This window comes from Gadus macrocephalus, chromosome 23 (genome assembly GCF_031168955.1).
Source record: "Gadus macrocephalus chromosome 23, ASM3116895v1".
Lineage (NCBI taxonomy): Eukaryota > Metazoa > Chordata > Actinopteri > Gadiformes > Gadidae > Gadus > Gadus macrocephalus.
Window position 1 is genome coordinate 2242401 of NC_082404.1, and position 143472 is coordinate 2385872.

The 143472-nt window shown below is 47.1% G+C and overlaps 5 protein-coding genes and 2 long non-coding RNA genes across 9 annotated transcripts in view; 5 read left to right on the forward strand and 2 right to left on the reverse strand.

Annotated features, from left to right (window-relative positions):
• Nucleotides 1-20537: 20537 nt before the first annotated feature.
• LOC132452945 (uncharacterized) lies at nucleotides 20538-21970 on the reverse strand. Its single transcript, XR_009524541.1, has 3 exons — nucleotides 21778-21970; nucleotides 21634-21693; nucleotides 20538-20910 (listed from the first exon to the last, which is right to left on the reverse strand). It is a non-coding gene; the product is annotated as an uncharacterized LOC132452945 (long non-coding RNA).
• A 14616-nt stretch (nucleotides 21971-36586) lies between these two features.
• On the forward strand, nucleotides 36587-41445 carry LOC132452891 (uncharacterized). Its single transcript, XM_060045726.1, has 8 exons — nucleotides 36587-37185; nucleotides 37621-38463; nucleotides 38922-39044; nucleotides 39154-39582; nucleotides 39913-40030; nucleotides 40157-40262; nucleotides 40664-40899; nucleotides 41250-41445. Exons 1-8 carry the CDS (start codon nucleotides 36771-36773, stop codon nucleotides 41443-41445), a joined length of 2466 nt encoding a protein of 821 aa, XP_059901709.1. The 5' UTR covers nucleotides 36587-36770.
• Nucleotides 41446-42142: 697 nt separating this feature from the next.
• On the forward strand, nucleotides 42143-43380 carry LOC132452892 (TOG array regulator of axonemal microtubules protein 1-like). Its single transcript, XM_060045727.1, has 4 exons — nucleotides 42143-42355; nucleotides 42484-42703; nucleotides 42798-42884; nucleotides 43154-43380. The coding sequence occupies exons 1-4, from the start codon at nucleotides 42143-42145 to the stop codon at nucleotides 43378-43380; spliced, it is 747 nt and encodes a 248-aa protein (XP_059901710.1).
• An 11015-nt stretch (nucleotides 43381-54395) lies between these two features.
• LOC132452889 (uncharacterized) lies at nucleotides 54396-55480 on the forward strand. The gene is made up of 2 exons (XR_009524536.1): nucleotides 54396-54788; nucleotides 54853-55480. It is a non-coding gene; the product is annotated as an uncharacterized LOC132452889 (long non-coding RNA).
• Nucleotides 55481-66978: 11498 nt separating this feature from the next.
• Nucleotides 66979-100099, forward strand: drd3 (dopamine receptor D3). The gene is made up of 9 exons (XM_060044998.1): nucleotides 66979-67783; nucleotides 70513-70859; nucleotides 77499-77611; nucleotides 92015-92151; nucleotides 93891-94070; nucleotides 94742-94815; nucleotides 95231-95593; nucleotides 95699-95777; nucleotides 99066-100099. Exons 2-9 carry the CDS (start codon nucleotides 70554-70556, stop codon nucleotides 99260-99262), a joined length of 1449 nt encoding a protein of 482 aa, XP_059900981.1. The 5' UTR covers nucleotides 66979-67783; nucleotides 70513-70553; the 3' UTR covers nucleotides 99263-100099.
• A 15681-nt stretch (nucleotides 100100-115780) lies between these two features.
• qtrt2 (queuine tRNA-ribosyltransferase accessory subunit 2) lies at nucleotides 115781-126521 on the reverse strand. 3 transcript variants are annotated; one of them, XM_060044976.1, is made up of 9 exons: nucleotides 126413-126521; nucleotides 125969-126204; nucleotides 125806-125861; nucleotides 125061-125137; nucleotides 124537-124749; nucleotides 124018-124217; nucleotides 122103-122254; nucleotides 117361-117478; nucleotides 115781-116542 (listed from the first exon to the last, which is right to left on the reverse strand). In XM_060044976.1, exons 2-9 carry the CDS (start codon nucleotides 126169-126171, stop codon nucleotides 116305-116307), a joined length of 1257 nt encoding a protein of 418 aa, XP_059900959.1. In that variant the 5' UTR covers nucleotides 126172-126204; nucleotides 126413-126521; the 3' UTR covers nucleotides 115781-116304. The 3 variants fall into 3 exon arrangements, with proteins under 3 accessions (XP_059900959.1, XP_059900957.1, XP_059900958.1); XM_060044974.1 differs by having other exon boundaries at nucleotides 122082-122254; XM_060044975.1 differs by having other exon boundaries at nucleotides 122082-122254; nucleotides 125969-126454.
• A 133-nt stretch (nucleotides 126522-126654) lies between these two features.
• The window catches only part of ccdc191 (coiled-coil domain containing 191), a 17575-nt gene continuing 757 nt past the window's right edge, over nucleotides 126655-143472 (forward strand). The window contains exons 1-16 of the mRNA XM_060045729.1: nucleotides 126655-127044; nucleotides 127639-127677; nucleotides 127806-127926; nucleotides 128305-128439; nucleotides 128632-128810; nucleotides 129945-130168; nucleotides 131192-131315; nucleotides 132367-132557; nucleotides 136544-136817; nucleotides 137288-137637; nucleotides 138869-138966; nucleotides 139413-139495; nucleotides 139838-139939; nucleotides 140351-140494; nucleotides 142043-142195; nucleotides 142486-142640. Coding sequence (XP_059901712.1) covers nucleotides 126973-127044; nucleotides 127639-127677; nucleotides 127806-127926; nucleotides 128305-128439; nucleotides 128632-128810; nucleotides 129945-130168; nucleotides 131192-131315; nucleotides 132367-132557; nucleotides 136544-136817; nucleotides 137288-137637; nucleotides 138869-138966; nucleotides 139413-139495; nucleotides 139838-139939; nucleotides 140351-140494; nucleotides 142043-142195; nucleotides 142486-142640 — 2444 coding nt within the window. The 5' untranslated portion in view covers nucleotides 126655-126972. The remainder of the gene's footprint in view (nucleotides 127045-127638; nucleotides 127678-127805; nucleotides 127927-128304; nucleotides 128440-128631; nucleotides 128811-129944; nucleotides 130169-131191; nucleotides 131316-132366; nucleotides 132558-136543; nucleotides 136818-137287; nucleotides 137638-138868; nucleotides 138967-139412; nucleotides 139496-139837; nucleotides 139940-140350; nucleotides 140495-142042; nucleotides 142196-142485; nucleotides 142641-143472) is intronic.

Consider the following 143472-nt stretch of genomic DNA (forward strand, 5'->3'; position numbering starts at 1 on the left):
TTAGTCACCGACCACGCCCCCCTGAAGTGGATGGTGGGGGCCAAGAACACGAACGCCCGGGTGACACGGTGGTTCAACCAATGAAAAGTTCTCACCGCTTGCAGTGGTTGCCTGCTTCGTCAACCCAACTGTCTGTGAAATCCTTGTTAATGTTGATGTGGCTGATGGAAATATCCAGGAACTGCTGAAACAGCCAGAAGACTATGTGGTCAAATGCACTTTCCCACACACAAGACAGGAGGACCAGTCTGAACATGATGCACAAGAAGAGGTTATTGAGGAACCAGAAGCAGCGACATCCTCAAAGCAGCCGGTGTTTAGGTTCCTCTCAAAATGCCGCACCACAAGGCCTAAACAGAAAACCTCCCCAACCAGCATCAGGCAGCAGATCATCAAGTATAAGGAAGAACTTTTACATCCCATCACTGAGGACACAGGAACAGACTTCTGGCTGGAAAAGAGTGACAGTTTTTATCACAGTTTAAAGCCTTTTGCGTTACACTTGTTGGCTATGCCAGCTTCTCAAGCTTTTGCAGAGAGGGTATTCAGCATCACAGGTGACCTCACAAGAGGACGGCGCAACCGAGGAAGGGTCACATTGGAGCGAAGTGCTTTCCTTAAAATGAACAAAGAGAAATAAATCTGTTGTATTCTCTGTTATTTACAGCATTTCCTGTAGTCGTATGTATGCACAACGTATTTGCTTTGTTTTTGGTTTAAAATGAGACCAGAGATTTTTTTGTTCCATGCAATAATGGCATTACAGCCTAGCATGTAATTTACTTGTTTTGAGTCTAGTTGATCTGTTCGGTTCAAATTTTGCACAGAGTAGCAAGACATTGTAAGGCATTGTAGCCTTAGCAGTTATTTAACTTTTATTTGTTAAAAAGAATCCCCTGAATTCAACTCATTTTTGTTTAATATGAGAGCAGAGATTTTTTTGTTCCATGCAATAATGGCATTTCAGCTTAGCATGTCATTTAATTGTTTTGAGTTGAGTTGATCTGTTCTGTTCAAATTGTATGGATTTTGTACAGAGTAGCAAGACATTGTAAGGCATTTTAGCCTTAGCAGTTATTTAACTTTCATTTTGTTAAAAAGAATCCCCTGAATTCAACTAATTTTTGTTTAATATGAGAGCAGAGATTTTTTTGTTCCATGCAATAATGGCATTACAGCTTAGCATGTAATTCACTTGCCTTGAGTTGAGCTCATTGATACTACCTCATTGATCCCACTTTTTATTTATTAACAGAAGAATATTTCATTTTGTGTGCAATGACATTACAGCCAATGCATATTTTCTTTTACTGATTTTTTGTGTTTCTTTTCAAATATTTGATCTTGCACACAATGCACAGTAAGATGATGTGTACAGAGTTGTGTGCTTTTTTAGTTTAATGTGATATTTAACTATTTTCAATGCTGAGAGCAGTTTTTATTTACTTGAAGATTAAGGAGTATTCCTTGGTACTGTGTGCAATGGCATTACAGCCAATACATATTTTATTTTACATTTGAGAATTGCACTAATCTATTCTGTTCAAATGTTGTTGATTTTGCACAGAGTAGCAAGACATTTCAAGGTATTCTAAGGCATTGTAGCCTTAGCAGTTATTTAACTTTTTTTTTTTTTTAAATAAGCCCCAGAATTCAACTCATTGTACATCTCATACATTAATCATGCACAAAGTCCATAGAAGATCAAACTTGAGATTAATGCAATATTGAAGGAGGAGAGTTCTGTCATGACGTTAAGAATAAAATACATGTTGTGTTACAACCGTTAAATCTGTGTCTGTATTGCATATTCAAACCTTTATACCATTACATAAAAAATAAAACTTTAGTCGACTAAGTCCACTGTAGATTTAGTCTACTAAAATCTGCTAATATTTAGTCGACTAAAACTAGACTAAGATTAAAAGATTTCAGATGACTAAAATAGGACTAAAACTAAAAGGTGTGTTATTCAAAAGACTAAGACTAAATCAGAATTTGCTGCCAAAATGAACACTGCATGGCACATCATCTCCGTGAGAAACATCCACAAGACGAGCCAAAATTGTCAAATCCACGGTAAGGTTGGCGAACATCCGTGACAGATGATATAAATATGTTCAATGATCCTTAATATGTTCACCATAACTTTACTTTAGCTTGTGTACTACGGCATGTTGCGCACAAGTATGGAATCATTACTAGGTCACACTTAGGTGACGTTACCCTCCTCCGATAGTGAGAGGGAGGGAGGGGTGAGAAGAGTGCACTGAAAATCATACATTTTGAGACAGATTTCTTATATTATTATATAAATAATAATTAACAAATAAAAATATCGTAATCCTTTTTTTATTTCATTAAGTCAGAATGTATCAAGATAAAAACTGTTAAATAAAAATAGATTTGATAGTCCTTCAAGTGCGCAATCAAGCAGCCAGCCTAATATAAAATAAACCTTTTCCAAGGGAGCAAAATATGCTCCCAAATCAAAAGAGGCAAAGGAATCAGATGAAGCAGTGGCATTTTTTATTGCAAAGGACATGATGCAATTCCAAGTGGTTGAAAAGCCTGGATTTAAGCATTTGATGCAGAAGACGGCCCCACGCTACAAGCTGCCATCTCATCATTTACTTTCGGATTCAGAGATTCCCCAGGTGTTTGAAAATGTGTGTGCGACTGTTCAGAAAAAGGTGTCTGAGGGAGACCTGTGGACGAGCAGAACCCTACATCAGTTTAACCATCCACTACATCTGCCCGGATTGGAAGCTGATGTCCCACTGCTTGGAAACAATGTATTTCCCGGAAGACCACACCCACGCCCACATTTTGGAAATGATCGACACTATTCTCCAGGCTTTGAAAATACCAAAAGAGAAGATTGTCTGTTTCACAACAGATAATGCCCCCAACATGAGGAAGGTATTTGAAGATGACCAACATCCTTGGGTGTGGTTAGGGTGTTTTGGGCACAATCTAAATTTAGCCATCTCAAAAAAAGTTTACATCCTATTGTGATATCGTGATATTAATTTTGATATTGTATCGTATCGTACTGAAAATGTCATATCATTACATCCCCAGTCAGCACACCGGTTAATATGGTCATATCAGTCAGTGCCTGAACTTATGTGAAATTCGGTCTGGAGCTCACTTCAAAGTGCTAACATAATGCAATTTGCAACGGCGAAAATATGCATAATCAAGTTTTTCAAATGAAATTTTCTCAAAATCGATAGAGTAAAATCACATGGTTCCTTGTGTACAAGTAGTCAATACAACAGTTAGTATGGAGATATCAGTCAGTGCCTGAACTTATGTGAAATTCGGTCTATAGCTCACTTCAAAGTGCTGAGATAATGCAATTTGCAATGGCGGAAATATGCATATGTGAGTTTTTCAAAGGACATTTTCTCAAAATCTATACAGTAAAATCACATTTCAACAGTTAGTATGGACATATCAGTCAGTGCTTATGTGAAATTCGGTGTATTCATACGGTTCATCTACATCACGTTTTCTGGAACGCCACCATTTGCACGACCGATCTCGCCTAGTATGGCCGCCCACACCGCTCATCTAAATGTTAGAGAGACAGAGATATCTGGAAAAAAAAATCGATTTTAGGCTCCGATGCTTATTTGTTCCCCCCAGTTTTTTTTAGTCCATTAGTATCGGCCTCACGCTTGCCTCAAATCAATTTTCATGACAAATATATTTATTTAGTCCACAACCCCTCCCCATACAGTGGAGATATCTTGAAAGCGTTCAAGAGCACTGATGCCTACCAATATGCTGTGGCTGGATGGGTGAAGGACGCTAAAGTGAGGCACTTGGCCACCAATAATCTTTATCTGATAATGGCAAAGTTAAGTACTATATATTTGTGACTTCTTGTGAACAGTTTGTGGTGGGTTTCTATCATTGATCATTGAAATCAGTCATCAAATCGTAGACCAGAGGTCTTCAAGAGGGGGTCCGCGGAGGTACTGCAGGGGGGTCGCGAAAGTTTTGGTTGATCAGACAATTCTTTTATATTTCCCCCGCAATTTTTTTCACAAATTGAAATGTCTTTAAATACACATTAACATGAATCCAACACACTAGCCGCGTTTACATGGACACTTTTGATCCGATTTCTAATCGGAATAGATTTCCTATCAGTAAGTATTCCTATCATGCGATCCGAATGGCATTTACAAAAGTGGTAAGCGTACGTTCGTGTGTCTCTCGCGCACACCTGACACATAAGGACTGGCTGCGACATTTTTATGTATTTGATTTTAATGAAAGCCCAGCAGGGGAGAGCTTTTCTCTGCCTGCTCCTTCAATTAAGAAGAAGGACAGCACTACAACTCGTCCGGTCTTTATATCTACCCCCTCCTCCGCCGCAAACAATACGTATTTGGATGAGAGTGCGCAGCGAAGACTGTTGGGAGAGAGAGAGTGCTGTTATGTAAGGGATAATGTACAGAACGCCGGCCATTATCGGGAAAATAAGTGATCAGCAGAGAAATAGTCCACCAAAGACGTTGACGTCGCTTAAAAACCGGACACGCTGGGGTTGATAAGTTACCGGACTAATTGCGGAGTGATAAGAAAGGCACTACCAAACATTAAAAAATTTCGTTTCCACATTTATGCTTTAAAAATGTATATTTGAATAGCTTTTATGCATGATTACATGCAATTGACAGACATTGTTGATTTTGGAAGGTATCACTTTATTATGCAGGGTTTCCCCAGGTTTGATCAACCCAAATTTAAGACTTTTTTTAGACCACTTCAATGAAAATTAAGACCTACATCGCACCCATTAAGCGGTCGTAAAACACCAGTGCATATGTTATTCATGTTTTTTTGGAAACATATGAAACATTCATGTCAATACATTAATGAATGTGCCAAAGGATAAGTGTGCACTCACGAATCAAAGAGCCAAACTGAGGGCCTAACTCAAAGCCTAGAGGCCTGATGTCTCTTAAAGGTCCCATGACATGCTATTTTATGTATTCTTTAATATAGGTATTAGTGGGCAACTAACACAGTATTCAAAGACGTTCCCTAAATTCAGCCGTGGTGCAGAGTTACAGCCACTCCGAGCCAGTCGCACATTGAGCTTCCCCCAAATGCGCTGTTTCGGTGGGCGTGTCAAGGAGGGTGGGGGTGTGGCCCTGAGCAGCTTGCAGCCACCATGCGCTCTGTTTACAGTGGATGTATCGCAATGGCGAGCCGCACACAGCCTTTAGCCGTGTTCTGTAAATATTCTAGAACACACGGGAGTCCTGGAGCTCTATATCTAAATATTATCATATAGCCTACACAGATATCTATATCATATCCCCCCCACCTTAGATCCTCACCAGTTCGCTTACAGAGCGAACAGATCCACCGAGGACGCCATTGCCATAGCCCTTCATGCTGCGCTGAGTCACCTGGAACACCGGGAGAGCTACGTCAGGATGCTCTTCATTGACTACAGCTCAGCCTTCAACACCATCATCCCGGCTATCCTGGTCTGCAAACTGTCAGCTCTGGGTCTCGACCCGCTCACCTGTTCCTGGATTAGTGACTTCCTCACAAATCGACCCCAGAAGGTGAAACTCGGTCCCCACTTCTCCTCCACCCGCACCCTCAGCACAGGCTCTCCACAGGGGTGTGTGCTGAGCCCACTCCTCTACTCTCTGTACACCTTCGACTGCAGTCCCACCCACCTCAGCAACACCATAGTGAAGTTCGCGGACGACACAACGGTGGTTGGACTGATCTCAGAGGGAGACGAGTCTGCCGACAGGGATGAGATCCTGAAGTTAACATCGTGGTGTTCAGACAACAACCTGGCATTGAACATCGCAAAAACTAAGGAGATCATCCTGGACTTCAGGAAAAGCAGAGCAGACCCGGCTTCCCTCTACATCAACGGTGACTGTGTAGAGAGAGTCCACACCTTCCGCTTCCTGGGCACCATGATCTCTGCTGGCCTCTCCTGGACTGCCAAAACAGCGGCGGTCGTCAAGAAGGCTCAGCAGCGGCTTCACTTCCTCAGGGTGCTCAGGAGGAACAACGTGGGAGAGAAGCTGCTGGTGACCTTCTACCGCTCCACCATCGAGAGTCTTCTGACGTTCTGTATCTCAGTGTGGTTTTCACAGTGCACTGAGGCAGAGCGGAAGAAACCACTCCAGGGAGTGGTAAACACCGCACAGAGGATCACTGGCTGCCCCCTCCCCTCCCTGAAGGACATATACATCTCCCGCTGCCTAAGCAGAGCGGAGAGAATCATAAAGGACAGCTCCCACCCTGGCTTTCACCTGTTTGACCTGATGCCCTCTGGCAGGCGCTATAGGTCCATCAGAACCAGGTCTTCACGGTTCAGAGACAGCTTCTTCCCTAAAGCTGTATCCACCCTGAACACACACATGCACTGACCCCCGACTGACTGACCACCCCCTAACCTCCCACTGCTGTATTGTACTTTACTTTATTTTACTTTATTATTTATTTTACATTATTTACATTTCTATTTGGTATACTGTTGTTCTTGTTCTATTTATATATTATTTATTTTCTCGAATGCACCAATTGGGAAAGCTTACTAAAAATTTCGTTGTACTTCACTCGTGCAATGACAATAAAAGGCTTTCTATTCTATTCATATAATATATATTATCACGGCCAAAAGCTGTGTGAGCCGATATTATGAATCTCAAACGACCGCGTTGGGTTCTCCGACGTTCCTGGTTCTTCAACGTCCACATCAATGTGAATACACACACTGTAACGCAAGTGTTTCTTGTCGGTTCTTTGACGTGTCTTGTATTTCCACAACACGACTGTCGTGGGGGTTATCTGAGCCATGGTTGAGAAGGAATTGGGGGAAAGGAACTTTGATTTGACTCGCTGAAGTACATGAACTGCGACATGCCGCCGGTTGCCGCGAGGCACCATCGCCCGGCAGCGGGCAGCCGGCAGCAGGCAGCGCGCGGTTCAGTCGACTTCAGGTTGATGTGAAAGTGGAAGAACCAGAGACGTCGCAGAACCCGACAAAGTCGTTTGTGATTCATAATATCGTCTGGAGGCGCACACAATATGTTATATGATATAGATATCTATGTATATGATATTATTTAGATATAGAGCTCCAGGACTGTAACGCAAGTGTTGTACACTTCCTTGTTATTTGGATAACCGTTCTGCTGTTGGTGTGACGTCGGACTCTCGTATCTGGTATTTCTACAACGAGACTCGTATTGGGGGTTATATCAGCCAAGGTTGAGAATGAATTGGGGGAAGGAACTTTGGCTTTGACTCCCTCAAGAACATGAACCACGACAAGGAGGAGAAAGGGATCTTTGCCGGGCAGCGCTTATGCACCTCCGCCTCCGGCGGTGGTCCCTCAGCGGGGCTCAAGCGGGAGACATTCGCCGACAACAATCCCTTTCTCCTCCATGTCGTGGTTCATGTTCTTGAGGGAGTCAAAGCCAAAGTTCCTTCCCCCCAATTCATTCTCAACCTTGGCTGAGATAACCCCCAATACGAGTCTCGTTGTAGAAATACCAGACGTGTTATGCGCCATCACACCAACAGCAGAACGTTTATCCAAATAACAAGGAAGTGTACAACACTTGCGTTACAGTCCTGGAGCTCTATATCTAAATAATATCATATAATACATAGATATCTATATCATATAACATATTGTGTGCGCCTCCAGACGATATTATGAATCACAAACGACTTTGTCGGGTTCTGCGACGTCTCTGGTTCTTCCACATCAACCTGAAGTTGACTGAACCGCGCGCTGCCTGCGGCCGGCTGCCCGCTGCCGGGCGATGGTGCCTCGCGGCAACCGGCGGCATGTCGCAGTTCATGTACTTCAGCGAGTCAAACCAAAGTTCCTTTCCCCCAATTCCTTCTCAACCATGGCTTAGATAACCCCCACGACAGTCTCGTTGTGGAAATACAAGACACGTCAAAGAACCGACAAGAAACACTTGCGTTACAGTGTGTATTCACACACACACACACACACACACACACACACACACACACACACACACACACACACACACACACACACACACACACACACACACACACACACACACACACACACACACACACACACACACACACACACACACGGCGCTCGCGTCTCATTGGCGGGCCAACGTCTCTGGGCGGGCCAGGCAGAGTAAGGGGAGGAGCTGAGATTCCTCATGACGTCATGAGCACAGATTTCCAAATCAGCGCGCTTGAGCCTCCGTTTTTTCAAAGGCGAGCAGAACAGCTAGTGCTCGTTTTACACCAAACGCAAGTTTTAGCCACTGGGGGACCATAGGCAGGCTAGGGGAACTCATATTTATGTTAGAAAACCTCATAAATTGAGATTTTCATGTCATGGGACCTTTAAGACCATGTACCCAGAAATGATAATAAAAGATGAAAATAAATAAATACACAAAGTGATGGTGTGAAAGTGTAGCTGTATTTTTGGTTTAAATATCAAACTTTCAACACACAATATAAAATATAAACAAACAAACTCTTTTCAAATTGCTGTAGTTTCTCAGCATTCAAATTTCCTCAACCATTTCAATGAATCCACCACTTGCCTCGTTGACCTCTTTTACTAACTCCTTCGTAATGTATGGAGCCAGCCCGAATTTTGTTATGTACGAGGTCTTGTTCTTGCCACTGATGAACGTTGCAGCTATTTCAGAGTCCGAGAACATAGCCTTGAAGAGTTCGCTTATCCCTTCATTCGAGCTATAAGAGTGGTGGTCGCTAATTGTTTTTAGAATCCATAACACCTCTGCCCGAAGTGTCAGGGCTCCACCGACATGTATCATTCACGCCACTGCTTGGCCCTTGTGCTGTTGCTGCTCGAGGCGATGAAGTCTGGCTCGGTCGGTGCTGGTGTCTTTCGACAGTGGTCAAGTGGCTAGCGCTTACAGGTGCATTCGGAGGTTGTGCCGCGGTGCAGAACTGAGCGATGGGCGGCTGGCTGTGAAGGGCATGCGACTTGTGTTTTGCGCTCTTCATATGAGACTCGGAAGCGAGATTACCTAAAGTACTTAGCTTGAAAGTCTTCCGACACATACAGCATCAAAGTCACCACTGTCACAGTCCCCCTTCACTCCTCCTTTGAATGTCTAGCTGTAAAACTCTCAGGCCCCAAACCCACTATCATTGTCACCATTTACAGACCACCAAAACCCTCCGCTGTTTTCCTCAATGAATTCTCATCACGACTTACATCTGTATGTGCAATGTCCCCCACTGTTATCCTCCTTGGTGATTTCAACATCCACATTGACAACCCATCCTGTACTTTTGCTAATGACTTCACATCACTTCTGGACTGTCTTGGCATCACACAACATGTCAACCTCCCAACCCATAACAAAGGTCACATTCTGGATTTAATCTGCTGCACTGACATCACTCCCACTAACCTTGATGTCATTGATTTCCCCATCTCCGACCACAAAGCTGTACTTTTTGACATTCATACCCAACTACACAAAACCAAGGAACAACGGACCATCTCCTTCAGAAACATCAAACTTATCAACACCACAGACCTCTCCACCATGATCAGCTCCTACCCCAACCCTCCCCCAGCTTCCTCCCTGACTGACCTGGTGACTCACTACAATAACTGCCTCTCCTCCTCCCTCACCACCCTGGCCCCCCTGAAAACCCGCTCAGTCTCATTCACCCACACTGCACCCTGGTTCACTCCTCATCTGCGCCAGCTCAAAGCCACTGGTCGTCAACTGGAGCGACTCTACAATAAGACTCAACTCACTGTACACCGCCAAATGTATTCGGACCACCTCCATCACTACAAGAATGCCCTCACCACTGCCAAAACCTCATACTACTCCAACCTCATCAACACTGGTACAGGCAACAGCAGAATCCTCTTCTCAACAGTCAGCCACTTACTTCAGCCTCCTAAATCCCTCCCTCCAGACATTTCCACCACCCAATGCACTGCGTTCCTGGACTTCTTCAGCTCTAAAATCAACACCATTCACCAACAACTGGCCTCATCTCGCACCCCCTCTGATGACCCACCCTGGATGATCACCTCTGGCCAACCTCTCATCAGCTCCCTCTCTGACTTCACCCCAGTAACAGAACAGACCGTTTCAGAACTCATCCGCAAAGCCAAAACCACCACCTGTCAGCTCGATCCTCTTCCCACCTCCCTTGTCAAAGCATGTCTTCCGTCCATCTCCCCCATGATCACCAACATAATTAACTCCTCCCTCACTACTGGTACTGTACCCCCCACTCTCAAGCTGGCTGCCATCACTCCCATCCTGAAAAAACCTGGTGCTGACCCAACTGACCTTAACCATTACCGGCCCATCTCCAATCTCCCTTTCATCTCCAAAACACTTGAAAGGGTGGTTGCCGCACAACTACAGTCCCACCTCGACACTAACAATCTCCACGAACCGTTCCAATCTGGCTTCCGTCCAGAACACAGCACTGAAACAGCCCTAGTCAAAATCACCAACGACCTCCTCCTTGCAGCCGACTCTGGATTACTCACCATTCTCATCCTCCTCGATCTCAGCGCAGCATTCGACACCATCTCCCACCCTCTGCTCCTGGACCGCCTGGCTGGCATTGGGATCACTGGTGCTGCACTCTCCTGGTTTACATCCTACCTCACCGGCCGTCAACAATTTGTTAAACTAAGCAACCACAAGTCTGGGTGTTCAGGTGTCTCACTGGGTGTCCCCCAGGGGTCAGTCTTGGGTCCACTCCTGTTCACCACTTACCTCCTCCCGCTGGGCACACTCCTCCGTCACCATGGGGTCCATTTTCACTGCTACGCTGACGACACACAGGTCTACATCTCCACCAAACCCACCGCTGCCATCCCCCCCACCTCCCTCATCACGTGCCTGGAAGAGATCCGGAGCTGGTTGAGCAGGAACTTCCTGAAACTCAATGGAAACAAGACCGAGGCCCTGCTCATCGGATCCAAATCCACCCTCACTAAATCACAACACACCCCAGCTCCACTCATAATCATCGATGGATTCCCAGTACCCTTCTCCAAAGTCAAGAGCCTCGGCGTCATCCTGGACAACACCCTCTCATTCTCACCCCATATTCACAACATCACCCGGACTGCATTCTTCCACCTCCGCAACATCGCCAGACTCCGCCCATCACTGACCCAATCCAGCACTGAAATCCTAGTTCACTCATTTGTCACATCACGCATAGACTACTGCAACGCCCTCCTCACCGGACTCCCCACCAAACTCATCAACAGACTGCAGATCATTCAGAACTCAGCCGCCCGGATCATCACCCGCACCAAATCATCTGACCACATCACCCCTGTCCTCATCCAGCTTCACTGGCTCCCAGTACACTATCGCATCCAATACAAAACCCTACTCCTCACCTACAAAGCTCTCCACAACCTAGCCCCCAGTTACCTCTGCAACCTCCTCCAAGAATACACTCCCTCCCGCTCCCTCCGCTCAACCTCTGCTGGACTACTATGTATCCCCACATCACGACTCACTACAATGGGTGCCCGGTCATTCAGCTGTTCAGCACCCAGGCTCTGGAACTCCCTCCCCACACACATTAAACAGTCAGACACCATTACAACCTTCAAGTCACAACTCAAAACTCACCTGTTCAAACTCGCACACAACGTCTAACTGATCACTGTTTTGATTGTTTGTTTGTTTTGTCTTGTCTTGTTTTTGTTTTATTTATTTTTTCCACAATGTCTTGTTTTTTTTAAACGATTTATGATGACTATATGCTCTGTAAGGCGACCTTGGGTGTCTTGAAAGGCGCCTCTAAATTAAATGTATTATTATTATTATTATTAAGCTTCGAGGTCGCTTCCCGGCACCTGCCTCACCCAATCACTGTACCTAGCATCCGAAAGCCACTGCACATTAAACCGACACTTCCCCATGATGTGGCGTCTCCTCTCTACTGATTATGTTTGTTGAGATTGCCGGCGCGAAAACCCAAAGTATTGTTCGCGCATACTCCAATAAATGAGACGTTCTCTGACGTTACGCAAAACCCCGACACGCAAAACGCCCCCCATTTTCCCCTTGTGTTACAGTCTGGTTGAATACGAAAACATATCCTAGTACATGGTTCTTGCACCATTTTTAAAGTCAAATTTAAGACTTTTTAAGACTTTTTAAGACCAACACATACATAAATTAAGACCCAAAAAATGTCTGAAAAATTATTTGATAGAAAAGGTGTGTATAATTGAGTCACTTATACACATCAACCGTAGCCGTAGTACTAGCAGTAGTAGTACTCTTGCAAAGTTATCTCGGAAGCGCGCGGACACGACGATACGCGAACACATTAACCCACCCGTGTCACCCATAGTCACCCATAGTCACCCATGACCCGTCGCTTAGCAACCGGACACGCTGGGGTTGATATGTTACCGGACTACTGTAACTACTACGGAGTGATAACAAAGACATGAATCAGGCAATAAATCCACCGTCCTTGACAGCGGTCAAGTTTGGAGTGCGGAGTGGGCCAAATGCGAACTACTGCAGCTTTCCTAAGTTAAACCCCAAACTAATCGGAATAAGTGTATGCATGTCGATTATAGCAGACTACACCACCTCTTCTGTAGCCGAATAGAATTATATTACGAACAGATAATTGTATTCCGATTGAGGCGTATTATATGATCCTTTTCTATTCCGATTGAGCTGTTCTTCCACATCTATGCGGATCAGATGTGTCCATGTAAACACGGCTGACAGTGATCACACACACACACACACACACACACACTTTGAAGCCGAACTTCCTTATTCGAATATAATGCGAATATCAAAAAATAAATCAAAATTCAAACAAATATTAGGCAGCCCTTAATATTCGAACCTGTTATGGCAGGCCAAGAGGGAGACTCATAATATTGTAATTACCACGGAAGAGGCATTGAATGAAGTATTGATTAGACAGCGATTTATTAGATACCTAATAAACCGTCGGAACACGCAGGACCGGTAACCATAGCAACGCCGGTAAACAAACCCCGCGAAGCCCAATCCAGGTCTTACTGAAGGAATTTAATGGTCATAATATTATTAATAAATATTCGAATATTAATATTAATAAACAAACAAACTTCGAATATGATTTTTGGGAAAAAGTCTGTCACACAATTCAATTAATTTACTGTTTGGAATACTTACATTAAAATGATCCAGCATGAACTGTGATCCATAGTACCGCGATAAGACATGGCTGTCGGTGTCGTCCGTGGGCCAATACCTCACATGGATATCCATCTGTTTGCTTTTAGTGGTTTTGTTCACTCATCGAACATGAGGACGTACTGTTTATCGTTTACGCTGCATGACAGCTCTCTTTTTATGAAAGATGCAATCCCGTATTTGGCTAGATAGGCCGTTTTGTTTTCACCGCAGGTGAACGACTTCGCAAACTCAGAATCTGGGAACATAGCAGCCAAGACGTTACTAATGTCCTCGTTCGATTTGAAGGAATTATGTCTGCTCACCGTGTGGAGAACCCACAATACCTCTGCCTTCTGGGTTTCTGGTGGCGACACAAAGCCGGTTAACGCCGTCTGATGTGAAGTACTAGCCACGGATGCTGAACTTTTCAGTCCACTTCTTTCAAATAATACGGGCATCGCTGTAGTCCCGCTAGCTGCCACGGAGTATCGGATATATTTCTGCGACCTCATGTGGGACTGAAGAGCTTTTGCTCCCATGGTCCCTAGTATGAATGCCTTTCGGGATAAACAACACCTTGCCTCGTAGTCACCTGCCTTCTCCAACCACCCCCGAAACGTATCTTCCTCAAACCATTTCTCATTGAACCGTCACTAGCTAAAAGTAGCGCCAGCAAGTTAGCCTACAGAAGCAGCTGCAGGCTGCAGATGCAACCGGCCCCCCGATGACTGATGTCAACGTTAACGTAACGTAAAACTCCTGAAAATGCCGTAATTAAAAGACGTACTAGGTGATTTGTTGTGCGCGACAATTTCCCAGTCTTAAAAAACCCTCTGCAAAATTTAATACCTAGAGCAAATTTACAGTAAATTTAAGACAATTTATGGCCTTAATTTTACGCAAAAAAAATTAAGACTTTTTAAGGACCCGCGGGAACCATGTAGTAGGAAATTTAAGACCATCTTTAAAAAATTAAGACTTGGGTAACGCAATTTAAGACTTTTTAAGGCCTTAATTTAAGAACATGAAATTTAAGACATTTTTTAGACTTTTAAGACGCCGCGGCTACCCTGTTATGTTATGTTATGTTTATGAATGGCAGTGGCATGGCCACCCTACTCACTGTACCTTGCACATGTTTAAAATAAAAACATGAATATATGAACCTATGTATTATTTGAATATCTTAGTATTGAATGCAAAATAACAAGGTACATTTATACATGGCACTTTAGGACCAGTTTAATATAAAACACAATTTTAAACAATATATAGCAAATATATAATAAAGTAGGGGTCCCTGCTCCATCTCTCCATCACTGTGGGGGTCCTTGGCCTGGAAAACGTTGAAGACCCCTGTCGTAGACGATAATTTCGCCGGGGACGCTTCATTACCTGCACTAGAAAGAATAAAAGAGCGCATCCTCATTGTTTGATTGTGGTCGTAGGTGTTGTTTGTGCTGAGTTACCACTGAAATCAGTGGGTCAGTCGGTGGGATCGGTCGTCAAGATGGCGGCGCAAAGCTACAGTGACGTCACGTGAACCAAACAAATAGCTCACTTCAAAGTGCTGACAATGCAATTTGAAAAGGCGAAAATATGCATAGCTGAGTTTTTCAAAGGATATTTTCTCAAAGTCTATACAGTAAAATCCCTAAAAAATGCAACCTTTTCGGGCAACCAGAATTAATTTCAACTTGCCCAAATATTATTTTTAGTTGCCCCGGGCAAGCGGGCAACCGTTAGTGTCAACCCCTGTATAGTAAAATCACATGGGTCCGTGTGTACAAGTAGTCAGCACACCGGTTCATATGGTCATATCAGTCAGTGCCTCAACTTTTGTGAAATTCGGTCTATAGCTCACTTCAAAGTGCTAACATAATGCAATTTGCAAAGGCGAAAATATGCATATGTAAGTTTTTCAAATGAATTTTCTCAAAATCAATACAGTAAAATCACATGGTTCCTTGTGTACAAGTAGTCAGTACAACAGTTAGTATGGTCACATCAGTCAGTCAGTGCCTGAACTTATGTGAAATTCGGTCTGTAGCTCACTTCAAAGGGCTGACATAATGCAATTTGCAAAGGCCAAAATATGCATGCAAGTTTTTTAAAGGACATTTTCTCAAAATCTATACAGTAAAATCACATTGTTTGGAGTGCTGCTGCAGAACGCATCAAGGAATGGGTGTAGTATCGGCCCAAAAGCAATAGCCTACAATGTGCTTTACAAAGGAGAAAGGCGAGAATATAGCCTAGAACCACCCCTTTACACACAAATTCCTCGAAGGGGATTAATACAAATAAACCAGTTTTTGCCCATAGGAATCTCTGTACAAAGATTGGCGTATTAGCACCCTGTTTCTGCCGCTGAAGTAGGCAACTGTGGCTCCATATTCTCGGCTTTCTAACTCGCCGTCTTCTTTTTTACAAACGCAATTAACTATTTACAAGTGCAAAAACTGCAACATCTTTATTTTGCTGACCACTTGTCTTTTTATACCGACAAAAGCCTCCTAAGTGTATTTCCTCTGCGTCTCTCGCGAGCCTCGTCCCTCTCATTGGTTCTCATTCTCCTCGACCTGTCCGCAGCATTTGACACGATGAACCACCTTCTTGCCACTCTTGCCGAACTTGGCATCGCTGACTCTGCTCTTTCCTGGTTCACATCCTACCTGACAAACCGCACCTATCAAGTGACATGGAATGACTCCTTGTCCAAAACTTGCATGCTTGAAACTGGTGTCCCTCAAGGCTCTGTACTGGGGTCTCTTCTGTTCTCCCTCTATACCAGATCTCTGGGCTCGGTAATTGCATCACACAGCTTTTCCTATCACTGCTATGCTGACGACACTCAGCTATTTCTCTCTTTCCCCTAATCTGATAAAGCCCTGATTGCAACACGCATATCGGAATGTCTGGCAGAAGTCAGCACCTTGACAACTGCCCATCACCTGAGGCTTAACCTCAACAAAAGCGAGCTCCTCCTAATCCCAGGGAAAGATTGCCCACACATGGACTTACTGGTCACCGTCGAGAACATCACTGTATCTCCCTCTCCAAATGCCAGAAACCTCGGTGTGGTATTGGACAATCAGTTATCCTGCACCGCAAACATCACTGCGGTGGCCCGATCCTGCAGATTTGCACTTTACAACATCCGCAGAATCCGGCCCTTCCTCACAAGGGAAGCAGCTCAGCTTCTAGTCCAATCACTGGTCATCTCCCGCCTCGAATACTGCAACTCACTCCTGGCTGGACTTCCTGCCTCTGCGATTAAACCTTTGCAGCGCATCCAGAAAGCGGCAGCGCGCCTCGTGTTCAACCTACCGAAGTTCTCCCATGTGACCCCCCTCTTCCAGGACCTCCACTGGCTCCCTGTAGTAGCTCGCATCAAATTTAAGACGATGGTACTGGCATACAAGGCAGTCGATGGAACTGCCCCTGCCTACCTCCAAGCATTGCTAAAGCCACACAACCCAGCTCGATCCCTCCGCTCAACTACCTCAGCTGGACGTCTGGTACCGCCATCTCTAAGAGCTAGCAAAGGCCGTTCAGCAAAGTCACAACTTTTCTCGGTTTTGGGACCTCAGTTGTGGAACGAGCTCCCTGCCGCTCTCAGGACCACAGAGTCGCTCACCATCTTCCGAAAAAGACTTGACTCACCTGTTCAGAGTACACCTCGACACTGCATAGCCACCCTCCCCCTTCTGGCCACCATTGTACACTGTATTGTATTGTGTTGTATTGTATTGTATTATAGTACTTAACTGTGTAGCAACTGCAGTAGCTGCCATCATTGCTGTAACACGGGGAATTGGTTAGCCTAGCGATTGTTCTACTTGCACTTGGTTCTATGAACATCCTTTCTGTACCGACAGCGATATATTGATGCACTTCTTATGACAAATGTACTTATTGTAAGACGCTTTGGATAAAAGCGTCTGCTAAATGCCCTAAATGTAAAATGTAAATGTAAACATAGGACCCTTTTCCAGAAAAAGGGTCCTCCCCGGCATGTATTGCTACAGGGGAACATAGTACCTTTTTTCTAAAAATAGGACCCGGGGAACATAGGGATGACCCCCTATGGAAAGCCAGTCAAGAAACGAATTTGACAAGTGCATAAATGTGCAACTATTGCTTGGTCAAGTTTAATCATCGTCAGTACAACACTTTCAAACAGGGTGTCAATTATTCTGGCACATAACGTGGCCGATAACTCATTGGCACACAGCTCTAAGGCCAACACAGCAGCGAAGAGAAGGAGAGGAGAGATGCTGGCTGGGGCTCATGGGATGTGGTGCAAGTTGCACCAGCAGACCGAGAGAAATGTAAAAGGTAATATAAAGGCCCTATGTGCCATGAGGCACTTGTAGGACAGGTAACAGGTAACATATTTATTTGCACAGCACACACAGCCATTGCTTTCGCTTGAGCTCTTCAAGTGTCCAGGGGTCCATGGTCAAACAGAGGGCATGGAACCACCGGTCACATTTATCACACTGGATCTTTTGAATTGAAAAATTAATCCATGATTTATTCATGCACATGATTTTGTCAGTTGGTAGTATTTTGAAGTGAGCTATAGACCGAATTTCACATAAGTTTAGGCACTGACTGATATGACCATACTAACTGTTGTACTGACTACTTGTACACAAGGAACCATGTGATTTTACTGTATAGTTTTTGAGAAAATGTCATTTGATAAACGTACATATGCATATTTTCGCCTTTGCAAATTGCATCATGTTAGCACTTTTAAGTGAGCTATAGACCGAATTTCACAAAAGTTCAGGCACTGACTGATATGACCATATGAACCGGTGTGCTGACTACTTGTACACACGGACCCATGTGATTTTACTGTATACAGGGGTTGACAATAACGGTTGCCCGCTTGCCCACGGCAATTAAAAATAATTTTTGGGCAAGTTGATTATTTCTGGTTGCCCGAAAGGGCAAGTGCATTTTTTAGGGTTTGTTCATATATATTCATATATATTTTAGAGTTTATAAAAACTGCAAAGCAACCATTTTCTTCTGTAAAATCACACAAAATAGATATATTTGCAATTGATCAGCGCGCTGTCTTCTCTTCTTTCGGACAGCGAGTTAACAAGACACACAGCGCTACAGCACGAACATAGCCCCGCCTCCTGTCACTCACTCGCAGTGCGGTCTCTGGCAGTGATTCGGCACTAGTCTCAATGCTCTGTGTGACGGTGTTAGTTAAGGTTAGCCCATACAGCTAGCACAGGGGTGTCAAACGTACGGCCCGCGGGCCGGATCAGGCCCGCGAACGGGTTTAATCCGGCCCGCGAGATGATTTTGTGAAGTACAGTATTGTAAAAAAAATAAATAAAATTTTTATAATTTTTTTTTTTTTTTTTTTTATTAAAATCCTTCCTAGCATTACATGGATTGCATTGACTGGCACTGATTAATTTGTTGTACATTGAACTACTGGACAATTGTGTGTAACTGGAAGTCGCTTTGGAATGTAACGTAAAATGATCTGCTATTTTTCAATGAAGGAAACTGCTGTTCTTAATGTGTCCACTAGAAGTCGCAATAGCAAATATGTTAAGCAAGCAAACTTTATACCGGGGCTGAGCAGGGAGCAAGTATATGTCGTTTTGCCTTATACTTTCAACATTATGCGCTTTGGCACTCTCATTGCCCCAAAATGTCTGTCAAAAAGACGAAAAGTGGACACAGAGTGCAGTGTTTTCTAAGAAAAATGGTCATCGTCCTTTTTATTCACGGAAGTAAATGGGAAACCTGTGTTTGGTGTGCTCACAGCATGTTTCATTTTACATAATTATGCCATATTTTTACCGGTCCGGCCCACTTGGGAATAGATTATCCTCCATGTGGCCCCTGAGCTAAAATGAGTTTGACACCCCTGAGCTAGCATCTCAAGTGCAGCGCCGCCGCGACCGTTTTATGTAGAGAAGGTAGAGGGAGTAGTGATGGAGGAGTGCGGTTTGGAAGTACTTTAGATTAAAGCAAATTACCAAGGAAAGTCATATGCAAATGACAGAACACGGTTTGGGGTTTCATAACTGTGCAAATGCACAGCAATAGCGATATTTTTCATGAAATTGGACCTGCACAAACTATATATTATATGAAAGCTGAGCCTCCACCAATCCCGACAATCCTGGGACTAAAACTCACAAATAACAATTAAAGAAAAAACTTCCCCATTTTCTTTTAAAAACCCAAAATGTTATTTTTTTAAACCACCATAAACAGATAATCCAGTGAATTTTTTTTGCAACTAAACATGGTGTTTACAATAAATTACATAAGAGAAGGTTTCTTAGGAAAAAGGTAATTGCCTTCAATCAGAACACATGTTCTTCAGCTCAATCTAGTGGCCATATGTGTAATTGCGAAGGTTTGGCTTGGTGTCATTCGATTATATTTGACCTGAACTTTAAATAGATGGACTTTAAATAAGTGTCAAAATGGTAAGATATCTACCCGTTTGTGTCTCATAGTACGACAGTGATACCAACTGATAATGACCAACTGATAATTATTTCAGGTGGAAATCTAATTTTCCACTTATAAAAAAAAAGAAAAAAAAAAGTAGTATCCACATTGAATATTTCACTTGCACAACAATCTTTCTATTGGCACTAAGATGTAATATTATAGCCCTAGCAGTTTTGGAGATATACTGTCCCCTCCAATTCATAAGGTTCACGTGACGTCACTGTAGCTTTGCACCTCCATTTTGACGACCGATCCCACCCACTGACCCACTGATTTCAGTGGTAACTCAGCACCAACAACAACACCTACGACCACAATCAAACGATGAGGATGAAGTAATGGGTGAAGGGCTGGGCGATATGATATTAGGGCTGGGCGATATGACGATATATATCGTGTGATGATATAAAAATGTCTATCGTTTCATATTATCCTCTCTATCGTTTATATCGTCTTGTCGCAAATCACACTTTACGGTAATATTTTACGTAATTTGGACGACGCTTTACATTCTTCCACACGGCACATGAAGGCAACACAAACAAACATGGACGAGAGTGAACATGACAATTATGAATAGGATAAGGACTCCCACGACCAGCCAAGACAAAGTGAGCTCGTACCTAAAAGAGGGGCTACGAAATAGGCCTTTCCATGTACCGTTCAAGTTTATATAAACTACTGTAGCACCTGTGGTCTTAGCCGGAAGGGGCAGATAGGATGCTAGCATCACTCTAACACTAATGACTCACCAAGGGAGTTGGTGTTGGTTGAATAGATTAGCTATTTTAATGCCTTTCATCATAAACATTTACATTTGGTACAAAATAAAGCTTTTGAAAATAACAAACAAACAAACAAAATCAAAAGAATAAGTCCTTTGTAGCTGGATTCCCCAGCTACAGTACTCGAGTTGTTCGGTCGAGGAATGTCGAGTTCAAGGGGGGGATATCCGGATATGTGTGTTTCTCTCTTACTACTACCCGGGTAGGTTAGTGTGTATCTAGTTCTATGCCTTATCTGTTATGAATGGATCTTCACAAGGGTCTTCTATGGTGGTGTTCACGGCTGGCCACGCCGTATCCACACCATCCACAGTTCTATTGGGCAAAGCTCGCCATCGTAGATGCAATCTTCCTTCGATCAAACATAAAAAACCAACCTGCACAAATAGTGCAGAATTGTAAGTTATCTGGTACTATATCAAACATGGGATTTTACACATCTATATTACAATGTATAACCAAAAACCAAGGTTATATTTATAAATATAATGAAATGAATTGTCACCTATTAGAACAATTAGTATTTAAACAACAAAGAATGAAATACTAATCTTGAATTACAATATGTCACAGTATTTAATCAAACAATTAATTATTTATCTTTTTAAACCATGTTTCTAACTTAACATTTGTAATTTAAATTATTTGTATACCTATTTATGTTTTAACCATTAAATTGAATGAAATTATTCTTAAACTTATCTAACAAGTGCACTACAGTCAATGAAATGAATTCAATCACACTTAAAGTGGGTTAAGTAAGCAAAACAATGTCCTTCGGTAACATCAAAATAAACGCATTTCTCCTTTTAGGTTTCATCATGTCTGAGCTGCTCTACTAAGATGCGTCCTTAGCATAGTGCTTGACCTTCGCTAGCATTAGCATACAATTAGCCTGGTATGAACGATTAGCAGCCAGCGCTTCACATGTAGCTAACGATTAGCGATCGCATTAGCGATTCATTAAACACATTTTAAAATGACACCATGAACACAAAAGTATAAATAAAAAGGTATCTGAACTCAAACAGCATTTATAGTATTTTGTTCTCTTTAGTACTAAGCAACAATACATTAGCATTGGCATGTGCAACACTCACCGGAGATTCAAGTGAACAATATAATTCACGGTAGTTTCCTGTATTTTCAATGATCAGATCCTAATAAAACACCTTATTAATACCATGGAAATATTTATGACTGAATTAATCGAGGTAGAAATATTAATTTATGGCGTTTTATACCGGGAGATTCTCTGTTGTGCTTAATACCTCTCTAACGTCTTTCCAGTGTTACGGTTCAAGGTGACCCCCTCGAAACGGGGTGCTCACGTGCAATTTCCTGTTACTGGAATCATGTTGAGCGCGCCCTACTGGAGAACTCATGCAATTGCATCTTTAAATAATCATGGGTTTAGTAGCCCTATATTCCATATGGGTTACACTACCGTATTTTTTTTTTCCATTTTGGATTTGGAACGGAACAACAGCTGTTCGCTTTCACAGGGAAAAACTAAGGAACTTCAACCTACTTAGGCCTACTAATTAACGTTACAAAATATGCAGATACTGTCAAAATCGGTTCCAGGGAGTATATAGGGATTATTAATGTTGTTTTTGATGGTGTTTTTTTCTGGAACGAGTATTGTGAATCCATGATTTATTCATGCACATGATTTTGTCAGTTGGTAGTACTTTGAAGTGACAACAATGAGGATGCACTCTTTTATTCTCTTTAGTGCAGGTAATGAAAGGTTCTGAAATATGGCATATCCATGTAGCTTACTAATGAATAAAATGCATACAAAAACGTTGACATATGACCCACTATGTTCTGCTCCATATACCAAATGTTGACATCGTCCCAGCCAAAGAGTATTCGTATTAATCCTCATTCATTGTCCAAAATAATCCAAAACATCGGGTTTTGTTGTGGGTACAAAATGAATCTTGAAGAAAACTCGTCCTAAGCGTCCCCGGTGAAATTATAGTCTATGATTTGATGACTGATTTCAACGATCAATGAGTAAGTAAGTAAGTAAGTAAGACTTTATTTATATAGCACATTTCGTACAAGATTTGCAATTCAAAGTGCTTTACATAAAATCAATAAAAGCAAGCAGCAGGAGCGATACCTGGAGTAGAAGATAAATACAAAATGATCAACATCGTATCAGAACCTGGTGTTCTGATAGGCTTACTAAAATCATGATAAAAGAAATATAAAACCCTTAGAACAGTTTAAAAGAGAAATAGTAAAAATAGTGCAAGTTACAGAGAAATAAATAGTGCCAGATAAAATTAATAAAATGCTTTGGTAAAAAGAAAGGTTTTAAGCTGCTTTTTAAAGGTGTCTAGCGTGTTTGCTTCCCTAATATTAATGGGTAATGTGTTCCATAATTTTGGGGCGTAGTTGACAAAGGCTGCGTCACCAATCTTCTTATGACTGCTTCTGGTGACCTGTAACAGACCTGTATCTGATGATCGCAGTGTTCTAGCTGGTGTGTAGTAAGTAAGAGAGTTAGCAATGTAGCTAGGGCCTTGTCCATTTAGAGCTTTGTATGTGAGGAGGAGGACTTTAAAGTCGATTCTAAAGGTAACAGGAAGCCAGTGTAAAGTAGCTAGGACAGGACGAATGTGTTCTCTCCTTTTAGTTTTGGTTAATAGTCTGGCTGCAGAGTTTTGGATGAGCTGGAGTCTTTCAGTTGTTTTCTTGGGAAGACCAGCGAAAAGTGAATTACAGTAGTCTAGCCGGCTCGATATAAAAGCATGAATAAGCTTCTCGGCATCATTTTGGTTTATGAATGGTCGTACCTTTGCTATGTTCCTGAGGTGAAAGAAAGCTGTTTTGGTCACTTTGTTAATGTGAAAACAAGTGTTGGAAGGAGTTGAAATTCAAATCTGAGTCCAGGATGACACCGAGACTTATCACCTCAGGTTTAATCCACCGGGTTAAACCTCCTAGATTCTTGATTTGCATCTCTCTTTTTAATTTGGGGCCGATAAGTAGGACTTCAGTTTTGTCCACATTTAGTTTCAGAAAGTTATTGTTCATCCATTTGTTTATTGCCAATAAACAGTTGGTAATGGAGTTTATGGCCTTTGCATCATTAGGTTCAGCGGAAATATACAATTGGGTGTCATCCGCGTAGCTATGAAAATCTTTACTATATTCTCTGATGATGTCACTGAGTGGTAACATATAAAGAGAAAAGAGTAATGGACCTCCCTTGTGCAACCCCGTAGCAGCTTTCATGTTTCTCTGACATATGGTCTCCTAGACTAATGCAAAACTTCCTTCCTCTAATATATGTTTTGATCCAGTTCAATACACAGTCAGAGAACCCAATAAGAATTTCAAGTCTATTGATTAGGATGTCGTGATCAATGGTATCAAATGCTGCACTAAGATCTAATAGGATAAGGATAGAAACTTTATTTGCATCAGAGTTTTGTCTGAGGTCGCTAATTATTTTGGTGAGAGCGGTTTCAGTACTGTGATGTTTTCTGAAACCTGACTGAAAGACTTGGACTAATACTATCTTTTCAAGGACTTTACTAATAAAGGGAAGATTTGATATCGGTTTTGCTAGTGTACTGGTATCCAATTTGGGTTTCTTTAATAGGGGCTTTACAACAGCTGTTTTGAAGGCATCTGGGAAAACGCCAGTTACCCACCACAAACTGTTCACAAGAAGTCACAAATATATAGTACTTGACTTTGCCATTATCAGATAAAGATTATTGGTGGCCAAGTGCCTCACTTTAGCGTCCTTCACCCATCCAGCCACAGCATATTGGTAGGCATCAGTGCTCTTGAACGCTTTCAAGATATCTACACTGTATGGGGAGGGGTTAGGGCTGGGCGATATGACGATATATATCGTGTGATGATATAAAAATGTCTATCGTTTCATATTATCCTTTATCGTTTTTATCGTCTTGTCGCAAATCACACTCTTTACGGTAATATTTTACGTAATTTGGACGACGCTTTACATTCTTCCACACGGCACATGAAGGCAACACAAACAAACATGGACGAGAGTGAACGTGACAATTCTGAATAGGATAAGGACTCCCACGACCAGCCAAGACAAAGTGAGCTCGTACCTAAAAGAGGGGCTACGAAATAGGCCTTTCCATGTGGTCATTTTATATAAACTACCGTAATTTTCGGACTATAAGACACGCCTTTTTTTTTTTTTTTTCATTTTTCGATTCTGTGGTCATGGACGCGGCTTGACCTTTTGACCTACCAATATCAAAACACATCTGGTGTAATCAACTAACTGCCCCACACATAACACAAAGCTTATTTTTTCCAAAAACCCACGTTTTGATTTTATAAAAAAAAATTAACGTTAAAAAAATATTTATAAAATCAAAGGGTAGGTGTTTTGAGAAAAAAAGCTTTGTGTTATGTGTGGGGCAGTTAGTTGATTACACCAGATGTGTTTTGATATGGGTAGGTCAAAAGGTCAAGCCGCAGAATAGATTTATAGCCCTTTTTAACATTACATTTTTTTATAAAATCAAATGGTGCTTTGTTTTACATAGGTAGGCCTTGTATTAACACATCTAAGTTGGTTTGACACAAATTCGTCCATCGAAGCCAGTGCTAAATTGATTTTTCGAATGTGTCGAATATCCAACGTCCAATATAAAACTAACCTTACCACGCTTCAAGAGCGGAGGGCAACACAACATTTGGTTTGGATTAACTGGATGTAAAGGCGTCTTATTTTTTAGAAACGCGACCAATGCATGGTCATAACTACATGGAAAGTAGGGTCACAAGTTGATCTGGCTGCCTTTCGTGTTTTCAAGAAGTATTTGCGAATTCTAGTAGGTATACTGCGGCGGCGAATTTCCCAGTGGGTCAACGGCACAATGGAATGGAATTGCGGATTGTTATATTTTTCCCCACAATGGTACGAGTTCGAATCTCGTAATGTATGTTTTCATGTGAATAAACGTTGTGTCTCAAAGAGATATCGCCTTGCGTCACATTGATTTCCGAAGTCGCTGCTTTGCTTAGAGAGTATAGGCCTATATCGAGAAGGAGGACGCGACAACACCACATCAGGCGACCGAAATGATCGAATGAGTGCATAACAGTGTTTTTGGCTAGTTTCAAGCAGTGGAGGGCAACACAACATTAGGTTTGGATTTACTGGATGTAATGGCATCTTATTTTTGGGATACGCGACCAATGCATGGTCATAACTACATGGAAAGTAGGGTCACAAGTTGATCTGGCTGCCTTTCGTGTTTTCAACAAGTATTTGCGAATTCTAGTAGGCCTATACTACGGCAGTTATTTCCCCACTGGGTCAACGGCACAATGGAATGGAATTGCGGATTGTTATAATTTTTTTTCCCCAATGGTATGAATTCGAATCCCGTAATGTATCATATTTTAAACATTCATTTTCCATTTATTTCGGCTTAGAACGGTTCTACGTGACAAGTTTCTTCCAATTACACTCCAAAAACGAATGAGATTGTAATGTTTTTGACATTTTATTGAATAACAAATCAAAGAGGCATTCGCAAGGACAGCTACGTGTCTGGTCCCGATTTCGAACATCTGGTGTAGCCACGACAACAAGCGAAGCATTCGGCTGAGGGTCACCAGTTAAACCGGTCACGACTTGAACTGAAACACCGGGTCGAAAATGATTAACCAGCTGATCAACTGTGAATATCATCTGATCGTGCGCCTGTAATCTTAACAGAGAGGGGTGGCGGAGTAACGTAACCATGACAACAACTGTTTATCAAAATGATTTCTGTGTGGAACGTGGATGCAAAACATTGTGAAAACGATATGAAAACCATAGTGTGGACGGTGATCTTTTTCATTGTGGATGGGCGTTTTTACATTTACCCGGGTTAGTGTGGATGGGGCCTGGATTTCAATTTGCTTGGTTGCAAAGGCTGTGGAACATCTGCCAGATACTACAGAAAATTCAAACTTTTCATCTGATTGCTCCGTACTCGCCATTTCTGCTGCTTCATCGATTCGGTTTGGTGTGTGCGTTTGCGTGTGTGTGGCGCGCGTGTCCTGGCTTGTGTAAAAACACTGGCTCCGATTGGCCACCATGAAACATGACTCTGCCTTAGCCAATCATAATCGCTTATCTCGTTGTTAAACCACCCGGTCTCCTCACTAGCAGTTTGTGTTTGGAGCCAGGGATGCGTTCGGATTACGCAGTTTATTCAATCAATTCATAGTAACGCACTGCATTTTTCGTACAGTAACGGTAACGGCGTTGTAACGACGGAAATAGTAATTAGTTAGAATACCCCGTTACTGAAATAATAACGGCGTTACATAACGCCGTTCTTTTAAACGGCGCTATTCCCAACACTGATCGTGATATATATCGTTATCGGGATATAAATGACCTATATCGGGATATGATGGTCATATCGCCCAGCCCTAGGAGGGGTTGTGGACTAAATAAATATATATATCATAAAGATTGATTTGAGGCAAGCATACTAATGGACTAAAAAAAAACTAGGGATAACAAATAAGGATCGGAGCCTAAAATCGATAATATCTCTGTCTCTCTCTAACATTCAGATGAGCGGTGTGGGCGGCCATACTTGGCGAGATCGGTCGTGCAAATGGCGGCGTTCCAGAAAACGTGACGTAGATTAACCGTATGAATAGTATTGGAACAGTGAGGCCAATTACTTTATATTTGCTGTAGACTGGAAACATTTGGGTTTGACACCAAAATATGAATATGAGACAAGAGATACACATTTCAGCTTTTATTTCCAGGTATTTACATCTGGATCCGATAAATAACTTAGAAGATAGCATTATTTGTAAAGGAACAGCACATTTTTAGGGGAGCAAAAGTATTGGAACATGTGACTGACAGCCAGGTGTGTTTTGTTGCCCAGGTGTGTCCTATTACATTGATCATTCAAACAATAAATAGCGCTGAATGTCTATGCTTAGTTTCAGATTTTGGTTTTGCCTGTGCAGACTCCAATTATTATAGTTAGAGGTGTAACCAACATGAAAACCAGAGAGCTGTCTATGGGTGAAAAATAAGCAATTGTGAAGCTGAGAGAAGATGGAAATCCATCAGAGCCATTGCACAAATATTGGCAATAGCCAGTAAAACCATTTGGAATGTAATGAAGAAGAAAGAAACCACTGGTGTAGTAAGTAACAGACGTCGAACGGGTAGACCAAGGAAAACAACAGCAGTTGACGACAGAAACATTGTGAGAGCTGTAAAGAAAAACCCTTAAACAACTGTTGTTGACATCAGCAACAACCTCCAGAGGGCAGGAGTGAAGAAATCATTATCTACTGTTCGCAGAAGACTTCATGAACAAAAGTACAGAGGCTACACCAGAAGATGCAAACCACTCATTAACAAAAAGAATAAGAAGGCCAGGCTGGATTTTACCAAAAAGTACAAAGACAAGCCTCAAAAATTCTGGGACAACGTTTTATGGACTGATGAGACAAAGAACCTTTACCAAAATGATGGAAAGGCTAAAGTTTGGAGAAAGAAAGGATCTGCTCATGACCCCAAACATACAAGCTCATCTGTGAAACAAGGTGGAGGTGTCACGTTAAAATTGTACCGGGGGCGAAAATTGTACCGGGTACGTCATCAATTGTCCGTTGCCAGGCAACGGACAACAGATTACGTAAGGGGTTGTCCGTTGCCAGGCAGGTTTCAATCGCGCTCATGTTGCCGAAGACGAAATAATATAACACAGATAACGGATCACTAGATAACACTTGTTTTCACTTTATATTTGTATTGCATTTAATTGTTTAATCGAATTTAGCTAGTAAACTGAGTGTTTAATGTGTATCATAGTCTAGCTAGCTTGTGTTAATTGAATTTCCTTAATTTAATTTACAGAATAGATTATAGGTAATAGATAGATATGGAGGTAGATTTGTGTCTGTATTATGCAATCAAAAATAATAGGTTTGAGAGCAAAACTTTCCACACTGCAATCAAAAAATAGATTTGAGAGCAAAACTATCGACACTGCAATCAAGAAATGTTTTATTGCAAGATAAATTAATGTGATAAAAAAAATTAATGGGAATCCAAAAGTTTTGTTTGCAAACCCATAAGTTTTGTTTGCAAATCCAAAAGTTTTGTTTGCGAATCCAAAAGTTTTGTTTGCGAATGAAAAAGCTTTGTTTGCGAATCCTAAAGTTTTGCTTGCGAATCCAAAAGCTTTGCTTGCTGTTGAGCTGAATCTCGTGGGCGGGACCTACACCGAAAGATGTAAGACACGTCTCTATTGGCCAGTCTCGATCGGAGTGACAGCTTGGCAACATCCACAGTTAGTAACGAGAGAGGGAGTTCTATTTCATGTAGGCTACGCCGTCTAGGCTTCGCCTTATGGGCTTGTCCCGTGCACGCGCTTGCGCGCCCTAAAAATTCCGTAGGCCTCCCTGTCAGCCGACAAGGAGACCATGGCAGAGGAGAACAGGGCGATGTTGTTGACCGCCGCCGCGGATTGAGAGGCACAAACGAACACCCTGTCCGTCAGGCCGACAATCTGCTTCTGGAGGCGGTCGGGGGGCAGCGGCTTTTCGGATGTTGCCAAGCTGTCACTCCGATCGAGACTGGCCAATAGAGACGTGTCTTACATCTTTCAGCGTAGGTCCCGCCCACGAGATTCAGCTCAACAGCAAGCAAAGCTTTTGGATTCGCAAGCAAAACTTTAGGATTCGCAAACAAAGCTTTTTGATTCGCAAACAAAACTTTTGGATTCGCAAACAAAACTTTTGGATTTACATACAAAAATGTTGGATTCCCATTAATATTTTTTTTATCACATTAATTTATCTTGCAATAAAACATTTTTTGATTGCAGTGTCGATTGTTTTGCTCTCAAATCAATTTTTTGATTGCAGTGTGGAAAGTTTTGCTCTCAAACCTATTTTTTGATTGCAGTGTGGAAAGTTTTGCTCTCAAACCTATTATTTTTGATTGCATAATAAAGACACAAATCTACCTCCATAGATAGATAGATAGATAATAGATAGATGGATGGGTAGTTAGGTGAGCAGGCATTTACTAACTGGTAAATGTTTTTTATTATTATTATTCACGTTATCCCCATAACATTTAGCTATTACTGTGTAGTGAAATAGATAAATACAATGCAATACAATACAAATATAAAGTTAGGAACGCTAATAAATGTAATTTGTAAAATAAGTGTTATCTGTCTTGTCGCACTCAATGAACGAGTTTGCGAATGTTCAAGAACCTTACCACGTCATTCGACGGGATCGCCCGTTGCCAGGCAACGGGCGACGCGATCGTCTGTTGCCAGGCAGGTTTGGAATGGATTACTATGGATGACGTAGGCCGGTACAATTTTCGCCCCCGGTACAATTTTAACGTGACATAGGCAATGTCATGGCTTGGGCTTGCATGGCTTCTTCTGGGACGGGCTCATTAATCTTCATTGATGATGTAACACAGGAAGGCAACAGCAAAATGAACTCAGAAGTCTACAGGAACACTTTGTCTGCCAATTTAAAGAAAAATGCAACCAAACTGATTGGAAGATCATTCATCATGCAACAAGATAATGATCCAAAACACACCGCAAACACAACAAAGGAGTTCATCAGGGGCAAGAAGTGGAAGGTTTTACACTGGCCAAGTCAATCTCCAGACTTAAACCCTAGAGCATGCATTTTACCTGCTGAAGAGGAGACTGAAGGGAGTAACCCCCCAAAACAAACAACAACTGAAAGGGGCTGCGGGGAAAGCCTGGAAAAGCATCACAAAAGAAGAATGCACAAGTTTGGTGATGTCAATGGGTCACAGGCTTGATGCATTTATTGCAAGCAAAGGATTTGCAACAAAATATTAAGTCTTATTTACTTTAATTTATTTTAAATCTATCTGTTCCAATACTTTTGCTCACATAAAAATGTGCTATTCCTTTACAAATAATGCTATCTTCCAAGTTATTTATCGGATCCAGATGTAAATACCTGGAAATAAAAGCTGAGATGTGTATCTCTTGTCTCATATTCATCTTTTGGTGTCAAACCCAAATGTTTCAAGTCTACAGCAAATATAAAGGAATTGGCCTCACTGTTCCAAAACAATTGGAGGGGACTGTACTCTATTTACGGTTTGGTTACGTTCTTTTCTGAAAAAAAACAGTTTTCCCCTGGTATCGAAAATGGTATAGAATATCAATATTTTTCCAAGTATAGTATCGAAGTTAGAAAATCCAGTATCGTGGCAACACTACTATAAACGCGATTGTGATTATTTAGTTACTTACAAGAAACGTGAAAGTTAAAAAAGATATATCTTTGCTACTACCTTGGACATTTAGTTATTTACATTTGCATAAAATCCAGATGAAAGCATGCAGGTCTATATATAACTGGGCGATAGCTTTAATAGGTTGCAACGGTGGACTGAAATCACTTCATGGCACGATGTGACCATTTGGTATATAAGTAAACGAAGAAGAAGTTTGTTATTTTTAAACACGTACTATGTGGAAGCTAACATTCAGCTTCAGATTGAGCTAGGATGAGTTTTCTGAGTTCCCAAAATTAGGCCAGGTGCCTCGCAAAAAGAGGCCCGTTCATGATTCGGATTTTAATTCGGGCAAGTGAACATTACATTCGGGCAAGTCGAACATGACCTGTACTTGCCTGATGGGCAAGTGCTTTTGAAACCTTAGTGTCAACCCCTGCTTTCGGGAAATGGAGGGAAAACTGAACGATGTTCGTACGACACACTTCACAAACAACTTAGGCTAAAGATGCTTTTGGGAAACCAAAGCATCTGAACTATATAATTTGCAAAGCTTCGGAGGTGGCTCGGAATCATGAATAGTATCTTGAACTGTTTGAGTCTCGAATTAGCACGTTCTACATGAATTCGGTTCTGGGCGACATCTTCGTAGCTTGCACTTCACTAGGGCTGAACCTGCCATAGTGAAGTAACGGGGGTATACAGTATTTACTGTAACAGCTGGAGGCACAAAGTCTTGAATCAAAAAACCTTTATCGGCCAGGATGTGATCACCTGATTGGAAGTGATCAAGAATACCTTTGAGCAACAAACAGTAAAGACATTTCGGGGAGGCTCAAGGAGGAGGGTAATTGAGCAACAAAGTGGGGTCTTGTGGTGGACTCAATAGACATAATTCACCTTACTGTGTTATTGACATGTTAGAGGGCACTTTTTTTCAACCATGGAGGCACTGTAAGGGCATTAAGAGGGCACTCATTGAGGAACGTTATCGAATTTTCTTGTTCTAGAGGGCTCATCATCATAATTTATTGTATGAAGGGGCACCAGAGGGCACCCAATGTGTTATTTTTTCACATGTAAAGGGCAGCTGTCACGTTAAAATTGTACCGGGGGCGAAAATTGTACCGGCCTACGTCATCGTTTGTTTACATCCTGACAACCTGACCGGCAACAGACAGGTTCTTGAAACATAATACAGATAACGGATCGCTAGATAACACTTGTTTTTACTTTATTTACTAGCTAAATTCGATTAAACAATTCAATACAATACAAATATAAAGTAAAAACAAGTGTTATCTAGCGATCCGTTATCTGTATTATGTTTCAAGAACCTTCCTACGTCATTTGACGTGATCGCCCGTTTCGCGGGCAAAACATTTGTCATTTGACGCGTTCGGCAGTTTCGCGGGCAATTTTTTTTATTGTTTCGATTAAACAATTAAATACAATACAAATATAAAGTAAAAACAATTGTTATCGCTATCTATCATAATACAGATAGCGATCCGCTATCTGTATTATGTTATTTCGTCGTTTGGAAACATGTTTTCTGCATCGCGTAGTCTGTTGCCGGGCAGGTTGTCAGGATGTAAACAAACGATGACGTAGGCCGGTACAATTTTCGCCCCCGGTACAATTTTAACGTGACACAGCCAATAAGGCATTTTCTCTCGTATTCGCCACTCTTGAGGGCACTATTTCAACCATGGAGGCAGGGGGGGGGGGGGGGGGGGGGCATTTGCCCCCCCTGAGTCCGCCTCTGCACACACACACACACAGTCCTCCTAAACATTGTTCCTTATACAACACTACTTAAAGGCCCACTATGCAGGATCGGGCATTTCTTCGCTGTTTTCTTGGTTTGGCACGCACATTTCTCTACACAGCACCCCCTACAGCTTCGTAGTAGATATTTTACAACACTGTCGTAACAACTCGTTGACGACCCTTCCCCATGCACTTCTACGCGAGCCATCTGAAGTAGATGTTCATAAAGTGTAGGCAAGGTTATACATTTTTAAAATGGTGTATTTGTATTGCAATAAACATAAATCCATCCTTTTTTATAGTTGACGGGGAGAATTTATATCCTAGATTATAATTGTTTTATCTTAGGTTGAACAAAAATCAGTGTAAGAGTGTTGGCCAACATAATAATCTAAATAAACAAGAACCTGGATTCGGGGATTCAGTCTGTATCTGGGGGACGACAGACGAACAGCAAAACACCCATGGAAACAAAGGTGTTATGGTTGCAACCAAGCAAGCTAGAAACATACAGGGCTCACAACAAAACGGTCGAGAAAACAATTTTTACAGGGCTCACAACAAAATGTTTGAGCAAACACATTTGTACATAGACTATCAACATCAAGAAGACCACCAAGACAAAGTTAACCCAAGGGTACTTTCAATTTCAAAAGCAACACGGCCAAGTCAGCGTCTGATTTGCAGTCTTCTTTTTCTTTCAGTTCACGCTATTCCTGAAAAGCTTGCCCAACGTTTACTTGTGTCTGGCCTCTCTGTCGGTCAGTCTCCCCTTTCTCTTCTTCTGTTCCTCCGACATTGGGTTTCTCTGTTTCTTTTTAGTCGGCTGATCTATGATGAATGTAACAATCCCTTAGTTACTTGTGTTTATATCGAGCCGGTTCCGTGTTTGGGGGTCTGTGCCGTAAAGCAATTCGTTACTTTACGAGACCCGAGACTCCCACGAGAGTGGGCGGCGGCGGGTCGCAAGCAGAAACGTATTCCTTTTCTCCGCCAAGATGCGCAAGGGGGAGTCGAAACAACGAACAATCTAACAAAAATGTATAATAGAACCATCGCAATGACTCTTAGCCTGTTGTATTAAGGTAAATCAAGCCAAAAAGTTGCATAGTTCCCCTTTCAATCGTGTCTGATCTCTTTTCTGGTCCATTCTTCTTTTGTTCCACCGACAGTCGCCTCTTGGGTCCCTAATCAGTCGATTGATCCATGATGAATGCAACAATTGCCTTGCAACTGGCTGTTTATATCTAGCCGGTGCCATGTTTGGGTGTGTGTCTGTGCCGTAAAGCATTTTCGAAACTACAATCTGACTACATTTTTGAGGCGCGATTGGATACTTCCGCTGCGTCACATCCGGATTGTGTCGGTCCGAACAGAGCAAGTTGCATATGCGCTTTTTCCTTGGAGAGGCGACATGGGGCAATGACACACCCACCAAACGACCCAGAAATGGTTGCAGAACCATCAGAATAACTCTCAACCAGCATAATTAATGTAATTTTGGCTAAAAAAGTTGCATAGTGGGCCTTTAAAAGACAACACAAAACAACCCAGAACAAGCGCCTATAAACAACCACAGCCGCATCTGTTCAGGTGTGCCCTGCTGTCACTGGTGCTGATTCTCAGCGTTAACTACTTCATTTTATTGACCAATGCAACTTATTCCAGGCAATCAAGGCTAAATTGGAAATATATCACAAAAAATAATAAATGGAGAGCTCAGGGAACAGTAATGCCGCACCGGGAGGTGTGTATTTTACTCACCCTATTTATATAGGAAGGCCATTCTCCTGTCTTTCATGGTGGCGAAGTGGTCAATAAGTGACCCAGGTAGCATGAATCTTTGTCAAAAATGAAGGCATGGCCAGCAAAATAGTAGCTGAAGTTTAGCGCTACCAGCTAGCCACTCGGTGCAGACATAGCTCTCCTCATTGAAAGTGCGATAACCACTCTTCTTTCTCTCCAGACGCAGCTGAAGCTTAGGCATTGGCCTGCCGCCAGATTTATTTTTTAGTTGCTGCCCATGTGGCAGTTTGGTTAAATTTTACTAAATACTGTAAATCTCGACCCTCCATAACTCCACTTGCTTATACGATAATATGATAATATTTCTCACCCAGGGATGCCATCCCATGGGACATACAGTGTGCAATGTCGTGTTTTACCGCATATTCAGTATTTAACATTTAGAGGGGCGCATTTTGAAATGCTCAATGAGACGAGAAAATGTGGAAGAAATGACAGCAACACGGCACCAAAGAATAACCGAAACTGTTAATATAAATGTTTTGGATGTCTAATAAACAGGGAAGCATGGCTTCCCTTGGCCTCCGGGAGAAAACCCCACTGTTGTAGGCCTAATACATGATCACCAAGTACAACTACAATTATAGAAATGATGTCCAAAGTAGGCCTAGATGATTCATTTGAAGGATGTGGTGTTTGAATATGTTATTTTGTCATTGACCCTGATTCAATGAGCATCTGTTATCAGGCCGTAAACTAACAGACCTAGCCAACAATAGGCCATTGGACATAAGCATCTGTCTTGCATAACTGAATATTGCGTTGTTCTCAGCATGGAAAAGGAATACAGAGCCGAAAGGAAAAAGCTAACCGGCCATGTTTCAAACTTTTGAGCACCAAAGTAAGCCCAGTTCTGGCCTGTGAGTGGCACTAAAGATTTCGAATCGGCCACCAAATTGATATGCGGGTGTCGTTCTCTTGCGGGTTTGAAAGGTTTGGTTTCAGGTCCTATACTGCCACCTGCTGCCAAACCATAAACTTGTAATGCGTAGTAGCGTAGTAGTTTAGTCAATCAGATATTTTATGATTATTGAATGTGGAAATGTTGAATATTATACTGTGCAATGTTCATATGCACATGCATATGAACGCATGCATTCATATGTGTGATTCACTATTGTCCAACTCAGGTTGGTTTAATCCTCACACGGTCACATCACACCTGGTGCAATTTTCAGTATCAGTAGCATGCATACGCAATAATGCAAAGCGTCAGTGTTTTGTGATATTTTTGTTTAAAGATCTGGGGTATCCTGTAGGTAGGCTTTGTATTAAAACACACACACAATTACTGTGAGGTCACAATGCGCTCAATGATAGGTTCGGGAAGCTGGACTCGTCATAATGTCTCGTGTCAATCAAGTATCTGCTCAAGTTCTAAAGTCTTCATTCGCCCTTCGACGCCAAGTAGAGGTAAGTCATGAACTATAGCTAAAGTAATAAAGTAGTCCCATTTTATGTCAACAATGCTATTATAAATTCGTCCATGGCACATTATTACATGTCAATTATATATTTATCGAAGTGTAAAAGATAAATCTACCACATTTTGCTCGATTGAAATAAGGTTAAGCCGTGCTCGGGGCGTCGTGGATCTCGGGCCCTCCATGATCTCTCACCTCGCTCTCCAAACACCAAAGGGCCCTTGCCCCCTCTTCAAAAAGTTCAATGTAATTTTAGAAAGTCATCTAACCTGTCGATAACGCTAACAATTATGTATGTTATTGTAAATGTTTTTTCACGGTGAAAACACTGATCGATTTATCGGTAATCGTCGTAACCTTCTGTCACCATAATCGTAAAGTCGAAAACCATAACCGCTATGCCGCATGCATGTACAGATCGGCACATTTGTGGAACGTTCTTGCTGCATGTATTCACGCCATCGCACTTAATGAGGGTGATATCTGAAGCAATGCTGCTGCTGCTGGATGTGTTTTAACGACTGCATTAGCTCACTCTTTTACTAGCTAGTGCCATTACTGACGTTTATGTATAAATTATGTTAGTAGGCCTACACGGTTCGGTATGCGTTGTACTCACACTCGTGGTTGGTTAAACTTTTCAGTGTTGAACCGTGACTTTTACCGAATTATTCGGTGTCCTTATCGACTTCCAATGCAATGACACCGTGAGCGTACAACTCATGCCGTTTTAATCTCTATTCACAAAATGTTCTCAATACGTCATCACTCACACACTTAATTTCTTGTACCAGAATTCAAAATTGCATGAGTATGCTTCAGACCCAAGCAGTGGTCCAATCTATGTATGTGGTAAAGACTCCATTAATTAAATAATAAATTGAATATGTTTTATTACAGAGACTCATAGAGAGATTATTGAACAGCGACGATGGACAGGAAGACATTGTTTTCTTTGCGGACTCAACTGACCCCTGCTTCCAACATGATGGCGGACAGGGAGTCCTACGCCGAGGTGACCAGGCTCGTCCCCGCCCCCCCTACTGAGGCCAAGCCCCCGGGCCTTAACCCCCGCTACCCTCGTGGGGCTAGGCTACCCTGGTTGGCTGCCCAAGCCGCTGGCGCCAACGAGAGGATTGTCCTCCGCCCCCCTACTGAGGCCAAACCCCCGGGCCTTAACCCCCGCTACCCTCGTGGGTCTAGGCTGCCCTGGTTGGCTGTGGCTGAGGAGGCTGACGGCCAGGAAGCCTGGATCACGGCGGCCCACTCCGACACCGTGTCCCCCCGTGCACGGGCTCTGGGTGCCGCCTCGAGTCAGGAGACTTCCCCGGGCCAAACCCCCCCAGGTGAAGAAGTCATATACTTTGGTGTATTGCAAATATAATTGAAGTATACAAAAGTTATTACAAGTATACTTTTACTTTTTGTGCTTAATTAAAAGTATGTTTAACGTCTGTACTTTTCAAAAGTGTACTTCACAATAAATGTCATTAAGTTCCACTTTAATGTACTGAAAAAAAGTATACTAATTCTGAAATACTTAAAGTGGCAATGCAAGTGTACTTTATTGTAAGTGTATTGTAAATTGTACGTATGTGTACTTAGAAAAAGTATACTAAATAGCAAACTAGAAGTGTATTTTAGTATACTAATATAATGACTATATATACTTTAGTATATATAGTCATTTAGTGTACTTATGTAAGTACACTTATTTTCAAGTCCTGTGTAATACACTATTAAAATGTTTCATTAAAGTGTACTTAACTTCCCCTCATTAGAAGTGGCTGACCCTGACCACCATCGTGGGGCTAGGCTGCCCCTGTTGGCTGCCCCAGCCGCTGGCGCCAACGACAGGATCGTCCTCCGCCCCCCTACTGAGGCCAAGCCCCCGGGCCTTAACCCCCGCTACCCTCGTGGGTCTAGGCTGCCCCGGTTGGCTGCCCCAGCCGCTGGCGCCAACGACAGGATCGTCCTCCACCCCCCTACTGAGGCCAAGCTCCCGGGCCTTAACACCCGCTACCCTCGTGGGTCTAGGCTGCCCCGGTTGGCTGCCCCAGCTGGTGGCAGCAATGAGAGGATCGTCCTCCACCCCCCTACTGAGGCCAAGCCCCCGGGCCTTAACCCCCGCTACCCTCGTGGGGCTAGGCTACCCTGGTTGGCTGCCCAAGCCGCTGGCGCCAACGACAGGATCGTCCTCCGCCCCCCTACTGAGGCCAAGCCTCCGGACCTTAACCCCCGCTACCCTCGTGGGTCTAGGCTGCCCCGGTTGGCTGCCCCAGCCGCTGGCGCCAACGTCAGGATCGTCCTGCACCCCCCTACTGAGGCCAAGCTCCCGGGCCTTAACACCCGCTACCCTCGTGGGTCTAGGCTGCCCCGGTTGGCTGCCCCAGCTGGTGGCAGCAATGAGAGGATCGTCCTCCACCCCCCTACTGAGGCCAAGCCCCCGGGCCTTAACCCCCGCTACCCTCGTGGGTCTAGGCTGCCCTGGTTGGCTGTGGCTGAGGAGGCTGACGGCCAGGAAGCCTGGATCACGGCGGCCCACTCCGACACCGTGTCCCCCCGTGCACGGGCTCTGGGTGCCGGCTCGAGCCAGGAGACTTCCCCGGGCCAAACCCCCCCAGGTGAAGAAGTCATATACTTTAGTGTATTGCAAATTTAATTGAAGTATACAAAAGTTATTACATGTGAACTTTTACTTTTTGTGCTTAAATTAAAGTATGTTTAACTTATGTACTTTTTAAAAGTGTACTTCACAATAAATGCCATTAAGTTCCACTTTAATGTACTGAAAAAAAAGTGCACTAATTCTGAAATATTTAAAGTGGTATTGCAGTGTACTTTATTGTAAGTGTATTGTAAATTGTACGTATGTGTACTTAGAAAAAGTATACTAGATAGCAAAGTAGAAGTGTATTTTAGTATACTTGCAGAAAGTTAATCTCAAATTGTATTAGAGTGCCTTAGAAAAATTGCAAATACGTGGTCATTGTGTACTTGTGTAAAGTACACTTATTTTCAAGTTCTGTGCAATACACTATTAAAATGTTTTGTTAAAGTGTACTTAAATTCCCCCCATTAGGAGTGGCTGACCCTGACCACCATCGTGGGGCTAAGCTGCCCCGGTTGGCTGCCCCAGCCGCTGGCGCCAACGACAGGATCGTCCTCCGCCCAACTGAGGCCAAGCCCCCACATAAACCCCCAGGTGAACAAATAGTACACTTTATTGTAGTACAAATATAATTGAAGTATACAAAAGTTATTCCAAGTATATTTGTTGCTTTAAAGTATGCTTAACGTGTACTTTTAAACAGTGTCCTTCACAGTGGATCCAAGAGGTCCTCTGCGGGACGCCCCGCTGAGCTCCGCCCCCTCGTCCTGGGATGCCGCTGCCTCCGCCCGCCGCCGGGCGCTCGGAGGCACCGAGGCGGACCTCCTTTGGACGGAGTGCTCCCAGTCCGCCAACGGCCAGAGGTCCCAGGCCCCAGGCAGCCCGCCGGCCTCTGACGTTCCTGAAGGTGTGGCGGGCAGAGGTAAGTACTCGTTCAGCCCGTTTCCCCCTGTGCAGGAGCGTCTGAGGATCGGCAGGATCCCCCGGGAGAAGCTCCGGGGCCCCCCCCCCCACCACGCAGGGGAAGAGGCCAGGCCCTCTGGGAAGCGGCAGAAGAACGGGGGCCGCTGTTTCCCCGACCAGAGGCTGACCGCTGAGCCCGAGCTGGAGGAGAAGCTGTTGAATAGCAGAGGTAAGAATGGCATCTCTTACACAAATAAATCAATCCAATGGAACTCTTCTTTTTTTATAGGATTGAGCCTGCATGCCATAAAACTTTAATTATTAGCCCAGGCTTTTATTTGTTTCAATCCCTGAACTCAAGCAGCTTGTGTTTGGGACAGGCGTCTATATGGAACAGGCCTTTAATTCCTTTGGATTTTCCTTTTGGTGAACTGATGCCATCTATTGGCGAAAGTTGGTAATGCTCGGAAATACATCTGTGATGTTGTCACGCGACCCTGGCAAGGCGCCGGCGTCTAATTGAGACCGGCGTTTATTTTTCAAATGTGTGTGTGTGCAGATGAGCCGGCCCAGGGCTCCCTCAGCGGCCCCCAGCGAGACCCACCCGGGTCCCACCCCTTCCCCAAACCTGAGCTGGCCATGACACAGAGCCTCACTCTCATCAGCTCAGAGAACTGGTGAGACACACGTACACACACACACCACACACACTCAGAATTTGCCTACACACACACACACAGAATTAGTCGAAGCAATCTGAACTTGTGTTTCATCTGACTGACCTGCTGTGGTTCTGAACGCAGGCAGGAGAAGATGGAAGGGCTCACGGTGCTGCGCCGTCTGGCCCAGAACCACGTGGACACGCTCCTCCCCAGGCTCCGCGACGTCTGCCTCGCCATCGTTCAAGAGGTAGCTCCCCCTCTCTGGGCCTGCTCCCTGGTGCTCTCTCTCTCTCTACCGCGTAACATGGAGACCAGCGTCTGTCACTGTGGGTGGGCGTGTGAGCGGGTGGGCGGCTGGGTGTGGAAAGTCCGTCACTGTCTGCAAGTGTAAAACAAACTCAATCCTGTCTACAGCTTAGTCTATATACCTCGCTGTGTGTAAAACCATCCTCATCAATTCTACACCATAGAACAAGTGGTTGATTCTACATGAACAAAGTTAGCAAAACACAGCCTTGAATGAAGCGAGGAGTGTGAAACGTACTATAATGTAACGCCTGCATTTCATTCATATAGCGCTTTCCAAGACACTAAAATAACCTTTCCAGAGTGAGAGTGGTGTCTACCACGTGTGTGTCTGGTTCTCAGGTGAAGAACCTGCGTTCGGGCGTGTCCCGCGTAGCCGTGTGCACGCTGGGCGTCCTGTACTGCCACATGCAGAGGGCCATGGACAAGGAGGTGGACACCACGGCCAGGGCGCTGCTGCACAAGGCGGCCGAGAGCAACGCCTTCATCCGGGAGGAAGTGGACGCGGCGCTGGGCCACATGGTGCAGCACTGCACGCCGGCACGCTGCATCAACGCCTTCCTGGACGGGGGTTTGAGGTCAGGGGGCTGCACACGCACGCACAACGCAGACACAAACACACTGTATTGCGCCTTGTTATGTTTTCTAGTATATCTACCACAGTATCAGTATTGCAAGATCAAATCTGTGATTTATATAAAGTACAAAGAATCAGCGGCAGATGCAAACGCACAACAGAAAAAATCGACATTTAAACAGGACTTGAGTGTCAAAGGAAACGTTTCTAACATCCTTAATCTGCTTTGGGCTGGTAGGTAGGATACTCCAGAGGTCTAGCCTATGTTTCCTTATCTCCATCCGTTGTGTACTTCTGTGGTTTGTGTCTCTTTGTGTGCGTCCTTCATGTTGAGCCTGTGTGTGACTGCAGCCACCTGAGCGCGGCGGTGAGGAAGTGCGCCGCCCAGCACCTGGCCGACCTGCTGGAGAGGGTGGGCGTGGCCCGCCTGCTGTCCGGAGGGAAGGACGTGACGGACAGAATTCTCCCGGCCGTGGTCAAGCTGGCCCTGGACTCCTCCCCGGAACCCAGGCACGTAGAGCCCCCGGTGGCTTCCTGTGTTGGCTGAAGGCTTTGGCGTGTGTCCAACAGCTCGGTGACGTGCCGGTCTCACTCCTCCCCCTTCAGGTCCTTTGGCCGCCGGATGTTGCTGTTCCTGTCCTCCCACCGGGACTTTGATAGCATGCTGGAGAAGAACATCCCCGCCAAGGACCTTTCCGCCGCCCGCAAGGCGGTCAGCGGACTCAAGGCAAAGGTACGGAAGGCCCCGCCCTCTCGCCCCACCCTACCGCTTGGTGACGGTTCTTGTGAACGTTGTTGTTGTGTTTGTTGTGTCAGGGTCAGGGTCAGGCTCTGGGTGAGACGCCCCAGACCCCAGCCTCGCTTCCCGGCAGTGGCACCGCCAGGGCCTCGACGCTTCAAAGGAAGCTCCCCAAAGCGACCATAGCCCCCAGCCCCACCACCACCACCGCCACCCCGACCAACACCACCACCACCACCACCCCCAGGTGAGACTCCTCCCAGACACATGACAGCCACCTTTGAAATATGTTGGTGAAAGTAAAAGCCTTACTTATGCTATGAGGTCAGCTCCTCTCTCGGGGTCGTGTTCCAGAACACACATGATGGCTTTTGTTTGCAATGTCTCTCCTATATTTATTTATGCATTTGTTCGTTTTCTCAACTTGAAGCAAACTTTAAGAATAACTTTTATCTTATTTCCAAGATCATATATATATATATGTAGTAAGTATGTATGCAATTTCATGACATTATATTTTGTGGTACCCTCCAGGGAGCCCAACAGCAAGTACAGCTCCAAACCTCAGGGGCCCATCATCGAAGACAAGGCTGAGTACATCAGGCAGCTCACCGCTCTGCTGGGGTCCAAGGACTTCAGGGAGCGCATCAAAGGCATCGACCAGCTGGTGGCCGACTGCCAGGACAACCCCAGCATGGTCATCCGCAGCCTGTTCCCGGTCTGTAAAACCCCCCCACCGCTCGTAAACGCTCACTACTTCACACTTGCCCTTATCCCCTTTCCTGGTGGGACTCCCTCCTGTCCCCTTTTTGTTCACCTGTTCCCCGTTTCTCCCCGCTCCCCCAGGTGTTTGACGCCTTCAGAGACCGCCTGCAGGAGTCCAACCGTAAGGTGAACCTGTACGCCCTGGAGGCCCTGCAGGGGATGGTGCGCCTGCTGAAGGACGACCTGTCCGGGGTGCTCAACCACCTGGTGCCCGCCATCGTGGACAACCACCTCAACTCCAAGAACCGCGCTGTGTACTCGGCCGCCACAGGGGCCCTCTGCGAGCTGGTGCTGAACCTCGGTGAGGGCCCAGGGGGGAGCTGTCCGGAACACGGTCCGGTCTGACCACGGCGTTGTCCTTGTTACTCATGTGTTCTTCCCTTGCCCCTCTCCAGACAACAGCCTCCTCCTGGAGCCGTTCTGCTTCAAGGCACGGGTTCTTAGCGGCCAAGCAAAGGTGGATCTGACCGAGAGGGTTGCAGGTTTGTTAATGGCTAAAATGTTTGTTTGTTATGTTTTTTGCTATGACCAGCACCAAACATACGTATACCATTGTGTGGCCAATCAAGAGGCATCTGATCCGCTCTGCTCTGCCACCTCCATCTCCTCCGTCTCTTCCTCTTCCTCGGTCTCCTCCTTTCCTCTGTCTCCTCCTGTCTCCCATTCTTTTGTCTCTTCCTTGGTTTCCTCCTCCTTCTCTCCCTCTGTCTCCTCCCCTCCCCCTTTCCCTCCGTCTCCTCCTCCCCCCCAGAGTTGGTGACGGAGCTGTACCCCCGCCGGCCCCAGCTGGTGGAGCAGAAGGCGCTGCCCCTGCTGTGGGGCCTGCTGGGCCCGTCCAGCGGCAGCGTGCACCGGGCGACCACCAGCCTGTGCCAAGCCCTCCACCATCAGATGGGGCCCGGCCTGCGGCAGAGCGCCGCCTCCCAGCCCCCGAGCGTCGGCAGGGACCTCAACCAGCTGCTGAGAACCATGTCCTGAATAAAAAATGACGTAAGGACGGGAACGAGAATACTCACTGCTCTCTTTGCACTTTTACAGGTAGCTTGTGTTGCGCTTTAACAGGTACAATTTACAATTACAATTAGGGCATTTAGCAGACGCTTTTATCCAAAGCGACTTACATCGGTTAATACACACATTGACACACCGACGGCAGAGTCAACCATGCATGCAAGGTGACAGCCAGCTCGTCAGGAGCAGTTAGGCAGGGCTCCAGACTGCGACCAATGGTCGCGTTTTGCGACCAAAATTTGAGAATGCGCGACTGAATTTTACAGCTACAAATTTGCCCCTTTTTTTTTTTACACATTAAACGTGGAAAGGGCGCATCAATGAATCCGGAATCTGTAGCAGGCAAATGAGTGTGAGAAAGATAGGGAATGGCCACTGTAAGTGGCTAATGTGTGGAGTGGGAGGGTCATAGAGATTATCGAGCTAGGGAAACCGCTGCGGGTCTGTGAGAAGGAGAACGTGCCAGTGCCACAGTCTACAGAGTCGGAGGATGATGATTCAGAGGATCGTGTGGCTAAAAAGGGCCGAACCCAACATTTTAGGGAAGACTGTCTGCGAGAATTCATCTGGTTAAGGTACTGTAAAGGAGACGAACTCCATGAACTGCGAATGATGCAGTCTCTACCCCAGAACTGCGGGGAACAGTGCCGGCGCTCCCATTACGCGCTGCGCGTAGGGCCTCAAGTCCTGAGGGGCCCCCCAAAAAAAAAAATCGTACTTGTATACTTCTGGTTTTAAGTTTGTATTTATGGATAACTATTTAATCTAAAAGATTTTGGACATTCCAATACTTGTGTGCAGGGCCGACGGAATATGGGGAAAGTGAGACAGTTGTGGGGGGTCCTAGGCAGAGGGGGGGCCCATGGCACCCCCCGTCCGTCCGTCAACAATTGTTCGCTACCAACCCCCCCCCCCCCGTCAAGAATTTAGCGTAGGGGGCTGGTAGGGGGGAATTCGGGGGGAGGGGGGGGGCCCCGAAATAGCTAGCAACGGCACTGGCGGGGAAGACCAAGTTTGCCGACACTGCAGGTACTTCGCAGTTTAAACACAATACGCTAGTTAAACACAATCTTAGCCTCAAGCATAGAGTATGCCGAGACATGTTAATAAATGAAAAAGCAACGCAACTGCCGGTTGCTTTTAGAAGACAAGAGGCTGTAAATCATAGCGCAGATGAGGCAGAAATGATGCTGAAATGTAACACGGCATACTTCGTTGCTAAGGAGGAACTACCCTTCACCAAGTTCAAAAGCCAGCTTGACCTTCAAAGGAAGAATGGCTTAAATTTAACGACACATACAACAACGATACAGCATGCGCACAATTCGTTGGAGTAATTGCGGATTCTCTGAAGGGGAAGACCTACACGAAGATCGATGGGGACATCAACGTTTCAACAAGAGATGCAAAATCATATACGCAAGGATCCTAATCTAAGGGAAACCAAGGAATATTTTGTTTGGCCACATCGAAGTGAAACACGCACACGCTCAAGGTATGTTTTCATTCAAATTATGTTTAGATCACTCATTTCTGTAGCTGTCTTTACTGTGAATATGTTTGTAGTTGAAATAATCACTTCAGGTGCCATGAAGGGCTTTTCACACGAGCGGGCAGAGAGGAGGCGCAGCGTCCTGTCAAACGACACGACAAGCGGGCGCACTCCCGTGAAACTCGCTTCCGTGCTCGTTTCACGCATGCGCGCACAATTGGAAACCGTTGGGATAGATGAGAACTGTTTATCTTTAAGGTGTATATGATGCTACCAAAGAGGCCTCCAGCATCTAGGGACAGAAACAGGGTGATTAGAGAAGACAATCGCCATGGGAGCTGATGGTGCAGCTGTCAATCTCGGGCATAAAGGAAGGGTAATATCCCTCCTCCAAGCTGAGGCAGGGGCTTTTATTGTCCCATTTCATTGCATGCCACATAGGTAGGTTACATGGGAACCTTCAGAATAAAGATAGGGTCGTAGCCTAAACAATGCATTTTTAATTTAAGTTGAATTCATTGTAATTGTAGACTGGAGCTGGCAATGCTATCTGTGCAAAGGAAGATTTCCATGGTGGAACATGTCTACAATCTCCTCAACATGGTTTGGAAGACATACCACTTCAGCTGCAAGTCTATGCGAGAACTACGAGCACTTGGAGAGGCGTTGGGTGTACGTGTCAAAGTACCGGGTAGCGTCAGTGGGACACGCTGGCTTCCACATGTGAACCGGGCCCTGTAAACCTTGCTGAAACCTGGAGGAAAGGATGGATATACATAGGGTCATTGGCCATGGCTCCCATATATATATTTAATATATAAGAGGCATACAAATAACTTAACAAATAATATTTGTGGTTAGTGGTTACTAATTAGTTATGTCTTGCAGGTCAAGAAGATGATGGAAGATGGAAGCTTTGTGGGTTTCTGTCACTTCTTGGCTGACTTGTTTGAGGTCATAAGCAAATTCAGCCTTCTCCAAAGAAATTATGTTATTTTGCCTCAGGCAATGTTGACATGTTAAGAATAAAGTTGAACCTTATTAAAACAGAGTAGATAATTAAAACATAAGCAAATAATTTGAATCAAGTTATATGTAGCTTTTCCCCTTTATGTGTTTCACAAGGAAAATGTTTACAGGCTGTGAATGGGATTGAGAATCTCATTGCAACTATTGAGGCCGTGTCAGTGAGATGCAAGCCTGATGGTAGGCTGGCAGAAAATACTGGCAGACCTTCAGGCCCAGAGAAGACAAAAAAAACAATTATTTGAATTGTTTCTTATCTAAATGTTGAACATAGTGTGAACTCAGGGGATCCACATCAAAGGTGAAGCTGTTTGGCCGGGAAAGGAAGGACTCTCCATAGCAAGCAAACCTAAGCTGCAACAAGCAGTGAGAGCAACCATAGACTGCACTGTGCTTCATTTGAAGCAAAGATTCAGCAGTCTGCTTCGTAAGTGAAAGCACAGAATTATAGATTAAAAAGAAATCTGTGAAGATAAAATAAGCTATCATTATGACACATTCATCTTTCTCTTTCTCTCAACTCTTTCTTTCTATTCCTTGATAGATAAAGAGTCTACATCAGCAACAGCAAAGGCAGTGAAGTCATTCAAGATTTTCAGTCATGATTCCTGGCCAGAGCAACGAGATCAGCTGACAGATGGTGCAGAGGAGCTGGACTTCCGGCTAGACCACTTGTCCTCCGTCTTAACAAGGTTAGTGACTATTTTTTAATTATCATGAAGATATAAAAAGTATAACACAAAACAACATTTCAAACATCTACTTTGATCCTTAACCTAGATTGTTTGGTAAGTTTTTCCTTTCACTCTTTTCAGAAATGGCTGTGATTCCAATCTGGCTGGGTAGGAGTATCAATCCATGAAGACATTAATCTTCAGGAACTACATGGAAAAGTCTTACCATGCCTTATGGGAGATGATGGTAACAAATGTGCGTGTTTCTCAGAATATAAAGAGGTGTATATATATATATATATATATATCACACCAACGCAGGGGTCTACAACCCGCTGATTTAAGAGTATAACAATTATCAACAATCATGGAAAGCTGAATAGGTTTATCAGTTTTAATAACAGTATGAACAAATAGAACACAAAAATTACAAGTTGTCCTTTGTATATCTATAGTAGCAATAGCACATGCTAAACAAGGACAAAATCTACTCAAAATAATTTAATGAACTGTTTACAACCATGGCTAACCAGTGCATGAGAAGGAGATGACAGGAGGCTAATGTTTCACTCTTTCAATTGCTCTAATTTGAGCTCTTACTGTTGTTATCTAACATACCATACAGTAATTGAATTGTGTAAAAGTGTGAAATTACTGCACCTTAAACGGCTGTTTAAGGTGACATTTGCCTAACTTTATTTCCCTCCACTCTAACCAAGGATGCCTGTTTCTAAATTCCCTAGCCTGACACCCAGTCCGAAAGGCTGGCCAGGGGTACTCATCTAAAAGTAACAAGGAGATATACAGTGGGATTAAAACATTGTCTTCTGTTGACTACTTGTTATGTGGTTTACACATTAATATGGGAGGACTGGACACACACACACACACACACACACACACACGCACGCACATGCACAAGCACACACACACACGCACAAACACACCCACACACTTTTCTGTTGGTGCAAAATAATATGGTATAATATAGAATACTCGGAAAAGCAATGAAGTTGTTTAAAAAAAAAAACTGTGAAACAGAAAGAAACCAAATTAAATACATACCAAACTGGGCAAGGCTGCCAATCGACGAGGACTTCTTTAATGCCCTATCAAGGAAAGGAACCATGAATTCAGTAGTAAGATAATAAATTCAGTGTTAGCCTATGAGTTTGATAGACAAAATGCATTGACGGTACTATCCCAAAATATTTATGCAAATTACTTGTATACATGAGTAAATTACTTTACAGTATGCACTTAATATGCATGCTTTACATGATCAATCAGCGAGAATGTTATTCCTACAATTAATCACGCATGTGTTTTTGCTGGGTCTTTATGGGTCTGTCAAACCTTTCTAATCCTCTCCTTCACGTAACTCCTTATTTGAAAGGCATCTCGACCAATATGGTAGGGGCAATCTGAAAATATAAAAAACATGTTTTTCACAACAAAACCATCTATGCTTATCCACTGGCAAATATTAAATATCGCAAACATAAAAATCAATAACAGTAATTATTACTACTGTAATAATGCTGTAATCACTGCTATGAATACGCAGGAGAATAATTTACAATTCCAATATACTGATAAGTTGTGTAAAGGGTTTGTCAATGCTCTGATCGTTACAAAACTATTTCATCTTACTCTTCGGTAAAATTTTATTCCGTGTTGCAAGCCCCTTCTTCTGGCTGTGAAGCTCTGTAGGAAAGACATGTTCAGGTATTCAAACAAAGACTCAAATGGTCATAACCAACATTCTTATTACTGTTCTTTTTCCAAAATAACTACAATAAATGAAATGCTATGGTGAAAGGAATAGTAGTCAATTAGCAATTCGATCTGTACAGACATTTTGTACATACCTTTGCTCCTCCTCTTCCTCTGCACAGTAGAGACCGCTGTTGGAATGGAAAATAAAATATTACTCATTCAGGCAATGATGTTTATTTGTATGACACTTAGTACCTTCTCATGCATCCTTTAATTGAAAAATCCATACCTGGTCCTTCCGTGTCCGGGTGGGCCACCTCCTCCACCTGCGGGCCCCCCTCCTCCACCTCCTCCACCTGCAGGGCCACCTCCTCCACCTGCAGGGCCACCTCCTCCACCTGCGGGCCCCCCTCCTCCACCTGCAGGGCCACCTCCTCCACCTGCAGGGCCACCTCCTCTACCTCCTCCACCTGCAGGGCCACCTCCTCCACACCCCCCTCCTCCTCCTCCTCAACCTGCACAGCCCTGTCCTCCACCTCTCCTATGTCCATGTCCATCTAAGATGACATAAGATAACACTCACTCAAAGTCCAACAGTGGAACTTCCACTGTGCAAGTGTAAGTTCAGTTTGAAATCACAGTATGTTAATGTTTTGCCTGTAGTAATCAATAAAAAAATACCAACTATTCAGAGTGATTCAGACAGTTAAAGGTATAACATAATCAATCTGAATTGTCTGCATACCAGGAGGACCACATCCTGCTTTATACTGGCCATGTTGTGTTACGCCTCGTCCCGCTACTCGGTCCAACACCCCCCTCTAGCGGCGGCAGGGCGTAACGGATTCCACTTCCCGCAACCCAGCTGTCGGCAATCCGCAATCCACGTTCCCTATTTCAGTCTGGGATCCCGTCTGCCGGCGCCAGTTCGTCATACACTTCCAGCAATTCTCCCGCTACCGGACCTCCGCCTGCCCGACTACTCGATCCTCGCCTAGCCCCCACCTGCACGATCGCCCTCCCGGCTCCAGACCCCCCCGCCTGCCTGACTGCCCGAACCTCGCCTAGCCCCCTCCAGCACGATCGCCCTCCCGGTTCCTGACCCCCGCCTGCCTGACTACCCGCCCAACGTGTAGCCCGTGACCACCTGATTGCCAGCCCGTTACCCCTGCCTGACTTCCCGAACGCTCCACGAATAAATTCCTTTGCCTTTACCCTGTCTCCGCCTCCCTGCGTCCTGCACTTGGGTCCCAGTAACCCGTACCGTAACATGTTGTGGTTCTTTTTGCAGGAAGACGCCCACTCTTCCCGCTTTGCCTCAAAATTGCTCAATGCAATTTTGAGGCGTTTTTTCACTGGCTGGACCATCTTGCAGTGGCTGCATATTTTTTTGGCGAAAGGCAGAATGGTTTGGCAGGAGGGGCATGTCTTGCTTGTACTACCTGGCATATTGAAAGGTTACCTAATTTACAAAGACACAGACAAACCGAATAGATAGATAAATAAAACAGATTAGATACAGATAGTAGATAGATAAGAAAGATTATAGATAGATAGATTAAAATATTAGATTGGCAGATAGATAGTTAAGATGTATGATGCTTATTTGAAGCTGCAGGGAGAAAAAAAGTAAATCACTAAAAACGAACTATTTTTTACAAATGGCCGACTACATTATGTAAATTACGTTTTAAAATGATTGTGCAATATGATGCTGTGTATGGTACTTATGAGCCTTTCTCATTGTTCAATTTAAATTACTAACATGATGCCGTGTATGGTACTTATCTAAGCCTTTCTCATTGTTCAATTTCAATTACTAACGAACTAGCTAGCCTACCCGAGGAACAGGTGGCGAGCTACATTAGCCTATGAAGCAACGCTTTTGTTATCTGTTATTAGCTGTTAATACCTGTTAATATTCTTTGACAACGGCAATACAATTATTTGCACTATCAACTCCATAATCGTAGTATTTCAAGCATTCAACCGTTTTTACATAGCAGTCAATCACCTAGTTGTACTTACGTGACACAAACCAGCACCGCAAACTTTCTCTCACTCCTGAGATGACGTTTCATGGGTGACAGGTCTAATGCGCCGATTTCCCATGCTGATATTTCCGGAGATTCTCTGGCATCTTCGACAATTTGGCTATAGATTGTCTCATTACACGCTAAATAATATAATTATAGCCTAATTATATATATTGCCTATATATATATATATATATATATATATATATATATAATTAGGCAATATATATTTAAGCAATAGATCACGCCAGGCTGTGGTATGTGCTCATTATACCACTGTTAAGGGGCGTTGTCCGGCCCCGACGCGCAGGTTACCGCCCTCGACTTCGACTCGGGCGGTAAGCCGTCCACGAGCCGGGCATATCAAACTGTTTATTGCCCGGCCTCTCTGTGATTATCCCTTACATATATATAGCATTTGTGGTTTTGGCATAAACATAACAAGGGTGCACGGTACTATCTGCGCACACCCTTTCTGAAGCCTCTCTCGCTCTCTCTCTCTCTCTCTGTCCCTCCCTCTCTCTCATTCTCTCTCTCTCTCGTAGCGTTTTGTGGAGCACGTTAATTGTCTGAGAACACTCCCATTCAGAATGCATTGGTTTACTTTCGTTCTGTGTAGCACGAAAAAAGTCGGACTATCGTGCTCTGTGTGGTGTAACTGTTTTAAGTAGAGTTTGGGAGACCTGTAGGATGACGTCAGAGGTGGAACGTCAGTGGGGGGAGGAGCAGTGCGAGTTTAGTAATGGAGGCACGTGGTGAAATAAACATTCACGCTTTACAGTTGGACTCCGCGCAAGTTATTTAATAACACGACATGGTGTCAGAAGTCCTGTAGTTAGCGTGAGGGAGAAGCCACGGAAAAGGACCATTTTAAACCTGCGAACTAAAGAAAGAGAAGGTCAGGATGAGCGACGGAGAAGAGGATAGCAGCAGAGGTCGGCAGCCAACGGCAGCAACAACGGGACCATGCGCTACATTTAATATCCAGCCACCGGAATCCTTCGACTTTTCAAAGCCGCAAGAGTGGGATAAATGGATCCGGAGATTCGAAAGATTTCGCCTGGCAAGTAACCTAAATGCAAGCTCTGAAGAGAACCAAGTCAATACATTGATATACTGCATGGGGGACGAAGCGGATGACATCTTATGTGGGCTAACTTTAACGGCTATTCAGGAAAGCACTTACAAAGGGGTACGTGATGGCTTTCAAAGTTTCTTTGTGGTCAAGAAAAACGTAATTTACGAGCGTGCTAAGTTTAACATGCGCATACAGAGAGAAGGAGAGCTAGTAGACTCGTTTGTCACTGCTTTATACGCGCTAGCAGAACATTGCAGCTACGGTGTGCTACATGACGAGCTTATCCGAGACAGACTCGTTGTTGGACTGTTAGATAACCGGCTGTCCGAACGCATGCAGCTGGACGCAGACCTTACCTTGGACAAAGCTGTAAGAATGGCACGCCAAAGCGAAGAGGTCAAAAAGCAGCAAGTTTCACTGCGGGGTGACACCAGAACACAGGCAAGTGATGCTAAGTCTGTGGATAGGGTCAGAATGCTCAAGACCAGCAAGCCTGCTACAAACAAACCTCAGCACGTAAATGAGCCACACAATGCCCGAAATAGCATAGGGAAAGCGCAGTGTTACAAATGTGGCAGTACTCCATCTCATCCTGCACGAGATTGTCCTGCAAATGAAAGTAAATGCCATGCATGTGGCAAAATGGGTCACTACAGTCGCGTGTGCAGAGCGCCAAAATCTGTGCATGAAGTTGAAGAAGAGGAGGACGATGCAATCTTCCTTGGCAGCATCACAGCAAATGGTGAACCATGGACAGTCAGCATAGGCATCCATGACAGCAGTGTGACGTTCAAAATCGATACAGGTGCCGACGTCACAGTCTTGCCACACGCTGTGTTCCTGGAGATATTCAAGAACAATCCACCAATACTCCGAAAAGCAACAAAGCCACTCTTGGGACCAGGTAAGAGTCCACTGGATGTTGTGGGCGTTGTTAGGCTGCTGCTGAGGAGTTAAAGGTATAACATAATCAATCTGAATTGTCTACATACCAGGAGGACCACATCCTGCTTTATACTGGCCATGTTGTGTTACGCCTCGTCCCGCTACTCGGTCCAACACCCCCCTCTAGCGGCGGCAGGGCGTAACGGATTCCACTTCCCGCAACCCAGCTGTCGGCAATCCGCAATCCACGTTCCCTATTTCAGTCTGGGATCCCGTCTGCCGGCGCCAGTTCGTCATACACTTCCAGCAATTCTCCCGCTACCGGACCTCCGCCTGCCCGACTACTCGATCCTCGCCTAGCCCCCACCTGCACGATCGCCCTCCCGGCTCCAGACCCCCCCGCCTGCCTGACTGCCCGAACCTCGCCTAGCCTCGCCTGACTCTTGGGACCAGGTAAGAGTCCACTGGATGTTGTGGGCGTTGTTAGGCTGCTGCTGAGGAGAGTTAAGAAAGCAGAGATGGAGGACGTATATGTTGTACGTAATCTACACACTGCCTTGCTGGGAAGATCCGTGAGCTGTAAGCTGGGGCTGGTTGCCAGACTGGACAGTGTCACTGTGGAGACATTAAAGCAAACCTACCCAAGAATATGCAGCGGACTTGGAGAAATGCGTCAGCCATACGCCATAAAGCTGAAACCAGGGGCTCAACCGTTCTCACTCAAAACACCTAGGAGGATCCCATTGCCATTGATGGGTAAAGTCAAGCAGGAACTGTCCCGCATGGAAGACCTCGGGGTGATATGCAGGATTGAGGAGCCGACAGACTGGTGTGCTGGTATCGTGGTGGTGCCAAAAAAAACAGGTGCTGTACGCAAATGTGTTGATCTCACTAAACTGAACGAGTCAGTACGTCGGGAGAAGTTTATCCTGCCATCAGTGGAAGAAACACTGGGAATGCTGGCTGGAGCCAGAATTTTTAGTAAGCTGGATGCGAATATGGGGTTTTGGCAAATTCCCCTAACAGATGATTCAGTGAAATTGACAACCTTCATCACACCCTTTGGATGCTTTTTCTTCAAGCGTCTTCCTTTCGGGATAGCATCGGCTCCCGAGCACTTCCAGAACAGAATGGTGACAGAGGTCACAGAAGGGCTCGAGGGTGTGGTGTGCCACATAGATGATGTGCTGGTGTGGGGACGTACACAGGCAGAGCATGACGACCGCCTGCATGCTGTGCTGGAGAAGATCCAAAAGGCAGGCATCACCCTGAACATTGAGAAATGTGACCTGTCAAGGTCAGAGGTGAGCTTTCTAGGCCATGTGGTCTCTGCCAGCGGCATCAGCCCAGACCCAGTCAAGACAGAGGCTGTAAAGAGGATGCAGGAACCGACAACAGTGAGCGAAGTAAGATCCTTTCTCGGCATGGTGAACTAGCTGGGCAAGTTTATCCCGCAGCTGTCGGAGAGGGACAAACCCCTGTGAGATCTCCTGTCGAAAAAGAACTGCTGGATGTGGGACATTGAGCAGGCCAAAGCATTTCAGGATCTGAAGAATGCATTGACGTCGCCACCTGTGCTAGCCATGTACGATCCTAACAGAGAATGCAAGGTTTCAGCAGACGCATCATCATACGGGCTTGGAGGAGTGCTACTACAAAAGTGGGACGAAGAGTGGAGGCCAATAGCCTACATGTCGCAGTCTCTCACTCCAACCGAGCAGAGATATGCACAAGTGGAAAAGGAGGCATTGGGACTGACCTGGGCCTGCGAGAGGTTTCGCAACTTCCTGATTGGAAAACACTTCCAGCTGGAGACGGACCACAAGCCTCTCTTGAGTCTCCTGGGGTCTCAAGCTCTGGATGCCCTACCTCCTCGGATCCAGCGCTTCAGAATGCGTCTGATGCGCTATTCCTACTCCATATCTCATGTGGCAGGGAAATGTCTGTGGACGGCAGATACACTGTCACGGGCGCCAGTCGAGAGAGCAGAGACACCAGCTGAAAAAGAGCTGTTTGAAGACACCAATATCTACGTCGACATGGTAATGGAGAACTTACCTGCGAGTGTCGCGGAAGGCGACTAAAGGGGGGAACAGTATATTAACTAAAAAGACTGCTTTTCCCCCCCCAGATCCCGAACAATAGACTCTGGCTAGAGCCGATATTCCCTGCCCCTAGGGGCACTGTGGGTTGGGGTGTACGTTGTGTTTTCAGTGTTTCCTGTACACAGAAGAAGAGACCAGGAAATAAAAGGGGCGAAAACATGGAGTTCAGGGCGCTCCTCAGCCCGAGGACACAAGGATTTATGCCTGGACGCCGACAACCCGGACCGCTCATCACTACCCGCTACCTCCGGAGAACTACGCGACCAGACTTCGCAAGCCAGGAAGGACCTTTCGGACGTACCGTCGTTTCCCTACAACGCCTGCGAGTCCCGTCAGAAAGCGACGTACTCTAGCGTAAGCGTGAGTGAGTCGGATTCCGTAACGTCTGATCACCCTGACGCATCGTTTTGTCTGTTCTGTCTAGAGGATCTGGTGCAGGTCTTCTGGTCCGCTCCGGCCTCCGTGACCAGCGAGGGACGGCGCCGGCGGACGGATCTCCACTCTACATCCTAGAGCACGGTTTATTTGGTTTGCTTTGTTTTTCCAACTCGCCGTTTGAGGGACTGGTCTGGCGCGAGTTGGAACGAACGATTTTATACTCTTTTACTGTTTTGTCTGTTATAGGGATATTTTATCAACAAGTCTGTCTTCCTTGTATGGGATCCCTATAAACCAGGGGTTGGCTACGGCAGGCCCTGTTGGATACCAGGCTGAATTGTTCAGCGAGCCCTTCCTTCTGTGTTCTTGAGGTTGGTCCCCCTCACGTGTGTTCAACGTGTGCTGTGTGTAGCGTTCAGCGTTCAGTGTTCGCAGTGTGTAGTGTGCAGTGTGCAGAGTTCAACGTTTGCTGTGTCTATAGGCTTGCAGTGAGGGCAGGGTGTGCAACGTGTGCGGTGTCGAGGTTGGCTCATAAAGGTATGGTTACGGTTATCCAGAGTACCAGCCTACCCCCTGGCTTTCTCCCTCCCATATTAAGTGATAGGTAGATTCGACTTACTTGTGCTCTTTGTTTTATGAAATTGTATTAATAAAGCATTTCTGTTAATAATTGATCCATCGACTGCTGTTGTGGTATTTGGGGGAATCCTTAGTTAGGGGTTTGCGCGACACGAGCACCAGCTATCTAGCTGAACTGCGAGACGAGCTGCAGAGGGACAGTGTGTGTGCACGGGTGATGCAGCTGTGTTCAGAAGGATGGCCAGCCCATGGCATTAACGAACCTGCTCTTAAGCTGTACTGGTCTGAACGTACTCTTCTCACAGTTCAGCATGGTCTACTGTTGAAAGGACAAAGACTCGTTATCCCCTCAACAATGAGAAATTATGTTCTTGTCAAGCTGCACGAAGGTCATCAAGGTGTGGTCAAGTGTAGAGAGAGGGCGCAACAGTCTGTATGGTGGCCAGGGCTGAGCCAGCAGCTGAACGAGGTGGTTCTGAACTGCCGGGCATGCTGCCAGGAGAGACAGAACCACAGGGAGCCGCTGACGCCAACACCGTATCCAGGCCGACCATGGCAAAAGTGCGGAGCAGATTTGTTCATCCTAGAGAGCAAAACCTACCTGCTAGTAGTGGACTACGCATCAAGGTACGTGGAGATCGCACTGTTAAGCCATACAACATCTAAGGATGTGATCACTCACTTCAAGTCGATTTTTGCACGTCACGGGATCTGTGAGACACTGGTCACTGATAACGGGCCACAGTTCTCAGGAGCTGACTTTGCCAACTTTGCTGAGTCCTATGGGTTTCGTCATGTGACCAGCAGTCCAAAATACCCCCAGGGGAATGCTGAAGCTGAGCGGGCAGTACAGACCGTGAAGGGGCTCCTGAAGAAGTCGGGTGATCCATATCTTGCCCTGCTTGCATACAGGTCTACCCCACTGCAAAATGGATACAGCCCGGCTCAACTTCTCATGGGGAGGCGACTTTGCACCACTGTGCCTATTCTGCCTGCACTGTTAGAGCCTGCTCTTCCGGATGGAGACGCGGTACTGCTGAAGGAGGAGGAGAGGAAGAGGAGAGATGCACAACACTACAACCTGCGACACCGTGCACAGAACCTCAACAGCCTCACTCCTGGGCAGGACGTGTGGGTCACAGACCAAAAAGCGGCTGGAGCTGTCATCGGAAGTCACACCACACCTCGCTCATATCTGGTGGAGGGACCCCACGGGATCATCAGGCGAAACCGTCGTCATCTCATAGCCATGCAGCCTTCCCCAGACCAAAGCAACAGTGGTGCAGCTGAGCAGAATCTAGTAGGTGTTCCAGAACGACCTGCAGCAGCACCACCGCAGCAGAATGTTCCAGAACCACCATCTACTCCTACAGTTAGAACCAGGTCTGGGAGAGCTGTGGTAAGACCGACCCGGTTCGACTTGTAATTTTGCTTATCACAGACTTTACAGAGACCTAGAGACAATAAAAAAAAATAAAAAAAAGACAAACATGTGTTCGATACTGTTATTGAGCCACTTTATTGTTGCATTGTCTGAATGTAAATGTTCACGTTTCAGGGTTAGAGTGAGCATAGACAGTACAAGGTGTTTTGTATTGTAGTTTGTATTTTCCTTATCTGAAGCAAGGTTAAATTGCTGTGTGTCTGTTGTGAGTGTGAATGACTCATATAGGAGCAGACCTTCCAGCCACAGGGGCAAAATAATCCCCTAAGGTCCTGCGGAATCAATGGCAGTCTACCCATTGATTCTAGAAAGGGGAGATGTGGTGTAACTGTTTTAAGTAGAGTTTGGGAGACCTGTAGGATGACGTCAGAGGTGGAACGTCAGTGGGGGGAGGAGCAGTGCGAGTTTAGTAATGGAGGCACGTGGTGAAATAAACATTCACGCTTTACAGTTGGACTCCGCGCAAGTTATTTAATAACACGACACTCTGGAACACGATTCAATAGATTAACGTTTGTGCGCATGAGCACGAAATCGCGTGATACCGGGTTGAAGACCAACACGGCAACACAGTAGCCTACTGTAATAAAACACGGAATGTCCAGACACAGGTAAGTTGTTACTTCTGACTTTATCCAGGAGCTCTCGGGTTCATGTTCACAGCATACCGGATCAAGACTCACGTGAAAGCCCCTCCCACTGCCGTAACACCCACTAGAGTAAACATCAACAGCTACGTTACGACAGCCGTAAAGCAGAGTACCGTAAACACTCTAATACTCTGACATCTCCCCTTTTTAGTTCTACTTTCCTCAATAAAGTAAACAGATAAACATTCTGTAAATAACAATGGTATTCTGTAGCAATAAGCAGGACCACATTAAACATCCTGTGAAATGTAAACAATGTCATTCTTCATTAAATATCAATAAACGACATTCAACCCTTGGTTCTATCTTCTGTAGTACTTATATTCAATAAACCTTTAGATTATCAAACGATTATCAAATTACTTTTCACTATAAGATAACAGTTTGCATTCCTGAACTCTTTTGATATTAAAACACATCAGTTTATAACATTCTATGGAACTCTTTTTCTTTTTATGTGGCTTTACCACCTGGAACTCTTTTATGTGGTTTCAAGGTTACCACACCTGGAACTCTTTTCCCTTCTTCCCCCCCAAAGGCCATGAGTGCGAGGACATGTTAACTCACAAGTCCAGTCTGATGACTGGCTTAGAGATCCGTCCAGACCTGGTCTGTGACAGATTTTCAGCACCAGCATGCATGCTGACACTGGAGTCCCCCTGCTATCGATTGATGTCCGGATTGTCCGTGCAAACAGGTAAGACAGGTGCTTTGCCTCCAGGCGGCTGTGGAGCAGGCATCTCCTGCAGGTGGCGCCGGTTGCGCCTGAGTCTTGCCCCCTGCTGCGTCTGGATGATGTAAGAGCGTGGCGTGACACTCTCAGCGGTCACAACTGCAGGAGCTGTCCAGGATTTCTGGTGGTCCAGCTTGGTGAGGACGTTACCACCAGGCTGAAGTGGGGGTAGGGGTCTGGCCCCATGGCGTCTGTTGTAGTAGAAGGCTTGCTTCTTCTTCTCTGCCTCGTCCTTCTGCCTGATGCGCTGCCTGTCGGGCCATGAGGGCTGCAGGTTTCTCTCGAGGGTAGGCAGTGTCGTTCGAATCTTCCGGCCCATTAGTAGTTCAGCTGGGCTGGCTCCAGTTGTGCTGCATGGTGTTGACCTGTAGCACATGAGTGCGATGAGAGGGTCGTTCTGTTTCAATAGTCGCTTTGCGGTCTGCACCGCCCTCTCTGCGTGACCGTTGCCTTGTGCGTTGTGTGAGCTTGAGGTGACGTGTTCAAAGTCAAGCTCACGGGCGAGGTCTTGAAACTCTGTGCTTGTGAACTGCGGCCCGTTGTCGCTGACGACCACATCTGGAATGCCGTAACGGGCGCATATAGCTTTCAGCTTCAGAGAGACATGAGCACTTGTTGTTGTTTTCATGTGCAATATCTCGATGTATCTCGAGTAGTAGTCTGAGATGATTAAGTATTTCTGTTTATTATGTTCGCATAGGTCCAGAGCTATGCGCTGCCATGGTCTGTCGGGGAGCAGGGTAGAGATCAACGGCTCCTTCTGCTGTGCTCTTCTCAACTCACAGCAGGACTGACATGACAACACCTTGTGTTTCAGTTGTGAGGAGATGCCGGGCCACCAGACAGCGGCGTTTGCCCTGTCCCGACACTTTGAGAGCCCTTGATGTCCGTCGTGGATTCTCTCAAGGATGTCTGCCCTCAGCGTCCCTGGTATCACGATGCGGCTTCCTCTCACGACCATCCCGCCATACTCTGAAAGTTCATCTCTCATAGAGAAGTACTCACGTATGTTGCTTGGTACTTGGCATGCGTGTTCTGGCCAGCCGGACCCAATGTACCTGATCACTGTCTGCAGCTTCTCATCAGCTGCAGTAGCTGCTCTGATGTTGTTCATCTTCTGTGGGGTAGCTGGCACGCTGTCCATGACTGCTGCAATGTAGCACTCAACCTCAGAGTGTGTGTCTCTCCCGTCCTCCGCGTTGCTCAGAGGGCTCCGTGACAGTGTGTCTGCCACAACAAGGGTCTTCCCCGGCGCATACGCAGCCACTGGCTTAAAGCGCATGAGCCGCATAAGAAGTCTCTGGCACCTTAATGGAACGTTGTCTAAGTCTTTACTGTTCATTAGTGGGACCAGGGGCTTGTGGTCTGTCACAAGTTCAAAACTCTCCAGGCCGTAGAGGTATTTTTCAAACCGTTCACAGGCCCAGACACTCGCCAGGCACTCTTTCTCAATCTGCGCGTATCTGGTCTCTGCGTCTGTCAGCCTCCTTGAGCAGTATGCGACTGGTTTCCAGTTTTGTCCATGGAGCTGCAACAGCACGCCACCGAGCCCATAGCTGCTTGCATCAGCTGAGACAGCGGTGGGTCTGTTGACGTCATAAAACACTAACACTGGCGATGTCATCAGTAGCTCTTTTAGCTTCTCAAAAGCTGTGTGTTGTGCGGGACCCCAGGTCCAAGCTGTCTTGGACCGGAGCAGCTCGTACAGTGGCTGGCCCACTGTGGACAGGTTCGGCACATATTTACCGAGATAGTTCACCATGCCCAGGATACGTTTGAGCTCGTGGACGTTCTCTGGTGCAGCGAGCTCCCGGATTGCTCGCACCTTTGCTGGATCCGGCCGCACGCCTGTGGCATCGACCACCTGGCCCAGGAAGTTGAGCTGCTCTTGTCTGAGCTTACACTTTTCCTTATTGAGCTTGAGCCCAGCAGACTTGACTCTCTCCAGGACCTTCTGGAGATGGAGGTCGTGCTCTTCCATGTCCTTTCCATACACAATAATGTCATCCATGTAAACTGAGACACCCTGTAGGCCTTGAAGTGTCTCCAACATTTTCCTTTGGAAAATTTCTGGGGCGCTCGTTATCCCGAATGGTAAGCGCCGGAAACAGTACCTGCCAAATGGCGTAATGAATGTGGTGAGTAGGCTACTCTCACTGTGCAGAGGAATCTGGAAGAACCCAGAGGCTGCATCAAGGCTGGAGAACACCGTTGCTCCACACAGCTCCGCTGTAATCTCCTCTGGTGTAGGTAAGATGAATCTCTCTCTCTTTACCTGTTCATTTAGTTTCTTAAGATCCACACATATACGAACCTTTCCGTTCTTTTTGAGCACGGGCACCATGGGGGCGCACCAATCGGTTGGCTGGGTTACCTCCTCTATGATGCCGTACCCCTCCATGCGGCGCAGCTCCTCCCTGACCTTGGACATCAGCGGTATTGGGACCCTGCGCGCAGTCTGCACCGCGTACGGGGTGGCGTTGTCCTTGAGCTGTATCCTCACAGGCTCCGTCTTGAGCGTGCCATGCTCTCCAAAGGCACCATGGACCTCCTTGATCCATTTCACGAGGCCCATCTCAGCTGCAGTGGATCTACTGAGTAAGTTGTTGACAGACTTTCCTCTAATAACATACACTGGGAATGAGTATGAGTTCTTCTTGTATGTGGTGTTAACTTGAAATTGTCCAATTGACCCCCTGGGCTGGTCAAAAATACACTAGTCTGCTTCAGTTCTCTCTCTGGAATTAGCATATTGAAAGTCTCTTCACACATTACACTAGCATCAGCCCCAGTATCGATCTTAAACTTAACAGGAGTTGCACCCAGCAGAAGTTGCACTGTCCACTCATCACTCGCGTTTGCATTCACTGATCCCAGGAAGTATTCACTCTGCTCATCTGCCTCTGTTACTTCCCTCACCGCTTTGGTTTTGCACTGGCTCTGCCAATGTCCGTTCCTGCCGCATTTGTTGCAAGCTGAATTGCGAGCGGGGCATCTCTCTGGATCCTTGTGCTCTGTTTTCCCACACCGGCTGCACTTCCTCCCGTGCTCCGTCTTTCCCGCTCTCTCGGCGTTGCGCTGCCATTTTATATTCGTCTTCCGCGCGCCCCGCACTTCTTGTACGGATGCCGTGGCTGCCATGGCCTCTGCTGCCTGCGCACTGATCTGCATGTTCACTGTCTCTGACTGGCGAACAGACTGTATAGTCTGCGCCAGTGTAAGATCCGCCATGAGCTGCAATTTACGAGACTGCTCTTTATCTTGAATCCCCACCACGATTCGGTCCCGAATATTTTCATCTCTACCCACCCCAAACTCGCAGTGTTCTGATAAATCATAGAGAGCCCTGATGAAAGTCTCTGCCGGCTCGCCAGGCCGCTGCACGCGCTGGTGGAAAACAGCACGCTCATGGATTACATTCCGCCGCGGGAAAAAGTACTCGTCGAACTTCTCCATCACTATATTGTAATTATTCTGGTGTCCTGGGTCAGTAAAAGTAAACGACTTGAAAATATTTTCCGCTTCACTCCCCATTGCGTACACCAGGGAACACACTTGTACTTCACCCGACTTCTTGTTGAGCTCCGTAGCCGTCCGATATCTCTCGAACCGCCTTTTCCAGTCGGTCCACTCCGTCGGTTTATCAAAGCTAAAACTCTCCGGTGGGTTGAACTTCGCCATGATTTACACTCTTTGCAAAACCACTGGCCACTTCTGACACCATGTAATAAAACACGGAATGTCCAGACACAGGTAAGTTGTTACTTCTGACTTTATCCAGGAGCTCTCGGGTTCATGTTCACAGCATACCGGATCAAGACTCACGTGAAAGCCCCTCCCACTGCCGTAACACCCACTAGAGTAAACATCAACAGCTACGTTACGACAGCCGTAAAGCAGAGTACCGTAAACACTCTAATACTCTGACACCTACCAGAGCCCGTCTACGAAGAGCCTGGGCACTCCCTATACGCCCCATTGTACCGATGTTGGTTGTAGTTCCATGAGACATCCACTGGGGGTGATCGCGGGCGAGTCCAGATTGAATGGGAGTCTATGGGGCTAAACGGCTAATTATGCCTCTTTCACCTGCTTGTCGTTGAAATATCGCAAATTTTATTGCAGATTCCGCAAGTTCAATATAGATTATGGTTCAAAAGTCAAATGAGTGAGTACTTATGTCCTTTCGATTTCTTACAGTTTGGGCCGTTGTTGGCCATACACGCTAGCATTCTGCTAATGAACGCTGATTGGTCAGGGACGGACTTGCGACTGATTACGACCAGAGACCCCTCTTGACGGCATCTGAAGCTGAAGAGCATTCAGAAACGTGTTAACTCAATTTTTGCGTACTGTATTTATATTTTCCTGTAGGCCCTTTTATTTTTTAGATAACCTCTCTCAATTTCTCTCTCGTTCTCGTACCTCTAATAAGAACCTCATTGTGGAAAAGGATTGTTTTTTGTATTTTGCGTTGGACAAGTAAACCCTTTAAAAACATCACGTCGTGGTCCGGTGGATTATTATCGTGGATAGTGGATGAGGTATGCGACGAAGGGAAAACGGAGCGTCAAGCTGAAGCTTCACATTAGAAACATTGTTGGCCGTACATTAGTCAAAAAAGGTATGGTGAAAGTACATGGGCATAAATGGAATTTCTTCAATTTCTTGTGTTCAATGTTCAATGTGTTATATACATGGTAGGTACGGTATGACCACCTTAAATAATACAGTCAATATCCCGCTCAATATCATTTAATCTGTCATTGTCTATTTTTCGAAAATAAAGATAGTTTAAAAAAGAAATGTGCAATGATAAACTGCACTTACAGTGGAAACGGATTGTCCGTCTTTTCGTTTCCCAAGGACAGAAAAGGGTAACGTTCTTGCTTGCTCCTGTATGAATGGTCCTAGGCTACCTGAGGCTTCACCTGGTAAGGAAAGTGGCGCTGGAGCCCGGGTAATATCGCACATGGCTTATTCAAGTTGCGCGCTAGACATTCTCTAAAGTGTCGAGACTCAAGCACTTCACTTACCTTAACCGATTGTTCCATACAAATGGTTAGTTAACGACTTAACAACTTCAACATCTGCTATTACAGTCGTTATTTTTTTGTAGGACTTGGGCTAATGACCTTGCACAGAGGGAAAACCATCTACACCACTTGTCATTGATTTCTATGCATTCACTGATCGTTTGTTTTAAGCCATTGAATATAATTGCTCTGCCATGCAACACATTATAAGCTACACATGTTTGTTAAATGAGAAATATGGTCTGGGTCACATTGAAACAGTAACAGTTGTATAACAGTAATTATACAAACATTATACCAACATTGCAACAGGCAAGTTTATTCAAACATCACACTAACAAGAACACAATAAGAACAGTAACTAATAAAAAAAAAAGAGAAATGATTTAACAACACTGAACATACTGAACAGAGGCAGGGGAAAAGGACAGAGGAAGAAGACTTGTCCGTTGTCACAGCATCAAGGTCCGACTGTAGAGATCAAGAAAGGAAGAGGCATGAGGAGAACAACAGAACACTGCTCTCTAGCAGATTGTTTACTGATGTAAACTAAATTGATGCAGTCTTAAAATTATGATTCTAATCCAGGTTTCTATTTTAGGAGAAAGAAATGGCTCATAATCGTTGCGGGAAAAGGGAAGTGCTTTAGAAACTGCCGTAAAGCAGTACCTCTGACAGTATTACAGTGTGTGACGTCATCGCATGTTTTTAACGCCTTTTTAGAACAGATACGTGACCTTAAAAAATGCAATATTCAGCTGAGTTTATTATCTTAGCCCCACCCTTTGATAGAAACTTTCAAATTACTTGACAAAAAATTACATCGTGAGAAAAGTGGATTCTGAGGATAAAACCCCGTTGGCTCCCATTCATTCTGGACTCGCCTACGAGCGCCCCGCGTGGTCAAAGATTATTACTGCAACCAGTCCAGAAAACCGGAACTAACCCGCGAGTGCCAGTTCTCCTCATATTAGACATTCTCTGCACCTACCATGTGCTCTGTGAATCTCTCCAATAGAGTGGCGAAGTCACGCCCCTTCCGGTAGGGCTCATGGGACCTATGAGATCGAAAAATATGAATGGGTGTCAATGGAGAGAAAATAATTATTTTCTGGTCCCGGTCTTTATATGCCCTGGATTACACATATGTTGTTTGTGGATTTAAAGGATAATTTTTCATGCAAAGAGTTCGACCGTTTATTGTGCAATTGTTCAGATAAAGGCTGTAGTGAAAACACAACGAGAAAGACTACACGGCTCGTATGTGACGTCACGCTCCCTGCGACTGGCGTGGAGAAGACCGACAATCTTCCCATCGGCATAACTGAAACTCTGCACGTGCCCCGATTTATAATGGTTTTCACCTCTTTCGATGCTTTTATCCTCCCCTTGGAAAAAGCGGTGAAGTGGGGCAGAGAGATCGCCATCTCTGTGCCGAGTTCCAAGGGCGGGTGTGGTGACGTATCTCATATGCGTCGAGAGCAGCGAAGAGCTGTAGTTCACAAAGCGGCCTCACATAAAACCTAAAATTATCAAACTTCTTCACGAACATTTTTAGTTTTCTTTGCATGAAAAATTATCCTTTAAATCCACAAACAACATATGTGTAATCCAGGGCATATAAAGACCGGGACCAGAAAATAATTATTTTCTCTCCATTGACACCCATTCATATTTTTCGATCTCATAGGTCCCATGAGCCCTACCGGAAGAGGCGTGACTTCGCCACTCTATTGCCCACCCCACTCAACTGTCCCCCAAAAACAAAAGATGGGCCGGAATCAATATCATGTCATCGCAAAACATATGTACCAAACAACAAAATAATCAATCCCAACAGTAGTCTACCATGCAAATAAAATTAAAACCATGCAAATAATGCGAACTACAAGGTTACATTTCCATCTCCCATTTTGCACATTTACTCTCTTTCGCATAAGTCAATAACCACCTCAAGCCAGCTGAAAAACTTTTTTGCGAATTAGAGGATTTTTATGCAAATGTTGGTGTTTCCATCACCGTTTACTGATTAGATACTTCGCATAAAAGCAGGGGGATGGAAACGCAGCTAGTGAGGACACAAGCTTAGCCTATTTATAATATGATCGATTTTATAAAGAGCCAATACCTAAATAATCTAGCTACCTACATACAGCACACTTACAAAATTCCATCTGTCAATCACTGAAGAAGATTCTGAAAATAACGCTAATTTAAATAATCATGTATAACATTACTGTATTACTGTAGATTCCTTATTATTGTGTAATGTTTCAGACGACTTGCAGCCTCCACTGTATATGAGCTTGATTCTCAAATATCCTATTCTAGCATCACTATTTATGCCCATTATGGCCCCTGTAATGCATCCCCAGAAGGAGGCATCCCCACTCTGTGCACCTTCTCAAGGTTTCTTCACTCCATACATCGAGAATTGGAGCTTCGTTTCAATGGAACTTACCTGGTAAAGGTTTAATAAAGGTTTAATAATAAAAAGGCTGATACAAATCTGCTCATAACCCAATGATGCACATCATGCAGGCGCCACTCCGTGTGCAGCCCCCTGCTCCCTGCATAGGATGAATGATATACAAAGAATGAGTTTTTCCCCAGGGGGATTAGTGAAGTATGTCATTTCATTACCATTAACCACTGTGATCCCCTGGGATTTGCTGGACCTGTCACTTTTCAAGGCATGTCCATCCTTGGCAAAGGTTAATGCTAATGATACGTTGTACTATTTTAGGAACAACTAAATTATGTTATGATTTTGTTTGTTTGTTTTATTTTTTGTTTATATTGGATACATTAATTATGATTTCATCTATTTATAATATACTGTACAATGCGACTGATGTACACCACTAGGTGGCAGCAGGGTTCCACAAAAATGGATCGTGTTCCTTTGTCCGAGGCGTCGTGTTGTCGTTGGTCGAGGGCCCTCGGTGCTTTCTTTCAGCGCAAGCGGTTAAACCAGCTCAATCTGGATGGGTATAATGAGATATAGAATCAGCGAACAACAGCTCAGAGAAAAGCCATCAGGATGGCTGTCCAAGGTCCTTGGGTCCCTGGCCTGACAGCTGCCAAAGCTCTACCAATCCCCATCCGGAATTTCTTGATGTATTTGCTAGATAGTAGCTTACCTTTGCAGTTAGTGGAGTGTGTGTGTGTGTGTGTGTGTGTGTGTGTGTGTGTGTGTGTGTGTGTGTGTGTGTGTGTGTGTGTGTGTGTGTGTGTGTGTGTGTGTGTGTGTGTGTGTGTGTGTGTGTGTGTGTGTGTGTGTGTGTGTGTGTGTGAGTGAGTGAGTGTGTGTGTTTTACTCTTTGTATGTGTGTGGGGTGGGGGGGGTCTGCTTGCCTGCGTGAAGTGTATGTGAAAGAGAGAAAATATTGAATGTTTAATAAATATTGTCCCTATTACTTGTAGCATAAATATAAAAATGATCAGACATCACCGACAAACGGACAAAGGGGTTTATATAAATAGTTATCTGCTTTATATCATATGATCGATGTTGTATGAACATGTTTCAAAAGTTAACGGCCAACACTGTCTTGGCTAATCAGAGGTAGAACCAAGAAGGAGGAGCAAAGGGTATTATTGGCATTCCGATATTGTCTAACAAAGTCAAACTGTACATACGGCGTTTCTTATTTCCTTCTTGCAGATTGACTGGACACAGTACCTTCATCTGTCTCATCTGATCCCTCTGAAATATCAACTTCACTCTCCAACAATCAATACCATTTAAAAACTAAGCCAAAAGCCTAGGCCTACCCTACATCTCCCTCCTTGTCCCGGGACTCCCGGGCGCATCACAGGCGCGCAGGGAGAGGACTGGTGAGGGAGGACTGGCGGGAGACGTCTGGTGTGAGAGGACTACTGTGAGAGGTCGTGCAGGTGCAGCTGATCAGTATGGAGCAGAATGTTTTTTTCCCGGACAATGCTCGGATGGTGGAATAGTAAAAAAAAGAGAAGAAAAAGGACGACTGGCTCTAACGCACAGTCAGACCCAGGTGAGCGGGAGCTCTCTCCTCGCAGACCCAGGTGAGCTGGAGCTCTCTCCTCGCAGACCGAAGTGAGCTGGAGCTCTCTCCTCTCAGACCATTGAGCTGGAGCTCTCTCCTCTCAGACCATTGAGCTGGAGCTCTCTCCTCGCAGATCGTTGAGCTGAAGCGCTCTCCTCGCTGACCGAGGTGAGCTGGAGCTCTCTCAACAAAGACCGGTGAGCTGAAGCTCTCTCCTCGCAGATCTGTGAGCTCTCCCCTCGCACAATGAGGTGTGCGGGGAGCTCTCCCCGCACACTTTGGTGAGCTGAATCTCCTTGCAGACCGGGCGGTGAGTCGAAGCTCTCTCCTCGCAGACCGAGGTGATCTGAAGCTCTCTCCTGCTGCTTTTCGTAGGACGCTTTCCCTGCGTGCAGAAATGAGCGCCCCCGCTCTCCTCCAGAGAGGATAACTTTATCTCCTGCTTCTGCCTCCTCACCTGCACTCCGTATGACCGCTCATGCGTTCTGCACTGGAGAATAGATCCAGGTATTTCGTCTCCAGTCGCTTATTTGCCTTTCAAAAGAATGACGTTTTTTTCCACTAAAGTAGAAAAATAAAGAGCAGGCTGTGCATAGCTTTACAAATGCTATTATTTCAAGCGGCATTTTTACACGCTAAATTTATTTATTATTTTTGTTTAGCATGTCTGCTCAGTTTGTGTGTGCTTTCATCTGGACGCTCGGGGTATCAGAGCAAACATTTGAACACATTCCTGTTTCAGTTAATCTATTAGTGATGGAGGTTTGGCCCCATGTTATCATAGTGGAGGATTGGCCCCATGTTCTCCTAGTGGAGGTTTGGCCCCATGTTCTCGCAGTGGAGGTTTGGCCCCATGTTCTCCTAGTGGAGGATTGGCCCCATTTTCTCCTAGTGGAGGTTTGGCCCCATGTTCTCCTAGTGGAGGATTGCCCCCATCTTCTCCTAGTGGAGGTTTGGCCCCATGTTCTCCTAGTGGAGGATTGGCCCCATGTTCTCCTAGTGGAGGTATGGCCCCATGTTCTCCTATTGGAGGGTTGGCCCCATGTTCTTCTAATGGAGGTTTCGCCCCATGTTCTCCTAGTGGAGGATGGCCTCATGTTCTCCTAGCGGAGGATTTGAGGTGTGACCTGCAGTGTAACAAATCTAGAGAAATGTTCATTGTTTTGCATCTTGAAGAACCCTTTTGCGATAATTCCCTGCTTATTTTTTAAAAAGGAAAAAAAGTTGAGTGAATTTGTTCAAGTTTGTTAAATATTAACTCTAACTGTATGATTGTCTATAAGATTAGAATTTGCCATAAGTATTATATATTTTTTAATTACACATTATAATCACGATTATTTCAAAATGATAATAACCCTCCCTCTTGAAAATGTAACTTGTGTCGACGCTACCGCATCATTTGGTCAATAAAACAGCTAAGCTACTCAAAAGCTATTTGATTCAGAAAAAAGCTATTTGTTGATTGTTTTTCGAACGCTTACATTTATCGTCACGTCGTCTTCGGGGTCGCTGTGCTGTACGGGTCGGGTAGTCGGTCAATGAGAGCTCTTTTACGCTTTCATTTATAATGGTCACACTTGTTGATAACGTCACTTTTGTGTTGACCAATCAAGTACATGAACTCGACAGGACTGGAGAGGCAGGGGGGAAAGAAAAAAAAAGAACGGGCAGAGCGCGGGGCACCAAGGCCACAGTGGCTGATGGGCATACGACGGGGCAACGACGACCATGGCCGTCGTGGCCGCCGGTTAAATTCTTACCCTGGTTGAAGGTCTTTGGCCATGCAGGTGGCTGCTGCTTGGCAAACTAAATCCATGTTACAGGATCCTGCAGGTTCACCTGAATCAATGCAAGGTGCAGCATAATTCTGGGCCTGCTCAGTGCCTTTTGGCCATTTATCACTGATAGCTTGGCAGAGGTTTACAAGCACAAGGAATACCAAGTGATAATGCTATGGCCAAGGTGGCTAATAAATCAGCCAGGAGGGCATCATGGATGTGGGAAATAGATCAGTAGTTCAGTCGATCAGTAGAACAATAGACCAGTGGATCACTGGATCAGTAGTTCAGTAGACCAGTAGATCAGTAGATCAGTGGATCAGTGGATCAGTAGTTCGGTGGATCAGTGGATCTGTTGATCAGTGGATCATGTTGGGTTGCCTGAAACCTGAGGCTGCATTTGTACATGATCCCCCTCCCAGCGGTCCTCAGACTGCTGAAGACTGTTGATACCAGAGAGAACTTCTCCACAGATCCAACCCCCCTCCCTGCAGTCCCTCCGGGACAGAGCTCAGACACACAGGGCCATGGTTGGAGCGGTGGGCGGGCCGGTTGTAGGGACGAGAGAAAGGGGGAATAGATCAAGTGGAGTGAAGAGGGGGAGTGATGAGTGGATTGAAAGAGGTTTGGTATCGACTCGAGTATAGATGAGAAGAGTGAAGCAGGAGTGTGGAGGAGTGGGGAGTAAAAGAGTGAAGATGCATAGGTTTGAAGTGGTGAAGTGTGACAGAGCGGTTGATAATACATGAGCAGGACCTGCTGGTTTACACCTGTTCACCCACGGTGAGCAGGTGAACAGGTGTGAGGAGGCACTAATGCGGTCGCAGCTGATGCTGCGCCCAGCTCCATGGGATCAACGCAAGCAGAGCAACAGGAGAAAAGCGTGAGAGGACTCTGATCCCAAAGCCAACACACACACAGACACATGGCCTGCTCTGTAGCTCCTGGTAGGAACAGCTCCTTATAGTGGGGGATAGGCTGCTCGGCTGGCCTATCACCCTTTATCTGTTGAAGGGTGAGGGGCTGGTTGTCATAAAGTAGGAGTACCGGCCACGCCCTACCGGGTGGCATCACTGAAGACAAGCATGAGGCAATGCCAAGTGCACCGTTTTGGACATACTAAACTGCGTCTTGTGGAGGCCTTCTGGACTGTTCCATGGCCATCGCGGTCAACATCTAACCTCGAGCACCAGGGGACAGTTCCATGTTCACGTTTCCATGTTAGGAAGTGAGGGGATGCAATTATCTTTGGCTGATCGTTAATATTATGCTGGCCCCATCTGCCCTACTCTGTAGCCTGTGTGTGTTTCTGCGCACAGGGGTGTGTGTGTGTCTGTGCACATGTGTGTGTGTGTGTGTTTGTGCATGTTGTAGTGTCTGTGTGTTTGTGTGGGTGTATGTGCATGTTTATTTATTTGACTTTCTCTTCTCTCTCTCTCTTCCCTCCACCTACAGGACTCTCGTCAATCTACCCCCCATGTCAGCGAGCCGTCTCCATGGCGACGTTCAGCAGCATGGCCGAGCGGTTGTGGAACGGTTCGGACGGTCCGGACGCGTCGGGGAACGGGAGCGTGGGGCCGGGGGCCGGGGGGCCGGGGGGGTTAGGCGGCGGCGGCTGCAACTACCCGGCCATGCTGTACTCCCTGCTGATCCTGGCCATCGTGTTTGGCAACGTGCTGGTGTGCCTGGCAGTGGTGCGCGAGCGAGCCCTACAGACCACAACCAACTACCTGGTGGTCAGCCTGGCCACGGCCGACCTGCTGGTGGCATCGCTGGTCATGCCCTGGGCCGTCTACCTGGAGGTGAGGGAGGGGGACCAAGAGTGAGTGGAGGATGGGAGGAGGGAGGGGGGAGGAAGGGGGGAGAACGGTGGATGGGAGGTCGGGTTAAGGGAGGAGGAGGGTGTGTTGGCGGGTTGGAGAAGGTTTAGGATGGGGAGTGGGAGGCCGTAGGGGGGGGGGGGGAGGATTGGAGGGTGGAGGTTTTGACGGAGGCTGGAAGAGGGAAGGTAGGGGAAATCGTGGACTGTGTGAGAGTTGTAAATGCCCATGGAGAAAAGGACTGATGGAGGGAGGGAGGGAGGAAGGGAGAGGCGGTTCCACTCCAGGTGGTCAGACAGAGGTAAAGAGGCTCTGCCAGAGGAGATAGTGGGAACATTGAGGGAAGAGTGAGGAGAGAGTGGACCGCTGGAAAGGGAAAAGCTGGAGTGGAGAAAATAAGGGATGGGGTCATCTGGAGCTTATTAAGCAATGTCGTGTGGCGAAAGAGCGGGTGGAAGCAGGAGAGAATAGTGCCTAATAAAGACAAACTGGCTTTTGAGCAGTGCTCCACTATTTATGCACATCATGAATAATTGCTTAGGACATATTGAAGATTAACAAATAATGAACTAATTTGCTTTGAGTAATTGTGTGGACTGCAAATGAGAAAAAGTCTGCGAAATAAGGTTTAATAAATTCATTTTACTGTGTAATAGCTTTAGTTCATATGACTGTGGAATAGCTTTAGTTCATATGACTGTGGAATAGCTTTAGTTCATATGACTGTGGAATAGCTTTAATTCATATAACTGTGGAATAGCTTTAGTTCATATGACTGTGGAATAGCTTTAGTTCATATGACTGTGGAATAGCTTTAGTTCATATGACTGGAATAGCTTTAGTTCATATGACTGTGGAATCCAAAATCCAATTCTTATTCTTGCACTTAAATCAGTTGCGCTCATTTGAGCTCAATAGTATATATAGTATTGACCTTCATCTCTTTGGATCCCAGTACGAATTAAAAAAGAATGTAAAAGGTTCACTAAAAAACAGAGGAATACTCAATGCAAAAACTCCTGTGTGTGTGTGAGTGTGACAGGTCAGGAGTGTCATGTATTATAGAGGGCCATGATGTAGACCCTCCTCCTAGTTGTACTTCCTGTCTGCTATCAAAGAATAAATTCTAACTGTTATTGTTGGAATTCCATCCATGCAACAAATGTCCAAATTAGGTCTAATATATCTGAATAATAAACACAAGGGTTTATTACAACAACATGATATAGATTGTAAGGGTTGTAAAAAAGATTGTAAAAATATATATAGTAATTAATCATCTGCTTGGGCGGGTACAACATGAGTCTATTATAAAGGTAAATCACCCATTTAATCCTAATCCTAACCTTATTATAATGTTTAAATATGGGAAATGTAATGTGCCTTTGATGAAACCATTAAAAGATAAAAATCAATATATATTTAAAATGCTAATTTTAAAGAGGTCAGGGTTCACCCCAATCCCCCTGACAAGCTGACTGGAACATCAGATAGTCCTCCTCCTGCTGCACTAATTATGTCCTCTCGTATCCACAGCGACAGGCTGCTATACCAGCAGTGCTTTGTATCTGGACGCTGAGTTTGCTTTCCAAACTGTTTAAAGGTCCCATGGCCAACATTTCACTTTATGAGCTTTTCTAACATTAATATGAGTTCCTCTAGCTTGCCTATGGTCCCCCAGTCGCTAGAAATGGCGTTAGGTGTAAAACGAGCACTAGGTATTCTGCTCCGCCTTTGAAAAATGAAGGCTCAGACGCTCTGATTTAGAATTTGGCCCAATATGTCGTCATAAGGGGCCAAGTTAACTCCCCTTTCTCTGCCTTGCCCGCCCAGAGAATTGAGTTTGACAGTGCGAGCGCCACATGTGTGTGTGTGTTTGTGTGTGTGAATACACACACTGTAACGCAAGTGGGGGGTCAGTCAGTCGGGGGTCAGCGCATGTGTGTGTTCAGGGTGGATACAGCTTTTGGGAAGAAGCTGTCTCTGAACCGTGAAGACCTGGTTCTGATGGACCTATAGCGCCTGCCAGAGGGCATCAGGTCGAACAGGTGAAAGCTAGGGTGTGAGCTGTCCTTTGTGATTCTCTCCGCTCTGCTGAGGCAGCGGGAGATTTATATGTCCTTCAGGGAGGGGAGGGGGCAGCCGGTGATCCTCTGTGCGGTGTTTATCACTCCCTGGAGTTTCTTCCACTCTGCCTCAGTGCACTGTGAAAACCACACTGAGATACAGAACGTCAGAACACTCTCGATGGTGGAGCGGTAGAAGGTCACCAGCAGCTTCTCTCCCACGTTGTTCCTCCTGAGCACCCTGAGGAAGTGTAGCCACTGCTGAGCCTTCTTGGAAACCGCCACCGTGTTGGCAGTCCAGGAGAGGCCAGCAGAGATCATGGTGCCCCGGAAGCGGAAGGTGTGGACTCTCTCTACACAGTCACCGTTGATGTAGAGGGATGCCGGGTCTGCTCTGCTTTTCCTGAAATTCAGGATGATCTCCTTAGTTTTTGTGGTGTTCAATGCCAGGTTGTTGTCTGAACACTACGATGTTAATTTCAGGATCTCATCCCTGTAGGCAGAATCGTCTCCCTCTGAGATCAGTCCCACCACCGTCGTGTTGTCCGCGAACTTCACTATGGTGGTGCTGGGGTGGGTGGGACTGCAGTCAAAGGTGTACAGAGAGTAGAGGAGTGGGCTCAGCACACACTCCTGTGGAGAGCCTGTGCTGAGGGTGCGGGTCGAGGAGAAGTGGGGACCGAGTTTCACCTTCTGGGGTCGATTTGTTAGGAAGTCACTAATCCAGGAGCAGGTGAGCGGGTCGAGACCCAGGGCAGACAGTTTGCAGACCAGGATAGACGGGATGATGGTGTTGAAGGCTGAGCTGTAGTCAATGAAGAGCATCCTGACGTAGCTCTCCCGGTGTTCCAGGTGACTCAGCGCGGCATGAAGGGCTATGGCAATGGCGTCCTCGGTGGATCTGTTCGCTCTGTAAGCGAACTGGTCAGGGTCTAAGGTGGGGGGGAGGTAGGCCTTTATGTGGTGTAGGAGCAGCCGCTCGAAGCACTTCATGATGATGGGTGAGTGCTACTGGGCGGTAATCATTCAGAGTGTCCGGTGCTGATTTCTTGGGTACGGGGATGATAGTGGAGGACTTCAGACAGGCTGGGATGATGGCCTGTGTCAGGGAGAGGTTGAAAATTGTTGTGAAGATCTGTGAGAGCTGGTCAGCACAGGCGTTGAGTACCTTCCCAGGAAGTCCGTCTGGTCCGGCAGCTTTCCTGGGGTTGACTCCACTAAGCACACGTCTCACATCCTGCACCTGTACAGTCAGTGAGTGGGTGCTGTGAGCTGGTGGGGGCTGGGGTGGTGATGAAGCTGAGGTCTGTGATGTCCTTGATGTCTCGAAGCGGGCAAAGAAGCTGTTCAGTTTTTCTGCCAGCGAGATACTCGAGTTCACAGTTGTGGTGTTGCGTCCGCTGTAGTTTGTTAACTGTTGGATGCCTTGCCACACCTGCCGTGGGTTGTTTTCAGAGAGGTGATCCTCTATTCTCCTCCTGTAGTCCGCCTTTGCCTTCTTAATTCCCCTCCTCAGGTCGGCTCTAGCAGCGCTGTACTGCTCTCTGTCTCCAGACCTGAAGGCGGCGTTGCGGACCTTGAGGAGCGTCCGGACCTGGCTGGTCATCCAGGGCTTCTGGTTGGGGAACACAAAAATGCGTTTATCCACTGTGACGTTTCCCACACAGTACTTGATGTAGGAAAGTACAGACTCTGTGTGGACAGCCAGGTCCTGGTGTTCAAAAACATCCCACTCGGTGTGTAAGAATGAGCAGAGAGAGGTGGTCTGACTGGCCTAAGTGAGGTAGTGGTATGGCTCTGTAAGCATGTTTAATGTTAGTGTAAACATGGTCCAATGTGTTTTTCCCTCTTGTCGGACACTTCACGTGCTGATAAAACTTCGGCAGGACAGACTTTAAGTTTGCCTGATTAAAATCACCGGCTATGATGTGAACACCGTCGGGGTGAGCACGCTGCTGAGTGTTTATGGCTTTTAGCAGTAGAGAGAAAGCTATGCCAACGTTGGCATCGGGAGGAATGTAAACAGCCGTGATTAGCACTACTGTTAACTCTCTGGGCAGGAAAAATGGGCGACATTTAACTGTGATGTACTCTAAGTCCGGGGAGCAATGTGTGTCTATAGTTGTTGTGTTTATAGACCAGCTGTTGTGTATAAAGATGCACAAACCACCTCCTCTGCTCTTACCGGAGTCTTTGTTGCGATCCAAGCGGTGGACGGTGAGCCCCCCTAGCTGTACGGCTGCGTCAGGGATCGGCGGGTGAAGCCATGTCTCTGATATTACAGACACGCAACAGTCTCGTACATAGCGGTTACCGTTGGCGAGTAGTTCCAGCTCGTCCATTTTGTGGGTCAGAGATCTTGCGTTGGAGAGGAACATACTCGGTAGAGGAGGCTTATGTGGGTCTTTCCTCAGTCTTGCCAGGAGGCCGGAGTGATGTCCCCGCTTCTGCTTCCTCTCCCTTCTCCGTCGGCGCCGCCTGCCGTAGCTGATGACGATCCACGGAGAGCCTGGTGGTCTCATTATCTCGTCCGGGATGTTGTTGTGGCGGTGAAAATCGTCTGTAACCGGGGATTTTCTGTGGAAACCAACGTCCAGTAAAGCCTGTCTACTGTAGCAATTGTTTCCTTGCGTAGTGGACACAAACAAAAACGTGAATAAAAGCGTAAAAAACAAATAAAGAACCGAAAGGGAAGAGCCGTTATAAGCCGCTGCGACCGTGCGCGCCGCCATGGCAACAAATAACCCGTCGGTTCTCTGACGTCTCTGGTATTTCCACAACGAGACTCGTAGGGGGGGTTATCTCAGCCATGGTTGAGAAGGAATTAGGGGAAAGGAACTTTGGCTTTGCCTCCCTGAAGTACATGAACCGCGACATGGAGGAGATAGGGATTGTGGCCCGCGATTGTCTTCCACCGGAGCCCCGTCGCCCGCCGCCGCAAGGCACCACCGCCACGATGCACCACCGCCACGAGGCCCCAACGCCACGAGGCCCCAACGCCACGAGGCACCACCGCCACGAGGCACCACCGCCGCGAGTCATGCTGCCCGCTTCTGAGGCGGTGTATCAGTCAATAAGTTGGTCAGTCAGTCAGTCAGTCAGTGTATCAGTCAGCCAGTCAGCGTATCAGTCAGCCAGTCAGTGTATCAGTCAGCCAGTCAGGTCATCATTCAATAAGTCTTCAGTCAGTAAGTCAGTGGGCCCTATCATGCATCCGGCGCAATTGACTTAATCACTGGCGCATGTGTCGTTGCTAGTTTGCAACTGGCGCAGAGCGTTCGTTTCCCTCCTGCGCCACACGTCGGTAAATTAGGGAATGATCTTGCGCCCCAAGGGGCAGCTCGGCGAAAGGAGGAGGCGTGTACTGGCGCAAACGTTCCCTGGTGCAGAAAAGTCAGTGGCGCGTTGTTCAGATGCTATTTTAAGGGCACATGCATAATGTTGCTTGTGCACCTCGCGCATACACTTTGCTTCTCTCTTCTACCTAGCCACACATTCTTGGATTTTTTTTTGGGAAAGAACAGCTGATACAGCGGTAATAAGTTGTACTTTTAAATCAATGCATCTGCAAACACCGTACAGCAAACAAATATTTTCTTGACACAGACATCGTGTACATGCCCATAACTTTTAGGATTGATGAGTATTTGATCGATAGAAAACATTGTTTTACCGCCAGTGAGTGTTAAAAAGAATGAATTAATGCGGGCGCGCGTGTGTGCGTCCATCTGTTTAAACACACGCAAACTAAACACGTAACGCATAATACAGTGCATGGCAATGTATATTAATTGGGGGACACATGCATATTAGGAACACAAGTCGATAACGATAATGCATACAATAGCCTACTGATAAGAAACAATGTTTATAATGTATTGCGTACATCATTAAATAGAACCACAGTTACCGCATATCATATGTTATATCATATACGTTTTCTTTGCCGAAATTTATTTGAGGACTCTTGAGGAAGTTGTGGAAGAAAACCTTATTCTATGTGTAAATTAGGCCATATTAATTGGCCATAAACTGAGCCATTTGCAATTTGAAATTCATGTGCATCTGTCTCATCGGAGACTGCAGACACGCTGTCAAAATATCAACTCGTCAGATTCAAATGCGCTCATGGCTCTTAAAGGGGATGGGAGCAGGCACTCTCATTGGTTTGTTGCACGTTCCGCCCAAACCACACCTACGGGTAATTAGGCTACTTCAGACCAACCCTTTTTAGATCTGCGCCGGGCGCAAGAGTAATTTTTTCGCGCCGGTAAACTAGCGACACCGCCGTAGAACCGCCCTCAAAGCTACTTGCGCTTGGCGCTTCTCATTTGAGTTTCAGACCGTTAAAATAGGGCCCAGTGTATCAATCAGTCAGTCAGTGTATCAGTCTGTCCCTCTGTTGGTAGAAATTTTTCTCTTGTGCATCCACGTGGTTCTGGCCTGTTGGTATCACCGTATAAGAATCTCCCAGAGCTCCATGTGTTGGTTTAACAGTGTTCTAACAGTGTTGTTTTAACAGTGTTCTAACAAAACTCCTGTGTGTGGCGTGCAGGTGGTGGGCGGGGCCTGGGTCTTCAGTCGTCTCTACTGTAACATCTTTGTCACGCTAGACGTGATGATGTGCACAGCCAGCATTCTCAACCTGTGTGCCATCAGCATCGACAGGTACGACCTTCTCTTGTGTGTGAGTGTGTGCGTGTTTGTGTTTGAGTGTGGGTGTGTGTGCTTGTGAGTGTGAGTGTGTGTGTGGTTGATTGCGGCTGCAAGTGATTGTGTATATACGTGTATACGTTAGAGATAGAGATAGAGTTAATGTTAGAGTTAGTGTTAGAGTTGGTGTTAGAGTGGTGCCATGTCGTAATTCCGACGCCTCATTGTTCCGACGTCTCAATGGTCCGAAATATTTCCCATTAGATCGACATGCCACTATGCCGACTGTTCAATGGCCGTTTGTCCGATAAGTCAAACAAGAGGCGCATTAGGCCGACGGTTCAATATGCCGAATAGGCCTACATATAAAGAGTTTTACCTCTCTCTCTCTCTCTCTCTCTCTCTCTCCCTCTCTTTCTCTCTCACACTAAAATTTTTGACAAAGAGAGAGAGAGAGAGAGAGAGAGAGCGCGAGCGAGGTATAAAACTCTTTATATGTAGGCCTATTCAGCATATTGATCCGTCGGCCTAATGCACCTCATTTTTTAAAAGTCGGACAAACGGCCCTTCAGACCAATGGGTTCCGTTTTCGTAACATTGATCCGTCTGCATAGTGGCATGTCGATCTAATGGGAAATATTTCGGACCATTGAGACGTCGGAACAATGAGGTGTCGGAATTACGGGCAGGCCCCGTTAGAGTTGGTGTTAGAGTTGGTGTTGGAGTTGGATTTCTGTTTCCCTGGTTGGCCACCTATTTTGATTTTGAACAATGATGTCCTCTTGTGAGCTCAGCTTCAGGTTGAGGATGGCCATGAATTGTGCCCCAAGTGTCTGGGGTTCGGTCACCTTAGCGAAGCCCTGTCTGACCCATGCATGAACTGTGGGATTTTACCACTCTCTGTGAGAGAGGGAAGGCTGCATCAGGTGGAAGGCCTCCTGTTTGGAGATGACCTTCCATCCCCTGGGGTCCTTGTGGAAGCTCTGGTTCCCGCAAACAGCGGAAAAAGCGAAGAGGCAGGCCCCATGGAGAGCGCAGTAGCCTTGAACTTAAAAGGGTGAAGGAGAAGGCTCCCTCTCGCAAGGAGATGGAGGCGTTACAAGCTGATCTAGAACAGCTTAAAGCGTTGGAGCGGGCTCCACCTACCCCACCTCAGGCGGCTGTCTGGGAGTTGGAGGGGGACGATGCCATGTTTCAGGCCCGCAGTGGGGAATTTATCCCCAGGGCCTTACCCTGAACAGTCTTTTCAGGTGGCTGAGCCTGGAATATACAGGCTCGAGGATGGCTCAGAGCCTTGCCTCAGGAGCTCGGGGAGTGCTGAGCTGGGGGAGGGACCCTGCCCATGCGAGCAACACTGCGTGAAGCTTGTGAACTGTTCTTTAAACGGATTCCTGCAGCCCCATCCTTTGATATCCCACCCTCACCTGCCATTTGAAGGAGCTGAAGCACTGCTGGGTGGATCCAAGGGCATCTGCCCACTGGGACATTGATGCTAGGACCCTGGCTTCCATGCACAATGCAGGGGAGCATGGTCTGGTTCACATGCCCCCCATAGACCAGTGTATTGCCTCGCTGGTAAAAAAAAATGGCTCCCCAGAAAACACTGATCTTAATGTCTACCCTTACTGAAACTAAATTAAAACGTGCAGAAGATAACCCCCAAGCTTTTAACAAATGTGATGTAACGATGTTAACGTTATATATGAACGAAGGTGCGGATGTGCCAGCGTCAGTCTTCACAACGAGTGAGAGAGAGAATGAGCCGCCATCTTCAACCCGGCTTAATCTGAGTCGGGGCGGTGCCAACAATCAAGGAGAGCCAGTCAGCAACCCGTGACCACATGCTTTGTTGTTGCTGGGGACGTAAAGAGGTCAGCCGTGGCGATTACAACTAGAAATTAAATGGGTACAGCGCAACCTATCGTACCGGGGCATGACATGCTTCGGCCAATGAATCGATTCTCTTACGGCCATGTACAGTATACTCAGACAATAGCAGTTTTCCAACTGAGGAGCATAGTCGAACAATGGCTGTATCAGATTAAGCAGTGCATGAAAAGTTAGAGATAGTGTTAGTGTTAGAGTTAGAATTAGAATTTGAGTTAGAGTTAGTGTTAGAGAGCATGCACATTCGCACCACAACGCTTTTCACACCATCTATTAGAACTTAAACACATCAGTGTTGGGAATAGCGCCGTTTAAAAGAACGGCGTTATGTAACGCCGTTATTATTTCAGTAACGGGGTATTCTAACTAATTACTATTTCCGTCGTTACAACGCCGTTACCGTTACTGTACGAAAAATGCAGTGCGTTACTATGAATTGATTGAATAAACTGCGTAATCCGAACGCATCCCTGGCTCCAAACACAAAGAGCTAGTGAGGAGACCGGGTGGTTTAACAACGAGATAAGCGATTATGATTGGCTAAGGCAGAGTCATGTTTCATGGTGGCCAATCGGAGCCAGTGTTTTTACACACAAGCCAGGACACGCGCGCCACACACACGCAAACGCACACACCAAACCGAATCGATGAAGCAGCAGAAATGGCGAGTACGGAGCAATCAGATGAAAAGTTGGAATTTTCTGTAGTACCTATCTGGCAGATGTTCCACAGCCTTTGCAACCAAGCAAATTGAAATCCAGGCCCCATCCACACTAACCCGGGTAAATGTAAAAACGCCCATCCACAATGAAAAAGATCACCGTCCACACTATCGTTTTCATATCGTTTTCACAATGTTTTGCATCCACGTTCCACGTTCGGCGTTGGAGCAACGATTATGTTTGACTCAATATGTCGAGTTGTTTCTGGAGATAAATTAGTACAATGTACAGAGAGATCCTCATTTGCATTTCACCTGCCATTCTTTTGATGAGCTTCTCGGTCTATAGCGCAAGCTTGTGGCAGTGTCATGGCAATCGAACGTCATCGTTTCTGAAAGCCTCCGTCTGTCCACACTACAACGCGAACCCATCGGTTTCACATTTATCCACCTCAGCGATCGTTTTCGAAAAGCATCATTTTCAGCGTCGGAATTCTCTGTTTTAGTTTGGACGGAAGGACTAAACGGATGAATATTGATGCATTTGTAGATTTACCCGGGTTAGTGTGGACGGGGCCTCAGTTGGAAGCATATCAGGGCCTTGAATGGGCAGTTCAACCATTTAACACATTCAGGCCAAGTGAAAACTGCTCAGAAAAATCCAAATCTTTCACATATAGGAACTTTCTTTTTTTTAAAGTAACGCAAATAGTTACTTTCCCTGGTAACTAGTTACTTTTATTATAGAGTAATTCAGTTACTAACTCAGTTACTTTTTGGAACAAGTAGTGAGTAACTATAACTAATTACTTTTTTAAAGTAACGTTCCCAACACTGAACACATGGCAGACATCTTTCCAGAGAAGGTGTTTCTGAGCAGGAAACGATAGTTATGTTATTATAACTCTAGTTCTATGATTGTAGGCGTAGCCGTCTAGGCTTCGCCTTATGGGCTTGTCCCGTGCGCGCGCTTGCGCGCGCTGAAAATTCAAACTATGCACCTATCAGCGTGGGCACCGCCCACATTTCCCATGGTATCGTGTCTATATAACGCGGTGTATACCGTCGCTCATCCTCCAAGCTTTTCTTTCAGCAATTGGAGGGTACAGCAGGTGGGAAACTAGACGGCTACGCCTACAATCATAGAACTAGAGTTATAATAACATAACTATCGTTCTATTTCATGTAGGCTACGCCGTCTAGGCTTCGCCTTATGGGCTAAGGTGAAGCTGCGAGCGGAGCCCGATCAATGTACTCCTGCTGGACCCCAGTCAAAAAGACCTAAGTCACCAGAACACATTAAGACTCAAAAAGCCAAGGAAGTGTAAAACACAACAGCTTTATAAAAAACTAATTCCTCCTAGATCAAGCAAGGCAATGATCAAGGGAGAAAAAAGTGAGTCTGTAAGTGAGTCGACTCCGGCTCTATTCCGTGCTTCATGGAACCCATGAAAGGAAAAGAAAAACCAGAGCAACTAGGTTTCCATTAGGTCCGCTACCACCGGGGGCGGAGCTACGGAATTCGGCTCTCCAATAATGGGACTCTCTCGGCCGTTTCTTATTTGAAGAAAACGGCGGGAGTGCCATACTGGTAAACAAAACCACCAGACAATTGGCGAGCCAATAGAAAACCCCCTAGCCTGTTTTTCATTTGAAAAAAGGTGGGAGAGTAAGACTGGTAATCAAGTCCAACTCGCCAGCCGGCGAGAGGAAATCCAACCACGACGCTTTAAAGAACATGTCTATATTCTTAAGCCGTAAAAGGGGTCCCGGACTCTAGCACAGAGTTGCCGAGTGAGCCCCTGGACATGTCTAACATGTAAAAACGGACAAAGGGGCCGGGGGAAGACCAAGACGCAGCCGCGCAGATGTCTTCCACCGAAACGCCCTTGAGTAGAGCCGTTGAAGCGGCCACGCTCCGTGTGGAGTGAGCTTTAACGCCCAACGGTGGCGCCAAGCCCTGCCGAGAGTAGGCTAGGCAAACACCCTCACATACCCAGCGAGAAAGCCGCTGCTTAGAGAGAGCGCGGCCCCTGCTAGCGTCGCTATAACACACAAACAACTGTTGTGTGGAGCGGAACGCTGCCGAGCGATTCACGTACATAGCCAACGCCCGAACCGGGCACAGTAGATGCAACTCCGCCTCCGCCTCACTAGAATGAGGCGGGGGGTGAAAAGCCTTAAGCACAATATCCCTCGACCGAAAAGAACTATTAATGTTCTTCGGGAGGAACGCAGGATTAGGTCTGAGCAACGCGAAGGAGCTGTCCTCGTTTAGCAACAAGCAACTCGGGCTGACAGACAGAGTGGTTAGCTCACCGGCCCGCTTGGCAGAAACCAAGGCCAACAAGAGCGCCGTCTTAAATGACAGGGCATCCAAAGGGGCCTGAGAGAGAGGCTCGAAAGGATCCCTGGACAATCCGCGCAACACGGTGGGGAGATCCCAGCGTGGTGTAAGCACGCGTGAAACAGGCCTAACCCGTCTAGCCCCACGCAAGAATCTCTTGACCAGTGGATGGCTGAAGATCGGTCCACCATCACAGCCTGCATGGCCAGCCGAAACGGCTGCCGCATAGACCTTGATAGTGGAGAAGGCCAAACCTTTTTCCAATAAGTTTTGCAGAAACGAAAGCACGCTTCCCACCTCGCATTGAGATGGGACAGCGTGGTTCGTCTCACACCAATTAGAGAAGGCGCACCACTTCGCCGCATAGAGGGAAGAAGTAGAAGGCGCACGAGCACTCTGAATAGTGTTGATAACCGTCTCAGGCAAACCTTTGCCCTGCAGGATCAACCTCTCAGGAGCCAAACCAACAGCCGTCCCGAGACATCGGGCGGGTGGTGCACCGTCCCGTGGGCCTGTGAAAGCGCATCCGGCCTGAATGGTACTGGCCAAGGCGCCGACCGCGAGAGCGCGGCCAGCTCTGGAAACCACAGAGCTGAACGGTTCTCCGGGGCCACTAATATCAGGGACAGTCTCTCCTGTCTGACCCGTTCCAGAAGAGGAAGGATCAGCTGGAGCGGGGGAAACGCATACAAGAGAGCCCGCGGCCAAGGTGTGTGTGCCAACGCATCTACCCCCAACGGGGGAAGATCCCGAGGGCTGAGGGAGAACCACCACCTGCAGTGCGTGTTCTCCCGGGACGCGAAGAGGTCCACCTGCGCTGTCCCGAACCTCTGCCAGATCAGTCTGACAATGTCGGGATGTAACCGCCACTCGTCTCGGCGGGGACCGCCTCGAGACATGAGGTCCGCCCCAAAGTTCTGGGCGCCCGCGATATGCAGGGCTCTCAGACTGCGGAGATACTGATGAGCCCAAAGCCAGAGCTCGACCGCCTTTCGGTGGAGAGCAGGGGAGCGGACTCCCCCCTGTCTGTTGATGTACGCCGCCGCCGACACGCTGTCTGTCCTGATCAGAACGTGGCGGCCGCGCACCAGGTGAAAGAAATGCAACAGCACTTTCCTCACAGCGTCGAGCTCCAACACATTTATGTGTGCTGTAGGGGGCGTGCGCCACTCGTCTCCGACCGAGTGAGAGAGGCACGTTCCTCCCCAACCCGTCAACGAGGCGTCCGTGAAGACCACTACGTAGGACGCCACCCTGCCCAGGGGAACACCCTTGAGAAGGGCGGAGGGTCCTTTCCAATATTCCAGGTCTGGCGACACCGAACGGGGGACGAGGAGCACCCTGAGCTTGTGTCGCCTGGGGTCCAACCGTTGGCGAGCAAACCACCGCTGGAGTCTGCGCATAAAAAGCAGACCCAGGGGGACCACGGGGTGGGCAGCTGCAATCAGCCCCAACAGGCGCATGGTGGACAGTGCGGTCACGTTTCTGCGAACGTGAAAACGGGAGAGCGCCGACAGGATGGCGTCTCGCCGAGGAGGCGAAAGCATCGCAATCATGGTGGCTGAGTCTAGGCAAAGCCCCAAGTAGACTGTCTGCCGGCTGGGGAGCGGGGAGCTCTTCTCCCAGTTGATGGCAAAACCCAGGAAGGAGAGATGGTTTATCACCAACATGGTGTCCCTTCTCGCGGTCTCTTCTGAGTTGCTCAGAATAAGCAGATCGTCTAGGTAGAAGAGAATCCTCTTTCCCTGACGTCTGAGCGGTTCCAACGCCGTCTCCACACACTTCGAGAAGGTGCGCGGAGCCAGGGAATAGCCGAACGGCAGACACTGGTACTCGTACGCCATCCCCATAAAGGCAAATGCGCTGTCCGCAGGCTGTAGCCACAGCGCGCGGACCCATCTCCTCACCTATAATGTGGGGAACCAGGAGACCGGTACAAGCGGCCGTATCCACGGGCTCGTGCAACGAGTCTCTGATCCGTCCATGAGGCTCCAAGGGACGCCGCTTCTTAGAAGCAGGTGAACCAGAGGCCATGTGAACACGCCGTCCGACCGTCACCCTACAGCCACCGGGCTGAGAGGGGGAAATAGGCAACATGGAGGAGCGCACCACAAGCGTAGGACGCAGGTGGCCTGGGGAATATCGCTCTTTAGGTACCATGTACTGCCGTTCGGCCGAACGGTCTTTACTCTTTTCTTTAATAGGGAAAGAAAAAGTAGGAGCAAGCGTCCGGAACTTCCCGGTCCGTGGCGCTGCTGCTCTCCCCGTGCGCGGCGGCTGCGGCTGCTGCACCGGGGCTGGAGTCGGAGGCGGTCCCATGGAACGCTGGGACCGGCCTAGACCGCGCTTCCTCTCAGCCTGCTGGCGGGAGGAGCCCGTGAGAATCGTCCCGAACCGGGAACGATTCTCACGGACTGACTGCTGGTGCGCGAGCACCTCGGAGAACCTGGGACCAAATAGGCCATCCGGCGCTAGTGGACCCTGGACGAGGCTGGCCCGCTCTCGTTCCGGCACCGCAGTGTGGGAGAGCCATATGACCCTTTGAATCATGGTAGCCCACGCCATATGCTGGCCGGCCGAAACGGCTATCGGCTGGCATAGCTGGAGGATGGCGCTGGAAAAGCGGGAAACCGCCAGCCATCTCGCGGCTTCCTCCGGGCCGTAGGCCTCCCTGTCAGCCGACAAGGAGACCATGGCAGAGGAGAGCAGGGCGATGTTGTTGACCGCCGCCGCGGATTGAGAGGCACAAACGAACACCCTGTCCGTTAGGCCGACAATCTGCTTCTGGAGGCGGTCGGGGGGCAGCGGCTTTTCGTTAAGGAGCCCGGCGCCCGGACAGAGAAGCGCTGCCAGGGGAGGCTCCAGGCGAGGGGTCCCCCTCGCCTGAGTATCGGCCCACCCCTCCACGTTGGTGAAATCCGTGTAGGATCTTACCGGAGCCTTCAGGGTCGAAGGGTCCTCACCGGCAGCAATAAACAAGTGCTGCAAAGGCGGGAACAAGGGGCACTGGGTAACCCGCCGGGAAAAAGATGGGGTGCGAAAGCACTCGCCCTGCATATCGTCAGATACGGGGGCGAGAGGCGGGACCGGCATGGGAATCCCTTTGATGGCCGCCGCCTCACCCATGATCTCCCGGAAGAGATCGGTCATCCGGCGCGGACCCTCGTGTTGTATGACGGTGGCGGTTGTAACCCGAGAGCGGGAAAAACCGGACGCCGAGTCGCCGAAGACGTCGTCCAGGGAGGCGTCGATGATGCCATCGTCGACGTCAGGTCCGAACAGGTCGATGGCGTCAGCCATTTCCACCGCAGGGGAAAAGAAGAGATGCCTGGAGAGGATCCCCTCTTCAGGCAGCTCCCGGCAGGCGACACAGGAGACGGGGGCCGCCATAGCAGCCGCGGCGTGGTCGGCGCCGAGGCACCAAAAGCACGCCAAGTGCCCGTCACCCGGTGCCAGGGAGGCGGGAGAGGAGGCGCATAGGAGTCCTGAAAAGGACCTAGCTCTAGGAGCGCTCTCAGGTGGCCCTGAAAAGGGCCGTTTGTCCGCGGCCTCGCCCGAGCCGCTGCCACCGGCTTGGGAGATCCGTGTTGAAGTTCTCATCTTCTTAATTGTAGTTCTCAATTTCTCGCTGATAAGCACAAGTGCTGAAAGAAAAGGGAGGATGAGCGACGGTATACACCGCGTTATATAGACACGATACCGTGGGAAATGTGGGCGGTGCCCACGCTGATAGGTGCATAGTTTGAATTTTCAGCGCGCGCAGGCGCGCGCACGGGACAAGCCCATAAGGCGAAGCCTAGACGGCGTAGCCTACATGAAATAGAACCAGTTCACTGTGCTCCAGTAGGAAACCAGTGAGCATATATGATGTCTAGGTGTTAGCGCCTCGAGGGTCTGTTTCATTGGCTCAGATGCAACCGCTTTGTTTCAGGGTTCAGGCTGCGGGTTTACCTCCCTCTCTCTCTCTTACTCACTCACTCATTCACTCACACACTCTCTCTCTCTCTCTCTCTCTCTCGCTCTCGCTCTCGCTCTCGCTCTTTCTCTCTCTCTCACTCTCTATTTTGTCTTGGAGTGTCCTCTAACGCCTGCATATGGATTTAGAATCATGCCAAAACCCCACACACACACAAAACGTGTTTTACTCACGCACAACGATTCACACACACACAAAACGTGTTTTACTCACACACAACGATTCACACAAACACTCAGTGTGGTTTGCAAATACAAAACATCATTCACAAACTAATGCATTTTGCTTCAGAAACAAATACAGTATGTATTACACATACAAAGAAACATATTTCTTCAATTACAAGAAAATATCCTCCAAGTACAAACTAAAATCTTTCAAGTACGGAAATCTGAAAGTTGCACGTGGATCTGAAGGCATTTGCGTGGATCAGCAAGGCGGAAAATTAGTGCCAAAAGTCACGTGACAAACAAATGTCCTGTGATTCACACTACACAACAGCAGGTGGCGCTGTTGAGTCAGTTTAAGGACGCCAGGACGATCTTTTTTTCTCCCCAAAATCTTTATTTGCAACACATTCTCACTCCGAGCACTCTGATTTTTGACGAACGGTCAGTGACTTTTGCCGCGTTTCCACTGCAGGGTGCGGTATGCTTCGGTTCGCCTCAGTCCGGTAGGGAGGGGGCGGTATAGCCCAGCTCAATTCCGAGGTCGCGCGTTTCCACCGCCGACAGTACCCTTTATGGTAGGCCGGATGTCGATCGCCGCGGCAGCTACGTAAACAACGTCTTCCTCCCCAAGAATGCAGAGGAACGTCTCCACCTCCTTCTTTGCCTAAGCAAGCGTTTTACGCGACATGTTCATTGTAAAGAATAATACCTTGAGGTAGGGCTGGGCGATATATCGAATATATGTGATGTATCGCGAGATGTTCTCCAGGGGATGTATAAAATGCCCATATCGCGAACATCGAATATAAATTGGGACGCAATGTTTCTTTTTGCCGCCGCCGGCATACTCGTTGTGCTTTCACGCGACGGGGCGACAAGATCTCATACAAAGTGAACGTAGAGACGCGTATCTGCCAATCAGCGTTCAACAGCGTGGCCACTGAGTGACATGTGTAACGTAACAGCCAACCAGCGTTCAACCGTCAAACTCGGTGCAGTGCAGTCCGGGGTGAACTGCAGCACGGAGGAGAAAGTGATTGTTGCCGTTTGCGACTCCCGGAGCTCTATATATAATAATATATAATATAATATAATTATCAGTGATGTTGCTAGGTACGCGTCCTGCGTCCCTGACGCATTAAAATCTGAAAGGACGCACTAAACTCACTATCCATGCGTCCCGGGGACGCATCTCATTTTCCCCATGAAAAACGATACATTGTGAACATTAAACAACTCGTGTTTAATCACAGTAACTGGCCAAAGAAACCTTATTGTGAGCAGATCGGACAAGCGCTGTTTCAACCCTCTGCGCATCTACTTGGCGCAGACGTGATCCCCTGTACAAAGTATCGCGACATGCTAATTTAGCCGCTACCAAAACAACTAGCTCGTCACCGCTGATTTCATTTCAACAATTAAAAATACGAACTTCATAGAAAATAAACCCACGTTTCCACTACTCGATGCTGTGCTCATTCGTGTCGAATGAGCAAATCAAACAGGATTTTTTTGCAATCCTTCTGATTGAATATATGTACATTTATGACAAAATCGTGAGGACTAGGCTTGTGACCCTTGTGACACACACACACACACACACACACACACACACACACACACACACACACACACACACACCAGGATGGCCGCGGGGTATTAAAAAGTCTTAAAAAGTCTTAAATTTAATTTGCTTATACCTGTAGACACCCTGCACACACACACACACACAAATGTGGCGCTCGCGAGGTAATAGCTCATTGGCGCCACCTAGTGATCATTATGTGCAAATGCACAGCCTCTCATTAAAATGACTTAGGGGTCATTTGACCCCTCTTGCGGCGCTAGGAGTAAGTAAAAATGGCCCGGCGTTTCTAGTGTTAAACATGAACGGTTGAGTACTCCAGCTCTAACCATATCATACCACCATCAAGGAGTTTAACACTATTAATTTAATTTAAGAAATAGAATAATAATAAAAAAGAAACACATTTTTTAAACTGGGGAGTCGGGACCCATTGAATTTCTCAGGGACCCACCCAACTCGCCACCTGTGGGTCCCGGGGACTCACTACATTGAAAACCTATCAACATCACTGATAATTGGTTACATAATATCACGGATAAAAGCTCTGTGCGCCTCCTGATGGCCGTAGCGTGGGGAGCTCTCCTAGGGATTGGGCTTCTCGGGGTTTGTTTAACGCACAGCGTTCCCTTCTCTCGCTATTTCCGGTGGCTCTCTAAACTCACTCCCCCCGCCCATTGCGAGTCCACGAGATTCTCATGGACGCGCGTGTGTGACGTAGTCTGGAAGGCGCGCTGCTGTAGGTGCGTGTACCTCCGACTGGTGAGTGACAACAGCCAGAAAGAGAAAAAAGGATGGAAACTGAGGATTTGGTTTCGAAAAAGAATAGCACTGGATCCTTCGTCTGGCAGTGTATATATAATAATTATTATTCAAACTGTTAATAAATAATTAACGGTTAGAATAAATGCTGTGTTGGTAAATCTAACTTGCTGTGATTTTCCTTTTCTTATGTGCAAGTTCTAAATTGTTCCAATAGAAAGCACTGATGAGTTTAAACAATATGTTGTTTCATGTAATCTACATGCAGACTTATGTTTCAGTAATACTAGAATTATTACTGACGTAACATTATGCCAGACATGGTTGAATCGAGCATTTATGATGTGCTCTAGAGGAGATTCAAAATATATCGAGATATATATCGTGTATCGAGATATAGTAAAAAAATATCGAGATATTCATTTTGGCCCATATCGCCCAGCCCTACCTTGAGGCTACTGTTTGTTTGTTTTTATCCCCACGTCGCCTGGAAATGACGATTCTGTCGACCAATCAACGGAGGGGATGTGTAGCTCGAATTTTCCGGCACCCTTTCAGGCGTCTCAGTACCCCAACGGAGGAGTACTGAAGACGAGGGAAAAACGAGTACGGCTCAGTCCGGGTCACGCCCACTTTTGGCGGTGGAAACGCAATCCGTACCGCACCTTTGCGAACCGAACCGTACCGCACCCTGCAGTGGAAACGCGCCATTTGGCTTCAGACTCTGACGCAAAAGGGTACCCTTGTGCTTATTTTTTCGACGCATGGGGTTCTCAACTCGTTACAATGTAGGCCTAATCCCTCCACGGCAATATATGAAGCTATGAGCATTCATCCCATTGGCTAACGGAAGACCCGATGGCTGCACATTAACGGCGAAATCTGTGACATTACTCAACACAACTACACCAACGTGTCCTTGTTAATTACACAACATGTAATGGTTTAAGGCTATGGACATCAGTTGTCCTGTTTTGTGCTTTTATTGAGAGAAACAATAATTTTTTTGATCAGTGTTGGGTAGCTGAGGTCGTTGCTATAGAGTCCGCTATCTGTCCGCTTTTTTTGACAACTGACAGAGCAACCCTATCTCATCAAAATTACGTTCCCAGAGAACTATTCGGCATTCTCAATTACGTTTTTCTGAAAAACGTATTTTGTCCGTGATTACGTTTTATTAAACATATCGCAAATGCAAATTCGTTCTCAGCCTATTTTTTGCCATTTATTTACCGTGTTACTATGGCGATCGTCCTGGCGGCCTTGAACTGACTCAACAGCGCCACCTGCTGTTGTGTAGTGTGAATGACAGGACATTTGTTTGTCACGTGACTTTTGGCACTAATTTTCTGCCTTGCTGATCCACGCCAAATGCCTTCAGATCCACGCGCAACTTTCAGATTTCCGTACTTGTACTCTTGTAGAATTGTTTTTTGCACAAGATTTTAGTATGTACTTGAAAGATTTTAGTTTGTAGGCACCTACTTGGAGGATATTTTTTTGTAATTGAAGAAATATGTTTCTTTGTATGTGTAAAACATACTGTATTTGTTTCTGAAGCAAAATGCATTAGTTTGTGAATGATGTTTTGTATTTGCAAACCACACTGAGTGTGTGTGTGAATCGTTGTCCGTGAGTAAAACACGTTTGGGGGGTTTTGGCATGATTCTAACTCCATACCTGCAGAGTAAACAGAGGCCAGGTTGCAGGAATAGAGGAGAACAAGAGGGACCAGCATAGAGGAGGGAGGGAGGAGAGGAGTGAGGAAGGGAGGGAGGGAGGAGAGGAGGGGCAGAGATAAGGGAGTGACTGAGGGAGAGAGGGAGGGAAGGAAGGAGGAGAGGAGGGAGGGAGGGACAAGAGTGAGGGAGGGATGGAGGAGAGCGGGCAGGGAGGGACAAGAGGGAGGGAGGGAGTAGTCTTTTTTTATTACAATTCTTTCCTCTGTTGGGTCACCCCTCTTTACTTCGCCTGGAGAATAGAAAGAAAAGAATAATTAGTGTGATGAGAGTAATCGTTCATGGCACTCTTCCTGTGGTCCAAATACCATTGAGTCACTATCATTTGGGTCACGACCCCTGTAATGACTCTAACAACGACCGCTAAACCCCTTTGGTAGTAGTAACATCAGAATGCATTCTGAGCACACACACACACACACACACACACACACACACACACACACACACACACACACACACACACACACACACACACACATTTATTATTTTTATTTTGTCAGAGCACTATCGATTGCTGTTGGGATTTAAAGAGAATTTCAACAAATTAGATGATTTGTTTGCGATTGTGTGCATCTATGAGTGTGTGTGTGTGTGTGTGTGTGTGTGTGTGTGTGTGTGTGTGTGTGTGTGTGTGTGTGTGTGTGTGTGTGTGTGTGTGTGTGTGTGTGTGTGTGTGTGTGTGTGTGTGTGTGTGTGTGTGTGGGTGTTTGTGTGTGAGTCTGTGTACCTATGACTGTATTGCACCGTTTCCACCGACAGTACCAGGGCGGGCGGGTTGTCATTGCACCCATGCGCGAAACTGCGACGCATACGCGACCACAAGACTACACACAGGAGCGTCTCCACCTCTGTCACGGTCCACGGCGTGTACTTGCACGCTGTTCCTGCGATCAATCACTATTGTTGCCTGGACGCTGATAGCAATATTTAAAGATGCTGTGTGACGCGGTTGGGCGTCGGGTGTCGCGCTCATCATTACTTGTCCAGTGGCGTCACTCTGGCCAATCAGTGGCCTGCAGCCTGTTAACTTCACACAAAAGTATCAGATCAGCTCTCTTGGAACCTGTCAGGCTAAAAAAGTACCAGGTACCTCAGTCTGGTGAAACGCACAAAAAGGCGGGCTGAACCAAGGCAAGTTGAGCTGGTACTGTGTGTGTGTGTGTGTGTGTGTGTGTGTGTGTGTGTGTGTGTGTGTGTGTGTGTGTGTGTGTGTGTGTGTGTGTGTGTGTGTGTGTGTGTGTGTGCACCTATGACTGTGTGTGTGTTTGTGTGTGTGAACCTTGTGCAGGTACACAGCAGTGGTCCTGCCCGTCCTGTATAACACCACCCAGAGCTCCAGGACACGGGTTTCCCTCATGATCGCTGCGGTCTGGCTCCTGGCCTTCGCCGTCTCCTGCCCCCTGCTGTTCGGACTGAACACGACAGGTGAGACCGCCATGACAATGTACTCCAATTACAATCAATGAATAAACCCATCTGCCATACTCCTGAAATATCTTCTATCTAAAATAGAATACTCTGCCCTATAAAGCAAACACATCTAGAATTCCTATACATATATAAGTAGCCTGTGTATACACACACGCAGCCACCCTTCATACACAACCTACATGGAGGCTCTGTGCCAGGCGTCCCTCTCCAACGACAGTCCTTGCAATGAAACGATCAGAATCCCCCCCTCCCACCCAGCCACACACACACACACACACACACACACTTACACACATACACACACACACACACACACACACACATACACACACACACACACATACACACATACACACATACACACACACACACACACACATACACACATACACACACACACACACACACACACACACACACACACATACACACACACACACACACACACACACACACACATAACCGGGGGCTGAGGATAAACATCAAGTCCATCCTCTCGTCGGATTAGATACACACGCACCCCCCCCCCCCCCTCCCAATTCCCTCAAAGAAGTGGGGGCCGCGTGACACCGTGGGGGGAGGGGGATTCTTCCATCTTCCTGTGTGATGAGGCATGATTGGCCCATGATGGATCCAGAGTGAGGGAGGGGGAGGGGGAGGGGGAGGACGGGGAGGAGGGTTAACAGGGTGTCAGCTAACGTCGTGTTTGGGGGATGGCAGCACTAACACGCAATATGCATTCCAGCAACTGTGGTCTGTGCCTGCAGGACCGTTCTCTGTCAATCTGCCTAGGGTTATTACCTCGGGTGAAAGGTATTCTCATCAGGTATCTATTACGATGTGTTGAAAAGGCTCCACGGTCCGATTTTGGCATCGTAATTTAATACTGGGGAGGAATTGCAGAGCGCTATGAATGTGAACAGGCAGTCACAGGGCCTGTTTCAGGGGGTCACTCTGCTGCCCTGATGCCTTATGTATTCCTGACTGATACATATTGTTGTTCTTGGGAGATTTGAATTGAATTGCATGTTCTTCTGCCTCTATTTGTATGTTTGCTATTTCTTACCATGTACATGTCTTTATGTTACGTTGATCTGATGAGTGTGAGCCTCGAATCCATCTTGTTATTCAGGACTCAGTCATGATTGATATGGGAAATGCAATGTGATTCATTTCCTGTAGGGATGACCTCTAGTCTAGATCTTAGGATCACAGTGTGTGGCGGAGGGAGGGAGAGGAGGGGGGAGATAGGGAGGAGGGAGGATGTTGTTCCTGGGAGCCTGTGGATCTAACATCAGGTGCAGGTCCGTCCTCCAGGGCGGTGGTTCCTGGGAGCATGTGGGTCTTGTAGCATCAGTGTCCGTCCTCCTTGGCGCTTGGGTCCGGCCCGCCCTGCTCATGCTCCAGGCCGATTATCAGGGTCAGGTGTTGCACGGTACACAGCATTAAGCTTGTTGAACCTGCTCTGTTTGAACCAGCAAACCACAATAAAGAGTCATTGTACAATATTCCCGTAACAAAAGGAATCAGATGTGATCATGTGATGCCATCGTCAAACACACCTTTTTGGTGTAAATTCACTAGTAATGAGGTAGTGTTGAAGTGTGATCATCAAATGAATTTCTGCTCATGTCGTTTTATTTCTGTCCTTGTTTTTGAAGCTCTGTTTCAACGGTTTATAAATAAGGTTTCATTAATGGATGGCCCCTCCTTCCTTCTCCCTGACCAACCAGACAACCCCACGGTCTGCTCCATCTCCAACCCAGAGTTTGTGATCTACTCCTCGGTGGTGTCCTTCTACCTGCCCTTCTTCGTCACGCTGCTGGTCTACATCCGCATCTACGTCTTCCTCCGGATGCGCAGGAAGAGGATCGCCTTCCGCCAGGCCAGCAGCCAGGTGCAGCCCGGCCTGACCCGCCTCTCTGCGATCGGCCAATCAGCACTGGCTAACGAGGCCTCGGCAATCCTTAGGCAGCGCTTCAGTTGGCTGTTGACTCGGGTCATTCTGGGCTTGAAGCCTGATGCGTGCAGTCTGCCCGGAGACATTAGTATCAGGATAACTTTATTATGACATGGAACTACATGTTCTCTCCAAAGTCCCTTTGGATAAAAGGGTCACATAAATGGAATGGTGAATATAGAAACTAAATGATAATAAAATAATTTATGTTTTATTGGTGCCCGAAGAAGAAAGGCTGGGACAATGTTGTTATAATTGATCTATCTGTTCTGTTTTGGTAGCTGTGAGGTGCTGAAGCCCAGATGAAGTTCTGAGGAGGTCTGATAAGCTCTTGCACTGCTGACATTCTGAGGAGCAGTGGTCAGAAGAGGAGACTGCTGCGGGCCGTTGTTAGTTTCTTCTCAATGTTTCAGACAGTTCAGAATGAGAGTAGCTGGGTCACTCTTGGCTCTTTAACAGTAAGCGGGAAGTCGAAGTCAAGATACTCTTTAGAAGTAACAGAGAATTGTGTTAACGATCTTCATTTTGGGTGGGTGAGTCGTGTAGTGGCGGTTTGAGTCCTGCTCTAACTAACCCATAGGTTAGCTTCTACCTGTATATGCTAAACATTGTTTGCTTTGTATTCCCCTTCCTCCCAGGAGACCTGCCCGGAGGCATCCCATGTGAGGGCAGACCTATCACCTATCAGGATAAATGTGGTAAGTATGTGTGTAGGTGTGTGGTTGTGTGTGTGTGTGTGTGTGTGTGTGTGTGTGTGTGTGTGTGTGTGTGTGTGTGTGTGTGTGTGTGTGTGTGTGTGTGTGTGTGTGTGTGTGTGTGTGTGTGTGTGTGTGTGTGCGTGTTTGTGTAAATGTGTGTGTTTTTTAGGACGACAGCAGGGGGCTACAGACAGCAGTCCGTGGGGGCTGGAGGGGTCCGAGGCCCGGGGATGTAAGGGGGGGCTCCACACAAAGCATAACCCAGTGTGTGTGCCTCTGGGTGTAAGTGTTGGAGAAGGGGGGGTGATGAAGCGACGAGGGGCGTGTGTTTGGATGAAGACAGGGCCGTCAGGTGAAGTCAGACGTTCCCGCCGCTGCGGATCGCCATGACGCTGCCATTTATTTCTCCCAGCAGGGGGCAGAGGAGCCGGCCGGACCCCCCAAGTCTGACCTGCTGTCCATGTGCCTCCGTCGCAAGCGGCCCAAGACGGGTCCGGGGGCCGGCCCGCCAGCGCCCCCAGTGGACACCAACCACTACTGCAGTGTCAGCCACGCCTCCTGCGGACGCACAGACCTGGACCTGGAGCAGGACCTGGAGCAGGACCTGGAGCAGGATCTGGGGTGGGACCAGGGGCAGGGGCAGGGGGAGGAGGAGGAGGAGGAGGAGGAGGAGGAGGGGGCGGCCCGGAGGAGCAAGCGGTTGTCAGTGAGGAGAAGCTGTGAGGTGAAGGAGCTGTCCAATGGACGGTCCCACACCGCCCTGCGGCCCGCCGGCCACGCCCGCCCCCACCAGCCCCGCCTCCACCAGCCCCGCCTCCACCAGCCCCGCCTCCACCAGCCCCGCCTCCACCGGCCCCGTCTCCACCGGCCCTGCCTTCACCAGCCCTGCCTCCATCAGCCCCGCCTCAGGAGCCTGCATGCCCGCGAGAGGAAGGCCACGCAGATGCTGGCCATAGTCCTTGGTGAGGAGGTGGGGCGGGTTGGTCCTGGTGAGGAGCTGGGGCGGGCTGGTCCTGGCGGTCCGGGTGAGGAGGTGGGGCGGGGTGGTTTTGGTGAGGAGGTGGGGCGGGTTGGTTTTGGTGAGGAGGTGGGGCGGGGTGGTCCTGGTGAGGAGGTGGGGCGGGGGGTCCGGGTGAGGAGGTGGGGCGGGGTGGTTTTGGTGAGGAGGTGGGGCGGGGTGGTCCTGGTGAGGAGGTGGGGCGGGGGGTCCTGGTGAGGAGGTGGGGCGGGGGGTCCGGGTGAGGAGGTGGGGCGGGGTGGTTTTGGTGAGGAGGTGGGGCGGGGTGGTCCTGGTGAGGAGGTGGGGCGGGGTGGTCCTGGTGAGGAGGTGGGGCGGGGGGTCCTGGTGAGGAGGTGGGGCGGGGTGGTTTTGGTGAGGAGGTGGGGCGGGTTGGTTTTGGTGAGGAGGTGGGGCGGGGGGTCCTGGTGAGGAGGTGGGGCGGGGGGTCCGGGTGAGGAGGTGGGGCGGGGTGGTTTTGGTGAGGAGGTGGGGCGGGGTGGTCCTGGTGAGGAGGTGGGGCGGGGGGTCCTGGTGGTCCGGGGTGAGGAGGTGGGGATGGGTGGTCCTGGCGGTCCTGGTGAGGAGGTGGGTTGGGTGGTCCTGGTGAGGAGGTGGGGCGGGTGGTCCTGGCGGTCCTGGTGAGGAGGTGGGTTGGGTGGTCCTGGTGAGGAGGTGGGTTGGGTGGTCCTGGTGAGGAGGCGGGGCGGGTGGTCCTGGCGGTCCTGGTGAGGAGGTGGGTTGGGTGGTCCTGGTGAGGAGGCGGGGCGGGTGGTCCTGGCGGTCCTGGTGAGGAGGTGGGTTGGGTGGTCCTGGTGAGGAGGCGGGGCGGGTGGTCCTGGCGGTCCTGGTGAGGAGGTGGTACTTTGTTTTCTTTTGATTTGATTCTAAATGGAAAAAGGTCCAAGGTTATTACGCTGGAACATGATTTTGGGGTTTAAGATGTTTATGATGTTTACATATTGTTCTATTATACACTACAGACATATGTGCACTTGATTGGTCTGCTGCATTCCGTTACAGTATCGTAGTTTACGCTGATTTGCAATTCAAATCCCTAGAAAGTTTTGAATGCCTTGTGGTTAAGGAATCCGCTGTAATTATAATAATAATAATAGTAATAATAAAAGGATAAAAGCTTCTCTCAAAGAGTGAAGGGTCAAAGAGAAAGATGCGAGTCTTGTAATCGCACGTCTAACATTCGGTTCAGAGATGTAAAATAAACAATTAACAGGTTTATTGACCAAGAGGACAAAGCTCACCATGCTCGACCTTCCCTGTTATAACGGTATATTGGGTGCTCTTCAGTTAACCAGAATAGGTTGCCTCGTTTACTGCGCAATCTTGAGGTGGGCGACAGCTGCCTCTCTACATCATTATCCCCCTCTGAAGCACCTCCCGTCTCGCTGGGTGAGGCCATAATTAGAGCAGTCTGCCTCATTAGAGGGCGAGCGCCGGCACAGGCAAACGCGTGTCGGGCCCACCTCACCAGCAGGCGCCGGCTCTTTGCGGAGCTAGTGAGCGGCCAATCAGAATCCACCGCCTGGTTCCGGTTGTTTTAACTCCTAAAACTCATGAGCCCCATCGAGCCTGTAGCGCTACAGTCTCACCGGGAGGCTACAGAAGACCGGGAGGCTCCACCCTCTCCTGATGAAAGGACACTGGGGCGTTAGTGGCAGAACCACTTGGGAGGATTAAATTAAGACAGAGTTTCACTTTTCAAAATGTAAAATAGTGGCGCGGTGGGTGATGGGGATTATGATTAGTGGGTTTGCATGCTTTAATACATCCATGCTTTAGAGACTCCTCTTCGATAACTCAATGTAGGCTATCACTCTTTCTGAGAAATCTTTTTGCTATCCAAAAAGAAACTGTAGCGATACAACTGCTGTTGTATCGCTAAAAAAGCATCCGAATATCAAAAGCATCCGATATTCACATACCACAGAGCCAGTAAATGTTGGCTTGTAGCGCCGACTGCCATCGATATGAAGGATCAATACATATAATAGATAGTGATAATTATAGGTCTATGGTGGTAGTTTACTATTATGAATGATCAATACATAAAACAGATAGTGATAATTATAGGTCTATGGTGGTAGTTTACTATTATGAATGATCATTACATATAATAGATAGTGATAATTATAGGTCTATGATGGTAGTTTACTATTATGAATGATCATTACATATAACAGATAGTGATAATTATAGGTCTATGATGGTAGTTTACTATTATGAATGATCATTACATATAACAGATAGTGATAATTATAGGTCTATGATGGTAGTTTACTATCATGAATGATCAATACATTTAACAGATAGTGATAATTATAGGTCTATGATGATAGTTTACCAATACAGATGATCAACACATATAACAGATAGTGATAATTATAGGTGTATTTATTTATTAATAATAATAATAATAATAATAATGGATTGAATTTCTATAGCGCTTTTCTAGACGATCAAAGACGCTTTACAGTGAAGGGGGGACCTCACTAACCACCACCAGTGTGTAGCCCCCACCTGGGTGATGCACCGCAGCCAATCTGCGCCAGAACGCTCACCACACACCAGCTTGAGGTGGAGAGTGAGGGAATTGATGAGTCAGCCAATTATACAGGAGGATGATTAGGGGGCCAGATTGAATGAGCCTGGTTGGGCCAGGACACCGGGGGTCCGGACTCACTCGGTTTTACCAATAAGGATGCAGTAAGAACACTTTATGGCCATGGTGACCGAAATAACCTGTTGAGATTAGTTACACTTTTTAGAACCATAAAATTTTTTACATTGGTGGGATTTGCTTTTGCCAAAACTCGAATACCAACTTTGACCTAAAACAATACAGGCCGGTACAGGCCACCGTAGTACTGGGAAAGGGAGGGGTGGGGGATTCAGTTGGCTCACATGCTAGGGATTCAGTCGGCTCACATGCTCACATGCTAACAGTGAAGTCTCCACACTTGCCTGTTGAAGCTATGGATGTTTATTGTTGTGATGCTGTACCACTGTAATGCTGAATCCTCCGTCCTCCTCTGGCCTCCCACTCTCTCCACCCTTCCCCTTTGTGGTGCTCCGCCTCCCCTCCACCGACTCACCGCCCCGCACGCTGCCTTGGACAAATATATATATTCTTCTTTGTGTGTTTATTTTGCATTTTTGTACTTTCCTGTCATTGACTCCATTTCCCCTTCAACTCCTCCCAAATATGTGCCCCCCCCCCGCTGCCTCTGCTCAGGGGTGTTCCTCATCTGCTGGCTGCCCTTCTTCGTCACCCACATCCTGAACACCCACTGCAGCACCTGCTACATCCCCCCCACCCTGTACAGCGCCGTCACCTGGCTGGGCTATGTCAACAGCGCCCTCAACCCCGTCATCTACACCACTTTCAACGTCGAGTTCCGCCGTGCATTCATCAAGATCCTGAGCTGCTGAGGGGGGGATGGTGGTGGAGGTGGTGGTGGTGATGGTGTTGGATGTGGTGGTGGTGATGGTGGTGGTGATGGAGTTGAGTAGAGTCAAGGGAAGGAACCCTGGTCCCCACTGGGGTTAGTGCACATGTTACCCAGCCCCACCCCAGTCCTCCCAGACTAGTCTGCAGCATCACATCCCGTACCTGTCCTGGGACAGCATCACAGGACCGCCCGACGCTCCCCCATCACGCTGGTGCGGAGGGAGGGACTTGGGGATGAGGGGTGACACACATGGAGGGCACAAGCTGAAGCCGTTAGTGGGACAGACAGACAGAGGACTGCCTCAGGATCAAGACTGCTCTGGACTGGGAGAGCATTCAGTCAGGTACCAGACGACCTCTGCCTACTTCCCTTTAAAGATTTATACCGGTTTCCACATGGTTGAACATTCTCTCTATAGACCTGTACAGTTATTCATGTGCTGCTCACCCAGCTGTGCACTCCATCGTTCCACTGCATCGAGATAACCATCATGGGATTCTCCTCACCGCTGTAGTCTCGCCGTCACTCGGATTGGAAACCACACTGCCTATTGGGAGGATAACTAATATTATTTATAGATAATAAATGACAGATGAATGAATCACCGTCTTCTGCGTCCCGGGGGAACGTCCGGCGAGGTCCCTCGTCCACTGAAACAGAGCCGCCATGGACCAGAGTCACAGAGCCGCCATGGACCAGAGTCACAGAGCCGCCATGGACCAGAGTCACAGAGCCGCCATGGACCAGAGCCACAGAGTCACAGAGCCCCCCTGGGACCAGAGCCAAAGAGTCACAGAGCCCCCCTGGGACCAGAGCCACAGAGTCACAGCGCCACCTGAGTCACAGAGCCACTTGGGACCAGAGCCACAGAGTCACAGAGCCACCTGGGACCAGAGCCACAGAGCCAGAAGAAGAGAGGGACTCATAGTAAAGAGCGTAATGTGTTGATGTCTATTGTTCTTGATGTGTGGTGTAGATGTTGTGGATCACAGTGAAGGAGTGGGCTGGGAGGGGGTTACCGTGGTTATTCAGAGACTGGAGAGGCTGCCAAGCCTCCCCAGTGATCAGCAGGAGCCTCCAACAGCACATCTGAAAGGGGCTGCTCCACTCAGTGGGGGGGATCTGATGGGGTGTCTCAGTCACGACTGTAAACTGTGAAGGAGGAATATTTAATGTGGAGCAAGTATCCTCAATGAAATAAAAATAGTGAGACGAGTTCGGTGTTTGCGTCGCAAGCAAGTGTGTGTGTGTGTGTATATGTGTGTGTGTGTGGGTGTGTATGTGTATTTCTGTGTGTGTGTGTGTGTGTTTTTATGTATGTGTGTATGTGTATATATGTGTGTGTTGGTGTGTGGTTGTGAGTGTTTGTGTGTGTGTATAAGCGTCGGGAGACGCTGCCTGCAGGACAGTGCTCAATACACAGCAGGTCCTTGGTCGAGAGACCGAAAGAGAGAGGGGAAGGGAGAGACAGGCCTAGAAAGGGAGAGAACAAGCAAGAGTGAAGGAGAGAGTCAGAATGCATGACAGAGAGAGAGAGAGACAAAGAAGCAGGAGAGATAATAGTGGGAGAGAGAGGCAGAGAGAGAAACAGAGAAAGAGAGAGGAGGAGGGAGAGGGAGTGAAAGGAGAGAGGGAGGGAGAGTTTTCTGCAGATAAAGAACCCTTAAGGGGGGGTTGTGAAGGAGCAGGTGGAAGCAATTAGGAGGATCACACAAAGAAATAACGGACGGTTGATCACTAACCGTCACCAGTGAGCAGGAAGGAGGAAGCAAAGATTACCAGAAAGGAACTATTGGGAGGACGAAGATAAAGACGAGGGGATAGGAGGATAGGACGAGGAGAAGAGCTGAATGCAGAACGAGGAGTCGGTGAGAAGGTTGGGGAGGGAGAGAGAGTGGGGAGAGAGAGAGAGAGAGAGAGAGAGAGGGAGAGGGAGAGAGAGAGAGAGAGAGGGTGGGGAGAGAGTGAGAGCGGGTCGGGAGGGAGAGAGGGAGAGAGAGAGGAAAGGAGAGAGGGAGAGCGAGTGAGAGAAAAGATAGAGAGGGGTAATGAAATGAGCGAGGGGGACAAAATAGATGACAGGGGTCCCGTACGCCCCTCCCTTCAGAGCCCCAGGAGAACCACAGGACCAATTGGACTCCTTGTGCTGCCGCACGCTTGTTTACGTAGAGCTTAGCGTATGTAAAGTTCCGGCGCTGGATTGGAAGTTTGGGGCCAACGGCCTCATTTATAAAGGTCTCTCCGCACGAAAATGTTGCGGAAACAGGGAGGAAATGTGCGTACGCATCTTTCACCTCCAAATAATCCATGCGGAAAAGAGTGCGCAGTTCAACGGATCCTTTCACCCAGGAGTAAAGGTCCCGTTAAGCTTTACAAACGGCAATCTCTGGCGATGACAACAGGAAGTTGCTGGCGTTAAAGCACCATATCAGGTTGCACACCGCCAATTAGCCAAAAATAAAAAGAACACTCCAACTTTGGATACCTAACCCACATCGTGCATATCACTTCGGATTAATTTATTAATTTTATAAAAAGCATGCATTATGAAAAATTAATTAAGGAAATTTTGTGTTCACACTACAACCCCTTTTAAATCAAAATCCTTGGCCAAACCAAATATCACTTAAGTTTAATTAATTAGCCTGATACATATATATGCAGGCCTACATTAAATTTGCCTAAGGCTACAGTAATAAATTATAATATTGGCACTAGGACTATAAATAATTCTCCTGGTGGCCTAATCACAATATTCTAATGAGCTAAAATATGGGGGCTTTGGCATTGCTCAAGGATTTGGCAAGGGGTATGAGACGCGAGCGCATTCGAGACCACCAAGATTTCCTGGCCCATGATGATCAATGGCTAATAAGCCGTTTCAGGTAAGCTAGAGCCATTCTCCTGGACATCTGTGCTGAATTGGCACCATCCTTAGAACGGCGTACTCGTCGGAATAGGTCCATACCTGTGCATGTACAAGTGTTGACCTAACCCTGACCTTGGCGATCGGTCCGGGATATCGCAGCCATGACTGAGCGGACCGAGCTCACCAGGCCGAGCTCACCAGGGAGGCAAAGATGAACGCGCACTCATGAACGCGCGCAGTGCACCCGCATATGCATGTCTTTTCTAAAGCAACTGAGGGCTCATTTGCTTAGAACGTTAAAATAAACGTGATTGGTTTGTGATTGGTTGCAGGGAGTAGATGTGGCTGGCCACCCTTCCTATGTTTAACATAGTATGGATGATTTACCTCGCAACAGGGAAACTGAATTGTAATTCGTTATATTTTATTCTCAAAGGCGGCAAAAGTGAGTTTTGGCCTCTTTGCCTTCAGTGGCTAGCCCCGGACATAACATACTCAGAGTAACGTCGGCTAGCCTCCTGCCTTGCAAAGGCACTTGGCAATTTTTTTCAACATTTTCAATGTCATGTCATTAATAAATACACATTGCACATAGATAATTATGAAAGAAAAATATTTGTAATAATAATTTCATCATCACGTAAATCTTTCTTCATTTTTTTTATCACGAGGAGGTTTTGCCACCTCTAAGGAACCGCCCCTGATGCTGCTGTTGAACAGGCCAACATTACAGTAAAATGCAATTTGCTGCAATGTCCAGTTTTCCGAATGTAATGTGTGCTGTTGACGGCAGACATGTGGCTATAAAAGCACAGACTGATAATGATAATGCTGTTGTGAATCGGAGCAATACCACTCAGTTAACGTGCACATTTTCTGTGATCCAGACACATGACCTTATTAAATGTTGTGGCTCACTGGCAAGGCTCAACCCACTACTCATTTATGTTGAGACAAAGTAGTGTAGGAAGAAGACTCCAGGCTGGCGCCGTGAAAGATGGTTGGCTTCTCGCTGAGTAAAACAGTCATCTAGAGTGGTTTTCCAAAACCTACAATTCTCATGCAGGAGATAGTGGGTATCCCCCTGACGAACTGGCTCCTCACTCCCTTCCCCAACCCACAAACCGAAGCTCAGCATTGTTATAATGCTGTTCATGCGCGCGGTCTGGTGGTGATTGAACGTGCCATTGGGCATTTGTAATCATGATGGAGGTGCCTTGATAAGTTTGGAGGAATCCTTTTATATACACCTGAAAAGGTTTGCCGTATTATCAGGGCATGTGCAGTTAAGACAACATGGCTGTGAGGAACGGAATTCCTGCACTTGCTCCCATATTGGCAGACGAGATGCTCATTTGCACGCGGCAAATGAGGAGCGCGCTCCTAGAGCGGTAATATTTTTTCTTGGGCGTAGGCGTATCCATTTTCCCGTGTAATGATAGGCCATCAAAGGCTCCTTATATACTAGGAAATTCATTGATTTTTAGCATTGACCTTTTAAGGACTATTTTCGGACAATCTTGGGAGGAGCATGGCGCTAGTGCACGCATGTGCACCCTCGTGACACACACTGGAAAATGTAACACATTGTGCGTACAGGTGTACGCCGCACGGTTTTATAGATCCGATTTTTTTTGGTTGTATGCAGATTCTAAGGTTTTGCCGTACGAAATGTTTTAAGGAGGGTTTTACGCAGAGCTTTATAAACGAGGCCCCTGGTCTTGTAGTCGCTGCCTGGCGCGCTGAGATGCTGCAGGGCAAGTTCACACAGGCAGAGCTTGCTCGCCTCTGCGTGTTTGTGTTTTGTGCATGGTCAAGGCTAGAGCAACACGCAAGGAAGAGGTGTGCTGAAGTGAGTGACTGTCAGTGTGTTTGGGTTTGTGAGTGCTGTTGGTCTGTGATTAGTCTTCACCAAGATGACATCGAGCAGCAGATTGGTCGATCCGACTAGCGAAATGTCGGATGTGTGTAAGTTTGTTTGTGTGTGAGTGTGTGAGTGTGCGGGTGTGGTGTTTGTTTGTGGGTGTGTAGGTATCTGTCTGTGTGTGTGTGTGTGTGTGTGTGTGTGTGTGTGTGTGTGTGTGTGTGTGTGTGTGTGTGTGTGTGTGTGTGTGTGTGTGTGAGTGCTTGTGTGCGTGTGAATGAGTGTGCGTGTGTATGTTAGTTTGGGTGTGTGGGTGTGTAGGCGTTGTGTGTGTGTGTGTGTGTGTGTGTGTGTGTGTGTGTGTGTGTGTGTGTGTGTGTGTGTGTGTGTGTGTGTGTGTGTGTGTGTGTGTGCATGTGTGTGTCGGTGTTGGTTTGTGGTAGACACAACATTCGGACTAATTGGACATAGCTGGAAAAATCGATGGTCTCCATGCTCAGATTTTTGTGTTCTTATTTTTTATCATATGTCCTAAATACATATCAGTTCATCAAACATCCAACACTATGTGGCTGCAGCCTGAAATTAAATTATATTAAAAAAGCAGTTTGAGAGACTGAATCCCCTTCTCTGAACATCTTGTCCTCTGGTTTGAGCTTTACTTTTGATCACTTGTGATTGGTCTCTGGCTAGGCCCCAGATGGCATGAAGCAGATGATTGATTCAGATTAGTTTGAGTCCCGGATTGTACACAAAGGAAGTGATGTTCTTTGTTTACGTGTTGTGATGAAAGAACAGACTTTCAGCAAGATACACCAATCAGCAAGATGACAGGCACTCTTTAGAAAGCTGTTTATTTTGTGTCACATGTGAAACTGATGTAGACACTGTGCCACAAGTCTCTATTATTGAACAATGTTCAATAATAGAGGCATGATGTGTGACCATAAGCCCCCCCCTCCACATCAAGCCCATGAGGACGGCTCTTATCCTCCCTGTGGCTCGTCCATGCACTGCCAAGCCTCCAAGAACCACATACAAATCCCTACTCAGCTTCCTATAGTCCCAAGATGGCAGCCAGCCACCCCCCAATACACACACACCTCCCCCCACCGCGGTATCCGTGGCCCTAATGAGCGAGGGGTGTTCGTGGTGATGAGGTTAGCTGCAAGAAGATGTTTGTGAAGTGAAGTGGAAGGTTGTAATTGGATGTGCAGAGCGTTTGGGGAAGATAGAACAACCCAAACACACACACCAAACACACAAACCAAACACACACAGACGCATCCATCTTTGAAGGCCAGCACTAATCATCAGCTCAGCCAACGGTACTACACTGGATCTTCTTTACTGTTACAGATGAGCTGGTCGCTGCGGAGAGGGGGATCAGATTGAATGGTTTCTCGTTACCTCGTAAGTGACGGCGTACCCCGTGGACACACCTGTATACCTCAATCATCTCTCTCTCTCTCTCTCTCTCTCTCTCTCTCTCTCTCTCTCTCTCTCTCTCTCTCTGTCCCTCTCTCTCTCTCTCTCTCTCTCTCTCTCTCTCTCTCTCTCTCTCTCTCTCTCTCTCTCTCTCTCTCTCTCTCTCTCTCTCTCTCTCTCTCTCTCTCCCTCTGTCTCTCTCTCTCTCCCTCTGTCTTGCTTTCTCTCTCACTCTTTTTCTCTTTCCAAGCAAATAGCAGTCAACTGTAATCATCTTGACAGCCTACTGGGAGTGGGAAGAGATGGGTTAGGAGATCCACAAAGTGTGTTTGAGAGAGCAGAGATGGACACACAGAGAGTGTGTGTACATGTGTGTATCTATTAGCACTGGAGGAAGGGACGGACGGAATTGACAGACACATGGTGACATTTGGTGAAAAATCATTCTTCTGAGGCCAACTGGAGGGGCAGGGTATGTCAATGAGCAGCCAAACACTATATAATTACTTTATAATGGAGCCCACCTGTCAGTATGTCTGGTTAATGACATGGTTTATCGTGGGGCTGCTGCCTGTAGAGTGGGCTGTGGGGCCTCCACCTGCTGCCTCCGTCAGGGCCGCAGGCACCAGGGGAAGGGAAGGGTCCATGTGAGGAACATCCTCTTCCTCCTCCCCCTCGCTCTCCCAGGCTCACCTCATATATGTCCTCCTCAGGGGTGACCTTTGACCTCGCTGCGAGACGGCCACTATATGGCCCACGTTTGGCTCTGCCTGATTACCAAGGGGATTATTCTCCAGCATTCCTTCTCCTTCTCTTTCCTCCTCCGTGTTTTGAACCCAGGTGTCCTGCTCACTCTGCTCCTCCTCTGAGGCGTCCCACCCCCCCTCCCCCCCCCTCCATTCTGTCTTCTCTTTCTGTTATGAGCAACATTCACTGCCAGGGCCGCCGGACTGGGGGTGTAAGGTGGACAGGCTTGCGGGGGCCCATGGCAGAGGGGGGCCCATTATGGGAATGTAAAAAAAAAATATATATATTTTTTTAATCATTTTTATTCTTCTACCAACCCCTAGCGGCAGTGTTCCCACATTGCCCCTTCCCCGTCCCGTTCCGTCCCGTCAACAACTGTTCTCCCCCCCACCCCCTTAACAACTCTGCGCAGGGGGCTGGTAGAGGGAATTCGGGTGGGGGGGGGCCATGGTACCTCTTGTATACAGGGCCCAGAATTTGGTGCTACGCCCCTGTTCACTGCCTCCACTTTCTAATCAGCCTCTGCATGTGTGTATGCACGTGCATGTGCACGTGTGTGAATGTGTGTTTGAGTGCGTGTGTGAGCATGTGTGTGAAAATGTGTGGCTCTTCATTGTTTGGGTGAATACTGTGCATCAATTGCTGTGTCCAAAGTGGGCGCCGAGTAAGTGAGTCTGTGTGTGCGGGCGTGTGTTCCTGTGTCTGTGTGCGTGCGTTTCAAAGACGAATGGCTTACTGCATGCTTTACTCTCTTCACTCGGCAGCCAGCGAAATCCATAGCAGCCATTGATAAAGGTAAAGACTGGAGCGTGGGAGTCGACACAGCGCTTTACCGTGAGGAAATATGTCTTCAAAATTTAAACTAAGACATTACAGATTACTGGCTGGCTGCAGCAATAGGGAATAGAAACTGCATGGGGATATAGCGGCTGATTGACAGGTCCTGCGTGGAACTGTGTTGGTTTATAAAGAACTAAAAACACAATGACATTGAACACGTCAGGGAGATGTTCTTCCTCATGGTACCGCAGTGCGATGGTCGCCTGCTCCCTTGCGCCCTCCAGAGGGTCCGCCCTCCACCTGGTGCTCCTGTCGGGGGGGGGGTGGGGGGGTTGTGCTAGTGAAAGCTCTGATGGGCTGTAATGGAGATGAGATATCCAGGACAATATACCCTCGTCCTCTCTGCTTTATGAAAGCCAGCGCTAGGTCACCGTGTTTCACAAGAGGCCTTTAGATCGTGTTAGAAGACTCAGCGGCAGAACATGAATATGTAAGACAAGTGTGCAAAACAAAAATCACAAACACACACGCACACGTTAAGGCACACTGCACACACAAACACATGGGCAAACACACACATACAAACCAACACTCACACACACACACATACAAACACACAAAGGGGCCCACAATCCCACACACACAACCACACACATGCACTGGGACACACAGAGACACACACACACGCGCGCAAACACACACACACACGCGCAAACACACACACACACACACACACACACACACACACACACACACACACACACACACACACACACACCTACATAAGCCTACACACAAAAACACAATACTGTGTTGACCCCCTCTGGCTCAGTCTGTGTACGACCTCCACGCTGATCCTCTTATTGCATCCCTAGTCAGCTGCCTTCGAGCGAGAGCCAGTGGAAAAATCAAGCAAAGGTCCACAAAAACACAAAACAACAACAACAGCAACAGCAACAACAAACAGATGTACAAGAATGCGTTGCGTGCCGCGGTGCATCATGTCGCTATGAGAACCGCTCTGATCACATGACCAACTTCCTGTCTGAAGGATGGAAAGGTGTCAGAAGGAGTAGAGCAGCGCCGGGAGGAGCTGACATTCAGCTGTGAGGGGAAAGGAGGGCAGACCGATTTGTTGCAGGAGCGCCTCCAGAACAAGGCTGGAGGCTGGGCCTCTTGTTCTGCACTCAACAGGACACATTTCTTCTCTTTCACTTTGCGTTACACAACAGTCTGGCAGACATGGCGGGACCATGGCCATATATATTTCACAAACAGTCTTGACCTGTTTAAGTGAGTCTGGATTCACCGCCTCCCCCCTCCAGCCAGCGGGGTTTGAGCGCCGGTTCGGGTTTTAAACAATAAATTCAGTGTTAGGCAAACCACTGGATAACTGGCTAATTTAAATATGCTCCAATTAGACACTCTCAATTTCACTCATCCTCGCTCTGTCTGGCTCTGTCTTGATTTCATAGATGAAGAGGATTTAAAGCACCCTTCTCTCATCTATTATTCCAAACGGCGTTCCCAACTAATCTGTCTATTGTATTGTGACAGGCCATAGATTGCACGTTTATATTAAGACAGAGGAAGGAAAATATGCAGCTGTACGCAAAACATCCCATTTTCTCCATTCCATGCTGCAGTTCTGCCCCCTGCACTGTGCTAGAGATGTTGTCCTTGTCCCCGTCTGAAAACCTCATCCAATCCCTTTCATGTTCCCTCACATCCTCCAACTCCTAATTCTCTGCTGATGGTTTCTGTCTCGCTACCTTCAGTGAATACGTTTTTCTCCGGGCTCAGGGACAGAAAAGGGCCACATTCTTCCACAACGTCCTTTGAAATAATTTTCTTATGCATCATCTCAAAGGCTTAACCCCCTCTCTTTCTCTTTCTCCCTCTTTTCCCTTTTATCTCTCTCTAATTCTCACACCTTAGTACTTCACACGTCAGTTTTTTCCCTTATTTCCTATTTCTTTTGAGCATGCACGCTATTAACTCCTCTCCCCTGGTCAGTTTAAGAAACGCCTCGCCCACCTTCTGGAGAACTAAAGAGAAACCGAGGAATACAGGATCCCATCGGGATGGAGAGAGATCCAACAGAAGCAGATGATGGACAGCTCCAGAGAGTCTCTCTCGATGGACGCATGTAATGCTGGGTGATCGTTTAGGCCCCTTGAATGCTCCAACCAAAGAGCGTATGCCACCCTCTGGACTGCGGTCACTGGAGAACCGCCACCAAATGATTGTTCGCCATCTTTCCACGCACTTGACTGTGTCCTGGTTGGTCAGAGGGGACAGATGTCCTGGTCGGTCAAAGGGACAGATGTCCTGGTCAAGGGACAGATGTCCTGGTCATGGGGACAGATGTCCTGGTCAGAGAGAGAAAGTGATTCCAGAGGTCCCTTAAGACACAGCTCCTTGTTCAGAACTCAAACTCTGTAATGGAGGCTGTCTGAGAGATGCAGGATGCCAGCGTTTGGGTAAATAAGCGGTGTGGCTAATGACGGCCTCGGTTATGCATTATGATTGTTTTGCAATGTTCTCTCTTATTAGAAGACTTTCATTATTCCAGCAATGTGCCTGCAGCACAGTTGATTAAGTCAGATGAGTGTCGGGGGAGACCCTCGCTTGGCTGACGGGACATGAATACATAATTACAACTAATCTAGGAGTAAACACATGGAGATGGGGTGATCAATCAATCTGTCAATTTCCGCTTCTGAGGGCGGCAATCAAACAGTGTTCATCCAAACATTACATACATCATCTTTCACATGCACTGTTCTCCGAAGAATCCATGACAACCTGCGAGCCAGCGCGGCAATCAGGTGTAACACCCCCTCTCATCTAAATGGACCGGCCCAGAGAGCCCACACTTGTGTCCACACTTCAGTTCATGTTCATCAAGCCAAACAGGGACATCTGAGTACCTCCTCATGTTGGGAGAGGGGGTTAGAGGGGGACTCATGAAAACAAAAGGCATGGCATTATATCAACCACAAGGCCCAAATGAAGGTATCATGGGGTTTCAATTTGGAACATAATAACCACTGAAGAAAGTACAGCACAGAACTCCCCTCCATCGCCCAGTCGGTGGGACAGATCCCCTTTGAGTTCTAAATATAACTATTAATAAAGACAGCGTCTTAAACACATACGTATGCAACACCGAAGGCTGTTATCAACTCTCCACCACAAGTGGCCATTGAGGTCACTGGTAATGCCTTCTCCATCCTGAGAAACACCACTGGTTACTATTAGTATTAAGACCATTATAATAAATAAATAAATAAGCCTGAGACTTTCTATATAATCTATATAATGTATTATCACAATCTATGTCATTACAACAACAACTTTACTAAATGAGTGATCCACACACATGCATGCTTGCTCTACCGCGCAGACTATCGACAGTTCGCAGGACATATGGGCAAGGAGTTCCCATACTGTGAGCGACCTTACCTACAATCATAGCAAAGGTCCCACACCTAGCAAAACCACCTAGTATCACCACTGAGCATCACCACCTAGCACAACCACCTAGCATAACCACTGAGCACAACCTTTCATCTCTTGCTGAACACCTGAACCAAACATGGGTGACCTTTTGATTAACGGTGCACAAGGCTATAACCTTGTGCACGCACCGATGAACACAGGGCATCTCATTCTGGCAAATGGTCATTCAGACCTGGAGAGCATCAAAGGTCATTATTGTCACGCATATATATGCACTGAAAATCTACACAGTAGGTTAAAGCTGTGAGTCAATGATCCTGAGATGTTACTGCTTTGTCCCGAAAGAGGAACACTTAACCCGTTGAATGCTTTTCTGGTTTTCTAACTTTAGGGAACCATTTAAATCTTTTAATGGACAGTGACCATTTCAACGGCGTAGAGATTCACGCATAATATGATGCACTGGAAAGGGAGTCGCAGACGGACACTAATGTACTGCAGTCTAACAACCCCAGGCTGTTCATACTAGAGTTCAAACATGCCCTTCTCTACTCGACCACAACAACCAGGCATCGGTGAGCATGCTCCCCCCTCTCAAAACAGTCTGCTGTTTGCCTTCAGAGAGCTCCAATTAGCATGTGAAAGCGTTTCTACCGGTGCAAAGGGCAGCCGGTCTACTCAACTCTTACTAGCAGCAGCGCTTTGTGGTGACCTTTCCTCTCTCCCTGCACAGTAATGAAACTCAAATGGCTTATGATGGCAGTGTAGCTACACCTGATTCATTATTCACACTGGAGGGGTTAAAAGTCTAATCCCCTTTTTGGTACAAATGAGTAGGTTACTTTTTTTAAAACAATGCTGTGCACTTCAGAAAGGCCGTCTCTATTGTAACATGTGGGGGGCCCGGGTTAACATGGGGACAGTGCCATCAAGATAATCCCTCACGGTAAATTGTGGGGGTATTTGAAGACTTTCTTGTTTTATTTTTCTCACTGTTTGAAAGAGCCGAGTGGAACTAGGCGAGTGAGCCCTAGCTGGGAGGACGGCGTGTCAAAGCAATGATCCGGGCGTCCAGACGGAGCGCCTTGAGGGCAGCCGCAGAACAGCACTGCTGAGTCTGCTTCAGCGGCGATGGCTGAGACTCTGCGGTACTTGTGGTGAAACTTCGATCACATTTCTATCCCAGCCAATAGACTTGAAAAGCCATTGAAAAACTTTTTGCTTAAAAATGTATGAGCTGCCATTGAAGTGAACAGCAAATGTATAATTGCTTGAAATTATCTATGAGGAATGACTGTCATTTAGACCCTTCAGAACGAGAAGGAGTCCGTTGTGTGTGGGCGGTCATGTGGATCACAGACCTTCTACAATGGAAGTCTGACAACCGCTGTCTTCGGTGTAAAGAAGACCCCATCGCTCCAGAGAGTAAAGAAGACCCCATCGCTCCAGAGAGTAAAGAAGACCCCGAGGGTCCAGGGATGAGGGGCCAATTGCGGCAATCGCTGAAAGAGCACAAAAATAAATGAGGGCCTATGTCCTTTCATAACCTCTTCTCCTGGAAAACGTCATGAGGTCAAGGAAAGACGTGAAGGAGAATTCATAAGGACAACCACGGGGCTAAGAGAATCCCAGGGAGAGGTCCCAGTAAGGCCCTACAGTCAGGTGGTCAAGCCTCAGGGCAGTAGGACATTCCTATCTCCAAAACGATTTCTGATCCACTAGTTCTTGCAGGCAACACTGATTGATTGATTGATTGATTGATTGATTGATTGATTGATTTCATTTATTTCAGACATATCAAAATACAAATCAAACATCGCAAATAACACCAAACAAAATAAAAAGCATGACACTACAATAAACAAAAGCGATGTGCCAATTATTTCACTAAAGAAAAAAAAATTACATACATTCAATTGATATGTCTGAAAAGGAGTAGGAAGAAACACATATTTAATCCTACCCTTTTTCCACAGTTCAATAATTAATATTTATTTAATATATACTTCCTGTATTCCTCATAATCTCTCTTTATACTATATTTGATATATTATTTCATATATATATTAATATTATTATTATTATTTTTTTTTTTTATATTTTCCTTCTTACTTCTGTCCCTCATCCCTGTACCTTTTGAAAATCCCTGCTTTGAACCTTTTTTTAAACTGGATCATGTTTGGACATTGCTTTAGCTCCTTGCTCATCTCATTCCACAGTTTCACACCCCCAATTGAGATGCAATGACATTTTAAAGTCATGCGTACAGCCAGTGTCTTAAAGTTTAACTGTTCCCTCAAATTGTAACCCCCCTCTCTGTCAAAAAAAAGTTTTTGAATGTTATCTGGTAGCAGTTTATTTCTAGCTTTGAACATGATTTGTGCAACTTGATATTCAACCAGGTCATTGAACTTTATGATACGGGAATGTAAAAACAGGAGGTTGGTGTGATCATAATATCCAGCTTTATTGATTATTCTTATGGCTCGTTTTTGAAGTGTGACTAGTGGTAGCAGTGAGCTTTTGTAAGTGGTCCCCCAGACCTCCACACAGTAATTTAAATAAGGTAAGATCATTGAGCAGTAAAGAATATGCAATGAGTTGTGTTCCAATATATGCTTTGCTTTACCCAGGACTGAGATGCTTCGTGACAGTTTAGATTGAACATGTGAGGTTTCCAGCTGAGCTTATGGTCTATTGTCACACCCAGGAATTTATATACATACACTCTTTCAATATCAACACCGTCAATCTTAACATTTACGTCATTATTTAAATTACAGTTTCCAAACAACATGATTTTTGTTTTACTTAGATTCAATGACAATTTATTATTGTCAAACCACTTTTTTAATTTGCTCATTTCAGTTGTAATTAACTCCAGAAGCTGCTGTAAGTCCTCTCCCGTACAGAAAATATTAGTGTCGTCTGCAAATAACACAAATTGTAAATTCTTTGATATTTTGCATATATCATTGATGTAGACAATAAAAAGAATTGGCCCCAATACTGACCCCTGGGGGACCCCACAGACAATGTCCAAACAAGATGACATGTTCACCCATCTTCACAAACTGTTGCCTGTTCTGTAGATAGCTCCTCAGCCAGTTTAATACAACCCCCCTGATACCATATCGTTCTAGTTTATTGATTAATCTGTCATGATTTATGGTATCAAATGCTTTTTTGAGATCAATAAAAACACCAGCTGCATAATTCTTTTGGTCCAGGGAATTTGTTATCTTTTCAATTAGCTCAATGACTGCTAATGAAGTGGATCGGTTGGGTCTGAATCCGTATTGGCTGTCAGTTAGTAAATTGTGTTTATTGATTAATTTGTTAAATCTGTCAGCAAAGAGTTTTTCTAAAATTTTTGAAAATTGAGGAAGCAGTGAAACAGGCCTGTAGTTTGTGAAGTGGTATTTGTCTCCAGTTTTGTACAGCGGTATGACAAACACTTCTGAGAGGCTTTGTCCAAAAAGCTGACCGCTAATATTTTTCTGTAAGCACTAGAAATCTAAATCTCGAGTAGGTCGTTCCCAGGACTCAGGGGAACGCGTCTATGCATTTCGGCATAGACGCGTTTTTTCAAGTCTGGGTAAAAAAAGGTCAGCCCGCACCATGCCCCTTATAAGATTAAAAGGAGTTCACATGCATGTTGCTCATAATCTTTTCTTGTTATGAAATAGAGGTCTGATTCTCAGATTTGCATGTTGAATGGGAGGTTGTAGGTCTGGGAAGGGGCTGTAGGGCTATGGCCTACTAAATGATCATTGTAGTATAAGGTTTAATGTAGTTGAATGCGCTCTTTTATATAAATGTCACCACCACCACTGGGGCGTGGCAACAATTCTCTATATCCATATGGGGAGGGGGGGTTTGTTTGTGGACAGTGGGGGTACATCAGACATGAATAGGAAGCTTGCAATGAGCATTTCACTCGACAGAAAGTCAATACACAATCAGGATGACGAAAGAACTCTCACATTTCTCATTTACCCAAAATCTCATCTCTCTTCCCCTCCCCAACTGTATTGTGATCGACTCTACTCCAGTTCAGTCCACACTTTACAGTCCAGCTATTTTTCTAGGTATATCAATTACTTCGCTGTACATATCCCTGTATAGATAGAAGATACTATTGATAGTAGTGATCCTTACACTAGAAGTTTGCTCACGTAAATCCAAGGCTAAAAAATAGAAAGTATGTAAATAAATATATAAAACAAGTAAACTGAGAGTTTAGAAAAGTTATGCAGCTTGTTCTGTCTTGGAAAGGATGGCTAGATTATCGTTTTTTATTTTTGACATTATTCACTGATAATATACCAACAGGTATTACTGATGAGAGCGTTCATCAGGATACGAGGGAGAATGTATCCCCCATTATCAAAACCCCCTATTCCCTCTGCTAGGACACCGTGTGCCCAGATGAACACTACTTCATCCAAACACAATCAATCCTGTTCTCCTGGGTCACAGAAAGGGAAAAACCTTTAAAACAAGCTCACAGGGCAAATGGAAAGAGCCTTTTGTCATCGTAGCTGCAGTATGTAATCTAGGTTCAAGTAAAGAGTTGCTGATTAGGACCGCCTGGAAAGCCTGAGTTGGCAGGTAAATATGATGAGGGGAAGGAAGGAGAACATCTAGAGGTAACGTGATGGTGAGTCAGGAGAACATCTGGAGGTAACGTGATGGTGAGTCAGGAGAACATCTGGAGGTAATGTGATGGTGAGTCAGAACATCTAGACTAGAGGTAACGTGATGGTGAGTCAGGAGAACATCTGGAGGTAGCGTGATGGTGAGTCAGGAGAACATCTAGAGGTAACGTGATGGTGAGTCGTCTCAGTAGGCCCGCCTCAGGAACCATGACCCAGATGTTCCACCTCATGACAAACTGATGATGAGGTTTGTCATGACAAACCTCATTACAAACTGATGAAGATTTATTCACAAGGTTCTCTGGTTAAATTTTTTTTCTTTTTAATTGCCACTATTTGTCTCCAACATAATACATTTTTCACTTTTCTTACAAAGATGCAATGACAAGTAGATTACATGTCGTAATATATCCTGTGTCCAGCAGCAGGGTCTACAGCATCAGACTTCCGGCACAGCCGTCACCACACTCTCGAGTCAGCTGTATTTGCTGATGCCTCTTATCTGGGGTGGAAAGCGGAAGTTTTCTCTTTCTGTCAGTGTCTCCCAGGCAGGTGGAGAGGAGGGTTGACTGATGGGGAACAGCTAACCTTTCTCTCAGAAGCCCCTCCCCCACCCATCACACCACGCATGTTCGGGAGAGCACACTTTCGTGCGGAATAACAATGCAACAATAAGAAATGGAATAGATTAATAGATTCTTCAATTTTATTACAGCTTGTGAGACTCAATCTCTTTGTAGGCATAGCCAAGCATTAAAAATATTCATGAATATGAGTCAAACGTAGAAGGTAATGCAAGAGCATACACACCGGAGAGATCAACACGCTGCAACAACGGGGAAATAGTCGCCAAACGTCAGGTCTTAGAAACAACAATAACAACATCTTCTCGTGGTCTTCTTCAAGCTAAAATGTAGTCGATGTCTTACATATCTTAAGGAATCCTGCAGAGTAGTGATTCTCTGAGTGATTGGAGAAGGAGGCTCTCGGGGGCCCAACTAATACCTGCAGGATGCTTGCAGGTAGACAGTCACATCGATACTGCACACAACAAACAATGCAAAACTCTCGTTGCCTCGCTGTCTCTCTAGATCTCAACTTCTCTCCTCCCCGCCTCGTTGATCACTTGAACTCTGAGTTGGGCTCATGTGTGGCCCTCTGGGCTGCCTCCAGAGACTCATCTCCTGTCCCGGGGGGGGGGGGGGGTTCTACACCACCCGTTTGATACGGAGGACTCTCGTCTTGAACAGCTCCAGCTGGTCGTTGGCCAGCGCAGCTCGCAGGGCCCTGAAGAAGGCGGTGTACTGGGCGGTGTTGTGGAGCATCAGCAGCACCCCCGCCAGCAGCTCATTGGTCACCAGGAGGTGGTGCAGATAGGCCCTCTGGTGGTTGGTGCAGCAGTAGCAGCCGCAGCCCTCCACCAGCGGTCTGAAGTCCCCCCGGTACCTGGGAGGGGTTGAGATACAACACACAGGGTGGTCTTCTTTAGGCCAACACTCTGCAGTTAACTATTGACGATTTTGTTATTTTGATCAAAGACTTCAGCAGAAAATTATCTATTCATTGATGGACAGATCGGGGTTAGGTCCTCTGTTTGAAAGATGCCTACAAGTAGCCTGTGGACACTGGGGTATAAACCCAGGGCCTTTGAGCAGGGAGGGAGTCACACACCAACCACTAGACTACCCTATTCTCAAAATCAGACCTTAATTACTGAACACAAACTCGACCGGCCCTAGGAAACTGAAAAGGTTTGTAAAGGCTTCAAATCCAAACCATCTAGCATAGGCAATGACGAATAACAATCTGATAGCTTCATCCACCATGAAAAATGTGTTTATTTCGGTAGAATAGCTCTGTCACGAAACAGGAATCAAGGCGTCACTCCGCCCCACTCTGGTCCATCTTCCCCAGAAGTTCTGCTGTAACATAGTAGGACTGCTGGATCAGAGATTCTGCTGTAACACAGTAGGACTGCTGGATAAGAAGTTCTGCTGTAACACAGTAGGACTGCTGGATCAGAAGTTCTGCTGTATCACAGTAGGACTGCTGGATCAGAGATTCTGCTGTAACACAGTAGGACTGCTGGATAAGAAGTTCTGCTGTAACACAGTAGGACTGCTGGATCCCATATTAAGACATCCCTAAAGAGAAGATGCACTACTGTGGGGTTTGAAGGTCATTCAAAAGGAGACTCGCTCTTAACAGAGAACCCAGACGGACTGAAGCCTCCCGTGGAGGTGAGTGGACAGAGTGAGACTCACTTGGTGTCCTTCAGATCCATCTCAAAAGGCGTCATCGTCTCTGCTCCGTCTTCCAGCTCAGCATCTCTGCCCCGCTCGGGCTGCCACGTCTCATCCAGCTCCTCACCCAGCTCCAGGACTGACACACACACACACACACACACACCCAATAAAAGTGTGTAAATATCTGATCCTCGTTCCTTGTTATGCTCTGCCTTGCGATTCATCGGTGCGATGAATTAGAAATACGTAATAATGAAATGTCACTGCTGTGAATGCTTTGTTGATGCAATGAATATAAATCATATACAAGACAAAATACATTCAATACGGTTGAAGACCATGTTTCCCTTTCTTTTCTTGCATATTTACAGCAGTATCGATTCAGTACATTTCTTGCCACTGGGGGATAGGGAAGAGTAGCGACAGCTAGGGGGACAGAATAATGCAGATGGCTGACCTCCTAAACAGATGTAGAGAGCTCTCCCCCCACAACAGGGGGAGATTAGGACAGTGGATAATATTGACTCACACAACCTAACATATATATCAGAAACAATATAATCTTATCAGCAGATTCAGCACTTATATAGTAAAGAAGACCAGTGACAGTTAGTGACTGATGTGGGATGTCGCCAGCTGGACGTTGACAAGCAAAAGACGTGGGAGAGGCTCACCAACTGGCCCTCAGCCTCAAGGGCCCCCAGAGTCAGGAGCCCCCAGAGTCAGGGGCCCTCAGAGTCAGGGGCCCTCAGAGTCAGGGGCCCTCAGAGTCAGGGGCCCTCAGAGTCAGGGGCCCTCAGAGTCAGGGGCCCTCAGAGTCAGGAGCCCTCAGAGTCAGGAGCCCTCAGAGTCAGGGGCCCTCAGAGTCAGGGGCCCTCAGAGTCAGGAGCCCTCAGAGTCAGGAGCCCTCAGAGTCAGGGGCCCTCAGAGTCAGGGGCCCTCAGAGTCAGGGGCCCTCAGAGTCAGGAGCCCTCAGAGTCAGGGGCCCTGTGAACTGAGAGATCAGAGGATCAGGGGAAGAAGCCTGAACGAGGCCAGCTGAAGAAAGAAGGTTTGTCCGACACAAAGGAGTTCCACGACAGCCATGCTGAGAAATACGTTGTGGAGAGGGCTTCAGAACACGGATAGAGCAGGAAGCCAACGTCGACACAAAGTAAAGCGGGAGATAGCGCACCAGAGAGGAGCGTTAATGAGTTCCCTGGGAAACGCAGAACCCCCAAGTTATTACATGAAGGAAAAAGGCCTCTGTGAGTAACTGGGAACAACTGAAACAGAGAGATAGGAGTACCATAATTAAATAGACTGGCAGATGGAAACAAGCAGTGGAAGAGGAGAGGAGGACGAAGAGCTGGCTATAGGGTTAGATTAGCATATATGCTAATACGCTACGCTAAAGAGGAGTACGCTTTGACTCTGCAAGCGTCTACATATGAGGACCGTCAAAGGGACACTGTGAAGCATTTTAAGTAATGTATTAGCTAAAATCAATGTCTTCTTTCATAAATATATGTGTGTGTGTGTGTGTGTGTGTGTGTGTGTGTGTGTGTGTGTGTGTGTGTGTGTGTGTGTGTGTGTGTGTGTGTGTGTGTGTGTGTGTGTGTGTGTGTGTGTGTGTGTGTGTGTGCATGTGTGTGTGTGTGTGTGTGTGTGTTAGTGTGTGTGTGTCGTCAGCGAGTGAGTGGACGGGTGAGGAGAGCGAGCGGTAGCGTGCGTGTCAGTTTAGTGAAGTAATGAACAAGTCTGGTTGTGTGTATGAATAAAGCAAGGGCGTTATTTTGCATAGGGACGGAGGTAGCCTACATTTCCCGACCAACTTTGGGAAGAAAGGATTGTCCCTACCAATATTTTGATTTATTATTTAATATAACGTAAATATGTTTTACATAATGCATTTAATATAATATTTTATGGCAAACTCTTGCCAAACTCGGCGGCCACCGCCGTAAAGACACGCCGATTTGGGGGGGGGAAGCCTGGCGTTGACGAGCTGCGTCCTACAAATACCTTGCGCGATGGGCACGGGCACCGATTGAATATTCACGTGAACCTCTGGAGCACACTCGCACTTCTGACCTGCCTCCACGTTATTCGCTTCAGAAGTTGTGCACATGTAAATCTAGATTTTATTTTAATAAAGTATTTATTGTTCAGCATGATGCAGTCTACGTAGTGATCGTGGGTTACATCTGTGAAGTGTCCCTACCAAAGCTGAGACCAAACTTGAGACCTATAAGCAGACCCACTGCCGGTCAAAGTGATGGGTGTTGCGCCCGAGAGAGCATCGGCCCTGGAGGGAACGTCTCCCCTGTGCTTCTCGGTCTGGGAGCCATCAGCAGGAAAGGTGTAACTAACCATCTCGTAGTTTGAGGCGGAGCGCAAGAGAGTATACGTGCTCCAATAGTGTGAGATAAAAATAAAGCACATTAATTAGAATGATTTTAGCTTGTGCGTGCCCGTGCCCGTGATAAATCACACACAAGCTAAAATCCTTCAAATTAATGTGCTTTATTTTTATCTCGCACTATTGGAGCACGTTGACTCTCTTGCCTCCAACTACGAGATGGTTAGTGTTACACCTTTCCTGCTGTCGGCACCATTCAGCGAACAAAAGGCAACAGGCTGCTCTTAGGGTGCCACTCAATGACATGCACATGCAGACCGAAGTGTCATCAACACACCCACTCAAATGGTGTGAAATGCCGACTTTCTACTCCTCATTTACAATTATAAGGTCATTAACAATTCCGCTAGCGAAAATACTACCTCAGCGGTAGTATTTTTTCAGGATATTTTCAGGATACCAATGTCAGTGGTGCATATCGTACCCAGCGTTCAGATATACGGCCCATCGGGAGAATAGTGGAAGAATAGCAGGACTAACGTGTGAAAGCAGCTAAAGCTGCTTCTTGGCATATACCGCCTACCATAGTTGCAACCAGGTTGCCCCATCCAAAAAAAAAAAATATGTTTGAATGCAATATACAATTGTAACACTAGATTGGACTGATTCCTACACACTGACCCTTTAAAGCTAGAGGCTATAACCCAACGGAAAATCCTTTAAATAAAATGAATGAGAATAAAACCTGGATAACAACACAGGGGCAAGGCAGGGTGAGGCATTGATGTGAAGACGGCACACAGCCCTGACTGTAGTCCCGGGCTGTATGGCTCAACCAGCATAAGAGAATCAAGCTAGCAAACCATCGCTCCCTGCCTTCCACGTGGAAACTCAAAGCAGAATCGAACTAGCAAACCATCTCTCCCTTAGTCTGGCTATTGCCAGACCAAGCTCAATCGTAGATTGAGCTTGGTCTGGGGAAAATTGCTGTCATTTTCTTCAGCACAAGAGGCGCGATCAACGGGCCTAGTTCAATCGACTCTGTACGCGATAGGCTGCTTGCCGTCGCTTCCCTGTCGTCATTGTGTTAAACCAGCCAATCGTGCGCCAATGGGAAAAGCCAGCTTGGTGATTGGCTTCCGCAAAAACGGAAGCAGAAAGAAATGTATTAGTCTTCTCCAGACCCTTGTGCCGGGCAAACTCAAATCGCCGGCGGAATGGGCGGGGCTACCCAGTATATCTCTCCCTGCCTTCCACATGGCCACTCTAAGCAGAAATTAACTAGCATACCATCTCTCCCTGCCTTCAAGATGGAAACTTAAAGCCCTGACCGCTCATTCATTGGCAGAGCTACACCTTCTACAATTTCTGATGAAGGATTCGGTTCTAACAAGGTATGATTGTAGCAATGTTTCTTTACACATTAGGTGGATGGTCTTTATGTTAGGGTATCTGCAGGTTTCAGCAAGTCAAATTTAAGACTTTTTAAGACCTTTTTAATACCACCTTGAATGAATTTTAAGACTTTAAACACGCGATGGTGGGGTGTTTGGCAACAGACGCGAGGCAACTTCGGAAACGGACGTCTTCCAGCCAACTGTCCTTGAATTTGCACCTACCCATTGTCGCAGACTATCTAGCAAGCACGCAGATAATCGTTTATATATGCAGCTAGCAAGAAAGAAGCCTCTCTACATGTCCTTCCTGAAAAGTCCCATGAGAAAAAAAAATAAATAAATAGACCTGCCCGACAAAGACCTTGCGTTACAGTATTTAGGACCAGCATATGACATTTGTAACAAATTGAAGACTTTTTAAGGCCTTAAATTTAGAAACATGAATTTAAGACTTTTTAAGGATGCGCGGACTGCAGTGTGTGCTGGCAGAGGGGTATCCGAGGGGGATGTGAATAAGTAAGTAAGTTCTTAGGCTCTGATGTTCCTCTAAGCTATCGCTTAGCATTCACATCATTTGCCTCTGGATGTTACACACTGACGCCTGCAATTATGCGACTTTCTACGATGATGATAATAGGAAATGGAAGAATCAGGCCTCAATCCTCTGGTGTGTGTCGTAAGCCTTTATCTTTAGAGAGTTGAGATGACTAGATCTCCACTTCATGACATGAAGGCAACAGAAGAATCCATTGTGGATTCCTCCACAAAATCACAGCGGCATCACAGCCTTCAGCTACCAAGGAGACAATACCGTATTTCTTTCGGTAAAAAAAACACACATTTAAACTAAGAAAACGTATATTCTATTCTAATATTCTAATGTTAAAAATTGTACCATTGGCTCACAGGTGAGCTGCTAAAGAAGCATGTTTGTGCCCCGACGTTTACGACGGCATAGCCTCTAAAGCAAGGTGAGGGGGCACTGCCGCACTACTGCACACCTGGGGTACTGGGCGTGATACCTGCTCTCTCGGGGTCCAGGGAGAGGTCCAGGTCAAAGGTCAACGCGCAGCCCCTCTCCGTCACCTGGAAGGGGAAGAAGCTCTCGAACAGGTCCACCCCGGCCTCCACACACGCCACCACCTCGTCGGGCCTGCCGACACCCTGGAGCAGCCTGAGAACCACACACACACACACACACACACACACACACACACACACACACACACACACACACACACACACACACACACACACACACACACACACACACACACACACAGAGTTCATAAAAGCTAAAAATACATTGGTATGCAGAGATATTCTGGGATCTCTATCAAAATACTTAGTTCTGCATTACAGCAGAACTATCGGTTGCAACTCAGTTTGAAATCAATCAAACAGGAGCAAGGTGAATCAATCCATCACAGCCACACACACACATCTATCAGCTCAGAGCAGGTCCACTGCAGAGAGCAGACCATGTCCTCTCCCATGAGAGGGTTAGGTTCTCTCCCCCTTTTGCCCGGGCCTGATCAGACCAAGCTCAACATTTGATAATGACCTCATTATGGTGGACACCCACTGCCCGTCTCTCTCGCCACACGCCCTGGAGACGTCTGATGGTGAATAACTGTGGGTGCTCTGGGGCTGTATATGCCCCCAGCCACTCAGCGGCTCCCCCAGTTCAGCGCCCCACCTACTTCAGCCCCGCACCCCCAGCCCACCTCCCCCAGCCCAGCGCCCCACCTACTTCAGCCCCGCACCCCCAGCACCGCTCACCCTCTCACTTCATGGGGAAGAGTTCCCTGGTTGAAGGCCATTGAAAGGACACACTTCCTGAGGGGGAGAGATGACTATGGAAGAGGAGACTCTTCCTCCTCTGCCCCAGGCGCTACCCTGGAGAGATGAACTCAACCGCCACATGGAGGCCGAGAGAACATACCGAGGGGTATGGATGACAGCTCGTCATCTCTTCCCCCCCCAAAGGTACCCTGACTGCAAGCCCCCCCCCTCGTCAAGGTTGGGCCAGACAGAGAATAATGAGCCTTGGTAGACGCGTCAGCTGAACGCATTGGAAGACTATGGCCTGGGCGGAAGGAGGCTGGGCAGCCCGCTGCAATCCTCCACCTGATGCCAGTGCTCAAGGTTCTTCAGGGAATCATTCATTGTTACACGATATGTCACGGGAAGTCAAGGTCAGGACATGGAATTCTAGATATGGAGTAGACAGGAGATAGGAGGTATAGAGACAGGAGTGGTAAAAGTGGATAAACAGCATATCACTTTCATTGAATGAATCGTTTTCATTGAATGAATATGAATGATGGTAGGCTATAGTCCTTAGAAGAGGACATGGCGGAGACTGGAGAGAGGGGCGGGTTGTCCACGTCTGGAGGGACAGCTGATTGGCAGACCAGGACTTGGTGATGTTAAATTATCCAATAAGGTCACACAGATAGACAATGTTTGGGTAAAGGTGGACATAGAATTTAATAAGCACGTCGTGGGGCTATATGTGGGAAAAGGGTACTCATACTACTTAATATTAACAGGAACAAATCCAATTTAAAAAAAAATTGAGAAAAGTTTCGAAGCACTGTTTTTTTTCTTTCAATGAAGATAACTATACTTGCTGGAAACTACCGATATTTTATGGAATATCTAGATATTTGTACAGTGTCCAGCGACTCCTGTGTTCTTATGGTCCATTGTTTATCTAATCGTGTTAAAAGGCTAATTGATGATTAGAAAACTCTTGTGCAATTATGTTAGCACAGCTGAAAACTGTTAAATAAAAGTTAATCGAAAATTGAATTTGAAAAAAACTGTCTAAGTGACCCCAAACTTTTGAACGGTGGTGTACACACACACGCATACACACAGGCTGGCTGTCCCCCAACCCCTACTACGCTGTGGACGGAGCGGGGGGCCGACCTGGGCTTGTCTTCTGGCAGCTCCCCGGCCACGGCGCTGATGAGCTGCGTCCTCAGCGGGCCGTCCATGGAGCCCGTCTGGAAGCCGTCCAGGCAGAAGCCGCCCACGGGTCGCTTGGCCGTCTCCCTGGCCGACCGGAGCCTCTCCTCCAGGCTGTCCCCTCCCTCCACCACCCCCAGCACCTCCGCCCCCTGCAGCTCCTGGGGCACACACACACACACACACACACACACACACACACGACAGAGAGGGGTTGGGCAGGGAGACAGAGTGAAGGGGGATGTTTCCAAAGAATATGACGGGTACAGAACAGAAGTTGTTGGGGTTATCTTCCCCATCATCTTGAAAACCAAGTTGGGCTCCAAAATTCATCTCACATGATAACAAAGAATTTCCAACCATCCCTTCAGTCAGTCAACAACTTAACAAAATAACACTAAACACCAAACACCTTAACGATAAGTAGTGTGATGACGACTGCAGTGTGATGACGACTGCAGTGTGGGTGTGTCAACATACCGCCGTCTGTTGGTGGATGAGCAGACATTCGTCGAGATGGGCCAGAGTCCGGTCCACTGATTTGCGGAGCCTCTTCCTGGAGGTGGCGTCCCCCTGCCAGGTCTCCCCATCGGCCATGCTCTGGTACAGGTCTGGCCTCAGCGCCTTCTGCAGGGCCATGAACCGGCCCACCGTCAGCTCTATCCGCCCCCCGCTGCCCCACACCGACACCGTCTGGACCACAGGGAGCAGGATCAGCCTGCTGGAGAGGCTGCTAGCAACATACTCATGGACCCGGACCTCCCCCTAGAGAGGCTGCTAGCAACATACTCATGGACCCGGACCACCCCCTAGAGAGGCTGCTAGCAACATACTCATGGACCCGGACCTCCCACTAGAGAGGCTGCTAGCAACATACTCATTGTACCTGATCAACATTAGGCTGCTAGCAACATATTCCCCGGGGGACAGTTAAACTCTCCCAATATGCAGAATGACTTGGATAAAAATGAACCATAGCGTTATTCTTGATGAGCCACCCTGACCTTGTTGGTGACGTGGCCCGCAGGTCTCGGGGTCAAGGGGTCATGGAGGGAGCAGTACAGCACTGTGTCATGAAGACCTGCACCCAAAGAACAACACAACAGAACACCAGTTGCAACAATTGGAAGTGTTTCAACAGAAAGGTTGGGGAAGACAGTATTTTGTAGGCCTACAGTGAGGTCAGAAATAGGTTGTCACCTTGTCAACGATTGGTTCTCTATGATACAATGCAAATTCTTAATTGATTCTTGTTGACAAAATAAATGTTTCATTGTTTTGCAAATTTAATTTCCTAGTTTCCTTTACACAAGCTTCTGTGTAAATTGCATGAGCAGCGCGATAGAAGCAATTTTATAGGTGGGGCGTATGAACAAATGTGCATTGGGCAGAAGATCAACAGTTGAGAAACATGAAAACCAACACAACACGGGAAAATACCGCGGGCCATGTAAACCAATCAGAAGCCTTACTCCGCCCCCCTTGGGACACACAATGTAATTGTGTGTCCCAAGGACATATAATTAATTACAAATTCTCTATTTACATCTTCTCTATTGTAGCAAGGGAAATAACATGTGCGCTAGTTCGGCGGTCAGGGTTACTTAGCTATTATTATAGATACTACCGACATGCAAGCTGGATGCATGATGATGTGCATCCTTTTTTCACACACTTTCATCACTTTATACAATGCTGCAAAGATGAAATAATTTAAGGCACATGAAATGAAGCCTGCATTTACCATACCTGCAAACTTCTTGAATCCATCCTTATATTCCTCCAACACTTCCTGGTGCTCCGCTCTTAAAGTTAAAAGCCAACATAAATACAAGTGGGGAAGACAAGGCTTGTCATATAAAGGAGATATGGAGGTGTGTAGAATAGGTTATCTGGAGGGATTTTAACTCACACTGTGGATAGGGTGAGCTGTGTGACGGAGGGCAGAGGGCTCAGTGTGTGCAGGGTGTCCTGGGTCAGGTGGGGTACAGTACCACAGCGGGTGTACAGTAAGCAGCCGGGCACCTCCAGTGAGCTGGTGGCCGCCCTGCCGATCTCCCTCAAGACACCGAGGCGGTATCCTCCCTGAACCACACGACTCAGCTCCAGTTTCATCTTTCATGCAGCAATACGCTCTGATACCTACAACTGCAAAAACATACGTCTTATAACTTGTTCATAACTGAGCAAGCCTCCCGATATGCGATAGGGACGTTAGCGACTTAGCTAACAAGCTCACGTGTTCTTCACTCATCGATACTGTAATCTTGAAACAAAGAAATGTGTGCAAGACAGTGGCCGTGGTTTAACTTGACACTGAAGGTTTTCATCGGGAGGAGTTTTAATAACAGCTTACCGTAGTTTAACAGAAGCACTCCCTACTAGCCTACCATACACAGAGAACTACAACACGGACCTGGAACAAGACTACACGTCGCGGTAATGACGTCATTGTTTCGGTTACCCTTCGTAGTCGACAGATCCAAACGTCGAAATGCTTTTTTTAAAGACATTTAATCAGGGGAAAAAACTGTTTGTCATTTTGTGTGTTTAATTATTTTGATTAGTTATAACAACGTTCAGCAGTTTAGGTAGCAGAGCGAGGCGAACAAATGTTACCATGGTAACGATAAAAAAAGAGCCAACAAACCTGCTCCTGCCGTTAGGTTATACAGGGACCTGTAGTTTTTCTGTCCTTCGTTGGTATAACTTTGAACACGGAAGAATTATAATAAACTACACTACCCACCATTCACACAGTTACACCATTCATCACAGGGCACACTAGTGTCCAGAGTATATCTTGTATCGCAGGTTGTAGGAGGTTGAACAAAGTAGAACTGATGTATTAAATCGTGATGATAGAAAGAAGATAGTCAGGATTAGGGTTACATACAGTGAGGTTTATGAAAAATAATGGCATTTCAAGGAGACAATCATCTTTTAAACTGGAGAAGACGCAGCAAACGAAAAACACCTGGCCAGAAGGTACGTTTTGAATAAATATGAACTTACAAACATTAACTGTTTAATGAATAAAAAAGGGCTCTTATACTTGCTGTTATGAAATAAACTAATTAAATATATCAAAAATACTTATGAACAGTTTTGCCACTAACCTTGACTATTCCTTCTCATATATTTACTATGAAACAATTGGCAGTATCCAATTTTCTATGCATGAAATAAATCTTTCGTAATTTTCTGACTTTTCGTTATTAACTTTACATCCCTGCTGAATGAGGAATCACAATGAAGTGACCTGAATAAAGTATAAGCTCAAAGTGTAGGCCCCAGGTACTTTTAGGCCCCTTAACTTGGCATGAGTCTGCCTATCTTAGATGTTAAACCCTTTATTCAATTTAAACTATGTTATTATTATTTTCTTTATGCGTGGATATTTTAATGGCTTTTTGTGCCTATGTGGACCGGGCAGTGAAGAGAGTCAGGAAAGGAAGGGAAGGACATGTAGAATAGGACCAAAGCAGGAATCAAACCTGGGACCATACTGGACATATGGCCCACATAGTGAGCGCACTTGTATGTTAAGCCACCCTACTAATTTAATTAACCCTCTCATAGATGCAACTGAAGATGGACGATATTGATGAATGGATGAAGGTGAGAGCTCCCCTTCAAGTTCACATGAGAAACACCTTTGTGTTTGAGTGCCTGTCCTGGTTTTATTGTTAGAGAATATATTTCCCGATGCTTTCCGGTGATATCTGTGATTCTGTCCACCTCCTCAGCGAGTGGAAATGGCCTCCGAGTTTGCGGTGTCAGAGGTGTTGACCTCTGGAGCTAACAGCCGAGCGATGGCTCTGCAAAGCGCCGAGCAGTTACAAGATCACGACGACGCTTACAGCGAAGGTAGGTTCATGGGAAGAATATAAATCACAATGTTGTAAAAATATATGGGGCACGTGGAGGTCAAAGGTCAGATCAGGCCCCTCCTTTGTTGAGTGTTGATGTTCTCCCGTCGTCTCCTGGGGTAACGGTGTTCTTTGTATATTAAGGTACTTGGTGTGCTAGAGTTCTTTGTATATTAATGTACTTGGTGTACTAGAGTTCAGTGTATATAAAGGTACTTGGCGTGCTAGAGTTCTTTGTACATTAAGGTACTTGGCATGCTAGTGGTCTTTGTACATTAGGGTCCTTGGTGTGCTAGAGTGCTTTGTATATTAAGGTACTTGGCGTGCCCCGGTACATGCCATCATGCTAGGTTAACTTGCTAGGTACATCTTGCAGCTCAGGCCCTTCTCAGTGATTGGATGAGCAGTAAGTTACGGCTTGAGCTTGAAATGGACGAGGAAGACGACCCGGCCACGCCCGCTGTTCCCACAGCGGTGCTGCCTGCGTTTATGGACTACAGCAGCTTTGATGGTACGCATTAACCCAACGTTCCAACACAGGCACTATTCTGTTAATCTCACCCAGTGAGTGGGTGCAAGGCCCGAGAGTATGCTGGACCTAAACGCTTCCTGACCACTACTCTGAAGTGTAGTAAGTTTACCATTCCACAGTACCAAAGTTGAATCTTCTCCGTTATTTTGAATCCTCCTCAAAATACGCCAGAGCTGTACAACCACTTGGCTGAGGAGGAGGAGGGCAAGACAGTCAGCAGCTTCCTCCAGGAGCTGATGGACAGAGAGCTTCTGGACCCTGGGACAGCGCAGGATCTGCTGCTGGACTTGGATCCAGCCAGGAGGAGGACCAGGGATCCCAGCGTTACCATGGAAGCGCGCCACAGACAGGCATGTGACCACGCCCATTCAAGAGGCTGTTTCGTTTTCCCAGAGGGCCGCTGTGGTGTTATTTTGAGCTGGAGGTCCGGCTGATTTCATGACCTCAGGTACAGCTTCCAATCAGACAAAGCCAGAGCTGTTTTGACCGATGGATGCCGTTCCAGCCTGTTGTAAACAGTAATGAGGTAATCTAGCAAACATGACCACATTTGTAGAATGAGGCTGCTGTATGGCTACACACTCCATCTCAAAGATTTATGTTTCGTTCTCGTCGGCGACACCTTTGCCAATGAGCAGCCAATTTTTGCCCGAGATACAGACACACGCAGAAACACGCAGACACATTCATCATGCAAATGCAAGGACTTTGGGCGACAGGCTTTAACACTGTCGTGTTCCAACAGCCGGCGATAGATAGAGACCTAACACTTATTTACATGAAGCACTTATTTACTTGGAAAACTTCAAGATCGCCACTTTAACTAACTAACTAACTAACTACCTTATCAAATTACTTGGAAATGGAGTAGAATTACAGAGCGGAGTCAAATTGGGCCCCCTCCATGCTCCTCATCAAACTATTATTTAGCATATGTTATATGTCATATTCTTCCATTCCTATGCATGTACCTCTCTCCACAGCTCTCTCTCCGAGCCTCTCTCTCCCAGCCTCTCTCTCCGAGCCTCTCTCTCCCAGGCTCTCTCTCAGCCTCTCTCTCAGCCTCTCTCTCCCAGCCTCTCTCTCCCAGCCTCTCTCCCAGCCTCTCTCCCAGCCTCTCTCTCCCAGCCTCTCTCTCCCAGCCTCTCTCCCAGCCTCTCTCTCCCAGGCTCTCCCTCCCAGCCTCTCCCTCCCAGCCTCTCCCTCCCAGCCTCTCTCTCCCAGCCTCTCTCCCAGCCTCTCTCTCCCAGGCTCTCCCTCCCAGCCTCTCCCTCCCAGGCTCTCTCTCCCAGGCTCTCTCTCCGAGCCTCTCTCTCCCAGCCTCTCTCTCCCAGCCTCTCTCTCCCAGCCTCTCTCTCTGAGCCTCTCTCTCCGAGCCTCTCTCTCCCAGCCTCTCTCTCCCAGCCTCTCTCTTCAAGCCTCTCTCCCAGCCTCTCTCTCCCAGGCTCTCTCTCACGCTTATTGCCGGTGATTTCGGCGGCTAGGTGCGGGAGACCCGGGCGCGGCGGGACGCGGAGCGCGAGCGGCTGCGGCGTGCGCAGGAGGCGAGGCGGGCGGCCCTGGAGGAGGCGCGGCAGAGGGAGTGCGAGGCGGAGGCCCGCCGGCGGGAGGAGGCGCGGCGCGGCGAGGCCCTGGTGCAGAAGGAGATGGGGAGGCTGCGACGGCAGATGGAGGAGCAGAAGGCCCTGGAGCAGCGGGGGAGGCAGAAGTACGTCTTCACCAGGGTCAGACACGATCTTCTACAGATCACAGCTGCCCTGGAGGGGGGGGCTTTTTACTGCCCCGCTAAATGAAGAGCTCTCTCCTGTGTATTAGGCTTTTATAAAACCAGGTTAAGTTCTGCTTGATAATACGAGAAAAAAAGTTATTTGCCAACTTTTAATGAAATTGCCGTGGAATATACCCAAAAGGCCTTTAAGCGTATTACATAGGGCAAAAGAAAAGCCCTTCCTAAAACAGTTAATTTCCAATTACACCACCACTGCCGACACAGAGAGAAGTCGTCGCTTCGTGAGAGCATCCCGTCACGCAGATCACACTCTTGACCACAGGAGTGCCGCAGCCCAATCAAGTTCAAACACTGTAGTTTACCAGTAAAGTATACAAGTCTACGCAACAATCAGAATAGTTTTGATCCACAATACTCTGAATAACAATGTAGGGAGATCTGCACAGAGGGCTTTCTCAGGTTTAGAAAATGTTTTTCCTTTCATTTCAATCCAATTGGACATGCGTGAAGAGAGCGGGAGCATTAAACTGACTGGCTGGAGATTGAAGGAACACCAGAAAGGTAGCGGCCATGTTTGGAAATTAATTGCTGCCAAGCCGAGGCAAGACACATTCACCTGGAAACACAAACGGAATATCAGGCTGGACTCCCACAGCTGGACCGCTCCATCCCCCCATCCCATCACAGGCTTTAATGAACATCATCAATCCCCTGTGTGGCTCCATCCATCACAGGGCTGGTTCATCAGGCGGTACGTCGATGGGATGGATGGTACCTCTGTTGCTCCTCTGTTTGAGTGGAAAGGCGCTGAGCACGGGGGCCTGTCCTCCAGGGGGCACTGAACCCAGCGCTGTGCAGAGATGATATAACCACATCCCCCCTCACTGCCCGGGGCGCTCCCCTCTGTGAGGAACACTCTCAAATCAAAACCGCTTACAGCCGGAACTCATAAGGTAAAATGATGAAGGAGAGCTGTGTTTCTAACATCTGTGTGTTTCCCAGGGAAAGGGAGAAGCTAGACAGGCAGAAGGCAGCGGTGCTCCCCCCCAGCGCAGGGCCCTCCTTCTCCACCTACCGCCCCCCCGCAGAGCAGAGCCAGTCCAGGCTCCATATACTCAACCTCCAGGTAAGAATTTAAAGGGCCAGTGAGCCACAGCCTCGGCTGAATTCAACACTCAACACTGTCAGTTTAACGAAAGAGGGGGGCGTGTTTAAATTAGACTTAAAACTGGCAAGGGGGGTAGAGGACTTGATGTGGGGTGGAAGGGGATTCCAAAAGTTTGGGCCAGCAACAGAGAATGCCCGGTCACCTTTCGTTTTAAGATGGATACGAAAAAAAAAAAAAAAGCTTATATAATGTTGTATCTGAAATGCGCCACACACCGTAGCATTATACTATACTACCTCGATAAAGGTCTGACGTCATTAAGGGCAACCTGCGTTCAGCAGAGTGGATCGTTCACAGTCTTTTGGGTAGAATGGTGAGAACATAGGATTTTAGCACTTTTTCCTCTTAATTGGGCACTTATTTCAGCAAAGGGGATAAAATGGCACAGATTAACATGTTGAAGATCATATAAGACCAATGTCCATGTTTAAGAACAAAAAACATTGGTTTTGGGTTCACTGCCTCTTTAAAGACCCCCCATATACTTTTTCCAATTACTGTGTGTGCGTGTGTGCGTGTGCATGCATGTGTGCGTGCGGATGCGTTTGTGTGTGTGTGTGTGTGCAGTTTTGTGTCAGGTATTTACCTGTGTGTTGTTCTACTTGTGGTATGTGGAGCAGGTGGATGCTTGCGTTTATGGTGCATGCGCGGGTGTTGATGTGTGTGTGTGTGTTGTAAGTGTGTGTGTTGATGTGTGTGTGTGTTACACGTGCGTGTGTTGATGTGTGTGTGTGCGTGTGTAACATGGCCGTTTGTTGATGTGTGTGTGTGTGTGTAACATGCGCGTGTGTTGATGTGTCTGTGCATAACATGCACAGGTGTTAATGTGTGTGTGTCACATGCACGTGTGTTGATTTGTGTGTGTATAACATGCGCATGTGCTGATGTGTGTGTGTAACATGCGTATGTGTTGATGTGTGTGTGTAACATGCGTATGTGTTGAAGTGTGTGTGTAACATGCGCGTGTGTTGATGTGTGTGTGTGTGTGTAACCACACGGGTCTGGTCAGTGTCTGCAGAGGCCATTCTCCGGGTGGTACTCGGTGGTGCTGGAGCGCAGGCTGCAGCTCGGTAGGGCAGCGGCACTCTGCGACTGGAGGCGGAGCCTGAGGGCGTGGCGGGCTTGGCGCACGCTCGTGTGGGCCGCCCGGGAGCACCGGGAGAGAGAGGCGACAGAGGAGGAGCTGCGGACCGAGCACAGGTACGGAGCAGGAGGAGAAGGAGTAGTAGTAGTGGTGGTGTTGGTGGGGGTGGTGGTGGTGGTCTCTTAATGGGGGAACAGTCATGCTCCCTATCTTCTAACATGACTAATATAAGTGGTGTTTACTACAGGGCCAAATAGGTGGAGCTCCTCCAGCTCCACCTCTCTAGACCAGGTCAAGCTGATGCGTACCAGCTGCCGGGTTAGGGTTATGGTTAAGGGGTTAAGATAGGGTTATTATTAGGTTATTCCTCCGCTGGGCTCCTTTAAGAAATCAGGTCACCAAAGAATGAGACCCCACCGTCTGGCCATCAACCCTAATGTGCCTGGATGAAATGGCCGCCACATAGACCCTTAAGGTGGAAGCGGATAGCTTCCTTTCCAGTAAGGATTGCAAAAAACGCAGTATCATTGGCACTGAGGAACACTCCGGTACCTCTCTCAGAGCCTCACACCGCTTCGCAAATATCTTCCACCTGTTAGCATGAAGGGCCCTGGTGGAGGGAGCCCTTGAGTCTATGAAGGTTTGAACTACCTCCTGGTCACATGCCATTATAAGTGGATCAGGCCCCTCAAGGGCCAAACCCATAGCTGCAGGCACTCTAGTCTGGGGTGCCAGATGTGGCCCCCCAGCTGTGAGAGCAGGTCCCGCCTCTTCGGCAGGCACCAGGTCCACCTCTGCTGTGCCATATTTGCTCCATATTGCCTCTACTACCTCTGGGTGGAGTCGCCACTCCCCCGAGGGAGGTTTCATGCGTGAAAGAAAGTCTGGCACCGTGTTCTGTGGCCCTGGAAGGTGCATAGCCCTGAGGCTGGAAAAGTAAGGGAGAGCCCATGCAAGAAGATGCTGTGCAACCTGTAACGACTGAGCCGACCTTGTGCCCCCTTGGTGGTTCACATTGTAGACAGCTGACTTGTTGTCGCATCGTACCAGAACATGTCTGCCCCTCAAATATGGCAGGAATTTGTGGAGCGCTAAATAAATAGCACGGAGCTCGAGCACATTTATGTGCTGCATCCTGTGCTGGGCACTCCAGAGCCCTCTCACCGCCCTGTGCTGCCACAATACCCCCCAGCCAGAGGGCGAAGCATCCGTCACCACTAAGTCACGCCGTGAGGGGATCAAACCCAGTGTGACACCTTTGGCAAGTTATGCCCTGCACCTCCAGGGTTGTAATGCCAGGAGGCATTGACTGGACACCCTGACCTTCCTGGATCCGTGCAACCTCGGATCTAAGTGGAGGCCATTGGTCCAAACTGGGAACGGCCGCAAGTGGAGGAGGCCCAGTTGCAGTATTGACGTTACTGACGTCAACATTCCCAACAGCCGAACGGAAAGGCTGTACCTTACCATCCTGTCCTCCCGAAAATGCATTGGGTATGGCCTCGACCCGCCGCGGGGATGGGAAGGCAAGCATTTGGACGGAGTCCTGGATTCAGCCAAGAACAGTACGTGTTGGCTGGGTATTAGACAACTCTTGCCATAATTGACTGTAAGACCCAACCTTTCCACATGGCCTAGGAGGGCTGTGGTGTCCTGCTCTGCCTGTTACCAGGTTGGAGCGCAAATAAGCCAATCGTCCAGATAAGGGAGGATTTGCATTCCGGTGGATTGCTTTGGCGCGAGCGCTGCCCGCATGCACCTTGTGGAGATCTGTGGGGCGAGTGATAACCCAAATGGGAGGACCAGGGCCGTTGCACCAAGTCCTGGGCCCCTATACAAGAGGTACTGATGGGCCCCCCTGCGGGGGGGCCTAGTACTATGGGCTGGTAGTTAATTATTATTATTTTATTTATTTTTTGTGGGCCCCCCCTGGGCTGTGGGCCCCTAGAATCGTCATCACCTTTCACCCCTTTACGACGGCCCTGGGGAGGACCCTGTACTGGTAGGCCCGCCCTTCAAATGTGAAGCGCCGGTATGGCCTGTGATGTGGTGCTATTGGGACGTGAAAATATGCATCCTTTAAATTTATTGATGTGAACCAGCTTTGCCGTGCGACGGCCTGGAGCGCTTCATAACATAGTCGTGCATGACTAATAGCAGCCCTTGGAGGACGAATCCGTGGCTCCAACCATGCGGTTGCAGGGCTACCAGAAAAGAGTCACTGGCTAATATTGCTCTTACTCAAGCTTATTTTGTACTCTAAACCTGTATTCGCTACTGCCTCTGGCGGTCAGTAAGAATGAAATAGAACCTTTGTTTACCTTGTGGTCAATTTTACTTGGCAACGGTGAATATAATTCACCGCCGGAAGTTGTGAAGGGCCCATGCAAGTGAACGGAGCGTTCCACCGCATTGAGAAGACCCATGTAATAAAATATTATGTTATTTATAGTGCTGTCAGTTAAACGCGTTATTAACGGCGTTAACGCAAACCAATTTTAACGGCGTTAATTTTTTTATCGCGCGATTAACGCAATTCTTTTATTTTATTTTCTTTGGCTCAAAACCAAGAAGCAGTAGCCTGACTGCTATGTTCAAGGCAGTATGTTTGTATGTTCATCGTTTAATTGCACTATAGGCTTTTTTTTTGTGTCGTCCTGTTTTGATCAGTATATGCCAATGTTGTTATCAATAAAAAAACATTTGCACAAGGCAAGCCGATGCACTTCTCCATGTTGATAAGAGCATTAAAATGAGAAAAATTAATGGGACAAAATAATCAAGGGATATTTAGCATAGAAAAAACATTTGCGCTTAATCGTGATTGCTCCCGATTAATCGTTAGTTAACTATGACATTAACGCGATTAATCGCGATAAAATATTTTAATCACTTGACAGCACTAGTTATTTACATATAGAGCTCCAGTAGTCCGCAAACGGCAACAATCACCTCTCCTCCATGCTGCTGTTCACGCTGGACTGCAGGGAGTGAACGCTGATTGGCTGTTATGTTACGTCCCTCTGGGAAAGAACGCTGATTGGCATTGTGGGAGTGTCGTCTTCAATCCGCAAGCGCCAAAAAGTCGCTGTCTGCCTTTTCTCGGTCAAGAAGGTGCAATGGGACTAAATTTCAATACAGAAATGAAAATAAACTGTCTAACATTTGCTTTACCCGTTTGAAAAGGGCTGAGAAGAAGCAAATGTATTTAATGTCACCCCTTCTCTCTAAATTATTAATCCATAATGGGTAGTCAGTTTCCTAATTACTGATGTATAATTCCATATACATTTTAATATATATACATTAGTTATCAATAGTTAAAATTCCTTACCATGACGTATTTATTTAATAATATTGTCTAGTTATCTTTTTATTTGGGTATTAAGTTAACCATACACAATATATTATCAATCAATACATATATCAATACATCCAATCTATAATATCCATATAAAATTATCTAATTGAACATTCAGTATTATATAAATACCACCATATATATACAAATACATTATTACATATGAACATATACACTATGATAAACACCTCCTTTATCCCTTTACCTCCTGAAAATCATTTCTTTGTATTTCATTTTAAACTGGTTTATGTTCGGACATTGCTTCATCTCCCAACTCAAATTACTCCATAGCCTTACACCACAGATGGAAATACAAAACTTTAAAATTAAATGTTCCCCTTAAATTATAACCAGTAGGTAGGGTTGTAGTTAGGTTAAGGGGTTATGGTTAGGTTTACGGTGGAGCTGGACCTAGAGGTGGAGCTGGACTAGGTAAGCTCCACCCATGGGCTCTGCAGGGAGCAGCCTCTCCTACTAGTACTTGCTGTGAAAGGTGCTGTTGGCCCCCTCTGTAGAACTGGCCGCCCTCGTTATGTTAGAAAACAGCCCAGCAGATGAAATGATCTGCCAATGGGACCATATTGATTGATCTATGATTGATGGATCCAAGTGGGTATGTCAATGGTTGCTCAATATCATTGCTCATACCAAGGTCCTGTAGTGAGGTCACCTATCACCATTGATGCGATCCATCCCCTCCAAGTGCTCTGGTCATATAGATATGTGATGCTACACCTCCAGACACGACCAGCTCGCCGCGGGGGGGGACCGGAGGCGGTTGCTACGGCGATGTTTCAGCACATGGCAGCTGTGGTGGCAGTCGGAGAAGGGTCAGCGAGAGCTCCTGGCTCAGCAGGAGCAGACCCGAAGCAAGATGGCTGCCCTCATCAGCGCCGCGTCCACCGGCAGACTGAGGGGCCCAGAGGCCCCGGCCCAAGGCCTGGGGCCGCCGGGGCCCACCGGGGAGGGGGCCGACCCTCCCGGGGTCCCAGACCGCGTGGGCACTGTCAGACAGGTAAGGTAGCCAAGCCTGCTGACGCACCACTTCCTGGTGCTGGCTTTGGTCCACTGCTGCTGAGTGAATACAACATGAGACCAGGGCCAGGAGGGCATGGCCAAACACTGTCATTCAAACAATTCTAGTGGGTAGCATTTGTTGGAGGAGGACGCTGTACTCCGTCTGGCCTTGTGTTAGTGGGAAATGTTAAGGAGGTTGAAAGAGTTGAGGAGAAGAGCGTTGCTCCTCTGTAGGAACAGAAGATGAAGGTCTCCGTGTGGTGGGAGGCGTCACATGGAGTCAGCCGTTACACTGCTGTGTTCTCACAGCCTCCTGGAGTGGTTCAAATCACTTCATTTCATAGCGATATCGGCTACACACACACACACACGATTCTTTATTACAATACAATTCAATACAAATGTGTCTGTTTGTCTCACTCACTCACTCACTAACTCACTCACTCATTCACTCACTCACACAAACAGAAGAAAACAGACGTCCTCCCACCCGCCCCCTCCTCTGGTCGTCAGGGCGATTCCCCTGCCGTCCCCCCTTTGATGCGACCCCCCCAGCCGTGGCAGGTGACCCGCCGCCACGCCGCCGTCTCTGCGTGTGAACGGCGGCAGGCGCAGCGGAGGAGAGGAGCGGGGGGGGGAGCGGACCAGGGGCCCCGGTCGGAGCCGCGGCACGCCGCCCAGCAGCACACCATCGCCCTGCAGAGGAAGCTCCTCCGGGAGCAGCAGGAGCACATCCTGCTGCTGCAGAAAGAGCACTGCCTGCTGGAGGCCCGGGGAGCGGCGGCCCCGCCCCCCAGCCACGGAGCTCCAGAGCAGAGGTGGGCCCCCGGCGCTGGGGTCAGGGGTTATCCATGTGTGGATGGAGGGACGAACCCCTGAATATCTTTGCAAAACGATGGCCTACTATGTTAACTTAGAAATATGATATTTATTTTCATTATTGTTATCCATCTATATTTTCGACTGGAAATCAGTCAGAAAAATACAAAATACAAATCCCTCCTAGCCCCTGCCGTACCCTGGCGTACCAGCAGGGGAAGGTGGAAACACTGAGGTCAGGTTTGACTGCTGAGGAGAGATGAAGCCCAGCAGGGGATCAGAAAGCCTCACAATGTACCGCCATAAACAGCATGGAATTAGACCAGAACGAGGGGAGGAAGGGTCCTTAGTGCATTGTGATAGGTGTTCACTAGTGCACTGTGATAGTTGATCATGTAGTGCACTGTGAGGTTGATCATGCAGTGCACTGTGATATTTGATCACATAGATGGCTGTGATAGTTGATCATGTAGATGGCTGTGATAGTTATCATGTAGATGGCTGTGATGGTTGATGATGTATTGCACTGTGATAGTTGATCAAGTAGATGGCTGGGATAGTTGATGATGTAGATGGCTGTGATGGTTGATAATGTAGATGGCTGGGATAGTTGATCACGTAGATGACTGTGATAGTTGATGATGTAGATGGCTGTGATAGTTGATCATGTAGATGGCTGTGATGGTTGATCATGTAGATGGCTGTGATGGTTGATGATGTAGATGGCTGTGATGGTTGATCATGTAGATGGCTGTGATGGTTGATCATGTAGATGGCTGTGATGGTTGATCATGTAGATGGCTGTGATGGTTGATCATGTAGATGGCTGTGATGGTTGATCATGTAGATGGCTGTGATGGTTGATCATGTAGATGGCTGTGATGGTTGATCATGTATTGCACTGTGATAGTTGGTCATGTAGATGCAGGAGCGGGAAGGCATACGTAGTGTTGGCTTTGATAATTTATTTTCATTAGATCTCACCAGTAGTCCTGCCACCACCTCCCAATACATATTTCCCTAGAGGCACGGCCACCAAAACCATTATCCTGAGGAATATAAATGCGGGTTAATTACCCCCCCCCCCCCAACTCCATCTAATATGGCGGGTGCCATCTTAGATCCAAGCCCTAAGCAAGGATACCAAGATGGCTGCCTGGAGAATGCAAGCTAACCTGAGAAGCCTGATCTCCTCCTACCTGTAACCGTGTGACCATGTGTTACCCCAAGGGCCCAGGGCCGGACCGGAGACCAGAACAGTTGGGGCCGCACCCCCACCAGGAATGCAGCCAATCAGCAGCGGCCTCTCCTTGACCCTGTTGTCATGGGTCAGTGCGTCATGCCTTAATGTACATATACTCACGCATGCTCACTAACTCATTCACTTGGTCTCTGAGAGATGAAACACATTTGGACCAAACATACATCGACATATTGTGTTCCCGCACACACCTGCAGACCATACAGATGTACCAAACGCAGTACGGACACACACACACACACACACACGTCTATATGCACTCATACACCCTGGTCCCCCAGCACACACACACTAGAAACACAACCTCATATCTCACCGCCCCTGAAGAATGTGATGCTAAGATCTACCATCCTGCTCCTCCTCTGCTCTTTCTCCTCCTCTTCCTCCTCCTCTCCCTCCTCCTCTCCCTCCTCTTCTTACTCTTCCCCCCCTCCTCCTCCTCCTCTCCCCCCTCCTCCTCTTCCTCCTCCTCCTCTTCCTCTTCCTCCTCCTCTTCCTCCTTTTCTTCCACAGCGATGGAGGAGCGCGCCCGGCTGCGCTTGGAGCGGAGGAGGGAGGTGGAGGAGATGAGGAGAAAGAAAGAGGAGGAGAAGCTGGTGAGATGGTGTGGGGGAGAGAGGAGAGGAAATGGGGGAGGAGAGGAAGTGGGAGAGAGAGAGGGGGGGGGGGGGGGAAGGAGGGGGTGGGACAGAGGGGGGGCAGCAGGTGTCTGGACAGCGTGGCCGGGGTCTTAAAGGAATGTGTCCATACGGCCCAGACCGTTCACAGTAATAGCGCTCCTGCATATGGTATATTAAATAAAGGAGGTGGTGGTGCTGGTGGTGGTGGAGGTGGGGGGCGTTGTGAGATTGCTTTCTAGTGAGTTTGTGTGTGTTGAGGTGTGTGCGTTTTCTTTTGCCTTTTCGCTTTTGGAATGAGCCAAACTCTTTTACCTTCAGGCCCAGATGAAAGCGGAGGAGGAGGAGAGGCGGAGGCAGGAGCAGGAGGAGAGACGGGAGGAGGAGAGGAGGAGGAGGGAGGAGAGGAGGCTGCAGCGAGAGGTGGGGATGGAGGCGCTCCACACACACTCAGAGGGAACAAAGTCCCCATGAATACTGAGTGTGAGAGTGTCTGTGTGGTGCATGGTGTTTGTGGTGGGTGTATCCCTGTATCTATATGAATGTGTCCGTGCTGTGTTTGGTCCATCTGTATGGTCTGCAGGTGTGCGCATGAACACAGTATGTGCTGGATGTATGTTTGATGTCCAAGTGTGTTGCATCTCTCAGAGAGAGACAGTGTGTGAGTGATTATGCGTGCGCGTGTATAAAGCATTACTGACTGACCCATGATAACTGTGTGTGTGTGTGTGTGTGTGTGTGTGTGTGTGTGTGTGTGTGTGTGTGTGTGTGTGTGTGTGTGTGTGTGTGTGTGTGTGTGTGTGTGTGTGTGTGTGTGTGTGTGTGTTTCCCCAGAGGGAGGAGCAGCAGCAGCAGCATGTGAGGAGCCAGCAGGCGCTGCAGACGACCGCCCGACACCATCACCAGAGAAGCCTGCTACTCCGGCGAGGGTTGGCGCCGTGGCAACGCCTCCTCCGCCTGAAGCGGGGCCACGAGCAGGTAGACCCCCATCCCCCAGCGCCCGACGGGCCCCCCTGGGGCGTAGAACTGGGCCACCGCTGTCAACAGAAGGGGCCTTTTGTGGTTAAATCCATAGCTATCTTCACATGAAGCGTACCAAACACACTACATTATTAACCATGTCTACACAAGCAGACACACACACACACACACACATACACAGAGACACACATATACACACTTGAACACGCATACAAATGCAGACACACACACACGCACATGTGCGTGCGCACGCACACACACGCACACACACACACACACAATCACGGCCACACATATATATGCACACGCACGCACACACACTCACACACACACACAATGACTAATTGGAGGTAGCAGCACGCCTTCAAATGGAGGCATTGGAGGCTGGAGACGGAGCCTCACACAGACATCCACACACACACACACACACACACACACACACACACACAGACACAGTTTACTGAGCCAATATGAGGAAAGGGCTGTTCTTCTGAATGCAGCCGGCACGTTCAGCCAGGTGGTGCTTTTATGCAACACCTCTATAAGCGCAATTTATTAGTTAACGGTGATAAGGGACTCCAGCTCAGGATTGGTTGTTTAATTAACCATTTATTTGTCTCTGCCAACACACTAGTTCCACAACTGGATGTGGATTAGACAGTTGCCAAGCAAAACATAAAAAAATTCCGGCACACGTGCTTGCTTCTTATGTATCTTCATGTTACCACAATCAAAATAAAGACACACATCTTCTTCATTTTTTACAAGGTTTACACTGCAGCACTTTCTCTAGGGGGCACCCCAATGCACCCCACTTTGCACCTCAGAACGCCCCAATTAGCACCCCAACACGCCCCACTTAGCACCCCAACACGCCCCACTTAGTACCCCAACACGCCCCACTTAGCACCCCAACACGCCCAACTTAGCACCCCAACAGGCCCCACTTAGCACCCCAATACGCCCCACTATGCACCCCAATACGGCCCACCTAGCACCCCAGTACGCCCCACTATGCACCCGAACAGGCCCCACTTAGCACCCCAGTACGCCCCACTTAGCACCCAAACACGCCCTACTCAGAACCCAAACACGCCGCACTTAGCACCCCAATACGCCCCACCTAGCACTAACGAGCCAAACCTGGTCACCTAGGAAGTCCCCTGGATGAGACCACATCTCCAACCACTAGGATTAGCTAGATACACTACGCTGCAAGCTCCACTTACTCCGCTGTAAGCCTGATTATTCCGTTATTTCCTCAGAAATTTCCTCAGAAATCCTGAGGCAGCCAATTCAATGGGTTTGAGTTTCATCATTATCCGTCGCAAATGGAAATTCCAACATAAACATGGCGTTGAAGCTGAGTGCTGCACATCGACCCATCATGTCATGTCATTGGCCCGATCCACTCTGGTCACACCCCTTTCGTGTGCAGTGCACCAATTTGTCCTTCAATTGCGCCAGACTTTTCATGCGTATGTGTGTGTTTGTCAAAGTCACTGTTGGCATCCATCTCTGGTATTAACACTCTCCCCCCCCCAGCTTGCTGTGAGGCACCACAGGGGGCGGGTCCTGTCAACAGGACTCCGAGCCTGGCATCACTGGACCAGGGCCTCCCTGTCTGAGAAACAGGCAGCAGCAGATCAGCTGAACCGACAGCTCCTGCTGCGGCAGGCTGTGGCCTGCTGGAGACGGGTGTGTATACACGCACACCTTAGCTTGAGCTACCACACCAACTACAAGGACCCAGCTCTGTGTAGCTGGTGTGTTAGCACACCTTGAGCTACCACACCAACTACAAGGACCCAGCTCTGTGTAGCTGGTGTGTTAGCACACCTTGAGCTACCACACCAACTACAAGGACCCAGCTCTGTGTAGCTGGTGTGTTAGCACACCTTGAGCTACCACACCAACTACAAGGACCCAGCTCTGTGTAGCTGGTGTGTTAGCACACCTTGAGCTATCAACCCCCCCCCCCCTTCCAGCTGGTGGAGTGCCGGGCGCGGCTGGAGGAGCGCGCCCAGGACCACCACCGCGCCACCGCCCAGCGCCGCGTGCTGCGCGCCCTGCTGGCCCTCCTGACCCGGGAGAGGCTGCTCCAGTGGGACCGGCTGGAGGAGGCCCGGCAGCACAGCAGCAGGTGGGCTCCCCGCGCCGCCTGACCCCCGCCCCAACACTACAACACCCCGCCCCGCCCGAACACTTCACCACCCAGCTGAAGTACATCACAGTAGCAGTACTAGGAATTACATTACAACTAGAACTACTTGTAGAACTATGAAGTACATTACAGTAGTACTATGAAGTACATTACAGTAGCTGTACTATGAAGTACATTACAATAGTACTATGAAGTACATTACAGTAGTAGTATGAAGTACATTACAGTAGGCGTATTTACCATTTAACTGGCAACCCTACTATTAATAAAAAAGAAAATATAGAAAACATAATTAGGTTTTCCCTCCTCTGGAAAGCAGCTCAGTGCAGGGTTACCCCGGGAGGGAGGGGTTCTGACCCCATTAACTCCCTCCATAAGGATTAAGATAATGTATCTGTAGCAGCCGCCGGTCCAGGGAGCGGGGCAGGTTAAGCGTGCGTGGGCCACGCATGATGGGGGCGGCCGTGCAGACACTGGCCAGGACCCTTAAGTGCTCTGATATTCAGCACATCGTTAATAATGTCTGATGTTCCTGAGAACATTACCTGGCCAAGTTCCATTCACTAATACAGGAACTATGTCCATAGAGATTAGAACATCTATTTTCTTTACATTCCTCCACGTGAAGGTGAACTCACAATGAACTTGAATGGTTAAGTTCTCCCGCGGACCCTACAGGAACGCTGTATCCACCGTGCTCCTGACCTGGACACCAGCAATACTAACGTTACCAGACTGATCTCACGCTGGTCCTCTGGATGCCTGAAGCTCACTGGCCTGTCTGTCTACCTGTATCTCCATCTACCTCTGT

Coding starts and splice junctions, on each gene's coding strand:
- LOC132452891 (XM_060045726.1), top strand. CDS start 36,771: ATGGACAGGAAGACATTGTTTTCTTTGCGGACTCAACTGACCCCTGCT. Junction 38,464..38,921: donor CCCGGGCCAAACCCCCCCAG/GTGAAGAAGTCA, acceptor TCCCCCCATTAG/GAGTGGCTGACCCTGACCAC. Junction 39,045..39,153: donor GCCCCCACATAAACCCCCAG/GTGAACAAATAG, acceptor ACTTTTAAACAG/TGTCCTTCACAGTGGATCCA.
- LOC132452892 (XM_060045727.1), top strand. CDS start 42,143: ATGACATTATATTTTGTGGTACCCTCCAGGGAGCCCAACAGCAAGTAC. Junction 42,356..42,483: donor TCATCCGCAGCCTGTTCCCG/GTCTGTAAAACC, acceptor CCGCTCCCCCAG/GTGTTTGACGCCTTCAGAGA. Junction 42,885..43,153: donor TCTGACCGAGAGGGTTGCAG/GTTTGTTAATGG, acceptor CCTCCCCCCCAG/AGTTGGTGACGGAGCTGTAC.
- drd3 (XM_060044998.1), top strand. CDS start 70,554: ATGGCGACGTTCAGCAGCATGGCCGAGCGGTTGTGGAACGGTTCGGAC. Junction 77,612..92,014: donor TGTGCCATCAGCATCGACAG/GTACGACCTTCT, acceptor AACCTTGTGCAG/GTACACAGCAGTGGTCCTGC. Junction 95,778..99,065: donor GATGCTGGCCATAGTCCTTG/GTGAGGAGGTGG, acceptor GCCTCTGCTCAG/GGGTGTTCCTCATCTGCTGG.
- qtrt2 (XM_060044974.1), bottom strand. CDS start 126,171: ATGAAACTGGAGCTGAGTCGTGTGGTTCAGGGAGGATACCGCCTCGGT. Junction 125,138..125,805: donor TGGATTCAAGAAGTTTGCAG/GTATGGTAAATG, acceptor CTTTGGGTGCAG/GTCTTCATGACACAGTGCTG. Junction 122,255..124,017: donor CTGCCAGAAGACAAGCCCAG/GTCGGCCCCCCG, acceptor TGTGGTTCTCAG/GCTGCTCCAGGGTGTCGGCA.